Below are 144,179 nucleotides of genomic sequence, written 5' to 3'. Positions count from 1 at the left end.
GTGAAACTGGCGTAGGATGTAGAATAAAGTATTAGAATTTATGGCCTGCAATCCTCCGTATTCACCTAACATTATCTGTACCCTTTGACATCCATTTAAATTTACTGTTAATAAGTTTTATTAACATTAATTATTTTCCATTTTCTTCACTTTTCTCTTATTTCTTTTTATTATGCATCCTAATATCAAAAATTCAAACAAAAATTAAATTTCCTAATTGATGTAGGAAAAAAATTTCAATGATTTAACTCATTCTAAGTAGGGTTTATATAAATATTAAAGAATAAGAGGAATATTTGACATACCAAGTTTTAAGCATTAAAATTTATGAATTTTAATGGTAATATCATATCTAAAACCTTAATTTTGAATAATATTTATGAGTTATAATTTATATTCTTTTTTATTGAATTCAATCACATACTACTATATTTATCTGTAATTCCTTAATTTACCATGATATATTTAAAAAGGAGACAATAACTCTAACCTAAATATTTAAACCTTTTCAACAAAAAAGAGAACATCTATTTTTAATAGCGTAATTTTTTTCATTTTTTGGTGTCAAATCAGTGGCGAATGGATAATTAACATAACTATGACATGAATCAACCTGATTGACATTAGGTATGGCACCATTCAATCATCATGATGATTAAGTCAGTGAACTCTTACCCATAACCCATTATTTATCCTTTAGCAGCTCCACACCCATGACTAGGGGATCAGCAATACTCATCATATGAGTGAGACTAGAAAGTACTATTTTATGGATATTTTAATGTTCTTTTCAAGTGTCCTTTGAATAGGTATATTTCTAATACATGTTTAAATACTAATTATCACCATCATTGCATAATTCACACTGTCATTGCATGTATTCATGCATTTCATTTCTAAGCACCCCACGTGCATTATAATGAATACTGGATAAATAATGAGTTATTGAATTTTAGGCCACTGATATTTCCTCCATATTTTTGGTTTATGCATTGCTTCCTATAAAGTTTTTAGTCCATCATAATGGTTTATGCATTAAAATGAAAATATGTGGAATGTATGATTGAATTTTAGGCCACCTATATTTCCTACATATTTCTAGCTTATGAATTAGTTCTGATAAAGTTTTTAAAAGTATATGATGGGCAATGGCCTAATCCATAGGGAGCAGGTAATGATGTATCAAGTTTCTGGTTCAATTATACTATTTAAATATTTTGAGGCCTCTTAAAATTTGTTCTTAAAAAGTTAGTACAAAAAACCAAATGGTAAAAAAATATTTATTTATTTTTAAAAATATTATAAGTTTTGAATATTTTAATAATTTCTAGAAAAACTTAAGAATGAATAGAGTGAAATATAATTTAGCTTGCACTCTTATGGAACTAGAAGGGAAAAATCCGGACTTCCAAGATGGGGCATCACACAAAAATGTTTTGAATTGTCAATCATATGCAGATTGATGTTTTTTATATAAAACTTTGATCAGCCTCAAAATCTCCACAGGACACTCTTAAAAGCTAATAACAGGCCTAAAAAAAGATGTGATTTCATTGAGATACGTACATCTAGGGAAAAGTTCAAAGATAAAACTCACAAATAAGAGAAAGATCATTAAGAAATAGTGCACCAATGCTTCTAGCCCTTGGATTTTATCCATTGAGATTGGAGGGCTAAGATAACTTGATTTTTACCCATATATCTAGTTTGATTATCCAGATATGTAAAATAACTCTAATAAATAAAACCATCTCGGTTAAAATTATTTTCCTCCATTTGACTCTATTTATAAACATTCTTGATCAAGGATTTTCCCTTTTGTACACTGGGCTTTATTTTATGGTCCAGGTCATGGCTTGGGCTTCTCCTTTTCTCCAATTTTCCTCCAAAAATAATCATGAAATCCACCTTAGTCCTTTCATTCAAATAATTTTCAAGAAAATACAAGAGATTAACCACTTGACTTCAAGGAACTCAAGTGGGATTTGTCTCAAAACATAAAAAAATACAGAAAATAATGCACATTAGGAATTAAAGTTCTATATTTTACCAATAAATATGAATACTTGTTTTAGTTACATATGTTTTATGAATAAATATGGAAATAGTGCATTAATACATGCATCAATTTGTTCCTATCAATGATCTTCATCATGCACATTTAGGAATGCTTATCTCAACTGAAGCTTCCTTTGTAATATGTTTTTATATCATGGAATCATTTGTAATTTATATTAAAATATGCATCTTATCCATTAGTTTTTACACGAAAGTTATTTAAATTAATGGATAAAATAGTATCCTATTTTTTATTATTTTAAGATGGTTAATTTGAAATATTATTCACATGTTGTTGTATAAATTTCCATGCAATGTTATTATGTTTTGTATTTTAGGAATCGTCATTGATTTGGATAAAAAATATTTTATGAATATGTAAATTTATTTTCTGAAATAATTGGACTTCTCGAATCGGCAGAGCAAGTAGTTGGGTCAACAAAGTGGGTTGTAGGGTATAAGAGGAAGCCAGATGGTAAGGAAATCAAGAAACTGTGTAGTTGGTTGCAGTCATTGAGTGGGTCAGCCATCCCACATTTGAAACTTAATACTTAGGTAGGGGTATATGGTGCATGTAGAGAGGATCAAGATGGTTAACTTGCCTAGAGAACAATAGAAATCCATGTCTTACTTATGATATGAAGGCTCGATTAAATTCTATCCTTTCTTTTTTCTATACACCGAAAATATATCCTTTCCTTTTTTCTTTTCCTATACATATTCTAAAATATATTTTATTTTCCAAAATTCACAGTGTGTCAGGGTAATGTTTCGACCCATGTACAGTCATTTTTATCCAATATCATAATTAATCGATCAAGGATGTATGTGGATATCACGACCTTCAACCAAGGGCTATGCCTCATTTTCAGAGTCATATAAATCCACAGATTGGATGCATAGTGGACTGCTTCCAGCAGAAAAAATGTTTGGTACTTATTATCCTTTGATCTACATCGAATTTAAATCATATTATAGATAAATAGCCAAAAATATTGTCATATCCTAAAAACCAACCATCTCTTTAATGTTTTGACATTTGAAGAAATTTAAATAGGTTCAATCACCTATTTAATTTCGACTGTTCATTTTGAGCACTTCTCCAATTTTATCTTAATTCCATCTTGAAAGATTCACCAATATCTGTGGTATCCTTCCTAATCTCACTGGTACGATATTTAATATTCTGCATTTTTTTCAGATTCAAATTTTAATGATGGTTTTCTATTTGGTATGATCATTTTCAACAAGGCATAACCTATAAATCATTTCTGAAGATCACCCCATTCTAAGATTCTCCGTTGTAAAATCCTCTTGTTCAAAGACTATCCCATCATGAGATTATTCCATGTGAAGTCATCTAGTTCAAGGACCACCCAATCTGGGGTTTACACATCCAGTCTTATCATTGGGAATGAAATATCAGAATTACCAAGTTATATATAATAGAGGTTCAACTTTATATGGAACAAAGCTAGCCGTCTAATTATCTTTCTTTACCCCTCTCTGTGTTTCTGCATTTCTTCAATCCCACACAACACTATCATCACTGTCCATTAGAATTTTTGCTGCTATTCCAAGATTCAAAAGTCAATGTGATTGTCGGTTTCTGTCCACTTTGTATATGACTTCCAAACTACAATTGATACAGCAGGTATGATTTCCATTGCCAACAAAACCATACAATATTAGGATGAAGAAAACTTTGGGTATAAAATGAATGTAAAAACCACATCTTGATCTTTCGATTCAGTTATGATTAAGAAGTTACATTTCTGACCATAATAAATAATATACTTAATCATCAGAAGTATAAAATTTTAACCTTATCATGTTCATCAAAAGTGGTTAAAATTTTATTAATTTAATTTTAATTTGAACGGGTATGCTTGTTGGCCTACAACAAATTAATTTGGCTTCTCCTTTGCTACTACAACAATAATGTGAGAAAAAAATATACCAGAGATGGAATATTCCTCCCCCTCATCTGAGAACATTTAGCATACATGTGCTATTGGAACTTCAGTTGTAGATGTGAAAATACAAGGTGGTTCCACTTATGCAAAGAAAATTTTAGTAAAATAAAATGATAGAAATACTATATTATAAGCAATAGACTATTAGATTAAAAAATGATAGTTTGGGTCATTGATAACATGCATTTTTAGTAACTTATATGATTATATTCATATGTTTATCTGAATTAAATTACTTCTATTTTCATGTTATCAGGATTAAAATGATTAAATCTATTTTTAGAATGGATTTTTGAATTTTCTGCATTTTTTTGGAATTTTTCTAACCACATATTCTAAAAGTATATAATTTCAGAGATAGAATATGATTTTTCTGGAAATTTTTGACATTAAATTTGGAAAGATATAAATTTTCTGTGTCAAAATACATATTTATATGTATTTTGTGCTATTATTTTAATTAATATGAAATTTTAAATATTTTTAAAGTTCTTTTATTGCGCCACTACGTGTCACCGTTCGATTCATTGAACGACAGCAAATTAGAAACAATTTTAATGATTGGCTACAGTCAATTGTTAACTGAATTAATGATTGGTATCAGCCAATCATATCATCATGCAATCATCACTTCGCGATTCCTGAAGCGATGATTGCCCTTATGCCTAATGAAAAACCGTATTTACTTTTCTCCGCGCAGGGTGAGGTGGACGAATAGAAAAAAGGCGCCCTTTTGTTGCAATAAATGCTATGTGGATTGAGGAGCAAAAGATAAGAAAGAATCTTTTTTTTTCTCTCTCTCTCTCTCTTTTGATTCCGACGGCGGTGACATGGCGTGTGCGCGTCCACCAATAGTTAAAAAATCCATCGCGCGCTAACTTGCCGCCACGTCAGCACGAATCTTCTCTCTCTTTTTTAATTTTTTTTTTCTTTTGTTTTTTTCCTATTGTCTTTTCTTTCTCCAAGTAGCACGTGGTGCAAAAAATGACAAGCGCACGTGGAAGACAAAGCAGCGCTGATGCTGGGGCGATTAGAATGTTCGATGGAAATGGAAAATGATGACAATGATGAGGAGAGAGAAAATTTCAAGGGCTAGGATTTCTTCAACTTCAAATGGCCATAACATTTGATCTACAACTCTGATTTAGATGAAATTTTCAGTGTTGCTTCATCTTCCCCTCCTTTATCTATCCATACCTCTGATCTATAAATAAAGGCCTGGATCATTGTAAAATTCATCTTGAACTTGCTTCCTACTTGTGTGGGCTGATTGAAAGATAGTGAGTTTTGAGATCCATCAAGTGTGTTCTTGGTGTCTTGGGTATGTGGGAAGAAGCATAAGAAAAGAGGGGGAGCTTACCCGCACTCACAAATCGCCGTGATCCTGGCGGAACGTAAGGATCTAAGGTAAGTGTCTTGGCCTTACGTTGTTTCTCTCCCGACATCATCATTATCATAACAATAGTTTTTTTTATCAACTTTTCATTTATCATTTCACATTTTACTCTCTTATCTCCTCTTCTATCCTATCCATCATACCACTCCACATCCAATCTCTATCCTCGTTCATATCATCGCACATCATCGTGTCTGTCACATTTACTTACTCTTTTCTTTAAGATGAATTAACACATAACTTACGTATTTTTAATCGATATCACTAACTCATATCTTCGAATCTTGTCCTCATATATCCTCTCGTTGATCATCACTAGCATAAGAAATTAATTCCTTAATCATCTTTCCCCGTGGAGAAGATCTGTACTCATCACTAACCAAGTACTCTTAAGTACAGTTAAATATATTTTTATTGAACAATCTCAATTACCAACGACGAATTAAACGCATAAAATTGATATTATCATTCATCTCCAAGTAAATACTGAATATAAATTAAGTTTATAATATAATTTTTTATTTCTTCTACATTATAAGCAATACATTAGATTAAATCCAATATTTTTGTTCATTGGTTGTGTGCTTTAGTAAACGAATAATATTAAAGCGATTTGATTGGGGCCAGCTAATCGTAGGCTGCAGCTAATGATGAAAAAGGACATACTGCATGTACACATACTAAAATACGTTTAAATTCATACAAAATAACAGAATTTGTACTTAAAAGTTTCAGCTAAGTTATGTATGAGTAGGATGTTAGTAAATTCCAGAAAAAAATTGTCAAGAGAGTTTAAAATACCATTGTAAAATATAATAACTGAATTTGTGCTTAATTAACATGGATATATGATCATCTTAATGAAAATAAACTTGTAAAGTATGTGACATTAATATAATTATTACCAGTTATTTGTGATTATCACGGGTTTGAACATAGTAACTTTGTCCGTGAAAGAAATTACGTGAATGAAGGGCAGTCCTTCAAGTTTGCTATGCCCTAGGGCTGTCTAGTTCTTGGGAAAAAGTCAATAATCCTTCAAAAGCATCTTATGCTACTTTCAAAAGATTGATCCTGTGAGTTTAGTGAGGAGGCGAAGAAACTTAAGCGTTGGTGATATGCACTGACAAGGGGTAAATTAATGCCTTCTTGTTCTATTCATGTTTTCAAAATTAGTTTGATATATTTTTCAGAGTTGAATCACCTCACATGTTCTATTTGACCACATATTTTTCAGGGACAATGACTTATTTGGTATTTCCAGCCACATAGGAGTTTAATTGGCTCCAATCAATTAGAAATTTCCTATTAGTTATACCATTTAAAGATAACTCTGTAAATCCCTCGTGCATATTCATCTTGTCACACTGCCGATGTCCTCCTCTGTACTTGACATCCATCCTCGAATGCCTTAAGTTGGTTTCTTTGTACTGCCTCACCATTCTCTGCTCTCTTTGACCTAGCTTCCATACTGGAAGCCGTTCCATCCTCGTCACCATCATACAGCCTTAAAAATTTATTAAGAAACATAAATATTAGTTTCAATTTTAAAAGGGATCAAAATCAACGATTCTTTAGCAGTATGTATCCTTTTTAGGACTTGACTCTATATGAGCCGAAATAAGCCTCGAGAATCAACGGTTACATAGCCATAGAACTGTTTCTCTCAATCACATATTATTGAAAATATTTTGAGCAATAAAATCCTAGGAGAATTGTACATCTTGTCATGCATCACTACTTTACCTTTTTGAATGAATTAAAGGCAATAATTATTTATTTTAAATTGAATTACTATAAAATCTTTTTTATCAGACTAAAATTTGAATTAATATCACCCACACTATCCACATGAACCATATTATTACTGTGTTCATATAAGTAAAATAAGATAAAGCAATCTATAATTTAATATTTGATACATAAGTATATTATTATCTTTAAGCAAATATGATACTACATGCAAGAATATTATTTTGAAAGTATAAGGGATCAGAAAAAATAATTAACATGAGGAAACTTTATCATATGAAAGTTGATATAAACATGGAATGTTTTAGAATATAACTTTTTAAACTCTTGAAGTTTCCCTAAGCTAATTTTCAAGTTATTCCCGGACCAATTTTCAGTTAAATTTTAATAATTGGACCCTAAATGGGCCTATTAGAAGGTCATTCAGTATTTATCAAATCAAAATAGCTTCTTTCTTAAAATAATTAATTTCTACTTATCCCCTGATTTATCTGAGAATATCCTATAATTAACTTATAGAATATACAAATATTCAAAAAATATTTTTGTCTATCTAAATTGAAGAAAATTCAAATACATTGTAGGAAATTTCTTGACCAATGGGTCCATTTTCATTGTCACGCAAGTTTTAATTGTAATTGAATTAAAATAAAAAAATATATTTTAAAATCAATTGATTAAAATTTAGGCTGTTTTTATAGGATTACTGATAACATCATAAATACATGTATATTTAGATACATTTTAGATGATTTTGGTATTATTAATTCAGAATTTATCATGTTATTATTTGACATAACCAAATATTTATGCATTAGCTAGAAAGTTCAATTTTTGCACAACATGGTAATTTTTCACTAACTTCGTTGACTTCTCTGCAGTCAAGAAGTTTGATTACTGATGAGTATTTTATAGTTACAAATGTGCAGAAATGTACAGGAATGAGAAGACACAATTGTTTGGGAATTGGAGAATTTTTGGGAGCTTAGTCATTCTATAGAGGGGTTTGAATGGATCAAGTGGAGTTGTGGACCTTCAAAAGAGAAATCTGAGGAAAATGGGACACTACCTGACCTGCCCATTGTGCTCCCAAAATCCTTACAAGAATTAAGCTGAAGATTACAAGAGGAAGCTCTCAACCCATGGAGAAAAAAGAGGAAAAAATGGCAAGAAAAGATAATAGAAAATTCTGAAAGGGATATTTTAGTAATTCTTCTAGTGTATAAATACTCTTTACTACCTCATTTCCCCTCATTCTGGATGTGCTCTAGCAAGTGGCTGGCGAATAGGACAAGGCACATTTCAGAATCCAGGTTGTTCAACCTGCTTAATGTAAGTTTATTGAAGTTTTCTCTTAATTCCATCTTCTTGTTTGCATTGAAAAAGGCCTGATACTGGCAAAATATAAGGATCCTGAATTGAAAGGAAGCATTGAGGGCTCAATAAACTTGCATTGAGGTTTTATGAACCTAGATTTACATTTTCCCCATCATTATCCCTCCATTTACCCTTAAAATCCATTACTTTCTCACTCTAACCGCTCATTTTCCCTACTTTCTCTCCTAGAATCGTCCCTTTATCTTTCTAGAACTTAATCCATATCCCAAGTTTTTTACCTCAAAATTTCTTAAAAAATCTCCTTTAATTGCACCTTCAAATTCCATCTCAAACTCCCTCTACCCCCTTCTTCATTTTCTCCCCCTATCTCCTCATTTTTACTTTTCTCTATCTACAATCTCATCCTATCTCTTCGTAGATTCCCCCATCAGTTTCCATGTAAATCTTCAAAAAAAATTGCATTAAAAAAATCAGTTATTCCTCTAAAATCCTGAATTTCTCCTATCGCCCCCACATACATGCGGTGGTGTACGCTGCACTGCAGCACCTGGGCAGTGGGAGCACCTTTCACCCATCGATCGTGCGCACATAGTGGCACAACCAATGGGCAGAAGGTTGCCCTTCAGGACTTGTTTTTTCAGCTAAGTCCCGAATCGCCCTGAACCGCCCCAATCCAGTTCGAACAGGATAGAATTGAAGATAAAAAAGTTTTTTTTGGTTGGGCCAAGCATAATATGCCGACCCAATAGGCCGTCTTGAGCCCGAATGGACCCGAAGGCCCGTCGCCACACTGCCACTTCTCCGCCGCCACCACCGCTGGTGATCGCCGGAGTTGTTATATTCCGTTTTTTTATATTTAAAAATCATAATAAATCAGAAAAAACCAGGCAAAATCAAGAAAAAATAGGAAATTGTTTTTCTACATTTAAAAATTTTCAAAATTCCAAAAAATAGGAAAAATCCCTAAAATTCATATAATCTATTTCTAGGGATTTTCACATCTACAAAATTCTTTAAAAATATCTAGATATCATTTAATATTCTAGTTGTTTTTGGTGTAAATTGAATTCCAATAAATTCCAAAATATGTTTTTTCGATATCTGGTTTTAATTAAAATTAGGAAAATAAGTAAAATATTTATAGTGTTTTTTCTTTGTATTTATACTAGGGAATCATATTTATTAATTAAAATCCAGAAATGTCCCCAAGATTGTATTACTCATTTTTTAAACCCATTTTCTTCATTTTAAGCTTAAGAGAAATTCTGAAATTAGATTCTGCGTCTCTTGGGTTGACCTCTTACTTTCCCTATACTAGTTATAGAGTATTTTAGTGGAAATTTTCATAAATATTGTTGGTTCGTTCTGAATTACAACAATCACATCCATTACATGTTTGCCCTATCAATTACATCCCTGATGCTAATTTTCAGGTAGATGATAAATTATTACATTTAACATTCGGTTGATTTTCTGAAACTTGTAGAGCCAGGCCATTGAATTGACCTTAAAATTATCCCTTTTTATTATATTTATCGAATAAAAACATATAAAATGAATAAGACTATGGAGCATAAATATTCCCCTAAGTTCAAGAAGTCTTGATGTTTACCAAAACTTTTGAAAATAGGATTGAAATTTTTTGAGGGCTTCAAAAAAGGCCCAATTTTTTGGTTTTTATGGGATTGTTAAAAATGTCACTTAAATGTGTTAAAATGCCCTAATATATACATAAACTGTGAAACTTCCACTTGTGTCAATTAATTATCATGATTTAAATACTTATTTTGATGTCCTTAAGATGTGTTACATGCCACTTAGATAACTCATAATTATCAAGGGCACCAACCGATAAGGCTGGCACATTTGTCTCACCTGGAACATTATGCCACTTGAACTAAGGAAGCTGACACACTTTCAAAAAATAGGGTTTCTCAGAGTCTATAACTATCAAGTTACATTTATATTTTATTTTTAATCATTATCATCATTTTTTACATGTGCTTGTGGATGGGAATCGGGAACTATGCACATGGACTATAAGAGGGCATGTATGCAAAATTGGGTGGATATTCTAAGTCAAAAACGTTACCTATTGAACCATTTCATGGTGGCACACTTAAATGTACAAATTTCTTCGTACACTTCATACACATTTTATTTTATCCGTGAAGAATTGATTTAAAATAAAAAATTTTTAAAAAATAAAGAAGAAAACACTCCTAAAAAGTCATGAAACATTATTCAAACACAACTTGCCTGATCTACTAATTATGTAATTATATATTTACTCATACATTTCATAGTTATGGAGAAATAAAATCATAGGATGAATTTATAGTTCTAAAATATCTTAAATGTTATTTCAAGGTATGATAAGATTCATGTTATCAGAATGTGAAAGTAGTATTTTCAACTTGCTGAGTTTGCTTAACATCATTAGGCATTTGATGTAGAATTATATAACTTAGGTCATTAAATTATATTTATTAATTTTCAAATATGGATAAGTCTTAACTCTACAATATAACACCAATTATAGATGGGGAGTAAGGGCCAATCCCATGAGAGTTTAGGTGCTAACTTTCAAAAACATTTATCATGAAGAATTAGGCTGAAATATTCTAAATCAAGCGGGTGAAACTGATTTTATATTCTAAATCAATAAGTCAATTGTCATCATGTGATAAAATGGATGGATGTATTATATTCTAATTTTATTAGAAACTTATAACTTCAATGAAAGTGATATATGTACCTTATAAAAATGTGAGTGATTAATGGATATGAGTGAACTCAATTTCAACAAGAATTCAAATACTAAATTTATAAACTAAGGGACAGTATAGTGAATGTTGGGAGGATCAGATGCAATCAAGGCATAGTCATGATCATGAGCCTAGGAGTCAGTTACGGTATTTTTTTATTAGCTAATCATTTATCCTTTAATAAGATAGACAGAATGATTTGGGATATCTTTTGATAATGGGAATTGTATGAAAAAATTTGCATTGAATTTTGACTTCGAAAATGTAGCATTGAGTTACATCAGATGAAGACAATGAGTTCAAAAAGAGTAACTAAGAATTTGAGAAAGGATCTTAAAAATCAAGTAAATATTGAGGAACTAAAGTAAAATGGAGAACTAAACAACTTTAAATCTATTTAATTTGGAGATCCTATATATTAAGATTAGGAAATGAAATCCAAGGAACAGAAACCACTATTGTGCATATTACATACTTGAGACTTGCTCTCCACTCTCTTCTCCCATTCAAGTAAATATTCATGGATTTCTTCATGCATAATCCTTCGAAAAATCTATTTGACAAATAAAAAACATAAAAATATTGTTAAACTGTCAAAAGAAACACAGATAGGAGATTCATCACAAGAAGATATCTGCCAAAAATATATAGAGAAAGATGAAGAAAAGGATACATAGAGGGGAAGGAAAAAGAACTGATACACTTCCACGAAAAAAAGTTTCTAGTCATGAAAATCTGACAACCTAGTGTCATATTTATCAAAAAGAAAAATAGAATATTGAGAAGAGAGGAATGGGAAAAATCAGGCCCAAGGTAGCTTTCTCACGTTACCTTAATTTTTTTCATCCCACAAAGTCAACAGTTTGGCATAGACACACTGAAGAAATAGGAAATAATACTTTCTATAGCACCTGTACAGATATCTATGTCGACACCTAACACCTGTTAGATAAAATACTTAAGGGGACTCCTCTTTTTGTTTTTTCGATTTATGATATATGCTTTCACTCTTTCCCCCTTTCCACTCATGGTATGATCCTTTTTCTATCAGGCATGGACCCTGAACCCTAAATAATCAGAACTAAAAAGAATCAGCCAAAAACACATTATTTGACCTATTCTATGCAAAGCAAAATAATGTATGAGAAAGCCACAATTTGTAAATTCCCTCTACGTTTGCCTCTAGCATCCTTAAGCTTATACCCATGTTTTTATGATTTAATTAATAAAAGTATTATTACCCCATCATGGTTTCACCTGCAAAGGGTGCATCTAGTGTCAGTCACAAAAAGATAACATAGTTTGATGAATAATATAAGACCTAAGTTAAATTTATGGACATGGGTGCATTACAAGATAGAAACAATTAATTCATTCTATACATGTCCTTATCGATTGTAGTTATGCTCAAAACACAATGATGGACCTCCGGCTTTCCCCAATGTACTCAAATAAATACACATTATCATACCTTCTGATTTGGATTATTTGTTCTCCATCAAAAGAAAGCTCTCCGGTGATATCTCTGCTCTGGTGAGATATCTGATCCAAAGATTCTCCATCACAATGAATCCCTTGGGAATTGTGTAACATGGCCTTGAAATTGTCAATGGATTTATCTATAATCACTGGAACTGTTCGATGAAGGTCAACCCTTCTTTTATGTTGGTTTTAAAATAAGTTTAGCATGAAAGCTGGGATTCATCAGAAATGGTGAGGTCTGATTTTGTTGGGCATGATGAAGAACATATGACTTATGTTAACTCCTTGCCAACTAGGTTCATAATAGGTTACTTACTCCTGATCTTCAACATTTCCCACTAAACCAGAGCAGATGTTGTATCTCCTCTTGCGACAAAGAACTCCTACAAGAAAGAATCAAAGCACCAATATAGCTCAGAATAGTTCTCTCACAAAAATCCTGGAAATTTTAATTTTGGATTTTATTTTCTGAATGGAAAAATATACACAATTTCTTATAATTATGCTATCATCTGAGTCCCAATTGAACAAATTCAAGAACAAGTTAATTATATGATTAAGACATCTAAATGAGTTTGGGATTTATTTTTACCTATCAAAATTATGTCCATTCAATTTATGGCATGGGAATAGTAATTAATATGCTTCCATCAGATGATAATCATTTGGATGACATTCTTTTCCAGGGCATAAGAGATACCACTACACAACAGCACAAAGGTGAAGCCCTCTTCTCTCTCCTCATCACAGCTTTTCAGCACCCAAAATGAGCCACACTTGAATTTTTTTTAATAGATCATTGGCTTCTAAATATTTATATTTCCAAAACTCTGTTAAGACAAAAGATGAATGATATATTCTTAGCTTAATAATGAATCAATAGTTGATATAACAAAGAAGTGAAGATATTATTAATAACATATTCCTGAAGTGAAGATGTTGAGAGTTAGTCTTTTGAGTCAACATGTAGTATCCTTAGGCTTAAGATAACGGGACATCTCAAAGAAAACTGTACCCTATGAAACAAACTCGCACCTACAATAGAGAAGAGGAACACCCTTGTCCTCTTCAGTCTCTCTTGAATTTAACCCATAATTCTTAAGATTGGCTTTGCCTCTAAACATAATATATCTAGAATAAAATGTTATGTTGTAAAAATAAGAAATCACAACTCATTAGAAAAAGAATAAACATATTGTTGGACATCTGGGATCCAAGATTCTCCATCTTGAAAATGTCCTCCATCTCAGGGAGGCATTCCTGATCTTCCTCAAGAGAAATTATGTCCCTGAAAAAGACGACATTCCCCATAATGTTATAAACAGTCCGGAGCAGCACTTTCCTAATATGAACTTCTTTCCAGCCTTTCCCATTAAAAACTGGGTCATCTCCATGGTCTCCTTCTCTCTCCTTAGAGAAAGCCATAAAGGGACTAAAGAGAGGGAAGATGGGCTTTCATCAGAGTGTAAAGGGACCACCAGCTCTCATCGCACTTTAAGCTCCAGACTAAGCTTAAATTTTTGTTCTATGGACTATAAAGTGCATTTGGTAGGAATCCCTTGTGAAGGATCGGATTGAATGTTTTTGAGTACATGCGATATTGTAAAAAACAACAAGAGATGATGCAATGATGACATTCCAAACATTGATGCAGAGCTGGAAGACACATATGGAGGCATCATCTATGACAACAAGCATGATGTGTAGGTGGCAGATAGAGAAAAGAAGCAAAAGAGAAAGAAAAGCTGCCGATGATTGACATGAGCTTCTGATAAACAATAACTTAGCGATAAAATGTTTTTTTAGGTTTTGTTTTATGCCAAAAAATTTACCATCATTTTGAATTAAGCACAAACGTGGGGTAAAATCCATAAAGATTTCTATTGAAAAAGTGACTTTTCAGTTAAATGTTAGAATTACTTTATAATTTTACACTTTTCATAAAACTCAAACCAATTTTAGGAAACAACCTATACAGTTATTTTATTTTTATTAAATTCCACAACATTTATAAGGTTTTTTGTTATTTTTTGAGAAAGAATTGACCTAAAAAATAAGCAAAACACAGTGGAATGTAAAATTTCATTGACCTAAATCCTGGATTTTCACAAAACTGCAAGAAAGCAGGAAGAATTATCCACTTGGTTTAAAACAAATCAAGAATGGTTGGTCTCACAAACCAATAAATTATGAGTCAATCTGTAATTTACGTTTTCCATTTTTGGTCATACATAATTTATAACATGAATGTAGAAATAAAAAATTTATTAAATAAGGTATAATCATAAATAATTATGAATATCTATTTGACGTTCTTTAGAGCGACCTAGGAGGGAGATCAACCTGCTTTCTTGTGAATCACCTTAGAGGGAAGACCAGAAATATAGGAAATAATATCTCAGATTTGAGATCCGTGATGATGGTGGCTTCATAATTTTATCAAAAGGGAGAGTTCTCAATACAGCTGATCGTGACAAATAGGAGAAGAGTTGTTCTATTATTTTTAGGGCTGAAGCGGCAGCAGCTAGTAGATGTCGATTGGGTAAACAAAGCAGCACATTTAAGTTGAAGAACTAATGGTTAGCCCATGTAAGTCAGACAATATTATTGGAGATTCTTGGGAGGGCTGATATTAATTGGGAAATTACAGATAGATGACAAGAGGGTATTTATTTTATCTTTACTGCATGAAAAATAGTTTATCATCAGTTTCCAATGAAAAAATATTTATATTCTGCATATGTAGAATAATTTAATACGTTACAAAGATTAGGAAGAACATTTGATCGATCATAGGACCAGTTCCATATGATTGAGATGCCCATTAAATGATCGGGTTGCGACGAAAACTACGATGAGTTCAAGGCTTACCTCAATCGCCAGTCAGGCTTCCATTGACTTGTTAATTTTCATTAACCAACCCATGATTTTTGGTGTATCAGCTGTTGATCCATTCGCGATGGCATCATTGTCTCAGTGAGTGAGAGAAAGAGAATGAGAGCCATAACAAGAGAAATGACGTGTGAGAGAGAGAGCATAAATAAAAGAGCAAGAGAGGGAGAGTGCCCAAGAAATAGAGCAGGAGAGAGCACAAGAAAGGGAGAAAGATAGAGAGACTAAGACCATTCATGATGTCGTGGGAAGCGGCCTAAGCAATAGCTCTATTTCAATGACATAAATAAAACTGAAAAAGGATGTCCAAGTGATGAAAATAGGAATACCATTTACATATCCACCGAGTTTATCCACTTTTTCTTATCTTATTTCTAAAATACAATAAAATTACTTATTAAAAATTTATAATTTGGTGACTCTAAAAAATTCTAGGGGATTGTTTGTAAAAATGTTTCACACGTGTAGAGGTTACATTTATTACTATCTATTTTTGTATTTTGTCAAATCGATATGTTATGTGTATTGTTAAAATTGTATTTCTTATTTATTTTATTTATTTTAGAAATATATAAAATTAGGAATAATGTTTGATATTTATTTATGTCAGGTAATGTAGATAATGCATATTAAATATTTATTTTTTTATTTATATCTTCATAAATCTTATTCTATATAAATCAGGCAGCAATTTTCATTATTGCTTATATATATTCGCTATTCTTTTAATATATTGCATTAACACAAGTATATTTGTTACATTCATATATTGACCTAAACAAATAATTTTAATTATATTAATGTAATTAAATTTATTAAAGAATAAAAACACAAAACATAAAAAGAAAAATATCAGAGCTGAAGTAAATTACTTGTGTGGAATAACCTTATAAGGATCATGTGATGTGATTATGCCAAAATATCTCTTGTGGAAAAAATAAATAGTTGCTTGTGAACCTCTTGGAACTTTCTCATTCAATGTTTGTTATTCAATGGAAAAATTGAAACTTTCAAATATGTTTCTATCTGGTTGATTTTATAATATGTTAAATGAGAGATATGCTACATTTGCACTCGGGGCACTGTAAGTGACATGTGCTTGCTCTATCTACAGGTCACACTCAATCCTTCTTTAAGAACCAACTTCCCCATTTTTCTGGATTTGGGAGAAGTTTGAAATGTAGGGTTATGGCTGGCTCCCATCATTAGTCTGAGTAACTAGTGAACTCAGTTGTGATTTATAAATGGATTGTGTCATGTAGGAGAGATGGCCAAGCACATTGAGATGCATCATTGGAACTCCAATGTAGGATTTCATTTGATTTCACAAGGCTACTTAACACAACTTATTAGATAACTATTTATACCTTTACTTATCTTCTATACTATTTCTTTTTTATCTCCATTTCCTTGTTTACAATGAGAAATGATAATTTCTATTGCTAATTACTGTTATATAAAATACCATAAATGCTACAAGGAATATTTTACTCCTGAGTCTTGTATTACTCAATATGGAAAAAATCTAGGGCAAAAAGCCCTTTGTTTAATCTTTAATTTCTATTTGCAAGAAAGGGACAACTTTTGAAAACTTTCCTTGTAATTTGTGTCGTTTAAGCCATATGAAAATACTCTTTTATAGCTTAGTCCTCATCAGACCTGTTCACTCCATCATAACCAAGTAGGATTGAATGTATCATTGAGGATTTAGCTTTTCTATTGGCTCTTATGGATTGGATAAAAACATTGAATAGGTGTGGAGTTTTTTACATATCATAGGGGATTCAATATTTTTTAAATATCCATACTATAGTATTTTTGGGTTCCAACATTGTACAATGTAAAAATAACTGCTTTGAACAATTAGTACTTGATGTAAATGTACTCTATAAACTTCGAACCTTTAAAAGATCCAGAACATTATTATACCCTCTAAAACTATCTATCTACTTTGTGTTTATAAATATCTATTTCTATTGGACCTTTATTTTAAAAATAAGATAAGCAAAAAAGAATAACATTATGAAATGGAATTATCATGTATAAAAAAGGGTTTGCTTAATGTGGTTTTACATTTGTCGCATTGATTAGCTACCCTATATGATTTTTTTTATTTTCCCTTTATTAGGCACAAAACACTAATTATGAAATATAAATATTTATTTTGAGATATATTTATAAGATGTTACTATATTAGATTGAGGCATCTATTATAAAAGATATATCAATTTACCCTCTACTTCTGTGTCAACAATAGGCCTCATTTTTATTGCATTTTTAATGGATTCTTTATTTTTCTATATTTAAAATAATAATATTATATAACTGATATAAAGGAAAAAAATATATAAATCTTATTATAATCAATGCTGGGTCATTTTTAGCATTGTGGATATGACCTGGGTTTGCTTGTAACAACAATTTTTGTCAAAAATAGTTTCCATGTGTATGGATTATGTCCATACATAAATATATTTTCCACTTTACTTCATAGAAAATGGAAAAATAGATTTATTTAAAAAATAACTCTTAATGGTTCACTTGAAGTGGTACTTGATGACAGTATCTACCCGTGGACAAGCAGCTCTTTATTTACTCTAGAAGGGGTTTTTTGACCTAATCAGACCATCTACTCTTTTACACAGTGTCCTGGGTGAGCTATTTCTCAATATCACTGTTAAATGTCCTTCACAATCTCAACATCTTCCTGAAAAAAATCCCCCCACAATTGGATTATCCGTTAATAGTTGATCAGATTTAATAGACTCACCTTCTGAAAGAAGTTCTGGCCAGTCTAGTTGAGTCCAACCTCTTTAGACCTCTTAGTTTGTTCAAACCAAGGAGCTCATAGCTTCCAAAACATTCATGGTTTTGCCTTTAAAATTGATCTCACCAGTTGAGGGATGCATGAGATATATATGAAGATTAAGCTTTGAGGGTATTTTTAGCACAATTTTTTAATGTGTGTTTTGATGAATGTTCAAAGTGATGCATGCTTCAATATGGGTTTTGATCAAAGCACAATAGGCCCTCAGTCAAGTAGCTGACTGATTGTATGTGAAGATAAAATAAGAGCCTCAGATAAATTAAAAGGTTAATTAGTTTGACCATACACTGAAAAGTCAAATCCTGTATTTAGGACTTGTAATTTTATGACACGAAGATAAACATAATTTTTACCACTCTTCAGGTATTTGTGTGAATTTTTCTTCATTTGATTTGTTGAATAACATGTTCAAAATCTTAATAACTACCTTCTAGTATATAAGGCTAAATTGATTGATGATTTATTGAGTTTTTGACAGATTACCATTATGCCCTCTTGGATTTCCAAGTCCATATATGCAGTTTTGAGCCCAAGTTTCAAACCCCCTTTCTCCTTCCCCTTTGAAAATCGCAGTCCATTATCTAGAGAGATCTCTCAATCCCTAGAGCAATTTTCAAGCCATTTTTAGCATTCTTTGAAGAGTTCATTTGCTGCTAACATCAATACAAGTCCATAGAACTTGGAATTATGGTTTTTGGTGTGGGGTATTTCAAGATTCAAAGAAAAGAAGGCTGGAATCCAAACTTAACACATCCTCGACCCTGTGATAATTTTATAATTTTAACATATTTGTTATACTGATTTTGATATTTTGTTCTAAATATAAATTGTTTCTAACATCTATAAAAAAACAAAGAAATTTGAATTGCATCATTTGGTTGAGATTTGAAAGAGTTATAGGGGTTTAAAGTTAGACACAGAGGAATCGAGCACTAAACAAAGGACATTGAAAGATTGATCTCTGGAGATTTATCTTATTTATTTTTGAACACTTTGTGTGAGATTACAGGTGGAATCATTGAATTTGGGGCAAGATTGAAAAAGATATTGGAGTTTTAAGCATCAAAGGTCAAACGCGAATCAAGAATTTCATCTAAAGAAAAACATGCAGGAGAAGAGGACTTAAGAAAGAACGACCACCAACAAGGAGGTATTACTGCAGGGAAGTCATAGTTATATTTATGAATCTTTATCTATGAATTAATAAAATTTTGACATAAAAGTTTTTGTGTTGAAATTAGTCTTTATCTTGAATACTATTTTGAGTAGCCATCAATACTGTGTTGTTGAGGATAATACGTTATTAACAAATATAATGTTATTCCTAGATATTTGTGATCACTCAGGTTAATGCTTTGGGGACCATAAGAAGAAGGCTTTGGGGGCCATAAGAAGAAGGCTTTGGGGGCCATAAGAAGAAGGCTTTGGGGGCCAAGTTGAAGTAGATCAAGCAACATCATTCCATGGAAGCCTTTGAGGGCAAGGACGACAAAGCTTCATTGAATTTTTCTATTTTCTTGGTATCCCTATTCAGCCCTATTTCCAAGTGATTTTCTTGGTGGGAATTCACACAAACTTGGTTAGGGCACATCATCACCTCAGGACAGATACCCCCGAACAGCATTAAGGATTAGCCTAAGCTGTGTAAAAAAAAAACTGTGTCTCCCATTTCTCCTACCTCATTTCTTAGGTAGAAAATTCCTAGGCTACTTAAAAATAAAAATATAATATAAATAAAGAACCTAATTCATCCCCCCTCTTAGGTTATTCCTTGGCTACCTAAGCTAACAAGTGGTATCAGAGCTTACCTAGGATTAAAACCATAATTGGTGTCTAGGAGTAGATCCTATGGCTAGGGATAGTGACTTTAGACCCTCTTTGTTTGATGGAAGAAACTTTTCTTATTGTAAGAACATGATGAGAATGTTTCTTGTGGGGATTAATGTTGCACTATGGAAAATAGTGTGCGATGGGTAGGAGCAGAGCTTGATAAGGTCAATGAAATGGAGTTATCTCTTAACTCTAGAGCCATGAGCACTATCTTATGTTGCATTGACCCATCTGAACATGAGAAGATCTCACCTCTTAGCACACCTAAGTAGATGTGGTATAAATTATGTACTGTCCATGAAGGTACATCAAGGGTAAAGTAAACTAGTTTATCTATTTTAATCCTTGAGGTTGAGCTTTTCAGGATGAGTGAAGGGGAGACGATTAAGGTGATGATGGGGCACCTAAAAAAGCTCCTAAACTCCATGAGGTCTTTGGGTAAGACGTTGGAAGGACATCTGACCAAAAAAACCAGCTAATCTGAGGGCATATTATGTTCCATCTTATATATTTTAAGTTTTATGAAATGAACGTAAATGCATGAAAGAACACGATGAACTCAAAATTTGCGTTGATTTATGTCATTGTTGTGTTTTGAATTCATGCAATAGATTTATATTTTCCTCACTAGTATAGAGACAAGTAAGGGTCGAATCCTCAGGGAGCCTAGGTAATGAGGTTAGATGACTAATAAAGAGAAGAAGAGATACTTATAGGTAAGAGAATGGAGAGGTGAGAGAGGTGTTCTATAGATTTAAGGAGGTTAAAACAAGATAGATTAGTTACTGTAGTAATATTGATATGCGAGGAATAGGTTTTTACAGTTTTTATTAGCTTTTCAGAGAAAACTTCCCATAGATGAGCTTCATCGAACACCTTATGGGTGATGTGAATGAAGGACGATTTTGATGAAAATGGAGAGGAGAGATGATGGATGTGGAAGTAGAAAGGAGGATAGATCTCTTTATGGTAGAAATAGTGATAAATGAATGGTGGAATGATGGGATGGAGGGTGATATGGAGAGATGAGAAAGCTGGAATGGGTGGATGTGAAGGATGATAGAGATGATGCTTTTTTAGAGAATTTTGTGAGAAGATCAAACCAAAACTAAGATGAAAGAAAATAAACCTAATACACTATCCTTGGAGGGGATTACAAGCAAATCTCTCATCAGAATCCTCACACAAACCCCATTTTTGATGCCAGTCCTAGGCCGGGTGGTGCTTGATCCGCTACAATGTCGAGCTCCACTTGATCTCCTTCTCCAGAGCAAACTCGAGCATCTAAAAATGCCAAAGGTTGGGACTAAGCTTCTCCCCCTTTCCTGCTGGTGAGCTGGAGTCAAAGGAATGCCAAAAGACAAAAATTGAAGAAGGAAGAAGAAGGCTATTTTAAGAGTTGGGGTTTCATCAAAACAAATGGTTAAATTGTGTTTATGCCCTTGCGACCTTAGAAGGATAGGAAAATTATAACTAACCCCCCATAAAAAATAAAACCCTAAAAATCATCTAAAATTCATTTAAATAATTTACAAAATCCAGAAAATTGTATTTTGCCTTTAAAAGTTCATTTCCTTATGATTTTTGAACCTGAAAAAGTATGAAAAAATTACACAAAATCAGGAAACGTCATAACATCAAAAAATCACAACAAAGGAAAAATTAATCAATTTAATTCAATATAACATGCAAATGTAGTCATTTTGAGCCAAATATATATGTAAAATGGATGATTTTATGTCATAAATGTGCATGTTATCAGAACATACAATAGAATTTTGGAGAAAGTAAAATGATACATAGTTATAAACCTGTTCTTCACATGAGAAGCAAAAGCAACAAATGATTTTTTTAAAAAAAAATAGGATGCATCTTCCAAATATAGAACAAAAACATTGAAATATAAATTAAGTTTGGGCACAAAGATTCCAACTTCATTAGAACTGTTTGCAGAAGGTAAGGACAACACCAGCCTATTTTAGAAGTGGACATGTCAGACTGACACACAACACTTTTTTGGAAAACTTGAACACCACTAGATGTTGTCTTGGTTAGCTTTAAAGATAGTTTATAAATCAAAATTTTCTCAATGTAAAAATTCATTTCAAATTCTAAACATCAATACATCGTATATCAGATTTAAATAATCATAAAATAATTTTAAGAATGCAAATCTCACAACCATATAACGTAGGATCCTGGTCAAGACATCCTTTTTTGACTTTTCTTCCATAGTCTTATCCCCATCGATTATCTCCCCACAAGACTTGAATTTTTATATATGGAACAGTCCAAAAATATTGTTGAAAATCTTCAGTGTTTGCTAGATCTTAAGATTGGAACATATCTTCCTATTTCTCTTGGTGATAGTTTGAATAGATGCTGAAGCTTACTAAATACTACTTGTGCTTAGTGTTTCTTTGAGTGAGTCATCAGTACCATCCATGGACTGGTTGAAAAAATATCAAATTCCTTCTTGTAATTGGCATGTCATCATCACAGGTCCTTACTGCCAGATCTTATTCCATCACCAACTAGAGGGTTCTTTTCAAGCATCCAGATCAACATTCTTATTACACCATCATAAAAACTCATCAATCAGCGAATGGATGTGACACATGAAAATGATCTAAACAAGAATCCTAGTTTCGCCAAATTCTATTCCGTTTATGGAATGATATAAATTCACACTTATTGGATCCGATATTTTGACTTTTCTCTTACATAAGACTCTAATCAGGCATTTTCAAAGAGGTTTCATTCTGCATTAGGAGAAAATGAGTCATTCCCATTTCAACATCATCAACAATATCAAACGCACCAGGATAGAAATGCATTTTAATGTTTTGGGAGAGGAGTGTATGATGCATCTTGAAGTTCACATGCACTCAGATTCAAAATCCCCAAGTGATAATTCAGTTGTTTCCTCCAATGCATCAATTGACATTTTAATTATTTAGTATGCTCCTCATTGGCTCCAAAAAAAAAAGGCTATATCAGAGGCCTTCCAATTTTAGTGTACGAGAAGGAAATTGGTCTACATCCAAAAGGAGGGACAAATAATTGCCTTATGACACTATCTATTTCAGTTTCTCACAATAGTGAAAAAGCACACGATTCAAAAAATTTGTGACTGACATGTGCTGAATTTCAACCATAGTAAGAGAAGAGACTCTTCTACCATTGCAATATGCTTTCTTAGAACCTGATACATCCTGCTCTGAATGTGTTGTACACATTATTTGTCTTGAAGATATCTTTAAAAGGACAAAGTTTTATCTCCAGGGTATGTATTTTTACTCCAGATATGCCCAACATTTATGCTGATCACAGTTCAAATATTTATAAAGAGCAATAGATAGTTCATTTGGGGTTCTACAAAAAGTCTCTAGCCCTTTTAAAACCACATCATACCCAAAATATTTCCTGCGTCACAGGGTATATAGAGATGTCATAAAACTCCCGATAAAGAGGAATCCAACTTTGAAAGACAATTAACAACTTTCCAAATTGAGGACAATTCAATATTTCCACCGATTTCCCAAAGGTTACATTCCACTACCTCCATCTATCTCAATTCCAGTCTTTCTCATGTCATAGCTTATCTTGTTTCGTCCTTCTAAAATACTAACTTCAATCAACCCATTTTTTTTCCAAAATATGCAGATTCATACCATGTGGACTATGATTTCCCAGATGAAAAACAACTGTAATCAATAGTTTAATAGGTGCATTATGAGACATGCCTATCTTGGGGCACATTTCTCTCCTCTATCTCTCTCTCCCTCTTTCTTTCTCTCTGTGTGTCTCTCAAAACTATCAGTATAAGAAAGCTATACTAAAAATATTGTCACCAATATATCCAACCTAATCAGAATCGGATCATGTTTGAATTGGATCAACATTTTAGAATCTGATCAGATGTCACATCATATGAAAACCATACTCAGATGTCTGATTCTAATTGGAATTTTATTGAATCTTATCCATAGCTTAATAACTGGTGGAAACTATGTTGATCATAAGATGATCAGCCTGCTTGATTCAGATCAATGACAAAAAAAAACATTTATCAGAATAAATTGCTTCAGATTGACCTCCATTGGTTTTTTAACAAAATTTTTACCCAATGTCTCTAAAATTTTATGGTCACCACAGAACTCTAGCTCGAACAGCATGCTATGTAAGAGGGAAACAAATGAGAAAACTCAAACGAGATTACCAATCTTCCTATAAGAATCAATTAACCAAGATTTTCAGCTTCAGGTGAGCCTCGTGGAACACCCATTTGGAGCACCCACACCTGTGAAGATTTGCAGCTTCCTCGCAGGAATTTTGATGTTCAAACACCCAAAAAGATTTCATACTGTTTAGATATTCGGGCTAATTTGCACATTCTCAGAACACAATGCTCTATATGATGTGTTGATCAAATTGCCTTGGAGGTGTTCAATATTCTACTTTAGCTATAGTCAGGTAAAATTCTGATTTCCTTTTTATTTATCATCAAGTGAATAGCATCAAGTTGTACAAATTGTAGCTATTCTTAAATGTTTATATACCATCAATAAATTCTGAATTGTGGATATATCTGTATTCTTTACATGTTGAAATGACTACCATAGTAATTATTGAACCAATACTGGTTCATACAATACTGACTTATGGAGGATTTTTTATTTAGATCTGGATTATAATGCATCTTGTTTCTCAAAAAATATCCGTATTTTTTATGTTAATTTTATGGAAAAAGATTATATTTGTATCTATTTCTAGAACATTTCCCTTCTAATAATCAATCCAAATTAGAATTCTGCACCAAACTTTAGGAGAGACCCATGAACACTTCTGTGAGAGCCATGATTGTATATGGTGCATCTAGTGTCTCTTTTGGGTGGAAAACCAATTTCCCCACAATTCAATGAGTTCATTAGAGTTGTTTTCAAGTATGATATTTCATGTGGATTTCTGGTAACATCAAGTGTTAATAATATTTTCATATTTCTCATTTCTGAAGTTTTAGCCCGCCCCTTGTAAAGGACCAGAGAAGCTATCTAATTATGAATCATGTATAGAACCAATACGGGATACTTAAATACAATTCAGACTTTGCTATTATATGTTTGCTTTAGTTTTTTTGTTTTTATGTTAAAACTGGAGAAGCATTCTTTATCACTATATATGCGTTGCTGGGACATTTAAAACAAAAACGTGAGACATAACATAAAAAGAGAAGATATTTCTTTATTGAAATGATGGATGAGATAAGTTGATATTTTCTCACCTTATCATCACAAAAAAAAGATAACATATTTTTTGATGCGAGTGACTAAGACTCATGCAGCCAGGATAGGCTAAATCAACTAGGGATGGATAAAACAGACTACAAATCAACACGATCAACTTCGAACATTTTAATTTGGCAAAAATGTTGATGGTGCAGCCCCTTTCCTCGGTCGAGGGTGGGAGGACTGTATTACAACCATCGGGGTGAAAAAAAATCTCCATATCCAAAATCTCAAACGGGCAATTACGAGAAGGTTCAATCCTATTCAATTAACATATTCTACCAAGTCCCACGGCAGTGGAAAAACACGCGAGAAAATACTGGATAAAATAATGTGGATCACCAAAGAGGGAAGGGCGGACCGTCAGCATTGGCATAGCACTAGAGGGCGATGCTGGAGGTTGTGGAGCTATTTGGTGGCGAGAGCAGATGATGTGCGGTTTGACAGGTCGGACGCGATAAGCGGGACGCACATATGTCGGGCAAGGGTTCTGAAGCAGATCGGTGCAGAATGTGGTGCAGGCGGTGGCTCCGTTTAGTGACCTTGTGGGTGACGACTACACATAGTGGCGGTGCAGGCGGAGGCCCGGTGCGGTGGACATGCGGGCAGTGGATGTGTGCAATGGCCACACAGGCCGTGGATCTGTGTAGTGACTGTGTGGGTGGTGTTTGCACGTGGTGGCCCCATGGGCGGCAGCTATCTATAGTGGCCGCGTGGGCTGTGGCTACGGGCAGTAGCGGCATGGGATATGGGTGTGCACAGTGGCGGCATGGGCCGCACGCGCATGGTGGCTGCGGTTGCGAGGGCACACGGGCGGTTGTTGGTGCGCAGTTTGCTTGGGTGGCGATGGCAAGCGGAGGTCACAAGGGCGGCAGTTGCAGGCCGCAGGCGCTCTAATAATGGCTGCAAGTAGGGAGGCCTCCTCTCAACGGCGGCAGCGGCGGTGGCGGAGACGAGACTAGTGCAATTTCTTTTAGAAGATGAAACTTCAATTCCAAAGAAAAATTACCGAGAAGTTCAGTACAGCATTGGCCTATTTATAGGCCTTGGAGGGAAGAGAAAACTTTAAATAACTGTAAAAATTTAAATCTAATTTTAAATGACGCTGGGATCTTGGGTCTGAAGTTGGCGTTGGCGACTATTCATAACATGGGATGTCTCTTGTGGTAGTGGTGTAACGTCCGGTGATGGTGAGTGGTCGTGTGCGCCACCATTTTTAGTTTGGGTAGCGTGAACTAAGTACCCAAGAAATATCCATTTATGGCACAATATGAGGTAGGGTGGACATCAGCTGTCAGCTGGATAATTTTTGGGATGTTCCAAAACCTTAGGAGCATAAAAATCCTAAAAGAAAAGAATATAGAAAAAGCTCATGAATCTAGTAGATGCTTTAAATCAAAATAAGGATATAGCTGATCATTTGGCTATTAATGTGGCGACACTAAGGATAGATGGCGGGTGCTCTTTGGAGAAAGATTTCAATGAATTGTTCTGTACAAATCCCTGAATAGTATTATACCTAAACATCAATCAGGTTCATTCAGGTCACGGTTGTATAAGTGATCCACTGACCTGAGACAACAAGGACATCTCATGAGTGGATGACTACATTTTGACTACGACTTACGAGCCTCTAATGAAGCTCACGGAGATCAGATGGAGTTAGACGCTTACGAAGATGATTGAGTGGTCAAGACGGGATCACGATTTGTAGCTTGGCACTCCATGGGCTGAAAACTTAACCTATCGATTGGGTTAAATCAATCCTTATTTAATTGATCTATTTGATGATATATTTAATTAATAAGGTTGGCCAACAAATGTTATTGGGCAAGTAAAGTTTTTAACTAGAATGATACATGGGCCTAGAGGGTCACACACATACATGGTGGATATATTTTACTTTGTAAGGTTTTTGAAAAAAACTTAAGTAAAATACAAATAGGGAAAGGTCACTCATTTCAAACACCACGGCCAGCCAGATTTGAGAGGCCCTCCCTTTCTCTACTCTCGTCTCCACTCATCCAAGGAGATTATCTTCATGGTGAGAATATTTTCACAATTCTTAAGAAGAGTTAAAGAAGACGACGTGGAGATCCAAGCGACAAGTGATCATTAAATACTTCTAGAGGTCGGACGCGTGAACGGCTTCAGAGTGATCTAAGAGCAGCAAAGTCAAGGGTGGAACGAGTTTCGCACAATCTACACTCAATGTTTGATTTTAAAGATCGATTATGAATCGATCAACACGCTTCAGCATTGATGGAATCTTGCTTTCCATGGACGAACCAAGGCAGTGAACCCAAAAAACACTAATGATGAGGGGAGAAAAACAGGTGGCTATGATTTCTCCAAATTCAAAGCTTGATATCTGATAATACACTAGTCCAATTGAGCTGAAATTTTCAGCGATGCTTCATCTTCATACCCTCTTTCCAACCATACCTCTGATATACAAATAGAGGTGGGGTTCACTATCAAATTCATCCTTAAACTTGCTTTCTACACTTGTGGGCTGATTGAAAGATAGTGACTTATTGAAATTTGTGAAGTCTAATCTTGGTGTCCTGGGTAAGTGGGAAGAAGAAACATAGAAGATACAAAACATAAAGATCTACAGTAAGTAGAATTGCCTTAGATTTTTCTTTCTCAACATTATCATTAACTTAGATTAATTTCACTACCATGTATTGCCATCACATCACGTCCATACACTCTCTAAATCATTACTTACAGCCTTCACATCGTCGTCTTATCTTTAACTTACTCATCATTTATTTATAAGACTTGTTCTCTACCTTGCGCACATCATTCTTGGTGTCATTATCATTTCATCCTCACATTCCCTCAATCTTCTCAAATTGTAATTACCATTATCTACTAACTACTAGCATCATCTTAATATCATTATCTTGCTTCACATTTTCTCGCCACCTGATTTCATATTTATTATGTATATCAACTCATCGCAATAATTTCATTATTAATAATATTAAATCCTGAGTCACCATTCCTATGGAGATGATCTGTACTCATCACTACCAAAAATTACTAAGTGTGTGCAGGTTTATTGAGTAATCTAAAAAATACCCACAATGAATTAAAACCATAACTTTGGATTTTATCACTGTCTTCAATTACATTCAAATCCAACTGACATCCATGATGATTGATAGCATCAAATTCGGCCACAAAAATATTTATGTTCATAAGTTATTATTTTTTTATATTTAATTGATTTCAGAGACTTATCCCACTAAACTCCTTAAACTCAAGTAGATTTCTGTCACATTCTCATGGAAATTTATACAAGATAAATGTATTAAATAAATAAAATGATAAATTTTGGATGCAAATAAAAAGAAAAGAGAAGCCATTACTATGGCCCAGATCATAAAAAGATTTCTAGTCAAGATGTCAGTTACATAAATGGATTTAATAAAGGAAATAATGATGGAACTAACCATAAATTGAATTTGAAAAGTTCATTATTAAATATATGAAGGAACACACATTTTTGAAGGTATGAAATGAAGTAACCTTAGCCTGAAACCCCTCAGTATTAAATTTAAAGGCTTGGAGACTTAGGGAAATCCTATTCAAACTCATATATCTAGACATCATATGCCATCTTTGATTTATTCTCCCAACTTGTTTTTGGAAGTCTAGTCCATCAAATTTATTTGATCATTATTGTTTCAAAAGCTTGAGGGAGTCAGCCCAAGTTTGATCACAATTCTTGGAAAAAGATACCACTTGGCCATTAGGGGAAGTGACAATAGGGTTTTTATAATCTCTTGTATGAAGTAATTGAAAATTTTCTCTCATTAAAAATTATAGTAGGTGGCCTAATTTCAAGCATTCCAATGCATCAAACCATGCAAAACAATTCCTCGTGTAGCAAAGGTTACAACAGTTTTTTTCCCATCATCCATCACTACCACATCCTACTACCTGGTTGAACTCTGTAACTGCAAATGTAGGCCAGCCACCATCAACACATGCAAATTTTCCCGTCGGAACACTGGACAAAGGTATTTGAATATATTTCAATGCTTTTCCTGATATAAAAATACTAAAATTTCCTAAAAATACTAATGATATATACTAATAAAATAAATATTTTATTTAACCTATTTCATCGTTATTTTAACTACTTTTGTTTCATTACGGTTAATTTTCTTTCTAAAGGATATCAAAATCCAAAAACTACTAAAATGTCTCTAGAACTTCTTTAAAAAATAAATATTGACCAAAAGTTACTCTCTCATTATGTGCTCTTGTGGATTCAACCTGTGATGGGGGACCATCTCTCCATCAACCAAGGAAGACACCAGCAACCCCGCCGAGTAGCTCGAGTGGACATGCGCAACACATCGTTCAAATACTCAGCTTGACGACACGTCTGCAGGATCACATATTTTCTGATATTTTCTTTAAAAGTAATTTCTTTCGAATTTCGGATGAGCCTACTCGTGTTTGGGGCTTCGTCCACTGAAGAGAGATTGGGCATGCCTTTGTCCCTATATAAAGGCCAGCATGCCCAAGAGGAAGACAGAATTGAAAATTGGAATTTGAAGATTGAATTTTAGTTACCTTGTTCTTTTCTTTCCTAGTTGGTAGATAGAATTGATCGTGTAAGATCGTGTGTGTGGAACCACCCTTCCCCACGACATAGTTGTTCGTGGATTGTCGTTGTCATCCTCTTCGGAGAATCGGTACGTAGAGACGCTTTTTCTTGGTTTCTTGATTCAAGAACTGCCCAAGACGTATCTTCTTGGAGTAATCTTGGATCTGGAGGAAGTCGCCCGCCAAGCCCACTACCACGCGCCGCCGCGCCCCTCAGCTGCGCGACCTCCAAGCCCTTTGCCGTGCACTGCCGCGCCCTCAGCCGTGCGCCCCCCGCACCCCTCTGTAGCTCGCCACCACGCCCCATCACCTGTGGCGCGCCCTCCGCGTACCTCTGCCATGCGCCCAGTGCGCCCCTCTCTGCACGGCCGCTGCGCCCATCCGCACATGCCGTTGCGCCCCTCTACCGTGCGCCCAGCATGCCCCTCTAACACGAGTCGTCAAATCCCGGCATAGTCGTGTTACATCAACCTGTACCATCTATTGAAGAAAAATTAATAATTATTGTTGCATGAATCAGAACCATTAAATGCCATATTTTGAGCCAAATTTTGGTTTATCACATACCCTCAGGTTTTGAACCACCTAATGCCTCAGTAACAACATCTTCAATCAATATGTCTTTCACCATTTTCTCCACAGACTTAAATTTTACCAAACTGCTCAGTTTATGAACATCATATTGAGAAATAATAGAAGTCCACATTTTTTAGGCCTTTAGATGTAGCTCTGGTACCACTTGTTGGGAATAAGAAATTGCAGAAACATATTTGGATGTGAACACACCCATGAAAATCATGAGGATGACCTAAAAATGAATGCAAGTAGAATTCTCATCCTCATGATGTTGACACATCATCAGAGTCAAGAGAAAACTCTTAGAACCAAGAAAGAGATAAGTGAGAGCGACTCCTTGTTCAAAGAAGAAATTTGAAAGAAAAACTCCAATAAATGGGAAAAAAAGAGGAAATAAGGCCTTTAAATTGGCATAAACCAATACCTTAGTGTTTCCCTAAGGAAATTATTGAGTCTAAGAATAAACATGGACACATTCGAAAAGATCAATGTATTTTGAATACCAAAAATGGAGAGTAGAGAGAGTGAATTTTGCCCAAGGCAGTTAAATTTAAAGCTTAAGAAGTAGATCATAATGGATAACTATAGTTTTCCCTTCATCCATCTAAATTTGCTAATATTTTTCTTTGTTTTACTATTCATCAATCAATGCCGTACTCTTAAATCTCGTTTCTGTTGGGTGAATGGTCAGTCCTAAAGGTCGCTTACAAATAAAGGCTCTGAACTCTCGTAGTAATAAGATATACACTGTCAGATTGCCACTTGGAAGAAAACTGTTCGATCTAAACGCGGTGAGAGTTCAGAAAAAAGCAGCAAACATGCAGAGAAGCCCTTTGTTTTATTGTAAGAAGTGTAGTGGTCTGATTTGAGGCGGGATTCATGCAGAGAAGCCCTTTGTTTTATTGTTTTATTGTTTTATTGCTGTCTCTCTGTACTATTGGGTTAGCATGACACCGGGACTGAAGTGAGGAGTAAAAGCTAGATTGTGATAGAGAGAGTGAAAAAGAGAGGGTATAGACAGAAAACAAGATTTGAACGAAAATCAGAATCAGGGAATCCACTAGGGAGACGGAGACAGCGAGAGCTGAATAGGCTAAAAGAAAGGTGGGAAGAATCCGCATAGCAAAATAAACTAGAATAGGTTTATACAAACCTAAGAAAAATAATAACAAAAGACTTATAAACGGGAGGAGAGAACTAAACTAGAGTAGGTAAAAAGGAAAAGATTTTCTCGAAAAAGAAAGTTAAGTGGCTGATAAGGTAGATAAAAACAGAACATAAGTAATTATAGGAGTAGATGAAAAAGAAGAAGAGGAGGTCATGCCAGGAGTGAGAGCTGAATAGGGTAGATGAAATGAGTGAACTATCCGAATAGCAAAGCTAAACTAGAATAGGTTTGTAAAAAACTAAGAAAAATTAGAACAAAAAGCTTATAACAGGGAGGAGAGAACTAAAATTGAGGAGGTAAGAAAGAAGAGAATCTTTTCGAGAAAGAGAGTTCAGTGGATGATAAGGTAGATAAAAGAAAAACACAGATAATTCTAAAAGAGGAAGAAGAAGATGTCATCCCAGGAGTGAGAGCTGAATAGGGTAAAAGAAAGGAGTGAACAATCTGAATAGCAAACCTAACCTAGAAGAGGTTTATAGGAAAACCATGAAAAAGAAGAATAAAAGGCTTCTAGAAGTGAGGGAAGAACTAAATTAGTGGGGGTAAAAAATAAAAGATATTATCGAGAAAGAGAGTTCAGGGGAAAATAATGTAGAAAAAAGCAGGACGCAGCTAATTCTAGAAGAAGAAGAAGAGGGCATGCCAGGAGTGAGTGCTGAATAAGGTAAAAGAAAGGAGGGAACAGTCTGAATAGCAAACCTAAATTAGAATAGACTTACGGAGAAACTCCGAAAAGCCTTATAGAAGTGACGGGCAACTAACCGAGAGGAGGTAAAAAGAAAAGATAGTCTCGAGAAAGAGTGTTTAGTGGGTGATAAGGTAGATAAAAGCAGAACACAGGTAATTCGAGAAGAAGAAGAGGGAGAACAAGAGGTCATTCCAGGAGTGAGTGCTGAATAGGGTTAAAGTAAGGAGAGAGTAATCTGAATAACAAACCTTAGCTAGAAAAGGTTTTTAGAAAAACAATGAGAAATAAGAACAAAAAGGATTCAAGAAGTGGGGGGAGAACTAAACTAGCGGAGGTGAAAAAATAAAATATCTTCTCGAGAAAGAGAGTTCAGCGGGTGATAAGGTAGATAAAAGCATAACGCAGCAAATTCTAGAAGAAGGAGAAGAAGAATAGGGCATTCCAGGAGTGAGAGCTGAATAGGATAAAAGAATGGAGGGAACAATCTCAATAGCAAACCTAAACAAGTATAATTTTATAGAGAAACAAGGTAAAATAAGAACAAAAGGCTTATACAAGTAAGGGGAGAACTAAACTAGAGGAGGTAAAAAAGAAAAGTTTCTTCTCGAGAATGAGAAAAAGGTAGATAAAGCAGAACATAGGTAATTCTAGAACTAGAAGAAGAAGAAGAAAGAAGAAGAAGAAGAAGGAGAAGAAGAAGGAGAAGAAGGAGAAGAGGGGATTCCAAGAGAGAGAGAGATACAGACAAAAAACCAATGTCAGGGCTCAAAAGAAGGCCCAGGAGCAAGAGCTACCGCAGCAGCAACAATGGCGGAGAGAGGAGGAGGAGCAGTAGAAGCAGGGGGCGGCGCAGCCCCCACAGGACTCGCTATCTCAGGCGGAGGCGGAGGCGGCAGCGGCGGAGGAATAACAACACTTCCCGGCGGCGTCAGCGGCGGAGGACTGACGATAACTGGCGAAGGAAGAACAACACTCGCCGGCGGAGGCGGAGGACTGACGATAACTGGCGTAGGAAGAACAACACTCGCTGGCGGTGGCGGAGGACTTGCGATAACTGGCGAAGGGTCGGTGAGAGTAGACTGTGGGGGAGGAGTAAAGCCGAGTAGAGGGGCGGGGTAGACGGGCTTAGGCTCCTTGTTGCATGTCTCTTCTTCGCATTTGGCTGGGTTCTTGCTTTGTTGGTGGGTCTGGCGGAGAACTCCGAAGCCCAGAATCAGACCGAATACCGTCAGCGCCGCCAGCACTCCCAGGAAGATCTTCGTTGCCTTCCCCACGTAGCAGATCATCTCCCTCCCCCTCCCCCGCCGATAAAATGAAGAAATAGACGAATAGAGAATAGAGAATAGAGAATAGAGAATAAAGAATAGAAAGAGAGAGTAGAGAATAGGGAGAGAGAGAGAGAGAGAGAGAGAGAGAGAGAGAGAGAGAGAGAGAGAGAGAGAGAGAGAGAGAGAGAGAGAGAGAAGGGGAGGTAACACGTGAAAGACCTCCCGCAGGAGGCTGCTGGCAGTGTCCGTGAATTCCTCCACACGTGAGTACGTGACGTTTAGCCAATTGGGTTCTCTAGATTCGCCTTCGATTGGGTTTAATCTGGGAAATAAACGAGTAATTTTTAAGTGAGTGGGATGATTGAAAGTATTTGTTGAGAAGGGCGTGAGATGAGATAAATTTCACCTAGTCAGTATAGATGGCGATATGTCAAGAGTATTTGATAGGTTTGGCATCGGGATATTTATCTGGTACAAGAGTTTTATCTGTATTTTTCGACTGTTCGTGTGGATCTTGGGAGAAATTTTGAATTGGCAAAATAGAAGATGAATATCTGTCCACATTTATATTTTTTTTTTCTATATTGACTGGCGGAAAGGCGTCTCTGTTGAGGAGTTCGCCTTCGATTAGGTTTGATCAGAGAATGAAACGAGTAATTTTTTGATGAGTAGGGCGTGAGATGAGAGAAATTTCAACAAGTCAGTAGCACCCTGAATAAATGACAGTATGTCAAGAGTATTTGATAGGTTTGGCATCGGGAGATTTATCTGGTACAAGAGTTTTATCTGTATTTTTAGACTGTTGAAGTGGATCTTGAGATAAACTTTGAATTGGAAAAGTAGAAGACGAATATCTCTACGTATCTTAACTTTGAAAGGCGTCTCTGTTGAGGAGTTCCACTCGCAACTTCTTTCTAATTTGACCGGTGGAAAGGCGTCTCTGTTCAGGAGTCTGACTCATCACTTCAGCACCCTTCGACATGAAGCCAACCAGAGGGCCTTATCATGAGATTATATTAAGAATTCGACATGTACCCCATACTCCCCAAGGAGATCTAGTGGTTATGATTAAATATATGAAAAAATAAACGGTCAGGACTACACATATATAGGGAAGGATAGACGGCTAGTATCAAATCTATATAGGACTGTTAAATTTGAATTTTTAATAATTTTACAGATTTACAACTATATTCTATAAAAATTATAACAGTCACAATTATTTTTGAATTTTTAATAATTTTAAAGATTTACAACTATATTCTATAAATATGCATGAATATTTTTGTGCAAACTTCAAACATCTTAACAGTTTATCTTTCTTCTTCTCTCTCTCTCTCTGTCACACCCTTCTTGATCTTCTTGGAGCTCCAACAAATCTTAAATATGGTATTAAAGCTTCCAATCATGATGGCAGAATAAATCTCTCCTGAAGTATCTTCTTCCTCGCCGTCTACAAGCTGTGCTAATACTGTTTCCGCTAGACAAGTCCCAGTGAACATATTTTAAGGGACTACAATTTTTACTCAGGTTCATGAGTGATAATTATCAATCTTTGAGAAGCTTATTTCTTCATCTTCTTAACGGGTATGATTTGATTAAATTTGTGGAATAAACTCCACATGCTTTAATTGACAAGGAAACTTTGTGGAGAATCCGGTGTTTAAACAGTGGTGGAAGAATGACCAGAAAGTTCTCTGATTTGTCATGCTATCCTGTCAGACTATATTATTGTATATATCACCAACGAAAAATTGACCAAAGAAGCCTGAAATAAATTGGAGAGCACCTTCTCCAGGCGGAACCAAGTAAGAATCATGGAACTTCGCAGACAATTTAACACGACAACGAAAGGTATGATGTCAACAGATGAATATGTAAATTATTTTAGATCTATCATTGAAGCTCTAGAATCTGTCAAACAAGAAGCAGGAGAACATGTCATTATCTTAACTTTCTTAAGAGGACTGGAAAGAGAGTACAGTCAACTTGTGTTATGTGTCAGTGCAAATGATAACCATCTTAAATTCAAAGTTGTGACCAATCTCAAGGCACATGATGCTTACGTAGCGTTTCAACAATGAGAAAGTTCAAATGTCTTTCTATCAACAGATAATAATAGTAAGTTTCAAAGACAAATTACAAAATAAAGCACCACAAAGTGATAACTATCAGACAATGAGTTAAATTACATTGTGGATGAGAACATGGATGTGGAAGAACTAACATATTTCAATCAAGGAACCACATATGCTCTCTGTTTGGTCATAGAGCCAGGGAATGTCATGGATTCCCAAAAATCAGCAAAATTTCCAGTCAACCAGGAATAAAAGCTATCAATATCCTCCTCCACAAGCCTACATAGTAAATAGTTGGGATAGCAATGCATGGTATCCAGATAGTGGAGTAATGCTTAATGTTGCATCAGAGCAAGGCATGATCTCCAATCCAACAAATCACCAAGGAAGTGAACACCTTCAGCTGGGTAATGGTACATGTTTGAATTTTTAATTGATTGGTTCTTTAAAACTTGAATAACTTAAATTTTGTTGATTGGTTCTTTGAGATTTTAATGGTACAGGTCTTTTCTTGATGATATTTTACATGTACCTTGAAGAACAAAAAATTTATTCTCTACTCATAAATGAACGTTGGATAATAATGTTTCTGTCAAATGCCATCCCTCTTATTGTCTTGGGAAGGACAAGAGAGTCAATCTCATTCTGTTCCTGGAACACTTAGAAATTGTCTCTACTATCTGGAGCCCCAGAAAGCCAAACCTACTTCCATGACTAGAGAAAGGACCTCATCAGATAAATGACATTCTCATCTTGGGCACCCTCAACTTTGAATTTTACAAAGTGATAGGTGAATTGAGACTCCCCGCTTCAGATTTTGATAATCAAGAGGTGAACCTTGCAGATTTTCTATATCTCACAAAATCCCAATTTCTCTTACTTTCCATCACTCTAACAAAGCTCTCAATATTACCCATTCTGATTTATGCGGGCCATATCCTATCTTATCACACCAGTTTTCTTACCATGTTTTGTTCATTGATGATGATAGTAAATACACTTGTTTCTATCCTCTTAAAAGAGGAAGTGAAGTACTATCTAAGTTTAGTGAATTTCAGAAGACAGTTCAAAATCAATTCTTTAATAAAATTGGATATTTCCAGTCAGACTGGGGTGAGGATCATTAATCTCTCTACTCAATCTAAAAATCCACGAATCTGGTTTCATGTTTTCATACCCCTAAAAAAAGTGTAACTGTATCAAGAAAACATAGACATACTATAGATACATTACTAGTATTGCTTTGTCATGCATACATGGTCAAGAAATGTCGGGATGGGACTGTAGAAACAACTACATTTGTCATCACTAGGATGCCAACATCAGTTCTTAAGAACAAGTCACCATTTGAAGTTTTTGCTTTAAAAACACACCTGAGTATTCATATGTAAGAACTTTTGGATGTCTATGTTATCCATAGAAAAGATCATATTCGTAGCATAAACTTGAGGCATGATCAGAAAGATGTGGCTTCAGGGGATGTATATAAATGCTCATTGGATACATGTGCCTCTCAATGAGTTCAGGTAAAATTTATATTTCACACCATCTTATTTTTGAAGAGCATATATTCCCATTTGTGTTACAGTTACACTCATAATTTCTAATGATATTGTACTACCTGGAATCATTTAAAACTCTTCGCTGATTAAAAAATAACATACCATCATAAAATCTAAATAATTTACCCAGTACTGTCAATTCCCCATCAAGGCTGAAATTAGCTTCACATGATCTTGTTACCTCTAGGATATCACACAATTCTACATCAAAAATTTTAGGCAGACAAGTTTAGGATATCTCAAGTACACTAGATCAAAACCATGAGCCTGGATTCATTTAAACTAGAAAACCTAAAGAAATCTACCTTCAATATGATGCTAAAAAGCAACTTGGCACTCATCTGTCCTCTGTTACACATCCAGCACCAAAATATCTATTTCTGAGGTTATCAAATCCTACATAATCCACTACTTTCACTGCAGCATCAAAGGATAAAAATTAGATGCAGGTGATAACTTCATAATTTGATGCTCTGATTCACAATAACACCTTGACTTTAGTTCCAAAAACCCAAATTTTCATGCCATTCACTGGAAATTGGTCAACAAATTTGAATACAAATGGAATGTGTATATCGAGAGATACAAAGCCAGACAGGTACCAAAGTGATTCAATCAGCTAGAAAAATTCTAGTTTACTGAAACATCTGTTCATAATTAAATATACAACAATCCATTGTTGGAAAATTCATCAGCTAGATGTATCTTTAAAGCCCTCTACTTATTTCTTTAAATCCCAAAACTGTGAACGCACCATTTAGCCTTATATCATGCAGAATCAGCTTTCAAATCAGATGTATAGTGCCAGAACATTAACAATCATCTCATTTAATTTCTGTAAGCATCACCAGCATAATGGTGTCATCAAATGCAAACATCGCCATTTTCATGGCATCATGTACTCTCTTCTTATCAAAATGGGAAGCCTGCATTATCATTGGAATGACTTTCTTATTACTACCTCCAACCTCTTGAATAATTTTCATTTTTCAACGATTGAGGATAAAGTTTCTCGTTGTCAACTAAAATCTGAACTTTAATTATTTCCTCTTCCACCATTTGTTTTTGGATGGGCTAGCTTTTTCCAAGATCTCTTATCTGCCTTGTCAAAACATTCACCTCATGTTAATTAAGATGTATTTTTTATCTTTGTGTACCTCGAAATGGCATTGTGTCAACTTTAACAATGTAAAATGTGCCATTTCTACCAATGTCATGTTCTTGATAACATTAATTATTGTCTACATCCTCACATTTATTTTCAACATCACTTGCCCATCAACTATTGCCTTTACTCATTCTTTTTTTCCTCTCTTCCATCAGATATCCAATGTTGATGTATGTTAGCTCTGTGACCCTTCTATCCACATCCTCAACCTTGCCTTCAAGTGGGGCATTCTCTAATTCTTAGCTACCTAATGACCTAAATATTAGCATTCCCCACTGTAAAGATGAGTGCATTTGCACACCTCATCATGCCTAATTTTATGTCCTATGTGTGCATTTATTTACTCTAATAATACTTTTCCTCATCTTTTGTGACTGAGTCAATTTTCAAGTTGTATCATGGTATTATGCATGCATCCTAATGGAAGGCCTCTATGGACTTGAATTATAATGCCCTTTTAAATCATCACACTTATGAATTTATTTCTTGATTATTTAGCGCTACCATTATAAGGGTATTCGCTCTCAAGTCCAATCCAAACAGTACTATTACTCATCATTAATCTAAGGTAGTTTCTCAAAGGTTTGATCCAGCCTATGGAGTGAAATATACCAAGACCTTCTCTCATGAGGTTTCTCTCAACTCTATCCAGGCACTTATTTCATTGGCCATCAACTACAGTTAGATACTGATCATTTGGATATCTTCAATGCATTTATGTATGTAGACTTGTGTAATGACTTTTTTAAACCTGCCTTTGTGGGATGCTTTTAAAACAGAAATTATGAAATTATATTGTCTATAATGTGCTATGTATAGCCTGAAGCAAGGTCTTCACACATAGTTCTGACAAACTATGACATCAGAAGAGTTTTTGGTATGCATAGGGAAGCTCACTAACTTTTCATAAAAGAAAGGCTGGGAGAGTATCGTGGTAACTATTGTTGACTGGATTAATCAATGTGAAGTGTATATATATGGAGACATATCTCCATTTGAGATCCACAGTGACCAGTATACTTCTCATATATTAAGTAAGGATATGTTGAATAAATGAAAGTATGCGTTAAATCTATTGCAAAGTATTGTTATTTCTATATTGAAATCCATAAACCTCTCACATTTGTAATTAATCCAATATTTTAGATACATCAATTCTTCTAGATGATATCCATCTGTATGAATGATATATTTGAAGGATATTTTACTAGTTTCATAGTTATAAATTTATGGTTAGCCTGAAATTTCACAAGCCTGAAAATTTATTTCGCAAGTTATGTTACCCTTCTTCTTATTTTAGGGATGATTAGTTATTTATACATTGGCTTGGTGCGTTACATTTTCTAACATAACCGAAATATGCTAAAGGACAGGCCTCAATGACTATCAAAAATTAAAAACTTTAAAATGTAAGGATATTGATATTTTGAATACACTAGTGGTTAAAAACATAATTCAGGCTTGTGCATTTTCTTGTGGAGAATATTTTGGTTATTGTGTATCATAATGCAAATATTGGTCTCTCAATATAGTGTAGAGGTTGAATATCAAATCGTCACTACCAATTTGAGTATGATTTTGAGTATATTGTCTCTTCTTGGAAAATTAGACATTAGTGCAGAATTCATATGCCCTAGGAACAGTAAAAAACATGGAGACATCCTAATAGTGAGGAACCTGAATTTCCACCGGCGCACTAAGCATACAGAGGTGGCTTACCACTGTGTGCATGTCAAGGTCCTCAGAGGAATTATCCCAACTCCACATTTCACCTCCTTAACTTTGGCTGGAATTTTCATGAAAAGCTTGAGTGGATCATCATGTGACCTGTGGTGCACCAATATTGGCATGTTTGCTATAAATTCTCTATCAAGAGGGAGTGTAACACAGCACATTCTAAGTTCATTTCTACATCCATAATTATTAATAATTATTCATGTGTCCACAACTATAAATAAGTATTATGTTTAACTACCCTCTCTCTGTTGTAAAAGGCATTAAAGCCTCCTTTGTTTATTTCTTAAACAACACTTTTATCTCTTTCTAAAAAAACAGAGGTAAATTTTAAAATGAGAAAATCAATTTATAGGAATAAAAAAGGTGATTCTAGAGGTGAGGCAAGAGAAAAAATTTCTTGCAAAGGCTTCTTCAGCCGGTATCAAAGACAATATAATTCTGATGGATTATATCGTATATGATACTGTAATGAGATGAACGATACAACTTTGTTGTCAATCTCCGATATAGAGGTCAGGGATGAATGATTTTTGCTATTAATTTGATGAAATGTCTAGGTGCTAAACACTATAACGAATAAGCACACATCTGAATGAAATGTATTTCAGATTACTACTGTCTAAAATCTTTAGTTCATAAAATTCTATGTTATCCCTTCTCCATATGGGATATTTGATTGATGTGTAACTGAGAGAGTAGTATACTTACTATAAAATGTACTCAGTAGCTCAATGGTAGGACTAAAAGGAAGGATTTAATTATGCTAAGAATATAAAATTTAATGAATAAAAGAATGAATTTGAAATATTTAATTCAGGTCCCTTTGTAATTTTCTTGATCCAATAGATGAACATGGATATTTTAATATTATACATATCCTTGTGTTTTTTTCCCTACTGGACTAGTTGGCCTGCCTTAAAACCAACTAGAGTGATGTGTCATCCTACATGCGCTACCTGGGCTGCCGTAATCTATATTATTTTACTTCAAGTTATGATATGATGAAGGGCCTGATTAGAATGAAAACTATTATTGGGCATTAAATATTCCAATTATACACTAATTAAAGATTAATTATATATTTCAAAATATTTTCTAAAATTCAGAAAATGTTATAGTTAATCATCATCAGCTTGAAGAAAATTATTAGAATATTTTAAGGATCATTAGCATTTAAACATAATAAAGTTAACTGGTGTTTTATGTCGTATCAAAAAACTTTTGAAGCACGAGCAGTATATTTTTTGAATAAGTCTTTACATTTTTTGACATAAGAAAATAGGACCCCAATCCCTTCTTGTTTCATGATCTTGGTTTTCTATTCAATGTAAAGGCCTAGGGGTGTCTACAAATCTTTTGGGACTACAGTAAGAAACCACTTCTCAAACTCGTTTACCTGTCATTAAAACAAAGGAATACTAGTAGAAATACCCAGATAAAAAAATATAATTTTCATATCAATTTTTTTAAAAAACAAAATCAACATAGATGCCCAGCTTATAAAATTAAGTGCATGATTTATTGGAAACTAGAAATTTTACATGTATGTATTCATTGTTTTAATTATGAATTTCTTTAAAGTATTTATGAAAAGCTTCTACCTAATAACTGTACTAATTATCAGATGAGTAAGGGGTTGATCCACATGGAGCCAAAAATTATATTTCAGAATTTTCATGTGCATGGGATGAGAGAAATTCAAATATGTTTGTTTAATTTCATAGCCTCTAAAGAATTTTACAGAGTTTATTTCGGTGAATAAAAGGATGACTGTGCTTAAATAAATTAAATTTTATTTTTTCTAATTTTTTAATACTTTTAATGCAAAAAAAAATTGGTAGTTCCTCAAAAGCAGTTGGCAGCCACAACTGGTCGTATGTGTGGGGATGTGAATTGGTGTCGGGTAGCGAACTGAAGTGGGCATCAGGTAACCAGGACATTCGAGCAGATCAGTCTCTCCATTCTTCTTCCTGTCTTGAACAAAATCTCCATTTTGCAGTCAAGTCCAGAGAGCGTTTTTTTTCTGGGCAAACAGGCAACCGGCTACACTTACGGGGTGGGTGGCCGTTAAATATATGGTTGCACATGCAGCTTATGCTAGTATGCACTGCTTGCACATGGTTGTTGGAGGAAACTGTGGGGACTTGTAGAGATTGAATTTGAAGGCGGAAAATGGTGGAATTTTTGGAAAATTGTGAGAAAGAAATTAGTGAGTGAGTAAATTATATTTAGAGACAGGGGAATGCCCTACAAAGAGAATATATTAAATGGTTGAAAACAATCAAATCTAGTGTCTTAGATGTTGAGGTTCATGTCATGAGCTAGTCTTTATATTCTAAATTCAACAATCATCATTAAATTATGCGAGGCTCCAGAAATTTTCACTGCAAGAAGACAAAGAACAATACATTGAACACAACAAAACACTTAACATCAACCAGGTTGAACAACCCCGATGCCAGAGAGCCTTGTCCTTATGGTTAAACTATATTGAAGCATGTCTAGATTATGGGAAAAAGTGAAAGAGAATGATTACCAAAACACCTTTTTTTATCTTCCTGATCTAGATCAAACAGATCTTTTTTGAGTTATTGAAATGATGTTCTATCTTCTAAGTTATTTGACTATCTTTGAAAATGGCTAAAACCATTGGACTAAGATAATGTAATTTGATTTCAGCGCCTAAAAACTAGCAGGAGGAATTATGTGCATTAGGATTAGGATCTTTCGTATCATCATACATATCTATTAAGGTGACTCTGTCCTGATATGATTGAATTTCAATGCAATTGAAATCGTGTTGTCCTGTAATATCTAGTTTAAACTATCATCACGTATATTAAGAGACCTCAAAGTAAAAGTTACCGTGATCTATGAACTTTGACATATGAAGATGCTATGAGGCTGTTGAAAATTCCTCTCTCAAATATTTGAAAAACACTTTCACTGTTCGACTTTGAACAATACTCCGACAAGTCAATGAAGCCCAAAATGTGTTATTAAGATGGAACTGTAAAATCATTTCCATACAAAAATGGTAACAAAAAGTAATAGTTTTTGGCTTATGGCATTAACAATGGCATAGTTGGGCTCCAAAAAAACCTCTCAACCTCAGAATGTTCAAGTACGAATAAGCTGGTGTATACTTAAATCCACAACATAATAAATTGATTGTCTCACCATGAACATCTCATTGCTGAAGATTTTATGATGGCACTTTGGTCAACTAGGAGTTTGGATTCCTCTAGGAGGGATAGCCTAGTAAATGAGCTCATCTGAAATGCCGACTTCCATCAGCAAATCAAAATTCTTAACTTCCATTCAGGTTCTTATCAAGGGAATGTAAGAGAGAATGATAGGTGGAGGTGGGGATAGAGTGAGAATGAACAGGCTGGAGATCCTTTTAAGGGGAGGAAACAGCCTACAGATGGGTCATATAGGAGAAGCAAGCTGAAGATGTGCAGTGAACAATCAAGGTTGAGCCAACCTGCAACTTAATGATCCATCGTTGGATAGCTACATCTATTTAAATGAAACTATTGTCAAAATGAAATGACAAAAATGCCGCAAATGTGCTAAAGTGCCATCGATAGCCTGAGGATAGGTTCTTATCCGCACACGCACATCAAATGTCACTTGATCGCAGGAAAAAAGCAACTGAAATACTTCGTAGACCAGTTTTCCAGCAAGATGAGGTAAATTGAGGGTTCATTTATTTCAAAGAAAGAATTTAGCAGGACCGTCAGTCTGAGCTGCACTTCTTCCAACTAGTGGGCAGGCTGAGGGACACCCTGCAGGATCAGAAAAAAACAGAAATTAAAAAAGAATGAGCGACCTTCAATGCCAAGTGATTGATGAACTTTGCATCTGAACCAAAGAACAAATGGGCGCCATTTCTAGAGGCGCATTAAGATAAGAATGAAGCATACATCAGATAGAGCCCTAGTATAGGTCTCCATTGGAGAACAATTTTTGAAAGGAAGAATGAGACATATTTAAATAACCAATGACAACAGACCCGAATCAGCTCTTGTGCGTCAGTTCAATGCCAAGTTCTTCACTGGGCTCCTTAGGGGTGGGCTACATATGTTTTAAGGGAAACGACTCTAGCAAAAAATAATAAACACCCTGGACAGATGTTGGGATCCTAAAAAGCTATATCTCAACATGTGGCGCATATGGAGAAAAGAAAGAGCATGAACGCCGTCAGCCAAGATGATAGATAACGAAACTAGACGATAAATATAGTATACGGAAAGGAAGCGCGATGAGCTTTTCAATGTGGAACTATGTTGTAAAATACACTCCCTCGAATAAATAAATAAACAATCGGAATCAACCATCTGGTCATTGTAGCCTCTATACCGAGCCAATATGAACCAGAAAAAGAGAACTTTTAGAATAGACGCCAAATACATAAACAAGCTGAAAATCAAGCGCTGACACAAACAGTAAAGGGCCATTTAACTTGTCTGGGGTGCCTTCCTAGTAGGAGGCATCAAGATGAAAATCAATGATGGAAAATATGACCTCTTGGATCATGGCAAGAACAAAAAGTACCTCATCTTTCTCTTTTTTGCCCCCCGTGGCCATTTTGTAGCCTCCATAAAATAGAAGACCCCAGCCAGTCAAAGAGACAATCACAAACTGCAAAATTTTCAAAAAATAGGTATAATGAAGGGGAAAAAAAACATTTGAAAGGTCCATACGGATTCCTATAAAGGAGTACTTTCAAATGAAAGTTCGAATCAGCCTCTATCCACCCTGGATCACACAAATTTTTAGGGAGGAGAACAGCTTATTGCCACTCTACCCTAAAATTCAGCACATCTCAACGATACTGATATGGTACACAGAGGGCCATACGGTTGACTGGTTGACAATTTGTTGATGATGTTGTCAACATCAATGGGCATCAATATCATCAACCAGGGGAAAATTGTAAAGTCATCATCAACATGATGACAGTGGTTGACCCTTTGACATGACAATGATGCAGCAATCATAATGTTTTCAACCATCAATGTCAGCCATTCGGAGCACCCAGTCAATGTTATAATCAACCAACCTAGAAACCATAAACGTCAAAGACAACAAGGGACAATGATGTTGACGTTGACAGGTGCCGACCCTCCTCCCTCCACCAAATGGGAAAACAGGACAAGAGGAGACACGTTATAATAAAGTATTAAAAGCGAAGCCCAGGGCATTCTTGAGAACTAGTGCTGGCATGAATTAATATGAATTAATAAGACAAATGTCCAGTAACATTAGGAAAAAGATTGATTTCTAACAGTCGCAAGTAAAAATTTCGAGTAATTAAATAAAACTAATGAGCTTCAATCCAGCGTTGGATTTCTGTATTCTCTTTGGTTTGTGATATGATCCGACGATGGGTCTACGCGAGATGGAATGTACAGGCCAGGCCCGTACCGGCCGAACAGGCCCACACCGCCCCTGCGCCTACTTAAACACCTCCCCACGGACGGAGGAGGCAGGCAATCAAGAAGTAAGCTCTCCCTCTCCTCCCTTACCTCCCTCTCCGGGTTCCCTCACCTCTCTCTCTCTCTCTCTCGTGGTTCGTAGGTCGACAAGCCCTCCTCGACGCGGAGCTGACAACCCCCGCCGACCATTCCCGTTCTCTCCTCCTCTGCCCCGGGAACTTCCCCCTCCTCTCTCCCTGTTCTCTCTATCTGTTGAACTTCGTAGAAGTTGAACCGTGCAAGTGAATCATTGAATCGTTGGAAGTACATAGTGTTACACGATACGTCCGAGTAGGATCGTATCAGTTTGACAGAACCTTGTGTCAATCGAAACATAATCCTTTTCACAGTTACTGAGACTGGCCGCTTGTTTACACAAGTTCATTCAGATTTTAGTTCAAAAGTACGGAGAGATTGAGGTCAATATGCTTACGCACTATTGACATACAGCAGGTAGGCTCCGTCCAAGAGTATAGATCAGAGTTTGATCGGTTAGATGTTCACATTCCTCATTTAGCATCTGAAGTGCAACAAAATACCTACCTCAGAGGACTCAAACAGGAAATCTGCATTGAGGTTATGCACTATTGACCTTTCGGGATTAAGGAAGTTATGGATTTATCCATCCAAGCTGAAATTCGACTAAAGTACCCAGAGGCAAGTGTGGCAAGGTACTCCCTTACAGCTTCAACATCAAGATCATACTACACCTTTAAGAAAGTCAGTCGAAAATCCCAGTTTACAGCCAAGGCCATCTTTGCATTAATCACTTGAGGCTACCTCAAGCAAGAACAAACACATTCCTATCACTTTCAACAATCCTGACAGCGCCAACAAACATGGACAAGAAACCCCAAAGCAGAGAAATTACAACTTACAGAATCAGATGCTCAGTAGAGAAAGGGAAGAGGCCTCTTTAATAACTGTAATTAATGTTTTGTACCAGACCACAGGTGCAGAAAGTATGTGAAGCTTATTATTGTGTTAGAGAAAGGAAAGACTGACGCAAACCTCCCAAGAAACGACAAGAGAAAGAGTAACAAGTGCCTCAGGAGAGAGGCACGTGCAACACAAGAGCCACTTTCAATGGGCCGTTATGGCTAGAAAGGGACTCTATAAATAAGACCCTTCCCCTGAAAGATTTTCAAGAATAGTCTTAACCGAATCTGAGGATTGAGTGGCTGGTCCAGAGATGCTCCAGATCCAGAGAAGGTATCTGGGCCATGGGGCCTATATTTCCCCTTCTTGAAATTTACTCTGGCAGGATCTGCGAGATTGAAGGTACTCTGGCAGGGTCACATTTGTCTGCTTTAAACTAATCAGAACTTTTCACCTCCGCACTACTTCAATTTCAAATGTTCAAAATCTATTATCCAGCAAATGATAATTTCTGGGGCCTCATAACGCTATTGATCAGCCAAAGGCCGAGGCATTCCATCTCGAACTTTCCACTTATATTGATCTATTTTGAGTTTCTAATTCATCAGTCTTTGAGTCATCCAAACAGCTATCTCCAAAAAGAGACATTGACCACAAAACAAACTTGTTGCCCAGGACTAAACTGATTAGCCTTCGACCCAATCATTATTCCCATCTACACAAAAATGCGTCAGAAAATTTGGTCCAAGAATTATAAGGCTCTCATATCGTTTGGCCCTCAATCAGAACCCTCACGAGCCTATCCCTGATTTTGAGAAATAAGAACAGCGTTAGAAAATGTGTATTGATTACTAAGCACTCAACAGAACCACCACTCCTAGCAGATAATTAATTCTCACCGTTGACGAGTAATTTGAAAAGCTACATGGAACTCCCACATTTAAAATTATATTCGAACTATGGTTACTATCACATGAAAAAAGGACTATGATATTCATAAGGAAATTCGCCAAGGCAATTTCGATTTTAAAGTTATGTCCTCTGGATTGAAGAATGTCCCAGCTACATTCCAGGCACTAATGAATTCACTCAATACCAATTAATAAATTAACGGCAATGCTTACGTGCTCTTCCTTCCATTTAGATGGGCTTAATGGGTCTTCCCAGCAGTTGACCTTTGGGGGACCATGATGATCTGTCAGAATAAACGTTGAAAATTTTTTAATTAATTTCTTAGTCGGTACAAGAATGTAATTATGAGAAGCTCAATTTTTAAAAAGTGACAATTAAGAAGCAGCAACAACTATGAGTAAATGCTTCGCATAAATACAGTTAAGAACAAAAAGAAATGACAAAAAGTGAATCAAATGGCACAAAATCCACTATAATTCAGATACTGCAGACGCACTGAAATTGAATCTTCAAGCTTCAACAAGATTTGGTATTAAGAATACAAAGAATGAGATTTTGGGTATGAACCAGGAGACAGACGCGTTGACGTCCACACCCTCGCGCCCAAAGAGTGAGTTGAGAAAAAAAAACGTAGAGCCCTCATGAATGATCATTAAAAGATCAAACTTTTCTCGAGGAGAAAAAAAACCCCAGAAGAATGATGATTTTCAAGGTGAAACAAAAAACCCATCAAAAAATGCGGCAATGGAGGACGGATCTTTCATCCATTGCCCTCGGATTTAATTGGCCGCGCGAGATTTAAGCGTGGAATTCAAAAAATAAGAAGGGTAGAAAGAAGAGCGATCACAGAACAAACCTCCTCCCCCAGCCAGACCGCGGCGGGGGATCATCTTGGAAGCATTGTTCATCGGCGAAGGGACGGCTGACCCGCCGAGGCTTGCGGCTGCTCGGCGAGCGGCCCCAGCTAGAGCGGCGCGGGCCGCCATTACCGATTGGAGTTGGAGGGTTTCTTCTCGCAAGGGGAAGAAGAGAGAGAGAGAGAGTCTGTGTGAGAGAGAGAGAGAGAGTGGGGAGAAAGAAAGAGTTATCAAACACAGCTTTTTGTAGAGGTGGTAGATGGGTTTCTTAAGGCCCATTAGCATTTTCATTTAAGGGGATTAGCTTGATTTTTTTTTCTTGGCAAAAAACAAGGTGCCGGGTACCGAGACATGGTTGTTCTGTTATGTTCTGTTCTGTTCGTTTGGAACGAACAAAAAAATTGCACAAAACAACTGCACAGGGCCTTGTTCTTTGTTCTGTTCACTTTTTTTTTTAAACGAACAAAATTTGCACATTCGCACAAAACTAGAACAAAATTCGCACATAGCGAACAAAAGAACCGCACACGGGTATGTGAAATGTTCTGTTTGAATTCATTTTTGTTCTGTTCAGAAAACCGAACAGAACGAACAATTCGCACAAATACGCTCAAAAAGAACAAAACGACCACATCTACGAGTACGACCAACCCCAAGGTTCTGCCTGAAGACCGATCTAGCCGTGCCTTGGATGGCACCCAGGGGGTTTTTATTTATTAAGTGGATTGTTCATCAACGTTTATAGGCGTGGAGCGAGCGTAAATGTCCCACTTGCACACAGACCCAGCTCGCCCATGCCCAGGGAGCAGTAAAAGAAAAAATACATGAGTTATACCAAGGAAGTGCCCAGAGAAATTCGCTCATGCCGGAAGCGTGCTGGACCCCTGCCGTAGCGATGGTCCATTAGCTTTTTAATTGAAGGGGATTAGCTTGATAATTAACTGATACTTATCAGTTGTGGCTGGGCTTTCAGCCTTGCAAATGGGCATTATCAGTTTGCACTCACCCTTAGCTGTTGATAAACATTGGGGATTCGATCTGATCGTTCGAATGTTCGACCGTTACTGATCCTCCGTCATCGGCGCACAATATTTGATTCGGCCTCAATCCGCCCATTGGGCGTTACAAACACTCTTATAACTTTTGGTTTTATTCTTATACTCATAATTTTTTGTTCTACCTTTATGTGTATAACACAAAGTGAATGAAATTTTACTATCCTCACCACGAACGATAGACACTCAGAAAGAGTGGGAAACTCGTTTTTATCTAAGTGTACTTATTTTTCTTTGCCCTCTTACTTTAAATTTGGGATATCATACACATTGGTTTCTGATAAGTCAAAATTTAGGTGGTTACCTAATCGATGTGTAATCACGAGAATTATGCAATAAAATTTATAATTAACCTTATTTCACCTATTACTAATGTAAATTGGTAAGGGGTCGAACCACAGAGAAGGCTTAGTGATTGAGATTGATTTTAAACCAAATTAATAGTTGATAAAGTTTATTAGGTGTAAGGAGTGTGATAGAAAAGATAATTAATTGTATATTATTGTTTACTTGAAATAATATATATGTATAGATCCTTAATTCTTACTCATAAAAATTAGGAATTTATAGAGAGATTAGGATGGTATTTAAATTGTGCTATGAGGATAGGATAAGTGGAATGAATGAATGTGATGAAGAATATCCTAATTAGGGATTTTCTTATGAAATCCCTTATTAGGAATGGGTGTTATATGCTATTAATCCCTACTCATAGGGTTTAATAACTTGTAACAGAGATTAGGAAGATAGGAGAACGTGTAATGGATGGATGAAATGAATTAAATTGGAATGAAATCCAAATCAAATGTTTAGGGCTTACTTCCTTCTTTGGTGATTCTCCCAAGCACTAATCTCCCTTCATGAGCCCGTATATTGCTTCCAGTGCCTTGGTGTGTTGCAGCAGACATAAAGACAAATCAAGAGAGGGAAGGAATTCACTTCAGAAAGAAGAAAACTCCTAAATTGGCACACCAAAATCTTTGTTTCACAAGATCTTCTAAATGGATGAAAACAGAAAAAGTACAAGACATTTTTGGATTTTCGCACCTCTATTTATAGGGGCCACCAGTCCATTGGAAGAGTGGAACAAGAGGAAACTGTCAAAAAATTTCAGCCACAAACTCCTTCAGAATGAGAAGTTATGGTCCTTTGAAACTGCCTTGATTTCTTATTTTTTAGGCATTTTTTCCAATTTTTTGAATTTTTTTACCCTTCTTTTTATGATCAGATCGATCCTCAGTCGTTGGATCGTCCAATCATCAAGATCGAGACGAGTTTTGGACGCTGGATCCTCTTCTTCAAGGGTGGATTTTTCTTTGGCCGTTGGATCCACTTTCTTTATGATTGGATTCTCTGTGGACCATCTGATTGGTGCCCCCCCTGATCTGTAGAAAGAGAAAAAGAAAAACCAAAAAACAAGGAGGTAAGCTTACCTCCACAATTCTGATCCAATGGCTCTAATGCTGCCACGTCACGCATTTCGGCAAATACATTTAGTCCCATATCAAGAAATTCTAAGAAAGTTTTGATTATAAAATTCCAGAATATAATCTTTTCTCTAATGAAAAAATGTTTCTGAACATATATTAAAATGACAAGTGATCACCATGTGATAGCTATTTCATATAAGCTGGGAATGAATGGGGTTGAAAGAATTGTGGGAATGTTCTGCCTTCAAACTTAACAAAGAAGGCCTGGAAAATATTAAGAATGAGCTCAATTATATACTAAGCTTGTTCTTGGTAGCCAATCGCATGTCCTCATCAACCCTCTTCTTAACCCCTATCTCATTTTTATATAAATGTTTTTCGATCAGATTTTCACTCAGTAATTCTTGAATAAAAGATTGAAATCATAGGACTGAGTAGGATATTTTCACTTTTTACTCTTGCATTCAGCTTAATCCACTATGATGTCTAGTATATTTTCTTTCTAACGAAAGCTTAAGTGGGTTATTATTTATTATATGTTTATTTAAAAAATTTCACTTTAATATGGTAAAGTTGACTTTATGAAATTCATATGACCATTGATGATGAGTGATTCATGCATTATAAATGCATATGTTTAGTGAGAGGATATTAAATTACAGTCACCAGTATGAACAAAGTGTAGGTATTTTTATCCGCATCATCAAATATAACATAAAAATCAGAAGAAATAATCAATGTATGGAAGAAAAATTAAAAATAACGAATTTCCTAGGTGTTATGACTTGCTAAAAAGCATTGGTTTTGATATCTTATTTTCTTGACACTGCCTCTCTTAGTGATAATGTAAAATAGAAGTTTAAGAGAACAAAATAAATATCATTATAAACTATTATTTGGGATCATGCTATTACAAAGTTTTAAATCTGGGATCATGCTTCAAATAATTCAGGGAACACGGAAAAATTATATATCCGTATTCCATAGCAAAATTGGTTGTGTGATAAAAGTTTACTGTCCATTGACTGACACTGTATGATCCCTGCTTCATTGTGTTTACTTGTTGACAACTTTTTTTGCATTGTCTAGTTAAAATTCTAGATTGAACTTGATTGCATGTAGAGTTTGTTCATGAAATTTGATCAGATCCAATCAGATTGGGTTATGAACGATCAAATAGTTTGACCCAATTTTGATTGATTTGGTTCAATTTGATCCCCATGGACTTGCTTTTGCTCCTTGGATAAATAAGAAAAATTAAATCATTTGATCCCCAATGTATAAATTACATCCAGATCCAACAAAAAAAGGATTAGTTTTCTGATCTAGTTCATGGTCTATACAGAGAAAAAGTGGCTCTAGGAAATTCTCAAATAAAGAAAAATATTCAGTTGTTTAGATTATAATCCAGTGAAATAGCTTATTCAGTCTGAGTGATTTGTTGGTTGAAAAAAATAATATCATTAAATAGGGATCTATCTATGAAAAAAATAAATCTGAATGTCTGAAGTTTGAATTTGGGAATGCCTCGTAGACATGTTAATAGTAGAGAAATATTCAATTTAAAATATCAAATGATTCAAAATTTACTTATATGGTTTTTTATGGAAGTGTATCTCTCTGTCATACATTCCAAGAGGCAAGTGCTGTATCTCTTTGTTATTCTTGGATTTTGGCATTCCTCCCAGGATTTTTCTTTATATAAAAAATTAATTTTAGGACTTGTGACATAGCCCTGATAAACCCATGTGTGATGGTCTATTGTATCCATATATAAGAGCTCCACCTCTATAACACTAGTAACAGTGAATTGCGGGTCCTGGTTTAACATGGTATCAGAGACATGATGGTTTTTGTTAATTTTTATGAGCTTCCACTGCTTGTCAACTTGCTCTTATAGACATTACCTATAGATGATAGTTTTATTTAAGTTCATATTTATTTTTCATTGAATGAGCTAATAATGAGTTTCATAACTTTCTACTAGCCTCAAAGGAGTTTCTCTCATCTATCCACACATATGCCACCTCTTCCAGCTCTTCACTATGACAATTGGTTCATGATTAACCCTGCTATTATCACAATGCTGCTTCAGAGAATAAATCCATCTATTCTGAACTCCAAGTAAATTTCCAATTACCTTGAAAGTTATGGAGGACAATGGAGAAAATCTATACCAATAAAGATGTAGCAAACGTCATTTTTTTATCTTTGTTAATCACTACTTTGGATAGAGGGCTTAACACCATTCTTAAACATACGTTGAATAGGCATTGTTAAATTTTTGTAATATCTTACCTTATTTTTTGTGGTATTTGAGTTTAATAGATGTGATTTATCCCTCTATCCAGTAGTATTTCATGTCTGTATTAATTTTGATGTGTCAAATGGATTTATCTCTTCACGAATTTATTTCAGTTTCTTTCTACATTCCACCTTATCATTTCTGAAATCATCACCTAGTATTATACCACAAATAAAGTTCTCTACATCAACAATTTTCTTCAATTCACTCCAGAATCTCTTAATGGATATTTTTCATTCCTTGTAATCTCTTAATAGACCTCTTATTCACGCATCTCATTAAAAACGTTTCACTGAATGCAAAATTTTCACCCACACAACAATAATTCACCTTATTATCACAAACTGGAGGTCCATCTAATCTAAATGTGTACATGGTGCTTCAAATGAAATATATGTAGACTGGGTTATATGTATACTAATGTATATGTGGATTATATAAGCAAGGGTAGCAACAATAGGGAGGTCAGGATTGGTTGAGATGCGTAGGAAATGAAAGGTTGTTAGAAGATGATGGAATCCACTTAGCAGGTATTGAAAGATTGAATTTTTAGTTTACTATAAATAATTCTAAAATTTTTTGAAACCACATAATTTAATAAAATCAAAATAGTGAAAATTTTAAAATAATTATAGGAAAGTGAAAAAATAATTGTCATATTCATCCTAAATTATCCAAATTTAAGGAATTTTTATATATTTCTATAGAGATATAATAATTAATTTTAAATAAACTGGCTTAAGGAGCTATAGAGAGGCCATGAGAGGGAGCTCGTGGAGTGAGGGGAGCCGAGTTGTTTAAGCATCAAAGATTTCAGTGTGGATGGCTATTGATATGTGTTGTCCTGTGATAGATTGGTATGGTGATGCAGTCCTACCCCCTTTGATAGTAGTAGATATGGAGACGGGCACACACCAAAGAGAAGGTAGAGTAGATGGCAGTGTACGAGATGGTGAAAAGCCCATGCTATCTTTTGGAGGATAACCTAATAAAAGGATGAAGAAATTAGTCAGAAAGATATATGAGATCATACTAACCTTATCTCAAATGAGTCGTCACATACCCAATGGGCGAGTTGAGTTTTTTTATTCATCACGCTTGATCACTTCACCATAGATCCAAATTTGAATGAGAAAGTCACTCTTCTAACAATAATTTTGAACAAAATAAAGTGGCGGACTTTTTCATGGAGGGAGGGTCTATTTATACATTTTATAAATGGATGGATAGAGGAGATAAACACGGAACTACACTCAAAATTTCAGTATGAAACTATTTATGGATTTTCAGGTATTATGCTCTAAGGTTGGAGGCATGTGAACCATCGATCATATCCTTCTCCTCTTTGATCCACGTCACAAATTGCCACTATAGAGGTAGAGTCTTTAGATCCCCTATTATTTTGCATCAATTCTTTCATAAATAGGCTCCATTATTGTGTTGAAATGGCCCTCAATTTCACACAAAGTGCTAATTTTTTCATAAAAATTTGTGCATTAAGTTAGATGTGGACATGTATCTTTGAAAGCTCTGAAAGGGAAACACCATTTGCTAAAACCCTGTGCTGTAATTTCCATACCCGACATTATTTTGCCATATGTGGTTGAAAAGGGTGAAAATATATCAATGCATTAAATGCATTCTTTAACCTTCATCCAATTGGATGATGAAGTGTGTAGCTGGATTTATTGCAGAAAAGGATCCATTTAACCCTCTCCCCATATGTCCTTTTTATTACTAATGGTATTTATCACAAAAAAGAAGCAGATATATGTATATATATATATTATTGTGTGTTCTCTAGTATAAAAAGTAAAATTAATTTGTGTCATAATCTTAGGCCCCTAACTAGGCGGCATTCCCTACCCAGAGGCCTGCATGCTTATTGGGAGGGTGTGTTCGCTTTGGACCCACCATCTGTATTGATGGTGTTCTATTTAGTGCTACAACGCACTAAGGGTGGTGACACCCTACCTGATCTTTCAGGCCATTGCCCCCGTAGTGGTGATACAATGTGGATGGATCAGGCAAGGTCCACGCGAGCTGATTAGAGCGCACGGGCAGGCGGTAAGCGCCACGCGTCAGCGCCAAGCGTCGCGCACTAGCACCAACGCCTCGCGCGGGCGCATGAAGCGCAGGCTGAGCAATAGTGCCGCGGGGTAGCGCGCAGAGTTTTGCGGGGAACGGCGCATCGGCCGCACGAGCCTCGCGTGTATTGTGTGTGCGGGGCATGGGGCGGGAGGCATCTCGCCATGAGTCTAGGCTATTGGCGCACAGTGAGCGCCGAGATGGCTTGGGGTGCATGGCATCCTTGCGGGTAGCATTGGGCGCATGGCGTCCAACTTGGGGAGCCGAGCATGGCAGTGTTCGAGCGGACTAAGTAAAAGGTGTCTGCGTGGGTGTTGTGGCAGGTGTGATCGCCTAGACGCTGGGGTAGCGTGTGTGATCACCAGGCCCACGGGCGCGCGGCGCCCCGCCCGGGAGCACGCGTGTAGTGGCGGTGCCGGCGGGTGCACACATGGGGCTGTGGGCCTCAAGGTGTAGTGGCGCCCCTACCAAGGCGCGCGGCGCCTCGTCTCGTTACTTTGGTATCAACCCTGATCTTCCCCCATGTAACATTCATAACTACGTTGTAACATTTTATGATATTAATGCAATGACCCTATTCCTCCACTGGGCTGTATCCACTCCCTTTCCTCTAATTACTTATATACAACCTAAATCTATTGCAAGAGACTTCCATTGCAAGAGATCAAGGCTGCTCAGTGTTCTGCTCCAAGCACTGAGGACGACACGCGCCAGATTTGAGCAATTGTCCTAGCTCCGAATTTGACTGCGTGTCAACTGGTATCAGAGCCTATAATCCAAATGAATCGGGTTGTGATAACTGGTACATCATAACGTATTGAATCAAATGCACCAAAACCTCCAAAATATTAAAATATATACATAAATATAGTAATGATTATGACATAAAATCCTTTTTGCTATAAATTTAATGTCCAAAATTCTGTCGAAGTATTAGAAAATGGGAGAAAATCAGAATATCATTCTAAAAATATATTGAATTATTTTCCCTTAACTAACATGAATTTATGATCATTTTAGTGGAAATTAACAATACACTATAGAAAAATGATATTTAAATTAGTATGTTATTTTGAATCAATAACCACATCTAGTAGTTGATGCATCACCCTCTGTACAAGATTTAGCGTCTCGCTCTGATGACCTTGCATATTCCTTCAAAAAAATGCACAATCTTGTAACCTTTAGTATATTTCAAACTTATGTGGCATGATTTTATCCACATAATATTTTGTGATTTTAACCCTTGCTTATTAATGATTATAACCATAACTTTAACATACACAATGTCCATAGTTGTTACTGTTGCATAACTGATTTCTTACCCCCCGGATTCTAACATTGTAATATATATATGAGTATTTGGTCAAAAATAAAGTGAACTCGGATGTTAAGAGTTTAGTTTGCCATTTATAATTGAGTTAGTCAATAAATTTCATATAAGATATTGAATTTTAAAAATATGATTAGATATTGATGAGAGAGAGAGTTATCGGGAAACATGAATGAGTAATTAATGACTTATAATTGAGTTAGTCAATAAATTTTGATTTATAAGATGATAAATACATAGAACTATGATGGTAAGTTGATAAGGCGATCATAATGGTAGATGTATGTGAAAAAGATAGGGATATATAGATAGTAGAGAGAGATGAGGGATAAAGTGAATGTGGATGGATATATATATATATATATATATATATATATATATATATATATATATATATATAGATCAGTGGATGAGGAAGACTATAAATGGATTTATGTTGATAAAAAATAATTACTATGTAACTGCAAGAAAAGCATTATAATTCCTTCTATTCAGCTAGGATCAAGGTGCCTTGCTGTTGCAGGAAATCCCCTCAACTTCTTTTAATGTCTTCAAGCTTTACTCAAATGTTTGCACCATGAAATATACAGTGATTATGAAATCTCGTTTTCTCACTAGGCTTCCATTCCAGAGGCAATTCCAAGATAGTTTTTACATGGACATAAGGATTTATTTTTATCCAAGTGTATGATGAAGATATTAGATAAAGACAAAGTTTCCATCGAAATTTTAGCCAAAATGCCTCATAACTTATTTGGTAACGGATTCTGAAGTTGAATCATTGTAAAAAAATAGTTTTTCTCTCTCTCTATTGATCTAATTGTTAGAATGCTAGAGTTTTAGTGGAATTCTGAAATTTGACAAATATTATTCCAAGAATATTTGCATGAACTGTCAATATGATGGTGCATCATATTTTTAAATTATTCAAAACATGCACCTAGTTGCTCATGGTCATTCCATTTCAGCCTTTCATATCATGAGACACATGTCTCACGGTATGGTGCTGAAATGTAATATTTATTAAAATTTTAATCATGACTTTTCTACTGTTGACGAAAATTCACCATACACATGTCCAGTTGACATGTCTCCTGCTTACTCACCACACTTATGGAGATTTTAATCCCAGATTTTTGGTATTTACACATGTATGTTGCATCCATTTATATTTTTTATGTATAAATCATATTTAAATACGTGATGTGAATATTCTAAACCTCATAAAATCAAATTAAAATAAAAAACTATTTTAATTTGGAAAAATATTTTCTGTATGAATTTTATGTCAGAAAATTGAATAAAAGTGTCAAATAAATGATAAAATCATTCTAAGAAGTGATTTAATCATTTTAAGATTGATAACCCATATATGAGGATTTTAATTTAAATAAACATGTAAAATTCATGAGCTTAAGGAAATAGTTAGTGTGGTCTAAAATTTATAACCTGGATATAGTGATTATTTGGCATTGAAAATTATTGGGCCTAAACTGCATATATAGTTTATCCACAATTCATCGCCTTAAGTTTACTTGGGTCCTCTTGTTAGTTCAGTCACTTCAGATACAAGATGCAATATTTTACAAAGAATTCTCAGATGAGGTATACATGGAGAAAACTTCAAGTTACATTGTCTGTCAATTTCCCATTTATTGGGCCCATCTAAATTGTACCTCTATATCCACTGTTATTTGGGCTTTATTGGAACACTAGAGCTTGGTCACTTAATGCTTGAAAATTCTCTGGGAAAACCATATAATCACAGACTATGGGTTTATGTCATGCACTGAGATGAAGATAGGTTTGTTGATGCGTTTTTCTATGGGAATTATTCAAGCATTAGTGTCGGCATACTAATGCACATTCTTATCATCACTAACTATGGCCTCATGTCATGTCTCACCGGAGACTTTTCAACCATCCCAGTACAGCTGCATTATACCAGTTGAGCCATTACAAGAAGACAGTGGTATGAGCCAGAGTAAAATATGAAATTAGGAAAATATTGAATCCAAAATTATAGGAAAACTGGTACAATAAGATATGAATATCAATGGTAAACAACCCATAAATATTCCACCACAACGGATTTGTGACGCATGGCACAGGTCATCCTTTTCAAATAGCTTACGATATCATGTTGCTTCCTTTATTTTCAACCTTTTTATATCTTATTTTCATGGCATCATATCTCAATGACTAACATACTTTCAGTCCAAATGAATCTCAAAATAAGGACTATGATTCATTATAACAACTCAAAACTATCACGGTGGCACCACTCACAATGAGAACACTAGTGGACAGTTTTATCAATCATCCATAAACTTAAAAGGATAAGTTTTTTGGTAGAAAATATAGATGCATGAATTTCTATATTTTTGGGTCATCTCACATTCTTGATCAAGATACACCACATATTTTGATAATTGACAGGAATGCTACTCAACCAAAGACTCAAGAACACAAAAATTTATACCTAGGTGATCGACATGAGATTTAGGCGATGACAACATTTCTCTCAAAATCAACCCTACATTGTGTTGTGGGGAAAAGGATCACCAAAAAACTTATGTGAGTCTGACAAGAACTTCTTTCCCAAAAGGGAAATCATATAGTTTTCAGCATACCCCACTTACTACATAAATTGATGTAGACAACAATGTCACTAGATAATTCATTGTTCTTGAATATGATGTATTCATTATAGGGCACATGTGGTGCTTGTAGTGAAGTCTATGAATACATGATTTGACTTAATTAATAATGATGAGATCATAATATTAAGGATAATTGAGAAGGATGTCAAAGTATCCACATAGAATAGCACTGTCTAGTCTCACTTATATGATGATCATGGCCAGTCCATAGCCATCAATGTGGAGACAGTAGGTGCTTTTTAGTGCAAATAGTTCACTGAATTAATCCTTAGGAATCGTTGAATAGTATAATACCAAAATGTTAATCCATTTGATTCACACCATGATTGTGTTAGTGGTCATTAGACTTGACATCAAAGATGTCTTGTGGAGGAAAATATGTACTATAGATATGAACATAGGCGCTCCTAATCATAGAATTATAAACAGTCTTAAATATAGTGCAATAAGAAGTTTACAGAGACAATTTTGTGATCAAGATGATACAGGAAGTCCTTGGCCGAGGTAGTGGAATATCGGGTGAGAGTTCAAAGATTTCCAAATGCATCAGTACTAACTCAGATAAGTGATGCGGATTTGGTAGTGGACCATACCGTAAGTCGTCCTAAGACCATAAATTGGTTTGGCACCTAATGTTTTGGAGTCTCCACACATCAATTGGGTTAAATAAATCCATCATCAATTGATCTATATGATGATATAGTTAATCTATTTGGAAGCCTAGTAAAGATTATTAGGCCACTTGGGTCATTAAACTAGACTGATACATGGGTCAATATGATTCAATGCAAATTGTTCCTTTTTACGTTGAAGTTATACTTAAAATTGAGGGTTGTTATCAAAAATAACCACTTAGTATAAATGAGGAAAGGTTGTGAGAAAAATTCACCTAGTCTAGAATTGTTTAGCGCTCTTTCCCTTCTTCCTTCTCCCCTTATCTCCTCTCCATTCCCGATGTGATCGAGATGGCATAATCACAAAGATCAAGCATGAACGAGGATCAACAAGGCGAGGGAAGAAATTCCACGTGTTACAGATCACATGGATATGTCTAAGGGCTGCACTTCAACACATCTCACTCAGAGATCTAAGAAATTACAAATGAGCTCTGTGTCCAGGTGATTTGATCATTTTTTGCTTCATCCAGCTCAAGTCCTTAGAATGCAATGGAACTAACAAGAGCTGGTCAAAGCATTGGAAAATAAGTGGTTATTTACACGCTACTCATGGACCCTGGACTAGAATATATAGTTATGAGACCAGAATATCTCCTATATCAACACTTATCTAGATGATCTGATCTTTGATCGCACAAATCCAACTATGTGAAGAAATGGCGTCCTTCAAACGTTGACAGGTTTCCCAACATGAATTTTGTCTTGATACAAACAAAGGCCAATCAAACTAACAACTCTTGGTCTAGAACTGTTAACTGAAAGGACTTCATATCAACAGTTAAATCTATCACATTCATTTAGAGTTAATGAATTCAAATTTGTTTAATAATTCTGTCACACAATATTGTTATGAATTCCTTTCAGTTCAACTATACATCATCATAATCTGCCTCATGCAAATATATTATGTTCAACAAGATATGTCATGTCTTACATGAAACATGTACCAAGTTCCTACTTCAATAGTGTCTCATTCAAACAATTTTCAATACGGCTTTCGTAATCTAAATCAATTTTGATGCGCCATTTGGTATATTTCATTCCAATGCCCCTTTCCAATATTACAACTGTTCAATTAACTTAAGATTTGATATAGAAGTACCAAGCAATGAGTTCACATAAAATGCATGACCCGATGTATGGAAAGTTTTAGGACTCACATGATCACAACCTGAGTTGTTTACTTCAATCTGACTCCAGTGAGGGGTTTATCTATCATATAGACAACACCATAATCCAAAAGTCTTGTATTTGATTTCCACAGAATCCCACCTCCAAAGAGATGAAAGATGGGTACATACATAAAAAGATCACAACCTTGGAGAGAGAAGAAAGAGAAGGCGAGAAATATGAAGGATACTTAAAGCCCTGTGGAGAGTGAGAGAAATGGAGAGTAGAGGGCCGCCAATGCCTATGCCCACCAGGGAGCATCGCCAGTTCTGAAGTCAGTCTCCACCCATGGCACGAAGATGACCTTGTCGTCGTCGACATCGGCATGAGCAAGAGCCAAGGACTGAATACACATCACAAGCAAATAGAGAGATAAGGATAAAAAAAGGGTAGATTGATGCAAGAATGCAGGTACATATGGATGGATGGATAAATGGATGGTGATATGGACAGATGAATTGGCAGAGAGACAGGCACATGGATATGCAGATAGATGGATGGAAAGCCATGCGGACCAGCAGATGGCTTGATGGGTGGCCTGACATTGGGATGAAAAGATGGATAGATGGATGGATGGATGGATGGCCCGACATTGGGATGAATAGATGGATGGATGGATGGATGGCCCGACATTGGGATGAATAGATGGATGGATGGATGGATGGCCCGACATTGGGATGAATAGATGGATGGATGGATGGATGGCCCGACATTGGGATGAATAGATGGATAGATGGATGGATGGATGGATGGATGGACTGACAGATGGATAGACGGATGGTAGGATAGACAAACAGGTGAATGGCCTGCCAGAGCGACAGAAGGATGGATGAATAATTGGCAGATGAACAAATGGATGGGTCGATGGATCGATGGATGAATGGACTAAAAGATCAGTGGATGGATGGATGAGATGGACAGACGGAAGGATGGATGGGAGGGTGGGTGGATGGATGGATATGCCAATTAAATGGTCTCAAGTTCAACTCTAGAATGAGAGATAGAAATCTAGAGAGACATAGAAATCTAGAGAAAGATATAAGTCTAGAGAGATAGAAATCCTGGGCAGGATAAAAATAGAGAGATGAAATAAAGAGAAAGAAATTGGCTCACCAGGGGAGCAGGACCCCTGACGACGCGGCCCTGGTTGTTGTACTGGGAGCCGTGGCACGGGCAGATGAACTTGTTCTCAGCAGCGTTCCATGGGACAACGCATCCAAGGTGAGTGCACACGGCGTTGATTCCATAGGTGGCAAGCGTCCGGTCGTTCTCCACGACAAGGTAGGTCGGATCACCCTGGAAAAATCCAACCAATAAGGACCATACATCTTCATGACATCATCATCACCATCAATATCATCTAATACTATAGTTATCATCATCACTACATACATCACTTTTCTACCACAAAAGTCATGCGATTTGTTCTCTCAAAAACAACATGCAGAATGGCAGCGATATCTGGAAAAGCAAATGCCATGAAGAAACAAGATAGAGTTAAAAAGATAAAAAGAAAAACACGTCCCTCAACTAGTTATAAATACTACGTTGATTTCGCAAGCATTGGTAGAAGATTAGGAGGTAGCAGGTGATATGAAGCATTTAAATTTTGTTTTGGGAGAGAAAATGCTCAGCAAGCAGATAAAGCGAAAATATATTTTTTTTGAATAAAAATACATTAAATAAAATGATACGATCTTTCTATTTTCTTAAATGTTATTATGCCTATTTACTATTAAATATTATTATTACCATGGTCCTACCAGATAAGAATAGTATCGGTAGAACATCAGTGCTAGGAACAGTCCATATAGTGGAGTAGTACAAAAATAATTGGATTCGGATAAAATGAGAACGCAGATAAATTACAGGAAAGCCGCTGCAGAACAAGTTCAGAAAAAAATGGAGTCAAGAGATTCAATTTTATGAGAGAAATCAGCACCACTAGACAGAAAATTCAACTGCCAACTAAACGGGTAAAAATCACCATTTTTCTGATCATAAATCAAAACTTGACAGAAAATCAAATCGCAACAGGATTCACCTTCAGCCCCTGAGTCAGGGTTCTGTCGTTGGGGCCGTGATTCTGAAGCCACACCGAAGCAATGACATCATTGCCAAGGGCGTCCTTCGCCGGAGTGCCTCCCCCAGAACCCCCAGAGCTGATTTTACCAAAATACAAACCATCATTAAGATAAATAGATAAACAGATTGACAGAACGTTGGATTGATGGATGAGTGGAAGATGGATGGATAGTTAGATATATCTATCCACAAATAGACAGATACATAGACAGAAAGCTACAAAAATAGATAGGAAAATAGATACATAGATCAAGAGATGGAACGAAAGAAAAATGTATATATAGATACATAAAGACCTTGATCAGAAGACACTCAATTTGGATGAAGGGAATTTTCTGAGACTCTAAGAAAGCTAATGGTATCTCTTCTTCAACTACCTAATGCTAAGATACTGCAAGAGATTATTGTGGAAACGACGACGATGATGATGATAATGATGATGATGACGATGAGGATTTTTTTTTTTGAAACGTATGATGAAGATGAGGATGAGAATGAAGATGATGAGGAGGATGAATGAGGATGATGATGATGATGATGAAAAGGATGAAAATGAGGATGACGATGAGGATGATGATGATGATGATGATGATGAAAAGGATGATAATGAGGATGGTGATGAGGAGGATGAAAATGAGGATGATGATGACACCATTAATGATGACGATGATGATGACGACGACGACAACGATGATGATGATGATGATGGCGATGATGACGACGCCAATAATGATGATGACCACGACGACAATGACGATGATGATGACGATGCCAGTAATGATGATGATGATGATGACGATGACACCAATAATGACGATGATGATGATGATGATGATGATGCCACTAGTGATGACGATGATGATGACGACGCCACTAGTGATGATGATGACGCCAATAATGATGATGATGATGATGATGACCACGCCAATAGTGATGATGATGATGATGATGACCACGCCAATAGTGATGATGATGATGATGATGACGACGCTAATAATGATGACGATAATGATGATGATGATGACCACGCCAATAGTGATGATGATGATGATGATGACGACGCTAATAATGATGACGATAATGATGATGATGATGACCACGCCAATAGTGATGATGATGATGATGACGACGCTAATAATGATGACGATGATGATGATGGCGATGACCACGCCAACAGTGATGATGATGATGATGACGACGCTAATAATGATGACGATGATGATGACGACGCTAATAATGATGACGATGATGATGATGGTGATGACCACGCCAACAGTGATGATGATGATGCTGACGGCGCTAATAATGATGACGATGATGATGAGGATGAGGATGAGGATGATGAGGAAGATGGTAACCTGGGCGGGGCGAAGAAGGCGCCATAGGGAACAAGCATCCCAGCGGAGGGAAGAGCAATGGCCCCAAGAAGCAGCAGGTTCATCAGTTCCCTCTTGCCCATGTCCGGGACCCGGTCGGCGGAAATGCTGGCCCCCATGGCCACCACCTTCCCTCTCCTCGCCATGCCGATCCCGAGACCCTTGGCCGGCTTGCAGAGCACCCCCCTCGACGGAGAAGAGAAGCCCCCATTCCTCGCCGACGCGAGCTGCTGCCCAAATCAAGAACAAACCCAAATTCAGACAACCCATATGAGAAAAAAAGAATCCCATATTCATACAACCCAGATGACAAAAGAAGAAACCCAGATTCAGACAACGCAGATGAAATTCCAGATGAGAAGAAATCCAGATTCCGACAACCCAGATGAGAAGAAACCCAGAATCAGACAACGCAGATGAAATTCCAGATGAGAAGAAATCCAGATTCCGACAACCCAGATGAGAAGAAACGCAGATTCAGACAACGCAGATGAAATTCCAGATGAGAAGAAATCCAGATTCCGACAACCCAGATGAGAAGAAACCCAGATTCAGACAACGCAGATGAAATTCCAGATGAGAAGAAACCCAGATTCCGACAACCTAGATGAGAAGAAACCCAGATTCAGACAACCCAGATGAGAAGAAACCCAGATTCAGACAACCCAGATGAAATTCCTAGAAGAGAAGAAACCCATCATCTAAAATCCTGGTGAGAAGAAACCCCGTTTCCGAGAACTCAGATGGGAAGAAACCCAGATTCAGACAACCCAGATGAGAAGAAACTCCGATTCAGACAACCCAGATGAGAAGAACCCGGATGCGAATCCAAGAGGAGGAGAAACCCATCATCGAAAACCCAGGAGAGAAGAAACCCAGATAGTGAATTCTCTCACCTGAGACGGAGAGGCTGCAGTGCAGATCGTCGCGGCCGCCATTGCTGAGCTCTGCTTGAGCTTTACTCCACGAATGGGGATATGGGGATCGGCCTCTCTCTCTCTTTGAGAGCAGCTTGTATTTGTCTTGGGGCCGAGCTGTTGTGTGGGCGCTGGGCTGGGCAGGAGAGGTTTCGGATAACCTCGTGGTCGGGGACGTGTGGCTGGACTTAGGCCACAACATCTAATGGATTTCCACCAGAAAAAATTATTATTCCAAAGGTGAAGAATTTTTTTTTGGGAAAACAATTTATCAAAGCTGATTGACCCCCAAATTATCCTCTCATTTTGCACCTTGGTCTACGAAATCTAAGGTGTTGATCCCACTGGCTCATTGATCATCAAAATATCATGGGTTAGTGTTTATTTGTTGAGACAGTTTTTTTCAGTAACAAGATACTTCAAAAGATCCCAAATTTGAGAAGCAGTTCAGGGTATCCACAAAAATTAGCCTTTGTTTTCTATAATTCACCGAAGCTTGGTCATAATCCCTTGGCCCATACTACTACATTATACTATGGGCTTCTAGAATCTCTGCCAAATTTCCAGAAACTGGTTAAGTTTTGGATAGGCTTTGCAGATGGATGACGGAATCAGATGTGGAACGGATGGAACGGGACCATACAGACATTTGGTCCTCATCCGTCAACGAAACCAAACTAATTGTCCTGAATGACTCCCATCTATTTCCGGATCCCATCCAAAATGATTCGGTTCCCCAACCGTACCCATCTTGGAAACGGGTCCACATTGAACTATCCATGATCCATGGTGATGGGCGCAACTAGATGCATATCCCCAGCCAGTCAGATAGGAGTCAGATTAGTTCAATTGAGCATAAAGTGGAAAACCATATCAATTCAACATGTGGTTAGGGACTGGTTATAGATGTGACAAGGTAAACAGTCATTGGCTAGCTTTGCTACCAAGATGGTCCCATCCATCCAAATATCATTTTCTGAGGCAAAAACTTTATAGTTCCCTTGCTTGTATAGGATCAGGGTGCTACACTAGAGCCAAGGTATTAAGAGAGTAGAGTTTCTTAAAGAGGATTAGAGAAAGATTGTTTCAGTCAAATATATATTTTGATAAGTCTTAATATATTTTATTTAGTAATTAATATACACATATAAAAACATCATAAAGTTGGAAAGAATAATGATTAAGATTGAAGTATAAATATTTGTTCATTTTGATATAAGAATAAATGGAGTTGATACATATGATATGGGAAGAAATTAACATGTATGCAGGTGAGTGTAGTGATTGTCACTATGGTGGGGGCAAGTGAAAAAATGGAGCGCGAATTATGAGTTGCCATGTGATGCTCATGAGCATGGACAACACAAGCAAAATGGGGACCAAAGCTAGCATGCAAGTGTGTGCATAATGATTTATGTTGGTTGGAATGATGGAGATGGATGGGATCCAAATCATTAATATGTTGATGATCGTGTCCTGAGCTCTCAATGTCTCTCCCCTGTGTTACATTCTTATTTCCAACATGATGAGACATTTTTTTATGCAATGAGAGGGGTGAGAAAGAGTAGTTACTTGATCCTCGAGAATGTGGTGGCCTTTTGTCTGGTCTCTGCCAAATAATATCCAAAATGGGGAGAGGTAGAGGAGAGGATAATATTTATACCTTTGGAATAATAATTGAAGTGTAATAATTTATATTCAAATGTCTCCCAGTTATTTCTTCCTCTTCTCATTGATTGTGAGCTCATTTCTTTGAATTTCATGTTTCTTTTCCTTTTGGATGGGTTAGTCAATTAAGCCAGGTCATGGTTCTCACCCCTCTAGCTATGTCTTTAAACTAGAGATAGCCCAGTAGCTCAATAAACCCAATGGATTAACTTCAAGCACATATTGAATCCATCAACCCGTACATAATGATCTTAGATAATTCTGATGGATATTATGTGTCTATCAAGACAATCATGTTATCTAAGTTCATTAAATGAAATATTTATTCATTATTATTCCCGTTTTCTGTTTATAATGAAGTCCATGGATACATAAAATGGTCTAGTGAATTAAGATGCAGATCATAATATAGAGAGCACCATTGTTTAAACATGCATTCTAGATATTCCTATTTGATGGATAATCGATATGGAAATCAAACTACGCAGATAGAATATCACTATCTAATCCTAATTATATGATAAGTATGGCTGATCATATGGCCATTAGTGTGGAGACACTAAGGACAGACGGTGGGTTCCCTTTAGAGAAAGATTTCAATGAATAGATCTGTATGAATCCCTGAATAGTATTATACCTAGATGTTAATCCGGTTGATTCATGTCATGGTTATATAAGTGATCTGTTGACTTGAGACACCAAGGACATTTGGTGGATCGACAACTATGTATTCACTACGGCTTACGAACCTCTAACTTAGGGATTCATACATGTCTTAGCTAGGATATAGTAAGAAATAGACAGAGGTGATTGAGTGGTCAAAACAATATTGTCTGCCGTTGGTATAGGATGACATTGACTCAACCAAGATGATGCAGCAAAATCCTCGGCCATGGTAGTGAGGATAGGTGAGAAGGTGCTCTTGTATGATCTTAATTACACACGGTCTGAAACTAACTGAATGACAGATTAGTCTTTGATGATTAACCATACCCCAAGGCATTCAAGAGTATCGTGCAGATGAAGGAGAGGATAACTAATAATGGAGAAGGTTACATAAGAGAGTTTAATGACCACTCTATACCTTCTAGAGCACAAGGTATAGCTTGACACCACATGATCTGGAAACTTAACCTATTGGTTGGGTTAAATCGATCCTTGTTACATATTGATATAGTTAAGTACTGAGCCTAATGACATTGGGCCTTTAAATTTATCAAATAGATTGACATATGGGCCTAGAGGTCACACACATAAGATTAATGGATGTTTAAAGATATACTTTATTAATAAGGATTTTTTATGAAAAATTCTTGATAATTTTATGGGGGCACCCATTTTAGATGCCCATGCCAGCCAGATCTGGGTGTCCCTTTACGAAAGCAGATTGTGTACTTAACTTAATGTTGTTGTAATTTTAATTTTCCAAAAATCAAATAAATTTGATAAAAAAATAAAAAAATCACGCAAATGTATAGTAGGAGTGAGGTCATCTCCATAAGGAATGGCCTTTAGAGGTGAATGTAATAACAGAGTTATAGTTATAGAAGTAATAGTATTAATAAGGATAGTGATTTTAATAAGTGACAAGTATTTAGTAAGTGAGAAAAGTTAAATGGAGGAGAGAACTAAATATGAGAGGGAGATTATCAGATATTATTTATATATTTTTATAGATATTAAAGATAATAAAAAAGTATGATAGTGAGATAGAATAGAAAATACTATGAATAGGAGCTAGGAGGTCATTTAGTTAATTAATAGTAGGCAATATCGAAAATAGAAAGTGGATATAATGATAATGGTTATTAAGATTTTAGTTAGATAGGGAATAAGAGGTTATAGTAATAAGATGTAAGTAGTTAGTTGATAGAAGTGTTTAGTTTAGTAAGATGTAAGAAGAATGAAAGAGAGAAGAAGTATTATAAAAGTAGGAGAAAGTGGGTATTATGAATTGAGTGATGGATTGGAGCAGATGAAAATATGTATATGTATGCTTGGATTTTAAGACTATGGAAGATAAGTGGAAGTATATGGATTATTTAATTAGTAAGAGCATTAAGTAGATAGGTAAGAAGAATATCTAAGATAGTAGAGCTAACTAGATATCACGATGAATTTATTTTTGTTTGAGTTTAGAAAAGCTTAAGTAGAAGGGATAATAATAAGAGGAGAAGGAAATAGGAGTGCATATGCTTATATAAATGCAGATCTGGATGTTTTAGAGATTAATGAGAAGATGTATTATCTAATTCAGAAAAAACTTAAGGAATTATTAGGTCATAGAGAGAAAGAAAGAAGAGATAGAGAGGTTAAGAATATTAAGTAGATCAATATTAAGGTGTTTTTACGATTTTATATTTATAATTATCCTAGGTAGGTAGTAATATAGTCTATATTTGAAATATATTTTTATGTATTTCTATATATTTTTATAATTTGAAATCATCAGAGAAATGTGAAAAATCAAGGAAAATCATCAAAGAGGCTGACTTAAGAAAAAAACAGGAACTTCAATTTGAGAACAGATTTAGATAAACCACAACTATCGAGTGGAATATGATGCAAAATCTCTACCCAAGAGTTTTGGAATATCACTAAAGTGCCCTGATTTGGGCGGCTAAGGTTGGGGGCGTCATTCTCTGACCCTTGGCTTCAACGTGCGTCTCAGCCGTCTACCACCGTGATGGTGCGCTTATAGGACAAATCTGGAGCTCTATGGGAGTCTTCTTGAGCAGGCCAAAACTCCTCGGAGCCGTTATCTTGTCCAATTTGGCCAGACTAGCCTGAGAAGGGTCCTCCATCATCGTCTCATATCTGGATTAGAAGATAAAAAAATTGGGGGCCATTGAGCCCCATGAACACCTTGGGAAGGATCTCACATGGTCGTTGATGCACTGGGACGGCTTGAGGGTCCTCCCACGCTGTCAGATTGCCTTGGCGATCCCCCCTCCCCCCATCGGTCTAAAACTGCCTTCTGGTGATAGTGTTGACAACCACAAGCAGAGATGGATGGAACTGCCCATGAGCCATGTCATGGTTCGGTGCACCTAAGGTTCGCCATTTTTTACCAAATTTTGGTAAAACCGGACCAAACCGATATCGTCGATTCGGGTTTCATGGTTTTACCAAAATTTTGGTGAAGGTTTCGGTTCAAACTGCAAATCGGACCAAAAACTGAACCAAAAAATGAATATGCAAAATGTTAAATAAATATGTAGGAACCAGGATTTGAAACCTTGCCTCCTTTTCCTAAGCGCACTCCTTCTACCAACTCTGCCATAATGATATTATGAAGATGAAAAATAAATAAAAAATATATTCATATAAAAATAAATTTATTAAAATTACAGATCCAAGAGGAAACGGTTTCCCACCTTTCTGGCTTCTAGGGGAGGATCTTGCACGAGTCATTGCTCGCGGTCGCTGCCTACATTTTGTGTTGCTGCCACTAGTTTTTGTCACTCTCAATAGTGCCGCCATCAACATCATCATCGTTTTATCTCTTCTCACGACTTCTTGTTGTCCATTCTTCAAAGTATCACCAACTTTGTCCATGGATTTGAGTGGAGACAAGGTATATCCCATATTTTTTATTTATTTACTTTAATTGATATTGAATGTTGGTAGTATTTTTCATTACATAGGTTTCATCAAATCATGCCCAAATCGAAACTAATTTGCCAATGACTGAAGATGAGAATTCTCACCGTAAGAGAGTTTCACCTGTCTTGAAATACTATATAAAAAAGAGTAATGGAGAATATCAATGCAAGCTTTGTAAGGAGAAGGAGTTGATTGTGAAAAAAGACAAGACAGGCAGCATAATAAGGTTATGGACACACTTGAAAAAGTTTCATGCCGTTGTTCATAGGCAACTTAAGCCTTCATCTTGTGAGAAACCTGTATCAGAATATTTTCACAGTGCAACAGAATTTACAGGTAAAACACCAGAGCAAACAAAAGCAGAGCTATTAGATCACATCATCAATACTAATGCCATTCTCGATTATTGAACATCCAAAGTTCAAAAAAACGTGCGAGTATTTTGCACAATGTACTTTGAAGCTTCCAAGTGCCAAGACAATTCAGCGTGCAGCGGATGAAAGATTTGAAGAAGAGAAATCACAGTTTAAAGAGGAGCTTAGCCGGGTTGAAAAAGTCTCACTTACACTGGACACTTGGACTACCACCAATCGTGTGGCTATTTTTGGGATAACAATTCATCGGATTGATGCCGAATGGAAGCTCTGTGAATGAATTCTCAGTGTAAAGCAATTAATTGGATCACATGAGGGCTCATACTAGCAGAGATTTTACGCTTAGTTTTGAAAGATTAGAATTTGACTCACAAGGTAATTGGTGTTTTCTTAGCTTTTTCCTCTTATCACTAAATAATTAACACTATTTTTTCTCCTTTTATAGGTATTTTCCATCACAACTGATAATGCTAGTAATAATACTACAGTGGTTGCAACCTTAGAAAACTATTAAAGGATACTGGCTCCAAGTTCAACAAGCAACACCATGCACCATGTATGGCACATGTTTTAAACTTATCTGTACAGCGAGGCTTGAAGGAGCTAGGTATTTAATTATGGTAAAACTTTTATTTCATTGATTTTTGAAAGTTATTCTTTTAAAATGTATGAAAGTGTTTTTTTATTGATATGAAGGTGCCAAAAATATAATTGAAGTGGGGACTGAGCAACATGAAAGTACAATTGAAGAAAACATTCCAAGGTCATTCAAAGATATTCTCTATAGACTTTGAAAACTAGTCATTGCTGTTGGAGCTTCACTGCAACGACTTCACCACTACCAAAATATATGTGAGAAATTGGGCATGGAAAACTGTAATCTACTCATTGAAGATGTCCCTACAAGATGGAACTCAACATATGATATGGTTGAAGCAGCTTGGGAAAAAATAAGAGTATTAGAGAAGATGACGAGTGACTATCTCAACACCAACAATGTGAACTTTTCCATCACATATGAAGAGTGGGATCTCCTAAAGCTTTTTTCAGGTGAACTTCAAGTTTTTCATGACATAACTGAGGTAATTTCAAAGTCCAAGTCTGTTACATCATCAACAGTTTTAAGAGCTTATGAATTTCTATCAAGAAAATTGCAAGCATCAATTGAAGGTCTAGACAACGCTCTTCAAAGTGAAGTAAGGGTACCCTTAAGCTTTGAACAATCAAGGTCTCTTAAAAGTACATATGTTGCCATGAATGATAAATTACTAGAGTATGAGGTTCTCTCAAAGACTATGCCTATGCTGTATATTGCTACAATGCTCGACCCAAAAATGAAGTTTGCATTTATTCCAATAAGTGATCAGAATTCTATCATTCAGTATGTACTTAGGTTGCTTGAAACTACTTTGTTGACTTCAAATCCACATTCAGTTGTTGAAGATAGACCTGTTCCAAGTGCCAAATGATCAAATGTAATTATTGCATTGATGGAGCCATAGCAAACGAACACAACAATGGTACCAATATCTACTAGAGATGAAGTTGAAGGTTATCTAAGTGAACCTCGCATTGGTGCTGAGGATGATTCACTTGAATGGTGGCATCATATTGGATTGAAAAAATACCCACGTCTTGCTATCCTTACACAATAGTTCTTATCAATCTGTGCATCAAGTGCTCCATCAGAGCGTCTTTTTTCTACATGGTGAAGAATGTGACATTTAAAAGAGGAAGGTTATCAGCAGAAACAATATCAATTCTTATGACTATGAAATGTTGGGCTCGTGATGACCATGTGGATGATGAGGTAATAGAATCTGAAGCAGATGATGATGTAGAAGAACTCAAATGAGTCATATTTTATATGTTTAAGGTGGCATTCTTATCTCTTTGAAAAACATTTTTCAATTTGTGTCATCTTATTCATAATTTATGATGCTTTTGTATGATTTTTACAGGTTAAGAAGATAGATCATGATGCATGGCTTGAAGTGATGTAATGTCACATTGGAGTCAAAGCAAGAAAAGTTAGGAGCATGCAAATATAAGGAGCCACGTGTTGTGGGATCTCTTAGAACAAAAACTTTACATATTTAAAAACTCAATAACTTATCTATATTTAGTACTTTTTCCTCGTAAAAATTTCAAATAAAGAACTCTTAGACATCTTACATGAATCTTCTTTGATTTGTGATGAATCAATTGTGAAAATGATTTAAGTACATTCTAAAATTGATTGACTCACTTTTTAATTAAGCATTTTACCTATATTTTGATTTTAATTTTTTAACTTTGATCTTGATTTTGGGTTGGTATTCATGACCGAACTATAGGTTTTATCGAACCGAACCGATCTTGGACCGAACCAAGGCCATGCCAAAGTTTAGGTATAGGTTTAGGTTTTTCCAAAAAACCGTTATCGAGACCAACACTGTCATTCCCTAGGTGCACCCATGAGCCATGTCAGCACCCCATCATCAACCTCATCGCTCGTCCATTTTCTCGCTCCTGATTCATCATTCACGGGGCCCAATCATCCTCGTTAGCCATTGTTGTCGATCAGAGACCCACACAAGGGATACACGAACAAAGTTTAAATATAGTCAGGACCATCCGATCTTCCTTATGGAGATCTGACAGTCGAGATTAGACTCCCACTTATGAAGTGGCATGTTATGACATGAGCTTCAGGCCAAATTGTTTTGAAGCCTGTTCATAATTCCTTTTAGTTCTCTAAATATTGCGGCCCAATAGGCCGCGATCCCTTTATTGCTTCTCAGGCCAACCCAATGTGGATCTGAAATAAATATGCAAATCTAATCCCATATTGTAAAATTTTAAAACATGTAATGTTATATAAACTCCGTTCGATGTTATGGTATTAAATAATTAACCTCCCCTCTCAAGCACATGCACGGGCCTCTGTGTGGGACTCATATATGTTCCCATGTGGGCCTTTTGTGGGCCTCCATGTGGTCCATTTTGTAGCTCTTAGGTGCAGTGGCACTCACCGACTATAGGCGGGCTTGAGTGCCTCTTCACTTGCTTGCCTATAGCCGGCTTGAGTGCTGCTGGTGCATGGCTCATAAACTATTATTATTATTATTTTATTTTATTTTTATTATTTATTTTCCTTAAAAAAATATAAGCTAAAATACGAGAGAGAGGAGGATAAAAATCATTAAATATTATAAGCATATTTTCAATAAGAATTAGTGGTTTGGTAAATTATGCTACACATTATATTAAAAGGTATTATTTTTACCAATTGCTTCATCCAATGCATGAGATTAAAATTCCTATAAAGATGAGGATAATATAGATAAAATGATCTCAAAATTGGCATTAGAATGTGCATAATTTCATGGTGCGTTTAGAGTTTGTCATCATTATTTATTATTTATTTGTTTTATCCACTCAATTTACGAGCATTTTTTGATTGTGAGGAGATCAACAAGGTCTTGAAGAAGAGCTGGAGAAGAAGGAGAGGAAATCCAGCATTCTAGTCTTGTGGATACTTTTAGAGACCAGTCAAGCGAACAGCTTGAAGAAGCTCTCCTAGGAAGAAAGTGAAGGGTACAAAAAGTTCCACATAAGTACATAACATTTGATATGTTTAAGATAATGACTTGGATTCGATTTATACTTTTGGCACATATGAAACTGTTTTCTAGCGTTCAATCAACTGTTTTCTAGCCTCCATATATGAGACTAAGAAATATTTATCAACAGTAAAAATGCTTGAGTCTTGAAGGATTATTTAAATATATCCAAATATCAAAATAATTAAATTTGTAAGATATTGAGGAATTTTAATGAAATTCTATTTATAACATCATATATTCTTGAGTTAAAGTATTGAACCCATATGAAACACATTTTATGAGCATACAAATCATGTTATTAGTCTCTCATTTTTTTTCTATGGATTCACAATTTTTCATCAAATATCTTGATGCGCTTTCACTTAAATAAATCTCAAGATGTTGCGAGAAAGATTCAATGTAGTCATGTGGGGTTAATCTTATAATGTATCTAAATGTGGGAAATCATGGATATCAGAACTTTGGTCTGAATTCATCCAATTCAGTGTTTCATGAATAAGTAATGTCTAACCTTTTATGTTTCTAGAACTTTATTAAATATGGAATTTAAGTACTTGAACCCATAGGATAATAATGATTTTGTGGTTGTACACTTGCTTTGCCAATGGTGGTGGTTACAAAAGCATTATATGTGTGAAAAACCAATCTTTTGTGTGGGTTAAGATGTGGTATATAATATGTCCAAACTTGGAGTGTTCATAATCATTATTTGAATGTAAACTTAACCAATAATTTTTATCTGACTTTTCCACTTAATTACTAAATAATTAGGGGGTCAATCGATGGAGAGGCAGGAATTTAATTTCTTAATTTTTCTAAGCCAAGAATGGTAGAAATATGTTTAGAACGAGAATTATGTATTTATATTTTCTATAATTTTTTAGGATTTTATTTATTTATATTGAATTTATTTTGATTTATTTGGTTAAATGAAATGAATAAAATAAAATAAAAATAAATAAAATTATGGGCAATGAATAAAATAAAAATTACCCCAATTGGTAGTGACATTATGTGCAATGGGGCATTTTTAGATAGTTGGTGCAGAACCAAGAGTCAGGTCAATGGGTGTACCATTCCCTCTAAACCACTTACAGAATTAGCTGAAGTGCCCACATTTTGGGGAAGTCTGCAAAGAGGGCTCTCAGTGGACTGAGGAGCATGCCACTGGGCTCACGTCCGCTCTTGGTTGTCCATCATGCAGTTTCATGTTTGGCGTATGCTAGTGTAGGAAAGCGTCAATGGATGGATAGCAACGATGGAGGAGATGGGACTTCGGGATGAAAATGAATTAATTTTGGGTGAAAGTTTGGAGAGAAACAATATGTTCATGAAAATATATGTGACATGTAAGCCAAACACACATTCTATTTATTTTTAAATATTAATTGATATAATATCTTCATATAATGTATGTGAGATGCTTATAATGACACCCATGAATACATGATATGACTTAGCAAATTATGATGATATCATTATACATACGTGAATAGTCGTAAACATTATATTTTAAAGATTCCTATTTAAAGGATACTTGATAAGTATATCAAAATACCTGATAAGATATCACTATCTACTCATACTCATATCATGAGTATGGTTAATCCCATAGATATTAGTTTAGAGACACTAAGGGCAAGTTGTGGGTGCTCTTTCATAGAAAGGATTCATCGAATTGTTCTGTATGATTTCATGAACTATATTATACCAAATTTGGTAATTATATTGATTCATGTCATGATTGTGTAAGTGATCCTTAGACTTGATATACCAAAGACATTTTGTAGATGGAGAATTATGATTTGACTATGACCTATGAGTTCCTAATCGTGGAACTTCAAGCTGCCTTAGTTTGAATGCAACATGAAATCCACAAAGATGATCGAGTGGTCAAGACGGGACCATCCAGCCTTGGTATAAGAGCAAAGAGTAAAAATAAGATGTTGTGAAGAAGTCCTTGGCCAAGGTATTGGAATACCCTAGAAGAGTTATCTAATGATTAAATAACCAATCAATACTAACTAGGATAATTGATTAGGCTTTAAAAGTTAACCATACCCTAAGACACCTATGAGCATCAAACAGACGAGAGACTACATGTACACAATGATTGTAAGGTTCCATGATAGAGTGACTATTCTTGAGCACGATGCCTTTGAATATTCTAGAACATGAGATGTAGCTTGGTACGGCACATGCTGAAACTCAAAAAATTGCTTGGATTAAATGGATCATTGATTAATTAATATATACATTGATGAACTTAATTTGTTAAGTTGGCCAATAAATGTTATCGGGTCATTAGAGTTATCAACTAAGTTGGTACATGGGCCTAAAGAGTCATATGCAAATGGTCTTTCATGGGTGCACTGAACAAAATTCACTCAATATAGTATTCTTTAGGTGCTTATCCTTATCCCTTTCTACACATAGAGTTCTCTCCCTTTTTGATGTAATTGAAAAGGAGAAACAACAATCATTGATTAATAACAGGGCTCATCAAGATTAAGTAGGATATTTCATGTATTGAGGATTCCAAGGAAACTTGGACACATTAACATGACTCACTTGAGAAGTCAAGAAATTGTGGATCCCATCTATGAAAAGATAACTCAATCATCTGGATTTGTTGTATTATTGAGGTGTGTTACCCATTTTTGTTGTCTCCCATTGTGTGAACATAATGTTCTAGAGAGAAAAACTAAAATAGATGAAGCGATAGAGAAATTAAGTGACTAAATAATAACAGAAAATGGATGCAGAAGAAGGGTAATAGATAAAATTTACTTCCTAGGGTGTTGATGACCTTCTGTTGAGCTCTTAATGCCTATATTCCAATAGTTCTCCACGCCCATACTTCTGCATAATCCTGCAGGCTTCTATAATCTATGCCACATTTGGTGTAAATGTCAAGTTTTGAACTATGGAGAAAGAACTTTTGGAGAGACAAATATTGTCATCAGACGATGTTTTACAAGGCATAAAGTATTCCTCTTAAAGAAAGGTGGAAGACTAATATGGAAAGATTTTTGAGATTGAGGAATTACTTTTCACATAAATGTGGCATAGAGAAAAGTGATAAGCTTGGTGAAAAAAAATAAAATAGTGTGCTTATAAATACTCCACTTAGAAGGGGTGCATACACTCAAATAAAAATTAATGGATTTCTGGGGTTCATTCTTATTAGTTAATTCAGTACGTAATTATTTTTTATGCCCCTTTAAATAATTAAATAAAAAAAATGAACCAAGACAAATGATCATTTATTTTTAAATAAAGTAAACATGGCCCAAAAGATCATTTATCGTTTGCTCCACCAACATATATTTCAAGCATTTTATTTTTTATCGTTTGCTCCAATGTATATGTTGGTGGTTTGAAATTCTTTTGAGTTGTTGTCAATCTATGTTGGCTTCCAAATGTTGGGACAAAAATCGTAGGGGCTGGTCAATTAAGTATTGTAAAAGATTTCTCAAGTACAAACTGATACGACTCAATATCTTTTTAATAGGCATATCTAGTTCCATCTACGAAACTATGGTAGAAGATATGGAGAGTAATTGGAATTTACTCAGGTTAGTGCAAATATCTAATCTTAAACTGGGTATTTTTCATTTCCCTAGATCATACAGTCTCACAATTCCCAATCACCAATCTATGCCACTGTATCTTAGCTCTACGAATAAGGTTAAAATCAAAAATCATAGTAACACAAGTAAAAGCTTCTTTACCCATAGAGGTGTCACCTTCCAGCCTCAGACACCGATCCCTCTTAATACCCATATCAAATCTTCAACTCCTTTTCAACTTGTTCTTTCGCAGTATCTCAATCAATTTATTCTCTTTCTACATCAATCATAATGTACATAACGTGCTATAATTTTATCCTCCCAATATCAATGTAACTCAGCTCACTCTCTTGTTACTCCAATTAAAATTATAAATGTTTTCCCTCTACAAATCTCATGTTCAATATCACATATTTATGTTCCATTATTATCTCTAGGCCGAAATTTATCTCTATCAGTTCTCTTCTACCATTTATCAAATTTTATTGTAAATATCCTACATTATTCCACCCTCTTATAAAGAGTTTCCTTTGATATTCAATCCCTTTATTTCAATATTTTCCTTGAATGCATATGTTACCTATTTGAAAGGGTACCTAAAACTTTGAGATATTATGTAATGATGTCTACTTATCACATTAAATCAAGTTAAAATTCAGCTCTTCATATTGTCATTTAGGCTTGATATATATGTTACTTCATCTCATACTCCTCCTACTGTCACTTAGGCATTGTATCGATTGACTTGATCAGAGTTCCACTTTTGAAGATCTTTAGACCCTAAAAATATTGAATTTTATCTCTTAGAAATTTCTCTCAACTAATCAAATATTAATTACTTGGATGTCTTTCCAATAACATAAGCCATAGAATCAATGATGGTAGGTTTTTATGAATATTCTATTAAGAGGACCGTTTTGTAATACTGAGCTTTATTTATAGATATACCACTTCACACTGTATAACCCAAGATAACTAGTTTAAAGTCATCAGTCTTCGTATCGAACGATTTCTTTCATGAGACAACCTACATGAATTCGTTTAATAAGATATGAAGGTCTCAAAAATATAAATCATTTTCAAGTCAAGATGCCGTGTCTTAATTTTCATGTTTGAGTTACTGCATAATATTTTTCAGTAAGGGGAATATTCTTGGCTTCATGTACGGGTTTACAAATGACAATATTGGAAAAAGTAAGTCACTGTCTTGTGTGTTTCTTCACCTTTCACACACTGCTCCTGTGTTCTCTAAAAGCGTTGTCAAAATCAAATTTTCTTTAAAAGGTTATCAACAATTAAAGGTGGGTAATACTCATCTCGGTGTTGGTGTGCAGGTTATCTTATAATCCTTGAGAGTTTGAAGAAGATCTCTCTGCTTTCTACTGAATCTGCATTTGTTGTGACCAAGCTATTGTAAGGCTTTATTACATATACTTTTTAACAAGATGGAACATAGAGAGGCTTTATTTGCATTAAAAGTGGACACAACTTGGGCAAAGGACATGAAGATCAAAAAAGCTTCAATGAGAGATCCACCTACAGATTGAATAAATCCAAATAAATTTAAGTTAGTTATTGGAAACGTCAAGCAGTTTCTTATTTGAAATAGCATGTTCTTAAATAATCAAATGTTTTTAAATATTTACCAAGAATACCATATTATGTGGAAAATAAAATTTCTCTTTGAAAATCACCATATATGCAAAACAGTTTATGTGATCCTCCTCTGCTTTGACATAATTTTTTTTTCAGATTACATTATAAATAAAAACTATTTGTGTAATATATTCTGCCTTGGGTATAAAGTTTTGTTCATAAGTTTGCAAATTTATAAACATTTCCTGTGAAACTCATACTGAGTGGATAGTAATTTTGTTTTAAAATAATACAATATATGAAATATATTAGTGATATAATTTTCTGTTGAATACTTGGTTATGTTTAAAAGTATCTATCGCACATATAAAGCACTACATGCAAATATCATACTGAAAAGTCTGAAAGAATACTATGCTCAAATTTCTAGTTATATAGATCATTATAATTGACTTCGTTTGAAAAAGAGAGAGATATATGGAGATATATATATATATATATCGAGAGAGAGAGAGATATGTATTTGTATACAGAGAGAGAGAGTGACAGAGAGTGTGAGAGTGTATGTGAGATATATATATATATATATCTATATTTCTATATATAACGATATATAGAGAGAGAGTGAGATGGAGATTGAGAGAAAATTAGAGAGAGATTGTGTGTGAGAGAGTATATATATAAATATATATATATATATACAGAGATAGAGAGTGTGTGTAAGAGAGATATATATACAGATATATATAGAGAGAGTGAGAGAGAGCGATAGAGAGATATATGCAGAGACATATATAGATATATATAGAGAGAGCAATAGAGAGAGAGATATACATATATATATATATACAGTGAGTGAGAGTAAGTGAGAGAGAGTGTGTGTAAGAGAGAGACCAATAGAGAGATATATATACTGAGATATATATAGAGACAGAGAGAGAGAGAGAGTGAGAGAGAGTGTGTGTGTGTGAGAGAGAAACAGATATATATATATATATATATATATATAGAAAAGTGTGTGTGTTTGTGGAAGAGATATAGAGATAGATATATACAGATATATATATATATATAGAGTGTGTGTGACAGTAAGAGAGAGTGAGAGAGAGAAGAGTGTGTGTGAGAGAGTGATAGAGAGATGTAAATACAGAGATATATATATATATATAGTGAGAGAGAGAGATTGTGTGTGTGTGTGAGAGAGCGAACGATGGAGAGTAAGATATACAGATATATATATATATATATATAGATACATATATAGAGAGAGTGTATGAGAGAGAGAAAGAGAGAGAGAGAGTGCGAGAGAGAGTGTGTGTAAGAGAGAGAGCAATAGAGAGATATATAGAGACAGAGAGAGAGCGAGAGCGAGAGAGAGAGATAGTGTCTGTGTGAGAGAGATGGAGAGAGATATATGTAGATATATAATAGAGAGAGTGTATGTGTGTGAGAGAGATAGAAAGAGATATATATAAAGAGAGAGTGTGTGTGAGAGAGATATATATGTAGATATATATATAGATATTTATATCTATATATATCTATATATAATGAATGAGAGAGAGAGTGTGTGTGAGAGAGTTATAGAGAGAGATATATTTAGAGAGATATAAATAGATATATATGTATAGTGTGTGCGAGATATATATATATATATATATTTATCTAGATATATAGAGTGAAAGAGAGAATGTGTGTGAAAGAGAGAGAGATGGAGATTTATTTAGATATACATAGAGAGAGAGTGAGTGAGTGAGAGAGAGATATAGTTATATTTAGAGATATATATATATATATATAGATATGTATATATGGAGAGAGAGAATGTGTGTGAGAGAGATAAATTTAGAGAGATATATAGATATATATAAAAATAAAGAGAGAGTGAGGGAGAGAGAGAAAGACAAAGATAAATTTGGAGAGATATATAGACATATACATATAGAGAGAGTGAGGGAGGGAGAGAGATAGATTTAGATATATATATATCTAAAGAGAGAGAGATTTAGAGTGTGAGTGAGAGAGAGATAGAGAGAGAGAGTGAGTGATTGAGTGAGAGAGAGAGTGAGAGATGGAGAGAGTAATTTCTCTCGACCTCTTCATGTCCATCTCTCTCTCTCTCTCTCTCTCTCTCTTCCCCGTGCGAGAAGTAACCCTCCGACTCCCATCGGTGATGCCAACCTCGTCGAGCAGCCGTTCCTTCGCCGGTGAAAAAGGCTTCCAAGATGATTCCCGCTGGGGGAGGAGGTTTGTTCTGCGATCACTGTTTTTTCTGCCTTCGTTTTCTTTTGAATTTCACTCTTAACTATCTTTGCAGCCCAATTGGATCCGAGGGTAATTGATGAAAGATTCGTCCTCCGTTGAAGAGTTTTGTTTGACTTTGAAAAGAAAGTTTTGAATCATCATTGTCGATGGGTTTCTCGTTTCACCTTGAAAAAAAGAGTTATTTGGATCATCATTTTCTATGGGTTTCTCGTTTCATCTTGAAAAACAGAGTTATTTTGATCACCTTTTTTATGGGCTAGAAATATTTTTTTTCTGAAGCCCCTCTTCGTGCATTGCGTCCGTCTCCCGGCTCATATCCGAAATCTCATTCTGTGTATTCTTACCAAATCAATTTGAGATTTTCTTTGTGATTTATCAAGATTCGGGGTATGCTCCGCGGACAAATTCTCGAGCGAATGTGTATATTTTAGTCGTGCATTAGATGTCCAAACAATTTGACCATGCCAAAGGATGTTCTAAAACATACACTAGTTTTGTGAGGAACTAAAATGAAGTGCGATGTTCTTTTTCTGGTAGTCACATTTCTTTCCCCTGGTTTAATGTTACGCATCAACTTCAAACAACCGTCTACCCTGGTAGGAGGATCAACATAGATGTAAGGTCATCATCATCCTCGTCATCATCATCGTCTTTTTCGTCTTTATCATCATCATCATCATCATCATCATCGCTATCGTCTTCGTCTTCACCGTTGTCGGCATTATCATCATCGTCATCGCTTCCATAATAATCGCTTGTTAGCTTTCTTAGAGTCTCAGAATTTCCTCTTCTCTGAATTCAGGTTCTTCTGATTAAGGTTATCGTGTGCTCTCTCTCTCTCTCGCTATTTATGTATCTGTCTACAATATATCTGTATCTATCTCTTGATCTATATCTATCTATCGATTGATCTATACATCTGCCTATTTATCTATGGATAGATTTATCTCGCCATCCAACACTCGATCCATCTATTTATCTGTCTCACTGATGATGATTGTTTGGATGTTGGTAAAATCAGATCTGGCGATTCCGGGGAAGGCACTCAGGCCAAGGACAGAACCCTGACTGAAGGTGAATCTTGTTGCGATTTTGATTTTATGTCGATTATTCATTTATCATCCGAGAAAATAATGAACTTACCGATTTAGTTGGCCGCTCAATTTTGTTATTGAACTTCATGTTCTTCAGCCAGTGATACTCAGTTCTCTCGTAAAATTGAATTTCTTCACTCCATATTTTTCTGAACTTGTTGTTCTGCAGCGGCGTTCATGTTACTTATCTGCATTCTCGTTTGCTACGAATCCAAGTGTTTTTGTACGTCTGTATTTTTACTAGTACTGATGTACTACCGACAGTACCACTAAGAAACTTTTCCACGGTCGTAGTAATGTACTTCTAAATAGGCATACTAAATTGAATGAAGGAAAATAGAGATATTGGATAATTTCGAGCTCTTATATGCACTGCATCTGCTTGCTGAGCAGTTCGCTCACACCACTAAATTTCATTGCTTCACTTTGGCAGTTAGCGCTCAATCTACGAGCAACGCTTGACGTGAGCCTGCCGAGAGCTAATCAATGGCGGCCACAGTGATCTGCACTTCAGCCCTCCCGTCTCAGGTGAGGGAATTTGCAATCTGAGCTTCTTCTCATTTGGATGGTCTGAATCTGGGGTTCTTATTTTCTCATCTGAGTTTCTTCTTTTTCTCATCGGGTTTGTCTGAATCTGAGTTTCTTTATTTTTTCATCTGGATTGTCTGAATCTGGGTTTCTTTATTTTTTCATCTGGGTTGTCTGAAAGTGGGTTCGTTCTTGATTTGGGCCGCAGCTTGCGTCGGCGAGGAATGGGGGCTTCTGTTCTCCATCAAGAGGATTGCTCTGCAAGCCGGCCAAGAGGATCGTCATTGGCAGGGAGAGGAGAGGGAAGGTGATGGCCATGGAGACTGGCATCCCTCCAGTCATGGGCAAGAGGCAGCTGATGAACCTGCTGCTGCTTGGGTCCATTTCTCTTCCCTCCGCCGGGATGCTTGTTCCTTACTCCACCTTCGCTGCCCCATCCGGGTAACAATCTTCCTCCTTATCATCATCATCATCATCATCATCATCGTTGTCGTCATCAATATTATCATCATCCTTGTCATCATTATCGTCATTATCATTGTCATCATGATTGCCTTTGTTGTGGTTATCATCGTCATCATCATATCATCTTTGTTTTCGTCCTTGTTATCACCACCATCATCAGTATCATCATCATTCCGGAATAATCTATTGCAGCATCTTCTCGTGTAGCTTTCTTGGAGTCTCAGAATTTTCTCTTCTCTAAATTGAGGGTATTCTGATCAATTGCATTGTGTACTCTCTCTCCATTTAATGTATCTGTCTACGTTTCTATCTGTATCTTTCTCTTGATCTATCTATCGATCTATTTATCTATCTATCTATCTATTTGTCTATGGATAGATTTATCTCTCCATCCAACACTCGGGCCGTCTATTTATCTATCTTATTGATGATGATTTCTTGGATGTTGGTGAAATCAGATCTCCGGCCAAGGACGACTCTGGCAACGATATCTCCGCATCGGAGTGGCTTAAGGATCACGGCCCCAACGACAGAACCCTGACTGAGGGATTGAAGGTAAATCTTGTTGCGATTTTGATTTTCTATCGAGTTTTCATTTATCATCCGAGAAAATAATGAATTTTATCGATTTAGTTGGCTGTTCAATTTTGTCATTGAACTTCATGCTCTTCAGCTAGTGATGCTCAGTTCTCTCGTTAAATTGAATTTCTTCACTCCATATTTTTCTAAACTTGTTGTTCTGCAGCGGCGTTCATTTTATTTATCTGGACTCAAATTTTCTCCAAATCCAACTGTTTTTGTTCATTTTAAGTCTGTACTGTCACTAGTACATCAGTACTACCAACAGTACCGGTATTAAGTTTTTAGATGGTTGTAATAATCTAATAGTAAATGAGCATAATAAATTGAACGAGAGAAAATAAATATTGGATCAGTTCTTGCTCTTATTTGTAGGGTTTTCTTCTAGGTATTTTGCACTGTACCTGCTTGCTGAGCATTGTCGCTCACAACACTAAATTTCATTTCATCTACAAGCAACGCTTGTGACATTGACATAGCGTGAAAATCCGGATTAAGAACAAGGCGAGGGTCATGTTTTTTTAATCTTTATCGTTCTATCTAATCACATCCGCATCCACCTGTACTGTTACTTGTACTGACGTACTCCCGATAGTACTCTTTTAAAAAAAAGTAAAAATATTGGGTCTTAACTGCGTTTTTTTATTTTTATTTTCAGTTTTATCTAGTTTCTCCAAAACATTTGCTTTCCTTGCGATTTTCTGCCGAATAGCTGGCAATCTGCGTATTTATACTATTTGGCTGTGAGAGGACAGATGATACGACTTTTGCAGTAGAAAAGTAGTATACCATATGATGATGATATTGATGATATTGATGATATTGGTGATGATGATGCCATGAAGAAGTGTGGTCTTTTTGGTGGAATTTTTCCAGGGTGATCCGACCTACCTCATTGTGGAGAACGACCGGACGCTTGCCACCTATGGACTAAATGCGGTGTGCACTCACATGGGATGCATCGTCCCATGGAATGAGGATGAGGAGCTGTTTATGTGCCCGTGCCATGGTTCGCAATACGACAACGACGGCAGCGTCGTCAGGGGTCCTGCTCCCCTGGTGAGCCAACTTCTTTCTCTTTACTTCATCTCTCTGTCTTCATCTCGCCTTGGATTTCTATCTCTCTAGATGCCTATCTCTAGATTTCTGGAGTGGAAGGCGGTACAATTTAACTGGCATATGCATCCATCCATCCGTCCATGTGTCTGTGCATCAGCCAGTCCATCCCTCCATCCATCCCTCCATCCATTCATCCATCCATCCATCCATCCATCCATCCATCCATCCATTCATCCATCCATCTGTTCCTCTGTCCATGTGTCTGTGCATCGGCCAGTCCATCAGTCCATCCATCCATCCATCCATCCATCCATCTACCCTTATTTGATCCTTACATCTCTTCACACTCTGTGCTTGTGATGTGTAACCAGCCCTTGGCTCTTGTTCATGCCGACATCGACAATGATAAGGTCATCTTTAGGCCATGGGTGGAGACTGACTTCAGAACTGGCGAGGCTCCCTGGTGGGTGTAGGCACTCTACGTCCTCTATTCTCCATCTCTCTCTCTACCTGGCTCTTCAGTATCCTACATATTCAGCTTCTCGTTCTTCTCTCTCTAATGTTGTGATATTTTTATGTATGTACCCATCTTTCATAAACTCTTCTTCAAATTGAAGCAAACTGCTTTGAATGTGATCACTTGTGTCTTAAAAGACGACAAAGTCTTTATGAAATATATCTCATCACTGGGTTGCTCATTTCTGGTACTTCAAGGAGAGGTGTTTCTCATTCAAAGCTTGTGTTAATTGGATAACTGTAATATTGGAAATAAAATCTGAGTGAGTGGTGGAGAAAAGTTCATTGAAATGAAATATGCCTGTTGGTAAATCAAAATTTACTTAGATTATGAAATTTGCAAAGAGATTTATTAGAAGCGAGAAATTGATGAATCAGTAACTTGGTAGGATTTTTGATGTTGGACATGACATGTCTTCTCAAACATAATATCTTGGCATCAGGCAGATTATGATGATGTAAAGCTGAACAGAACTTGAGAACAATAGTTTGTGATAGATTTAATAATTAAATTTGTCTTCTTTCATTTTATATGAGCATTATGAATAAAAAATAAATTTATTTCAAGATTAATTCTTTCTTTATATATTTCAAGATTCATTCTTTCATAATATATTTTTCAGTCATTTTGTTGATGTTTATATGGACAAACCACCCGTAGAAGAAGTGTCTAGAGACCATAAGGCTGGTCTCGTCTAACAGGTCGGTACCACGAGCTACTGTAAATTTGATGGGACTTGGGCATCATTGGATGGAGGTCCATTCTTCATGTAGTTATATTCGTCTGTAGTTATATTCATCCAGATGAGTGTTATTACCAGACATAATAATTGTATATTCTGATCCAAGGCCCATAACTAGTGTGTAAATAACTACTGCTTCCTCTGTGCTTTGACTGATTGTGGCTAGTTCTTGGCTCGTAGACCAAGTTTTCTGAATGAAATATTCTGTCGGCATTTTTTTGTCACTTTGTGTAGTCGGTTGCATAAGCCTTTAACTATGTGCTTAACTTTTCTGGTGAGAAGTTCTTATAAAGAGACTCACAAACTTCTTTGGCTATCCTCTAACCCACAACACATGACATAATAGTTTCAGAGAGAAATGTTGTGATCTCCAAATGCTCATGCTAAGAAAAACATGAATTGTCCTTCATTAATTTAAAACATGTGTTTTTAATTAATTCTAATTAAACTTTTTTTATTCATGCAACAATATCTATAAATTTCCTTATGAGACAAAGTGTGTAATGGTTGAATCCATACAGAATAGATATTTAAATGGTGAAAATTTTCTTTATTTCTATTTTAGGATATTCATATTTTTTGGGAATTAAGTCTAATTTAACGCAATAATACTAGTGAAAAATAGCTCAAACTAATTTAAATATTATTCCAAAGTATTGATTCTAACGTTAGAGAATTTATCTGAATTCTAGAGAAATTTTTGGTTTTTTCTAGTGTGAAAAAATAAAAAAATAAGCTTAAAATACATTTTCCGGCACTTGGCATTGTCAAGTGGTAGTGTGGAGCAACAGAGTGTGGTGGTGGAGAGCAATGGTTGTGTAGGCATGATTGAAATGGTCAATTGGAATGGTTTGGTTTCTAAGTACTTTTGTTAGGTTAGATAGACATATTTCAAAAGATGTTCCAAAAACTGGAAAATCATCCATAAAAATCTCAAGATAATCACCTACCAAAGAAGAAAGGAAGGTATTCATACATCTTTGTACAGTAGCAGGAACATTACATAACTTAAATGACCTACGCTTGAAAGCGAAGGTTCCTTTATAACAAGTAAAAGTAGTCTTTTTTATCTTCAAGATGAATATTAATCTAGTTAAATATTGAATATCCATCAAGAAAACATAAATGATTTTGCCTTAAGCTTATCTAAACTTGATCAATAAAAGGCAAGGGGTCATGATCTTCATTGCTCACAGAATTCAATTTGATGTAGTCAATATAAACTCTCCATTTATTGCCCAATTGTTTCTGTTTTTAATTTCTTTTTTCATTTAGCTCCATGGTCATACCTAATTTCTTAGGCAACATGGAGGCTGGATTAACCCATGAACCATCATCTTTCTTGAGTCAATCTCCTTTAATACCGAGGGTGCATGATCCCATCTTGACCACAAAATCACCTACGCGGACTTGTATCCGATTCAGGACGGTTTGGAATCCCATGAAAAGATACTCATAGGTCATAGTAAAAACACAATTTTCCATCCATAAGGTATCTTTAGTGTATCAGGTCTAAGGAACTATTACACATCTTTGGAATGAATCAACCTAATTGACGCTAGGTATATTACAATTAAGGGATTCATATGGGTCAATTCATTAAACTCTTTCGCCAAAGAGCAACCATTATCTGTCCTCAATGTCTCAGTGCTAATGGCTACGTGTTTGACCATACTCATCATATGAGTGACACTAGACAGAGCTATTCTATCAGGATAGTCGGATGTCCTTCTCTATTATCCTTAGAATAGCAATGTTTAGAACATATGTTAAAATATTAGAACATATTATGATCTCATCATAATTCACTTAGTCATTGCATGTGTTCATGGACCTCATTATAAGCATATCATATGCATTATAATGAATATATTGTATTACTGAATATTTAACGAGAAATGGGATGTGTGATTGGCTTGTAGACCACGTGTATTTCCAACATGGTACTAACATTATTCAACTCCCTTGCTAAGACAATGGACATATCAGTGAAGGTGTTCTCGAACGATTTCTCTGATGGATATTATGTGGTCATCAAGCCAAATCACACCACCATGTCTTATTTAAATGCATTGAATTTAGTATTAAGTTCATTATTATTCTAGTATCATGTTTATAATGAAGTCTATGAATACATGCAATGACCTATTGAATTATGATGAGATCATAATACAATGATAAAAAGTCTTTAAATATGTTGATGGGGGACCATCGCGACTACATCGACACAAGACAAGTTCAACCGCGCCGCGCTGGTTGAGCTGGCGTTTGTGATCCCAGTTTCAAGTACCAGACATAGTTTTTACTCGTAAGTATTGCACTTTATTTCTTTGTATTTTAATCTCCTCAAATGATTCGGATTGTGCCACTATGTTTTGGGCCTTGTCCATTGTTTCTTTCGTCTCTTTGTAATGTACGTTGAAGGGGAATATCATCTCGCGACAGTTTTCCCCCTTTTTTGGCCACTTGGGCATCCTCCCTCCCTATATATAGGGATGGTATGTCCAAGGACGCCTAAGGTTGTCTTTTGAGAATTGAAAGTTTATTTTGAGTTTCTCGTTTTCCTATTCTAGAGAGTAGTGGTTACTTAGATCCAGATCAAAGGAGAACGTGGCCCCTCGTCGGACAAGCCAGATTCACCACGTCGAGACCACTCCGTGGAAGAACTGCCGACGACGAAGCTTATCACTTTGTTCTTTCATAATCTTGAATTCGTTCAAGAACGTAACTTATGCCCAGTTATCTACAACACAAGAGGATCGTCTCTGACATCAAGAACGCATGCTGTGCTCATCTTGGTGTGTCTCGCTCCTATGTCATCAACTCCAATTCACTTCTAGGGTCATCTTCTTCAAGATGGCTCGACCGAGAGTCCCTATTCTTAAGGGTTATTGAACGGTCATGCACTCTTGCATTCGGCCACGCTCACATGTGCAGCCATCCACTGCCATGCACAGTCGCATGCCGCCGTCCTGCATCGCAGCTCGCCACTGCCACACACGCAGCCATCCACCGCTGTGTGCAGCTGCATGATGCCATCCTGCACTGTAGTTCGCCCCCGCCGCACGTGCAGCCGCACGCCGTTGTGCATGCAGCCGCTCGCTACCACATACGCCACATGCCGCTGCCGCACACACCGCACGCGCCGCACGCAGCAACGCTCGACGCACTTCGCTGCCCTCGCTGCGTGCTGTCCGCACGCGTGATGCACACCGCCTGCATGCTCAGCAAGCCGCCTGCCCGCGTTGTAGCCATCTACTCACCCACACAACCGCCTCATCGTGCACAACCCCACTCGTCGTACGCGCCTTTCTCCTATCAGCGCACTTCATGACTCGTCTCTGCACGTAGCTGCTTCCAACTGCCATGATAGTCTGTCGACCGCCCTCACCTACGACAGGTTATGCCGTCGCCCCTTCTTTGCTAGTATTATTACCTTCTTCAGTGCCGTCTTCTGTTATCCGTTTCCTCTGCTGGTTTAAAGTACAACACACAGAATAGCCACTTCCATCCAGGGTTAGAAAATTCTTGTGGTTAAGGATTAGATTACTTGATATCAGGGGTTGTGGATGCCTTTTGAGCCATCGAGCCCTCGCGTCCTAGGTGTTCTAGTGAATTTTAGAGTTCATTGGGAGTTTGATCATGATGATCCCCCCTCGAAGTCAATTTGATGTCGGACGTCGTCGAGGATGTCATCCGGTCGGCACCGGGTATGATGGTTCGGTACTGAGATAGTGGTGTTGGATGTTGACAGTGTCGTTGTTTGATGGATAGATAAACCCTAATAGGTAATGTAACTATGATGCAAATGAATGATGTGTCTTACGTATCGTACTTGCAGGGCCCGACTCGAGGGAGAGTGCCGAACTTTGAGCTCTGAAGAAGTCACCGGGTGACGGTGGCCTCTCGAGCCTCGTCGGAGAAGACAAAGGCGACTACGGCACTGAATAGAATCAGTCCCTAGGGGCTCACACGTAATGGACGGACTCGTGCCGCAGCAGTAAAGATGCTCATGTATCATAGTTTTCTCTCACTAACTCTCTCACCTAACTAGCCCAAGCGCGGTGGAGATGATCGAAAGTATACTACAAAAAGTAATATAATGAGCGACGGGTGAGGACTGTGTACCTCGTTGGCGCATGTCCCGTTATGAAGATTCATCGTCAATTGCGGCAGCTAGTCCAAGCGACGGTGGAGAGGAGCCGAAGAGGCGTCGGCGTGGCTCCATTGGCGTAATGGCGCAGGAGCGGTTGCGGAATTTTGAAGGCGAGGGGTCGAGGGAGAAGCGGCGAAGAGAGAGAGACGGTAGCAGTGGCGTTGCTCTGCTGCGTGGTGATCGACGGCCGTCAATAACCCAACTCAGCACGGCAGCAGATCCGGGTGATAGTTTGGCGATTGAGGGGTCGATTCTGAACGTGGGACAAGAGTCTTCAACTGTGGATACAGACTAGCTAGACAAGTGGTCGCTCCTACTGAGGATCACTTGCGTCCATTGGCAGAGGAGTCAATAGTCGCCTCCAGATCCAAGACGAGTTCACCGTTGTAAGAAGGGACGGAGTTACACCCGTTCGTGGGTGCAATTCAACTGGCTGCTGGCGTGGGTCAACGACCCTCGGGGAGAATCCCATCCACGCTGTTGTAGGGGTCCCACGATGGGATGGCACCCGTACGACAGCGCGGTCGAGCGGTGGCTGGCGTGGATCAGCAACTCATGGGGAGAGCTACGTCCGTGACCGTGCAGAGTCCCAACAACCAAATGCACCCGTTCGAGGGCGCGGGTCAGCCGGTCATGGGCGTAGGTCAACAAACCAAGGAGAGTATCCCGTCCGCGACGGTGCAAGGGACCCACGGCGAGAGTACACCCGTTCGACGGCTCGATCGAGTGGTGGCTGGCGTGGATCAGCAACTCGTGGGGAGGGGTCCATCTGTGACGCTGTAGAGGCCCAACGGCCAGATGCACCCATTCGAGGGCGCGGGTTAGCCGGTCACGGGCGTAGGTCAGCGAGCCGCGGAGAGTATCCCGTCCGCGATGGTGCAAGGGACTCATGGTGGGAGTACACCACCCTAGGCCGCCAGTCAGCCTATCACTGGTGTGGGGTCAACGATCCACTGAGAGATCTTCTGATCCCGTTATCGTGCAGGTTTGGTAGGTAATGACCGATCCACATGAATGCGAGTGTGGACCGCAACTGCACTCGACGGTGTGGGGCTTCATTACAACAAAATAGAAGAGAATAAAAACATAAAAAGGGTAAAGGGAGGGGATCTAAATAACTATGGACTCCTCCCGCACGACGACGAAGACACAAAACACGAGATGAAACTAGCAAATAAGATGAGAAATCAAAATACAACAGATGAGCATAATTCACCTGGATTGTCGACGCCAGGTGTCGTCGTTGGCGCCTTGGCGTGTGTTGGGTTCTACTGGCCTAGATCTGGATGAATAAAACAAAACGATGCGCAGCGGAAGACTTTTGCGAATCGAACGGCATCAACAAAAACATTGAAACGATGTACCCTTTCACGGATCGCATCCGTGATTTCTTCAATCCCAGAGTGAGAGGAGTCGAGCTGCTCATGTGTGCAGCCTCTAGACGTATCCACGCGGTCCTCGGCGCGTCAGATCTCCTCCTTCTCGTTGACAAGCCCCATTCTTTCTCCGTCGGCGTCGTTACGTCGTCCCGATCACATCAGGGATGGAGAGGGAGTGTGGGGAGGGTGGAGAAGAAGGGGAAAGGCCCCTGAACAATTCTGGCCTGGGTGAATTTCGTTCAGGGCCTTCCCCTATTTATACTAAGTGGGTATTTTTCATAAAAATCACCAAAACTTAAGTATATCTTCCAACGTCCAAAAGACCATTTGCGTGTGACCCTCTAGGCCCATGTATTAGTCTAGTTAACGACTCTAGTGGCCCAATAACCTTTATTGGCCTTCCAAATTAATTAACTACATCATCATATAGATTAATTAACTTTGGATCGATTTAACCCAATCGGTAGGTCGAGACTCCGACACGTGGGGTGCCAAGCTACACCTCGTGTCCTAGAAGATACAAAGGAGTGTGTATCGACTCACTCATGGAACCTGTTCGTCATTAGTTACCATGTATGTATAATCCCTCATCCACTTGATGCTCCTTGGACGACTTAGGGTATGGTCAACTGTCAAACCCTAATCGGTCATCTGAGTTAGTATTGATGCATTCGGAAATCATCGGAGAACTCTTCTCTGATATTTCACTGCCTTGGCCAAGGACTTCGTTCCATCGTCTTCCTTGAGTTGTCACCTCTTATACCGAGGGTGGACGATCCCATCTTGACCACTCAATCGCCTTCGTATACTTCTTGATGCACCCGAACTAAGACCGTTTAGAATCCCATGATTAGAGACTCGTTGAACATAGCCAAAGTACAATCGTCCGTCCACAAGACGTCTTTGGTGTCTTAGGTCTAAGGACCACTTACACAACCATGACGTGAATCTACCTGATTGACAGTTCGGTATAATACCATTCAGGGATTTGTACGGATCAATTCAGTGAACTCTTTCCACTAAAGAGCACCCACTATCTATCCTTAGTGTCGCCACACTAATGGCTACGGGACCGGCCATACTCATCATATGAGTGAGGCTAGATAGTGCTATTCTATCCGGATACTTTGATGTCCTTCTCGCGTATCCTTTGAATAGGAATGTTTAGAACACATGCTTAAAGACTAGTGATCTCCGTATTACGATCTCATCATAATTCACTAAGTCCGATCATGTATTCATGGACTTCATTATACGCATCACGTGCACTATAATGAATATGTTCTATTAATGAATATGGAACGAGATGTGGAATGTGTGATTGGTTTGCCGGCCACATATATTTCCATCAGCGTGATGGTCAGCTGGGCGCGACGGCGGGCACTGGACGACGCTGATGGCAGCTTGGAAGATATCTTCGACGGTTAAGATGGCGTGCGCCATCACAATTGAATCATATTTCTGAATTGACAGTTTGCCTCTATTCACTCGTTAAGAGCTAATTCTAAAGTGCATTCATACCATTTAGTGCCTATTCTTTAATTCCTGTGTCGTAACACGTGCCGTGCACTCCCGATGACGACGTGTTACATCAAATGTATTCTAAATATTATTATTCAATGGAGAGTTCAGATAGACATCGAATTATTCAGATAGAATGACACAATTTGATCCTACTAATATGATAAGCATGATTTATTATGTGATTTTTAGTGTGGCAACACTAAGGAAATATTGTGGGTGCTATTTCGAGAAAGATTCTACTGAATTGGTCTGAAGAATCCCTCAATGGAATTATACCTAAATGTCAATTAAGCTGATTCATGTCATGGTTATATAAGTGATCTGTTGAGTTTATACACCAAGGACATCTGGTGGGTGGATGACTGATAATATGCATTTTTAGTGGCTTAACATGATCATATTTACATGTTTATTTGTAATAAATTAATTATATATGTATATTATCAAGCTTAAAATGATTAAATTCATTTTTAGAATGATATTATGAACTTTTTGCATATTTATGTATTCTTGGAGATTTTTTATGAAAAATATAATTTTTTGAATTAGAATATGATTTTCTCGAATTTTTTGACTTTAAAGTTAGAAAATTACAATTTTTCTAAGTCAATATAAATATTTTTATTTTTGGGCCTTTATTTTATTAAATAAGAATTTAAGAGCTTATTTTGAATGATTTATTTGCAATGCTATGTGTCGCTGTTCGATTCGTGGGATGGCAACAAATTAGAGTAGCAATAATAATGGGAGAGGATCAACCATTAACCCGCCTAATGATTAGCGTCAGAAAATAATTTAGCCAAGCAGTTACGTCATCACAATGAGCAATGCCATAGTTACATTTAATGCAAATAAAATTCTTTTACCTTTTTTTGGCACTGGTGACATGGCCTAATTGCAAAGAAGGATGCATTTTGTTTGCCATAAATGTGTGCGAGGACTGAGAAAAAGTGGTTAAATTACTATTTATTTTTCCTGTTCTCGTTCCTTGGAATGGTCAAAAGTTATGGCTGCACTTATGTGTTATGCGCGACACATGGCGCCACGTGTACATGTGATACACATGTGTCATAGCCTCATTTTGCTTTAATGAAAATGGGGTTGACATGGCACATGTTGACGTGCCGTCATGTTGCATGCATTTTAATTATTTAAAATTTTTATTCCTTTTCTCTTTTTCTCTAAGGTGACAGATGGCACGACGAGAGCTGTTGATCACATATGATGAGGAATCTCAGGAAATCATCAAATTTAATGCCCAAACGAGACAAAACCCTAACCAAACGATGTGACGACGTTGAAGAAGATGAGGAGAGAGAAATATTTGAATTTCATTGACAGCTATAACTCATCCAACTTCTATGCTTGATATATGACGATCAAAACTTCACTTTCTTTCAATCAGCCTCTCTAGGAGGAAGTGAGCTTAAAGAAAATTTTTACAAATATTAGGGCTCAATTTAAAGATCCAACCATATGGATGGTGCATCAAGTGCTCCTTGGTGTTTCTAGTGCTTGGAGAGGTTCAACAGAGAAGTGGGGAGGTTGATCTGAAGCAAGAAGATGTCGTGATCCTGGTGGAACATAGGGATTTAAGGTTAGCCTTTCACCTTTAATTCAATCAACTCCAACACATGTAGTTAGTTTAATCATCTTCGTCCACCACCTTCACCTATGACCTTCATCATTTACCATCCTCCATCCACTCCATCATCCAATATCATCCACTCTCACCTATTTCATGCCCCATTCACTTACCTCTACCTTTCCTATTTAATCCAACATTACTATCCCCTTACTCCACTTATCATCCTATCTCAGTATCGCTACATCATTCATCGTATCCACCACCTACCACATTGCAACAACTATGGTCATGATCCCATCTCGCTTCCCATTCTTGTCCATCTAAATCCCTAATTAGCAAAACCCTAATTAGCCATCTCTCATCTTATTTTTCACTCTCATCACACTCATTGCCACATACATAACTCTTCTCATCTTCGTGTCACCCATTTGAGACTGTACTTTCCCTAATACCCGTTCCCTGTGAAGACAACTCTTACTCGTCACTAGCTAGTTAAGTTATTTACGAGTATAAAAGGAGACATAATTCTTACCCCAATTTTGAGTTTATTTGTGAATGTAATTATACCTAAACTTGAATTAGGTTGATTCATCTCACGGTTGTATAAGAGATCCACTGACCTGAGACACCAAGGACATCTCATGAATGGACAGCTGCATTTTGACTATGACTTACCACGCTCTAATCATAGGATTCAAGCAAGTCATAGCTCGGGTGTAGTAAGAGCTCACGGAGATGATTGAGTGGTCAAGACGTGACCACCTACCCTTGGTATAAAAGGAGATTAACTCAAGGAAGATGATGTAGCAAATCCTTGGCCAGGGTAGTGAGTATATAAGATAAGGTGTTCTCCAATGATCCCAACACATCAGTACTAATAAAATGACAGATTAGGGTTTGATGAACAACCATACCCTAAGTCGTTTGAGAGTCTCATACGGATGATGCATTATACATATATGGTAATCGATGATGGTAAAGGTTCCATAAGAGAGTTTAAAAACTACTTGGTATCTTCTAGAGCACGAGGTGTAGCTTGACATCCAATGGGATGGAGACTTAACCTATCGATTGGATTAAATCAATCCTTACTTAATTAATCTATATGATGATATAATTAATTATTAAGGTAGACCAATAATTGTTATTGCACCACTAACATTATTAACTAGGATGATACATGGGCCTAGAGGGTTCACACGCATAAGATCATAAGGGCATTGGAGAATATATTTTACTTTATGGGTTTTGAGAAAAACTTAAAGTAAAATATAAATAGCGAAGGGGCACTCATTTCAAGCACCTAGGCCAGCCAGAATTGAGAGCCCCCTTTGTTTAGTCAACCAAGGATATACTTTTTTACTTTAATGAGAGAAGATCTTCAAGATTTTTAATATAAGTTGGAGATGAAGAAGTGGAGATCCAAGAACTACTTGATCTCATGGATACTTCTTGAGATCGGGCATGTGAATGGCTTCGTAAGAATCTCAGAGGGAGCAAGTCAAGGATGTAACAAGTGCCCCATGAGGTACATATGATGCATTCACTTTAAAAATTGATTTAATCAATTAATGGTTTCGTTGCATAGAAGAACCAGTTTTCTATCATGCAACTGAGGCACTAGAATCCAAAGATCACCACACATCATTACTAACTAGAATGATTGACTAGCATTTGATGGTTAACCATGCCCTATGTCACTCGGGAGTCTCACGGAGATGACAGATTATATAAACACGGTAAGTGATGATGGTAAAGTTTCCATGAAAGAGTTGGCACAGTCCCTTGAATCTTCTAGGGCAAGAGGTATAGCTTGGCACCCCGCGTGTCGGTGACTTAACCAATCGATTGAGTTAAATCAATCCTTGATTTTTTAATTAATATGTGATACAGTTAATTAATAAGGTGGACCCAATAAAGGTTATTGCACCAATAACTTTATTAACTAGACAGATACGTGGGCCTAGAAGGTCACATGGCCAAGGTTTTTGGATGTTGGTGGATATACTTTAAGTTCAGAGTCTTTTATTAATTGCTCTCAAGGATGGGGACTTTTATTAAAATTTAAAGAAGCAATATAAGTACACGAAGGCACCCTCATTTGACACCCATGTGAGTCATTTTGAATGCCCTCCATTTCTTCTCTTCCTCTTCCCTAATTACTACTTCTAATGGAGATTAGTTGGAGAGGAAATTAGATTTCCAGCAGTAGAGTTCATGGAAAGAAGAGGAGATTCATTGCTCTGAAAATTATGTGGCTATGTCTAGAGGTTGGACATTTGAAAGTCTTGAAGATGCATGCTCACGAAACCAAGAAATCGTGGATTAGATTTTTTCATTTATTTATGTTTTTGGTTTTTAGATCCATCTTCAATTGGATATTTCACTAGGCGATTGAATTTTCATATGTGTCGATCAAAGCCATGATTCCTGACACACCCAACCACTAAAGAATCTTGTTTTTTAAAAGATCCACAATGCACCAATCATTATCTAACACACTGATATTCTTTTCGCAGAGGGGCGACCTGTACTGATGAAAAAATGAATCAATCAAAAGAAAAATCAATGATGTGCATCAAAAATCAATCAAAAGAAAAAAAAAGACAAACAAATGCTTTTCGGGCTGCAAAAACATGTGCCATATCAGACACTAACAAGGGAATCTCATTTTTTCTCTTTATTCACTTTAAAGATGTGAATGATGTGCGTCAGCACTTTATTCACTTTGAAGAGAAAAGGGAATAATTTATTGTCGTGACGTGTGACAAAGCGGCACCACGTCATGGAGTAATCAATTAATAAACCAAAAGGTTGTTTTGTTATGCCCCCTATAGATACACATGACAGCTTTTGAGGGTGTGAGCATGAAAGATGCGGCGATGTGGAATATGACTTGATGACTTGATAGCTTAACTAAAACAGAAAAAGGGGAAACCTAAGTGCCGATGATGAGGATAGAGAAAAAATAAGCAATTGCTGACGATCCATAGTTCCTATTGATCTAAAATTTTCAGGGTTTCTTTATCTCCTCCTCCTCTTTCCATCTTTACTATGATCCGTAAATAGAGTCCTTGATCACTCTGAAAAATCATCATTGAGCTTTCTTCCTACTCATGAGGGAAAATTGAAAGATAGTGAGTTTTTGGGATCCATCAAGTGTGTTCTTGGTGACTTGGGTGTGGGGGAAGAAGCATTAGAGAAGAGGGGAAGCTTATAGGCACTCGTAAATCGCTGTGATCCTGGGAAACATAAGGATCTATGGTAATCTTCTTTGCCCTACGTTGTTCTTTCCTGATTTCTTTGATAGCATAATTCAATTCTACGACCATCTTTCACTATCACACCATCTCCATACGTCCCCATAATCTCATTTCGCTATCATCATGTTGTTCACTCACTCGATCATTATTATATCCAACACTTTTTCTACCTCACTCACATAATGATTCACATCATTGTACTTTCATATTCCTCTTTTCTTGGCTAATCTTAATTACCAATGACTAGTTAAAACCCTAAAATTGAGGTTATCAATCAGCATCATCTGATATGATCCGCACTCACACCTACCAACATCGCCCTCGGTCCACCCAACATGGGACCAACCATCCCTCATGGGCCTAGTAACCAAACCTTCTTAAGGCTTGGCCAAGATGAGTAAGGACTTTGGACCATCGTAAGTAATCCCTATAATCTTTTACTTCAATACCTCGCTCATTGTTTCTTTTGCAGACAACCATTCCTTCAAGCAAGGAGTCATTCCTCAAGCAAGTGGTGTGCATCATTCCTTTATTCATCTGGTGTGTCAACTCTGTCACCTTTCCTCTATCTCTTTTCTCTTCCTATGTTCTTCTCACACATCAATACCTCCAATTCCCTTCTCTTAGACAAGTACTAGCATTAGTATTGCAAGTTTGGATCGAATATACGAGGGGTTGTATCACTTTGGTACTAGAGTCATTACTCCCCCTTGTCTATGGAAGACTGCCTTCACCGGCTCAAGCTACAGTTTGCATGGCTCCTCCAACTCTTGGAAGTTCCAGGTCAGCACACCCTCCACCCAGCTGAGAAGGATCAGCATATTTCCTCCGTTGCCGAGGGAGCCACCGCTGCCAACGCCACCGCTGCCAACGCCACCACCTCCACCTCCACCTCCACTAGAGCTGTCAAATGAGTCAGAAATTCCACCGACATCTGATGATTGCCAGCTCGTTTCTACTAACCCTAGTGAGCTGAGGGAAGTGAATGTGGAAAGAAAGCATAGGGTCTCTAGTTCCAATGCAATGAGAGGTTCAACCCAGGTCATGCCTGCCAGAAAACTCTGAACGTCTCCATCATCATGAACATGGAGAACTCTACACGAGTACTAGCCGATGATGAGTATGACTTAGAGGCTGACCCATTTCCCCTCAAAGAACTGCCCTTGGAACTTTGTCGGCTCCGTCTTCAAGCTGTCACCAACATGTCATCACCACACTCCCTTCAACTCAAGGGCACCATCCCAGACCAAGGTGTTACCATCCTCATTGATTCAAGGGCATCAGAAAATTTTATCGACAACACCTTAGCACAGAAGCTTCACCAAATGAAGGGAAACTACATTGCCTTACCAGATCCGCTATGTTTCTGTATTATGAATGAGGGCGTGAACTGGTGATGGGAGAGTATAGAAAAATGTTCTTTTAGGGAATTTTATTTTATGGGTTAAAAATCGTGGCACGGACTCGACCTCTCATGAGACACATGGCAGCATGTGTGCATGTGGTGTTGATGTGTCCATCATATACTGGTTTATTTAAAAGCATGTTGATGGAGACATGCGAACCATTCATAACATCTAATGCCAAAGTAAAGAGAGAATATTAGAAGTTTGAGGATAGTGATGGGCAGTGATGAGCATGATGAGATAGAAATAAATAAAGACAAAACCCTAGAAATTTGAGGTGGTGTCGAGGAAGATGAGAGAGAAATTAATAAATAAAATCAATGCCAAGGAATTCTCAAACTTCAAGGCCTCATATCTGATGATTGAGCTGAAAATTTGAGAGCACCTTTTTGTTTCTCTCCTCTATCCATATGTATGGTTGGATAAATAAATTGAGCCTGGGATATCTACAGAAAATATATTTGAACTCACTACCTTTGAGAGAGGCAAATTGAAAGAGAGTGAGGTTTTGAAGGTCTATCGAGGGATTTTTTTGTGTTTTGAGTGTTAGGAGCAATGGAAATATATGTAGTCGACAAGCCAATCACACATTCCATATCTCGTTACATATTCATTAATAGAACATATTCATTATAGTGCACATGTGATGATTATAATGAAGTCCATGAATACATGATATGACTTGGTGAACTATGATGAAATCTTAATACGGAGATCATAAGCGTATCCTGATAGAGAAGGAGATCAAAGTATCCTGATAGAGCAGCACTATCTAGCCTCACTCATATGATGAATATGGTCCTTCTCGTAACCATTCGAGTGGAGACACTAATGATAGATAATGGGTGCTCTTTAAAAGAAAGAGCCACTGAACTGATCCGTATGAGTCCTTGAATAGTATTATAGAGAACTGTCAATCAGGTTGATTCACGTCACAGTTGTGTAAGTGGTCCTTAGACCTGAGACACCAAAGACGTTTTGTGGACGTACGGTTGTACTTTGACTATGGCCAACGAGTTTCTAATCATGGGATTCTTAATGGTCTTAGTTTGAGTGCATCAAGAAGTTCACAAAGATGATTGAGTGGTCACGATGGAATCATTCACCCTCAGTATAAGAGGTGACAGCTCAAGGAAGATGATGTGATGAAGTCCTTGGCCAACGCAGTGAAATATCGGAGAAGAGTTCTCTGATGATTTGTGAATGCATCAGTAACTTGGATGACCGATTAGGGTTTGACACTGGACCATACCCTTATTCATCCTAGGAGCGTCAAGTGGATGAGGGATTATATGTACACGGTAATCGATGACAAACATGTTCCATGAATGAGTCGATACACACTCCTTTGTATCTTCTAGAGTACGAGGTGCAGCTTGGCACCCCACGTGTTGGATAGTCAACTATCGATTGGGTTAAATCGATCTAACATTAGTTAATGTATTTGATGATATAGCTAATTAATTTGGAAGGCTAATAAAGGTTATTCGGCCACTAAAGTCATTAACTAGACTGATACATGGGCCTAGGGTCACACGCAAATGGTCCTTTGTACGTCAGAAGATATACTTAAGTTTTGGGGGTTTTTATGAAAAATACCCACTTAGTATAAATAGGGAGAGGCCCTTAATGAAATTCACCCAGGCCAGAATTGTTCAGGGGCCTTCCCCTTCTTCTCCCTTCTCCCAACACACCCTCTTCATGCCCGATGCGATCGAGATGGCGTAACGGCGACAATGGAGGTAGAAAAGGGCTCGTCAACGAGGAGGGGATTTGATGTGCCTAGGATCGCATGGATAAGTCTAGAGGCTGCACAGGTGAGCAGCTCGACTTGTCTGGCTCTGGGATCCAAGAAATCATGGATGAAATCCGTGCAAAGGTACTTCGTTTAATGATTTTATCGATGTCATTTCAATTTTGTTACGTGTCGTCCGTTGTGTTGAATCATTGTCTTCATCCATATCAGGGCCTCTAGAACCCAACATTATCATCATCTTAATCTTAATAATAATTTCATATTCTCGCCCTACATTTTCCTCCTTTCAACCATGTTTTTTACACATATCTCCCTTCGTTTGTGTAATTCCAATTTAAATAATATTAAATCCTGGATTACTATTTAATTAAGAAAAATTGAAATTTGATTCTAAGAATAGAATTTGTTAGTTTAAGTGGGTAAGGTATGACCTAAGAGGGGGTATATTAGGTCCTTTAAATTTATTCATTGCAATCTAGTTAACCATATAAAATATGACTACCTAGCTAGGGAATGAGGTAGAGGAAAGGGTAATCTACTTTTACACAGCTAAAGCTAGTCATTAATGTTGTTCAAGGGTATCTCAAATAAGGTGATGATGATCTCTTACCATGCTTGTGTGAATCCCCCAAATAAGGTGTAAAAATGATATATATATATATTGATTTAGTTCCTTCAACATGTTTCTCTCTAAGTGCCCTAATATGCTATACTTGTTAACTTGCGTTAGTCTGGGGTACAGTCAATTCACACGGAGGATCATCTTCTTAATTTGAATTTTTTTCTTAGAAATTTCTGATGGATATTATGTAGCCGTCAAGCCAATAACACCACCATGTCTTAAAAATATTGATATTGTAATTTAGCCAATTGGCCAGATTGACAAATCTCATATGTCTTCATATACGTGAAGGTAATTATCCAATGCATGTGCGAGTTGCATATTTCAAACAATATGAAGGTTGTTATCTTCATATTTCTAATTCCTGATAGGAATAAACATATATGATCTGACATGAATCCAGTGACTGAGGGATTTATTTAACATAAGCCACAATAAACTTTATCAAAAGTCAAACTTTAGCATTTCACATTTACTAAAATGTACTTCGACATAATCTTCGACATATTTAATCATTTTAAGGTTGAAAACACACATATACGATTATCTAAATTTAAAAAACCTGTATATGCATTATTATAGTGCAATAAGTGGTGTGTCATCAATAAGAAGCATAAAATTTACACTTAATGCCATGGCTAAAAAAATTTACACTTAATCTGGAGAGTCTTGTGAAAGAGAAAAGTAAAACATGTCCATCTTAAGATAGTGATGAACGTGCATATGGAAAATAATGATGATAAATTTTAATATCCAAAATAATTATGAGAAAGATGTTGAAGATGAAAAATCCAGTAAAAAATAAGGGAGACTTCTTTAAATTATAATAAAGCTTAGAGTGTTATAATGCATGTTTGAAGCTGAGCTCATTTTTTCTCAAACTTCTATTTTGTGTATCTCATCCAAACGTATCAAGTTGTTTTTGACAAATATTTGGCTCATATTAACGAACTTAGAGACTTGAAAGAGTATGTCACAGTGACGAGAAGACTTGTGTCACTTGCATGCTTAAGCCATTGAATCTTGAGACTTATGGGGGATCCAGAATATAGTGCTAGCAAATTTGTATCATTCTTTTATTTTTATTATGTGTTCTACAAATATGAGAAGGTAGAAAAGGGGTATTCCGTGGGCTGATCTTGGATCAAGAACTCTGAACCTCAAACTAATATGTATTTCTCATTTATGTACAAAGCAGTGCCCCATCTCTAACAAGTATGTGAGGTGAGTAAAACCTTGCTCGATATACACACGCTTAAATACTGCACCTGGAGTGATCCAAATAGCTAGAATCATAATAAAGGGCATTTTAATGATAATCATTTTAATGTCATTATTGTATTGCTTGTTTTTTATTGTATATATAATAACTATACAAACTTCTTTGTAAAAAAAAATAATGCCCAAAACTAATGTTTCGCTTTATCTAGGACAGATCAGGGGTAAAGTCACTGATAGTTCTGGATGCGTCGGTTGTGTCACGTTGGATGTGCATCTCAGACCCCCTTTACCACATGGAGGGTTAGAGAGAGAGTGATGAAGAGAGAGAAATAGGAGAGATTTGGAGAGAGATAGAGAAGACAATCAGAGACCCCCAATAAGAGAGGTGAAGAGAGAAAAACATGGGACAGACTTGGAGTGAGATAGAAACGACGAATCTGAAACTCAATGAGAGAGAAAGAGGGAGAGAGAGATGAAGAGAGATAGAAAAACGAATCAGAAACTCAATGAGAGAGAAAGAGAGAGATATGGGAGAGATTTGGAGAGAGATAGAGAAGACGAATCAGAGAATCAATGAGAGAGAAAGAAAGAGAGAGAGAGTAGAAGGAGAATCATAGAGTCCATGAGGGAGTAAGGAGAACGAGATATAGTTAGAGATAAACGTAGAAAAATAATGAGAAACTGCAAATTAGAGATTGGAGAGCAACAGAAAAATAGACGCAGTGCAAGAGTGAAAGAAATAGATAATGAGAGAGAGGGAGAGAGATATAAACAGAGGGAAAGAGAGGGAGTAAGAGAGACACAACGAGTGATGAGAGAGAGTGGAAGGAGATTGATAAACAAAAACAGAGTTTTAGAGATATAGAGAGCAAGATAAGCATGAGAGAGAGAAAGAGAGGTATGGGGAACGAGAGAGAGGCAGAGATATAGAGAGAGAAATACTGAAGATGGAGAGATTGATTGAAAATTATAGTTAGAGAGATATATAGAAACATGAGTGAGAGCGAAACATAAAGAGAGATACATGGAGCAGAATATGTAGAGATGATATGAAGGAGAGAGAGAAACATAAAGAGAGATAACCTGAAAGAGAGAGAAAAGTAAAGAGAGATACATAGAACAGTATCTAGAGAGATAATCTGAAAGAGAGAGAAACATAAAGAGAGATACATAGAACAGTATCTAGAGAGATAATCTGAAAGAGAGAGAGACACAAAGAGATATACATAAAGCAGGATATGGAGAGATAAACCTGAAAGCGAGAGAGAGAAACATAAAGAGATATACATAGAGCAGTATATGGAGAGATAATCTGAAAGGGAGAGAGAGAGACATAGAGAGAGGTACACTGAGCAGTATGCGGAGAGATTATCTGAAAGAGAGAGAGAAACATAAAGAGAGAGAAAGAGAGAAGAAAAACAAAGAGAGATAGAGAAACATGAAGAGAGAGAAAGAGAGAGAGAGAGAAAAAAACATGAAGAGAGAGAAAGCGCGTGAGAGAGACATAAAGAGAGAGAAAGAGAGCGAGAGAGAAACATGAAGAGAGAGAAAGAGAGCGAGAGAGAAACATAAAGAGAGAGAAAGCGAGAGAGGGAGAGAGACATAAAGAGAGAGAAAGAGTGCGAGAGAGAAACATGAAGAGAGAAAGCGAGAGAGGGAGAGAGACATAAAGAGAGAGAAAGAGAGCGAGAGAGAAACATGAAGAGAGAAAGAGAGCGAGAGAGAAACATAAAGAGAGAGAAAGCGAGAGAGAGAGAAACATAAAGAGAGAGAAAGAGAGAGAGAGAGAAACATAAAGAGAGAGAAAGAGAGAGAGAGAGAAACATGAAGAGAGAGAAAGAGAGCGAGAGAGAAACATAAAGAGAGAGAAAGAGAGAGAGAGAGAAACATAAAGAGAGAAAGAGAGCGAGAGAGAAACATAAAGAGAGAGAGAGAGAGAGAGAGAAACATAAAGAGAGAGAAAGCGAGAGAGAGAGAAACATAAAGAGAGAAAGAGAGCGAGAGAGAAACATAAAGAGAGAGAAAGCGAGAGAGAGAAACATAAAGAGAGAGAAAGAGAGCGAGAGAGAAACATAAAGAGAGAGAAAGCGAGAGAGAGAGAAACATAAAGAGAGAGAAAGAGAGCGAGAGAGAAACATGAAGAGAGAGAAACATAAAGAGAGAGAAAGAGAGCGAGAGAGAAACATAAAGAGAGAGAAAGCGAGAGAGAGAGAAACATAAAGAGAGAGAAAGCGAGAGAGAGAGAAACATAAAGAGAGAGAAAGCGAGAGAGAGAGAAACATAAAGAGAGAGAAAGAGAGCGAGACAGAAACATAAAGAGAGAGAAAGAGAGAGAGAAACATAAAGAGAGAGAAAGCGAGAGAGAGAGAAACATAAAGAGAGAGAAAGAGAGCGAGAGAGAAACATAAAGAGAGAGAAAGCGAGCGAGAGAGAAACATGAAGAGAGAAACAGAGAGAGAGAAACATAAAGAGAGAGAGAAAGAGTGGACCAGGATCAAGAGTCTGGCATCTCTTCTCTTCCTCTCGCCGGTAACCCTAACATCTCTCCTCTCTCTCTCTCTCTCTATATATACCCCCCCTCCCACCCACCACCCCCCCTCTCTCTTTCTATAAATTCCCCCCCCCCCCCTCTTTCTCTCTCTCTCTAGGACAGAAGAGAAGAAGACATGGAGACTGCATTCCTACTCTGGCCGGCCGCGCAGGACCGTCGGTCGGGCGGCCACGTCACCTACGGCGGCGCAGCCATTCCGCCGGCGGCGCAGCCGGGGCGCGCCGCCAGGCCGAAGAAGAAGGCGGCGGGGCCGAAGCGGCCGCCCCAGCGCGGGCTGGGCGTGGAGCAGCTCGAGCGCCTGCGCCTCCAAGAACACTGGAAGAAGATGGCTCACGCCGAGCTGGCGGCGCCGCCCGCCTTCCTCTACCACGTGGCGCCTCCCCGTTATCGCGCCGCCGCCGCCTACCACGTCAGCCCCCCGCTGGCGGCGGCGCCGGCCGAGCTCCCTTCGACCCAAACCTTGCACTGCTCCGACCATTGCGATCTCTGCGTCAGAGTGAGCCCTTCTCTCTCCTCCCCTCTCTCTCTCTATCTATCTCTCTGTCTATCTATATACCTATCTCTCCGCCTATCTGTCTATCTCTCTCTCTCTCTATCTCTATCTCTATCACTATCTCCCTCTATCTATATCTCTCTCTATCTCTCTCTCTCTCTATCTCTACCTATCTGCCTATATGTCTATCTCTCTCTCTATCTGCCAATCTGTGTATCTCTATCTCTGTCTATCTATCTATCTATCTATCTATCTGCCTGTATGTCCATATCTCTCTCTATCCCTATCTATCTATCTATCTATCTATCTGCCTATATGTCTATATCTCTCTCTCTATCTCTCTCTATCTATATCTATCTGCCTTTCTGCCTGTATGTCTATATCTCTCTCTATATCAACCTGCCTTCTGTTTATATCTATCTATCTATCTGCCTATCAGTATATATCTCTCTCTATCTATATGCATATCTGTTTATATCTTTCTCTATCTATCTTTCTGCCTCTCTGTCTATATCTCTCTCTATCTATCTGCATATCTGTATATATCTTTCTCTATCTATCTTTCTGCCTATCTGTCTATATATATGTCTCTCTATCTATCTGCATATCTGTTCATATCTTTCTCTATCAATCTTTCTACCTATCTGTCTATATATATATATATACCTCTCTATCGATATGGCTATCTCTATCTGTCTCTCTCTCTAATGATATGTCTATCTCTCTCTCTATCTATATGTCTATCTTTCTATCTCTCTATCTCTCTCTATCTGTCTATATCTCTTTATATATCTGCCTATCTCTATCTATCTCACTCTCTGTCTGTCTATCTCTCTTTATATATCTGCCTATCTCTACCTTTCTATCTCTATCTTTCAATCTGTCTGCCTATCTGTCCATCTATCTGTCTATCTGCCTAACTCTATCTATCTCTGTAGCTATCTATCTGTCTATCTGCCTATATATGTAGCTATCTATCTACCTATCTATCTATCAGCCCATCTATTCATCTGTATATCTCTAGCTTTCTAGATATCTATCTCTTGATATTCTAAGTGGCGGTCATCTTCTCTAATCAGACAAAGAGGCTTCTGGGGGAGAAGGGAGGGGTGCCAGAGAGAGAGATGAAGGATCCATTATGCATGGATGGCATCCCGCTCCGTAACGTATCTCTCTCTCCAGTTCTGTGTCTCTCTCCTCGACCCGTTTCTCTCTCTAACTTTCTTCATGCAGGAAGCCATGGAGGTGAGGGCGGAGGAGCTCAAGGAGCGCATGTTCTTCCCGTTGGGCGAGAGGGCGAGGACGTTCGAGGAGCCGCCGGCATCTCTCTCTCCTCCAATCATGGGAGCTCATCTGGATCTCTCTCTCAAGCTTTCCATCTAGATCATCTCTCTCTCCGGATTGGTCTTCCCAGTTGAAAGAGAGACAAGAGATAGAGAGAGAGAGAGTTTTGGAGAGAGAAATATCACGACTTGTTTTCTCACCGTCTGTCCAATTATCCGTTATCTCATGCTCTTCGTTTAGATCATCTCTCTCTCTAGAACGGTCTTTTCCTGCCAGAGGGGAGAGAGAGAGAGAGAGACGGGTCAGAGTCAGGAGCTAACTGCGCTGTGGGTGTGGGGCAGTCTGGCATCTCTCTCTCTAGAAAGCATGCAGAGAGGAACGCAATCAGCATGTCCGTCGCCGGTGAGAAATATTCTGCAGGCTCCGATCTTTCTGCCATAACGACTAGATATGGGGGAGAAACGGAGGCCGCCCATGCATGGATACGGTGAAGACATAGAGAGAGAAAGAAGAGAATGAGTTAGAGAGGAGAGAGAAAGAAAAGAGAGATAGCGGGAGAAAGAGAGGAGAGAGGAGAAGTAAGAGAGATAGCGGGAGAAAGAGAGGAGAGAGAAAGAAGTAGAGAAAAAAGGAGAGAATGAGATGGAGAGGAGAGTGAAAGAGAGGAGAGAGAAAGAGAGAATAAATAGAGAGGAGAGTGAAAGAGAGGAGAGAGAAAGAGAGAATAAATAGAGAGGAGAGAGAAAGAGAGAATAAATAGAGAGGAGAGTGAAAGAGAGGAGAAAGAAAGAGAGAATAAATAGAGACGAGAGTGAAAGAGAGGAGAGAGAAAGAGAGAATAAATAGAGAGGAGAGGGAAAGAGAGAACAAATAGAGAAGAGAGTGAAAGAGAGGAGAGAAAAAGAGAGAATAAATAGAGAGGAGAGTGAAAGAGAGGAGGGAGAACGAGAGAATGAGAAAGAGGGGAGAGAACGAGCGAATGAGATTGAGAGGAGAGAGAAAGAGATAGATAGTGAAAGAGAGAGAAGAGAGAATGAGATAGAGAGAGGAATGGAGAAGAGAGAATGAGATAGAGAGAGAAGAGAGAATGAGATAGAGAGAGGAAGGGAGAAGAGAGAATGAGATAGAGAGAGGAAGAGAGAAGAGAGAATGAGATAGAGAGGAAGACAGAACAGAGAATGAGATAGAGAGAGGAGAGAAGAGAGAATGAGGTAGGGAGAGAAAGAGAGGAGAGAAAAAGTGAGAACTGAGAGATAGATGGAGAAAGAGAGGAGAGAGCAAAGTGAGAAGAGAGAAATTGAGAGAGAGAAAGAGAGGAGAGAGAAAGTGAGAAGGAGTGAGATAGAGAGAGAAGAAGAGAAGAGAGAATGAGACGGGGCAGATAGGGAGAGAAAGAGAGGAGACAGCAAAGTGAGAAGAGGGAGTGAGATAGAGAGAGGAGGGAAGAGAGAAAGAGAGAAGAGAGAAAGAGAGGAGAAAGAATGTGAGAAGAGAGAGAGAGAGGGGAGAGAGAGTGAGGAGAGAGAAAGTTTGAAGAGGGAGAAATAGAGGAGAGAGAAAGGGAGGAGGGAGAAGTCGCCATCTTGTGAGAAAAAGGGAGCTGCGGCGCCAACAACGGCGGAAAGGAGCCCATGAATGCGGAGCTTAGAGGAGAGAGAAAGCCGGCGAGTACGGCCGTTTGCACCAGGAAGAGAGAGGAGAGAGAAAGGCACACCGAAAGGGCAATTCTCCCTTCCCTTCCTCGTCTGCTCTGAGATCTTCCTCCATTAATCGCCCTTCTTCCCTGCGTTTTGTCCCCCCCCCCCCCCTTCCCCTTTGCAGTACACAGACAAACTTAGAGAGAGAGTCCAAGTTATAGAGAGAGAAGCTTAGAGCGAGAAACTCAGAGAAAGAAACTTAAAGAAAGGAACCCAGAAGTTAGAGAGAGAAGCTTGGAGGGAGAAACTCAGAGAAACAAACTTAAACAAAGGAACCCAGAAGTTAGAGAGAGAGAGAGTCAAAGTTAGAGAGAGAAGCTTAGAACGAGAAACTCAGAGAAAGAAACTTAAAGAAAGGAAATTAGAAGTTAGAGAGAGAGAGAGCCAAAGTTAGAGAGAAGCTTAGAGCGAGAAACTCAGAGAAAGAAACTTAAAGAGAGGAACTTAGAAGTTAGAGAGAGAGAAGCTTAGAGCGAGATACTCAGAGAAAGAAGTTTAAAGAGACCAAGAGAGGAACTTAGAAGTTAGAGAGAGAAACTCAGAGAGAGAAAGTTAGAGAGAGAGGGGTTGCAGAGTGGGTCTGACTGAGATGTGGGAGTGAGACGGTACGGAGGAAGAAGACAGTCCCCGTCTTCTCTCTCCTCTAACCCCTTCTTGTCAGTTAGTTTGATAGAGAGAGAAAGTTATAGAGAGAGAGAGAAAGAGATGACGAAATCATTTGCAGGTATTTTAACGGGCTTGAGGGAGTTTTTGGACCGGCTTGTTAGGCCCATTTTATCTTAGGTGAAATACCTGAAATAGCCCTACGTTTCATTCAGCTGTTCCACTCAGTACTGGGCATTTTAGATATTAATATCATATTTCTAAAGTCTTAAATGGCATATTACATGATTTAAAATGACTTAGTAACATTCAGTGTAAGTCTAGCTTTAAGGTCATGTTATGTGTGACATCATATTCCCAGAATGATCTAAAACGGCACTATTAAAACTAAGTGGAACCATGCTCTAATTTCATTTTAGGTATTACTATCATCTAAAGTATACGTGATATATTATTAAAATGACCTAGGTATAACATCATCTTCTTAAAGTCTAAGGGACATATTTTAAGAATGATCTAAATGACCTTAGTATCATTCAGTGTAACCCTAGTGCTAAGTTCATTTTAAATATTAATATCATCTTCAAAAGTCTAAGTGACATAATATAAAAATATTTTTAAATGACCGTAGTAGCATTCAGTGTAACTTAGCTCTGAAATCATGTTAAGTATAACTTCATCTTCCTAAAGGCGAAGGGACAGATTTTTCATAAAATGATTCAAAACGACTTTAGTAAAATTCATGTGTAACCCTTGTTCTAAGGACATTTTAGTTATAACATCATCTTCCTAACATCCAAAGGACAGACTGTAAGAATGGTATAAAACGACATTGGTAAGATTCAGTGTAACCCTAGCTCTAATTTCATTTAGGTATTAATATCATCATCCTAAAGTCCAAGGGAAAGGTTAGTAACAATCATTTATCTAAGGTCATCCTATCTGTAACATCAAATTCCTAAAGTTTCAAGAATAGATTTTCTAAGAAATGATTTAAAATGACTTTGATAAAATTCACTGTTGTCCTAACTTTAAGGTAATTTAAGGTATAATTTCATGTAATTAAAGCTAACAGCGAGAGGTATTTTCGTCCGATCATATTTTAGGAACCGTTGCGAAGAGCTTAAGTTAGGGGTATTTCAGGAATAACAAAGTTTTAAACAGTGAGAAAATCGACGGCGTGGATGATGCGATCGAGGCAGATCTGCGGCTGGGGATTTCCGTGACGTCATCGGGCTTCCGTACGATCGTCGTACGGAAAGGGTGATCTCTTCTGTACTCCGCAGAAGGTTGGTATTTCTTCCAGAGTCAGATCTCTCTCTCTCTCTAACTGTCACTTTCTCCCTCTCTTTCTCTCTCTAGCAGTAGCTTTCTCTCTCTAGGCGTACGCTTCTGCTCTGGCTATGGCGGCAGCGAGCTGCCGCGATTTCAGGTTCGGATTGCTGGTCCCTGATCGGTTCTGTGCGTTTGTTTCTTTTTCGTTGTTCTTGAGATTTGATGCTTTCAGGGTTTCTTGATGCTTTTATTGCCTGTTTAATTGAAATTTAATGATTCGTTCATCGTCTACTTTCGAGATTCCGACGTCTGCCGGTCGTCTCGATGTTCTGCTTGATCATCTGCTGATGATAGGGATCGCCTGGAAAAGACCTTTAAGAAGAGCGATTTGGTGGTGCTTTCTTTTTTTTTTCCCTTTTTCTTTCTTCCTCCCGATTGATTGACTTAACGGATGAATTCATACTGAACGTAGGTTAATCAGGTTTTTCGTTGGCTGTGTTCAACAGAATCTGCTCTAGGTTAATTTTTTGGTTGATTGCTAATTACCCAATCCTCACGTTTTTCCTTTCTTGATTTTTTTAAAAAGGTAAACAAACGCTGAAATTCATCGCCAATGTCGGTGAATCTTAATCTTTGTTGCCTGCGCTCAACAGAATCATTAATTAGTCAATCCTCAGATTTTTCCGCACTTGAAAAAAAAATTGACCTTCAAAGTCATCTTCAGTGAATTCCCCACAATCAAATTCCTCTCGAACGTTGGTGAATCTGAATCTTCGTTGACTTCGCTCAACAAGATCTGCTACAGGCTAAAATCTCGTTGATTACGAATTAACAGAATCTGCTCTAGGTTGATTTCTTTGGTTGATTGCTAATTACTCAATCCTCACGTTTTTCCTTTCTTGATTTTTTTTAAAAAGAAAACAAACGCTAAAAGTCTCTTTATTGACTTCCTCACGAACAAATTCATCGCAAATGTCGGCGATTCTTAATCTTTGTTGACTTTGCTCAACAGAATCATTAATTAGTCAATTCTCACATTTTTCCCCTCTTGAAAAAATGTAAAGAAAACTGCAACAGCTTAAAATTAGTCATCTTCAGTGACTTCCCCTCAATCAAATTCCTCTCGAACGTTGGTGAATCTGAATCTACGTTGACTTCACTCTACAAAATTTCCATTAGGCTGAAATCTAGTTGATTACGAATTATCTAATCCAAATTTCCCTCTCTAAAAGTTTTTCAAAGAAAATTAACGTTCAGAGTGACTTTCATTGATTTCCTCACAATCCACTTCATCTGAAACATTGGTGAATCTGAATCTTCATTAACGTCTATGTTGGCAGTAGATGTGGTCGTTCTGTTCTTTTTGTGTGAAAAATTCGTCCTGTTCGGTTGTCCAAACAGAACAAAAACTAATTCGAACAGAACATCGAACAGACCCGTGTGCGGTTCTTTTGTTCGCTTTGTGCTAATTTTGTTTTAGTTTTGTGCAAATGTGTGAATTTGTGAGAATGTGCGAATTTTGTTCGTTTTATTTTTAAAAAAGGAACAGAACAAAGAACAATCCCCTGTGCGGTTATTTTGTGCGAAATATTTGTTCGTTTCAAACGAACAGAACAGAACAACCATGTCTAGTTGACAGAATTTGCAATAGGCTAAAATTTTGTTGATTCATAATATACTTGAAGCCCGATATATGTCCTCTCAAGAAAACTGAAAAAATAGAAGATCAAGAGATGAAGGAAGGTCAGGGTCGAGGGGCAGGGCGGACAAGGCCGAGGCCAGAGCCGCTGCCGAGGTGCTTGAAATCAGTGGCTTCAAGGCGGTCACCATGCCCAGAGAAGCCGGTGCCGCCCTTCTGAAGGTTAACGAGTTGCTTGGCCGTGCATCGTGCCCCACACGCAAGGCAGGCCCCGTCGCCGGCGACGAAGCGGCTGGCACAGCGCTGGCAGAACACATGGCCGCAAGAGCTGACAGCGGCAAGGGAGTGGGTGTTGGTGAGAGCGAGGTGGCAGGCAGGGCAGACATAGCCGTCCCCGCCGTGCGGGGCGGGGGTGAGACGGAGCGGGAAGAGGGCCTTCAGCTTGAGCTTCTCGTTGCCCTCCGGGCAGAGGGTGGAGGGAGGCGGCGGAGCCACCTTTGCAACGGCGGACGGGGTGGCGGAGGGCAGCCAAAAGGCCTTCATGTTTCGCAGAGCCTCCTCTTCGTACGACGTGACCTTGACGCTGTTGGCGCCCTGGAAGGAGGCAGCCGCAGCGGCGGTGACGGGCTGGCGGGGGGAATCGGGGACGGCGGCGTGGTTCTGCCGGTCGAAGGCGTCTAGGGCCCGGGCCTTGTCCTGGACCGCCTTCTCTTCCTCTTCCTCTGCCTCCTCCCTCTGTTGTGCTGCATACGCTGCCTGCTTCCTGCCACACAGTTTGACCCACCCATGATGATGATGATGATGCTTATATGATTATTTTTTGAAAGATGATGATGCTTATTTGATGATCACACCGCAGGAGAAGAAGCAGAAAAAAGGATTAACGATGATTTAGCAACAATGGATTTATTGATGATGATGAAGCTGAAGAAAAGATATGAATTTTGACGATAATGATAATGATTATGATAAAGGTGAAGATAACAGTGATGACACTGAAGATGTGGGTTAGGACTAAATCTGGATATCCTTCTTCTGGGCAAGGATGCACTCAAGATCATGATGATTAATAATGAGAGTGATTGGGATAATGAAGATGCAGATGATTAATGAATATGATTGATGATAATGATTGATAATGAAGATGAAGATGATTTATAATGATGATTGATAAAGATCATATGTGCCATAATGAAGAGGAAAAGGATTTATAAGGATGATTATGCAAAGCAAGTGGATGATTGCAATGAAGAGGATGATGATGATTGATAATTGATTACGGTAAGTGGATGATGATTATAATGAAGAGGATATTGATGATGGACAATGCTGATAACGAAAAGCGGATGATGATTACTTCGTTTTTTCCGAAGAAAGTGGATGATGATTATAATGAAGAGGAAGTTGATAATTGATAATAATGATTGATAATGATGATTACGATATGCAAATGGATGATGATTGACAATAGTGCTGATTACGATAAAGAAGCTGATGATTGATAACAATGATTGATAATGACGATTACGTTTAGGAAGAGGATGACGATCACAATGAAGAAGATGATAACAATGAAAAGGATGATGATGATTGTCAACGAATATTGATAATAACGATGATTGATACTGACGATGGATGATGAAGAGGAGGATGAGGGTTAAAAGCACCTCTGGATATCCTTCTTCTGAGCGAGGAGGCACTCGAGGATGCACTCCTTGCAGAAGACGTGGCCCTTGGGGCAGCACAAAGGGGAGACGAAGGGCTTCAGGCAGAGGGCGCAGGCGTCGAAGGGCTTTATCGAGTCCTTCCCCAGCCGCTCCTTCTGCGTGCCATAGCCGAGCTTCCGCTTCTCATCGTACGTGAAAAACGCGAGATCGTTGTTGTTCTTCGAGTGCCTCTGCGGCATCTTCCCTCCAAACCCTAACCCTAACTCACTCCGATCCTCCCCACTCGATCAAACCCTAACCCTACACTGGAGAGAATTCCTCGCAGAGACCGATTCGCTGATCGCCCGGGGAGAATTTGGCAGGACGATCCTCGCAGAGATCGATTCGCCGATCGCCGGGGGAGAATTTGGCAGGACGATCCTCGCAGAGACCGATCGACGACGAACAAGGGGAAAATGAACTCCTCCTGTATGAACAAACTGGATATTCGAGAGGAATTATGTGTATATTTATAGTAGTAAATTAGTCGATAGTTTGATGTTCCAAACATAGGTCAAATTTGTATAATTATATTGATCGATTCAACCTCATCGTCTGATCTATTAGATGACATTTAAGAGAAACCCTACAGTATAATCTATAAAAAAAATATTTCACACTTTTGATGCAAATAATTAAGGGTTAATAGCACGGTACGTCCCATACTTTTTCGAAAATCTGCGATATAACCCAAACTTTTTTTTTGCCACGGTGGAGCCCAAACTCTCTAAGTGGATTTCGACATATCCCATTTATGACGTGGAATCCACCGTGGCTGCCAGGTGGATTCCACATCATAAACGGGAAATGTCAAGAGATAAATACGTTCTATTAACCCATCCAAATTGAATCGCCCGGGAGAGAGCACAGAACCGAGACATAGACTGAGAGAGAGGGGAAGGTGGAGAGAGAGAAAGAAAGGGAGAGAGAGACAAAGGGCGTCGAATTGGTGCTGTTTGCAGTGGAATCCTTGGCGGTTTCTTCTTCGCTGCGGGAGTTCCACGATCTAGGGTTCGTTGTGGTTTGGTTGGAATGGCGTTGCCGCATTTTCACTGTCGGAAGGTCCTCAATTGCCGAAGCAGGTGCCGGCGGCGGGCCCTGCCGCTCGCCAGCAGAGATAATTTCAGGAATCTGGTTATGGAGCCATAGCCATGGGGCGGGGCCAGCCCGCCACCAGCTCTGCTTCCCATTAAGCTTGCCATCATGGCGAAGATGGCATCCAACCGAACCTCGTAGGGGAAAAAGGCATTGTCTTCGACGTCGTCTGCCTCCTCGATGAATCCGCCATGGCAACAAGGACATATTGGCTCCCGGCCATGGCGGAGCCTAAAGGACAGCTGGCACAGATTGGCAATCCCGGCCAAGGCAATAGAAGAATCAGTTGAATTCTTTTGCTAAAGTGAGTTTTTTTCACTGATCTTGGATTCCTCCAGTTGAATTCGTTGTTAAAGATGAACATTTACGACGAGGATCAATTGGAACATAGATTGAAGTGGATAAAGTGGATGAAAATTATTGGCTAGTCCTTTCACTCGTCAGTCTGAGAATTCATTGTTTTTTATTCACTTGTTTTGTTTATGGCTTTTGGAGAATAAAGTGGAGATGAATAAATGGGAAGCCCTGGCAAACTGCTTAGTTTTTCCGGTCGGTTCGGTTCTTTGAACATTTATCTTACCATATTGTTCTCCTCTCGCACCATTGATAATTGGGACTTGCATCTTTATGAGAGCCTTTTTATGTTTCTAAGCACTATTAGGAACATGCAGGTACTGCATATTTAGAGGAGCAAATAAACAAAAGCATGACTTCAAGAAGAACCCCACTGCTCCAATTTGGGGTGCCCCTCCGAAGGTTATCAGTGGGAAGCTCCTTGCTTCGGGTTATTGGTGAGTGTTCTCTGATTCTTCCCAGCTCTCATTATTTTCATATCTTGATGGAAGACTGTGACCCTCATATCTTGTCATCCATGTATGGGCTTTGATGGAAGACTGCTCGTCATCAAAAGTTGGGCGATGATGGCTCTTGGAAACAGATGTCAATGACAATGAAAAATTAGTTGTAGCCATTGTCATCCACGTCTGGGATTGGATGAATGATGGTGATAATTTATCATCAAACATTGGAGGATGATGATCATGATGACGTCAGGTCGTCATCAAAAGAAATAGACGATGATCATGATGATCTTTTATTATTTATGATTTTTAATTTTTTATTTTTTATAAATAAATCTTATATTTATCTTGCTTTATTTTTTGAAGATCAATCATCCCATACTGCTATCCTATCTATTTGTTCGTGCTGCTTGTGTGGAGGGAGCTGAGGGATGAGGCAAGATGCTCTCACAAGTACAAGGGGTCATGGGCAGAGTATTGCAGGTTGATCCTTGGAGGATCTTCCCTTATCATTTCAAAGATGGGGAAGGAAAGGAAAGGAAGTTTCCAGAAGGAAAGGAAGTTCACCAAAATGGCAAGCGAGGATCTACTATTTCTTTGTCTTTTCATGCTTAAACAACTGGTATCATTTCAAAGATGAAAAGGTTTATTACTTTGAGATGGGAAAGGTTTGACAGTCATCATTTCTGTTACTCTCACCCAACCGTTTCCAAGCTAATATAAAACATTTAATCATAATTTCATCATAGTCATCGTTGAGGATGACGAATTCAACCGACAGATCACAATGAAAAATGAATCAATAACTACAATTTTTTTTTTTGAAAGACATTGTATGATATGATAACTATAATAACTACAAATCCTATCATTTCAAATGAGCACATTTACAACAAAAAATAAGCTTCCAAATGAACAAAAAGACTCTGCCAGAAATCTCGACCAATTGAACTGAATGAAATCGCTAGAGGGCCCGAAATGGCAAACAGGAACGGAAATTGTGGTAAATTAGAACAATAAAGAAGCTAAACAGTGTCGTGGACAATGAACGAAGATCAGATCATTAAATGACAACTAAATAGTGTTCAGTAACTGTTCTGACAATACAAGTTAATGTTAAACTTAAACAGGTGGAGGTTTCGTAGCTCTATTGAAACTTAAACAGGGATGGTCTTTGAAAATTGGCTGATATGCGTCCTCTACATAAACACGTGGAGGTTCTGTAGCTCCCTGGGATCCCTGCATGATTGATCAATACAAGTTCATTATTTTACGTTGAATAAAATCCAAGAAGCCTGTAAACAAAGTTGGACATAAAATTCAAACCGTACTTGGCCTACAACTTGTATCCTTGGTTGGGTGCATGTCTTCTGATTATGGCCAACTTGGTGGCAGAGAGAGCACTTCATATGCACGTCTTTCTTGGATAATCTTTGCCCCTTAGGTTCTTTCTCACTGATGTCAATTCTTCTCTTCTGCTTGGGCCTTCTAGGTTGTTTCCTCACGAAAGGAGGGAATACATAGTTCCCTTCAACTTCGCTCCACAAGTTTTTTCCATTCATTGGTGGGATACCATGACTATAAGCTAGCTGGTATACATCTTTCTTCAACCACTCAGTGACAAAAATGACAGGGTCCTCCTTGATCCAGTGAATGCAAGTAATAGCATGGAATGCCCCTTATATCCCAATATCTGCAACTACAGGTTTTGCTAAGTAAATCAACCACAAATCTGCTTCCCAAGTTTGTAACCTCGAATTAATACTGGCCTGCGTGCCTAAGAGTGCATGTCCTAGACTTCAACTTGTTATCTTCGAGCAACTCCCTTATTCGAGGGAATAATTGATCAGTTCTATTAGAAAACAACTCCCTTTTCTTAGCTATCCTCTGCATGATTGCACCTCTAATATCTTCCAGCATGTCTATGATAGGTTTAGACCTATCCTGTATGATGTAATTGTTGAAGTACTCACAAATATTATTATCAATCACCTCACATTTTGTATCCTTACTAATGTAAGCCCTGCAAAACTTCTTTATACCTATATCTCCGAAGTCATGCGCGGCCTTTGGTTTCAATATGCTAATCTGTCTCATGATCCTCTGGAAATCTTCATGAGTTGTGCACATCACAGCTTTCCAAAATAAGTTCTTCAAAATCTCAGTGGAATGTCCTTTCTTCTTCCAATTTGCATAAATATGTCTACCACAATTCCTATGCTCCACATGTGGTAACAAATATGCCATTGCATTTTCCAGTCCCTGCACAATGTTAGAGAGTAGCAAGCTATTAGTGTAATAAAATAGTTCGACATTAAGCAATAAGACTTCAAACAATTCAATATTTATGAACGAGTTAGTTAAGTACCTTCTGTTGATCGCTTATAATAGTCCAACCATGACCATCCACAATTCCTAAATCATCCATCAGTAGTTGAATAAACCAAGTCCAAGAAGCTTGATTTTCCCCTTCAACCACTGCCCAGGCAATGGGGAACATTTGATTATTCCCATCCTTGCCCACAACACTCAACAATTGGCCTTTCATTTTGGTCTTTAAAAAACATCCATCCAACCCAATGACTCTTCTACAACCTTCAAGAAACCTCTTGCTATTGAATCAAAGCATATATAGAGTCTCTTAAACCTAACCAAATAAACTGGAGTCTCTATCAAGCACCAACTCAAAAGTACCATTCCTATTGACCTTCTTTAACTCAGCAACATAAGCAGGAAGCAAGTGATAATGGTCATTCAAAGATCCTTGAAGCTTCTTGCACGCCGCAGATCTAGCTCTATAACAGGTATGCTTTGAAACTGCGATTCCAAACTGTTCGTTTATTTCTCGCATCGTATCTACCACCTTCCAATTCATATTCATTCGAATTTTCTCTAAGAAGTGGTTTGCAATCCAATGATAATCGGCTTGTCTATTCCTTGGAGCCCTACTGCACCTATGAGTATCATTTAGTATTTTCACAACAAAAGCCTCCTTCATACCATCCCAACTAGCATATATCCTCCATGGACAATCTCCCTTGCAAACAACTTCAACTTTTTGGTCACCAGACTTTAAAAACCTGATGTTCAACCCGTTCCATATAGCATGGTCCTTCACAGCTGTCCTAAATTGAGAAGCCGACTCAAATTTCATGCCTACTTGAAATATAATCCTCTCAATGGGGCATCTCGGATCATACCTCTTTCCCCTGTATATTTTCCTTCTATTTTCACCCTCATCATCAGGATCATTGGGAGTTAATATCTCATCCTCCGAATCAGCATACTACTTGTTGTTGAACTTGTTCGTTTCTATTTCTCTGGCCGTCAACAAATTCATCATTCCATTCATCACTTGAATATCCGTCGGGATCACTCGTATACACATCACTTTCCTCATTTTCCTCGCACATACTATATTCAGAATCAGCATCACTATCATAATCAGAACCAAATACTTTTGTCTCGTCATCAGCCCTATTTAAGAAACAAATGGAAAATAGTAATTGATCATGCGTGCAATATATTTAAATTATCAAGGGAGAACTTACATTCTTCTACACTAATAGGAGCACGGTGGGGGAGAGCACCACTACACGATGAAGAACCAGACCTTAAATTCGGTCCGGTTTTAGGCACTTCTTACGTTCTGAACCTTAAATTTGGTTACGTTGGGTCATGGTCCAGCTCGGTCTGGTTCGTTCGGACCTTAATTTCTGAGTGTGAAGATGATTGGAATGTGAAGTTCAAAAAACTATTAAGGGAAAGAAGACGCACATGAAAATGTACATCAAAAGACAAACTTTTCAAAGAAAAGTGAGTTAATGTCATGGCATGGAGAAGCAACACGTAGAAATCAAACAAGGAAAATCACCTATTTTAACATTGGCATGTCAGCAGTGCGATGAATATAACTTCAATGTTCCCCATGAACAGAAATTTCCATTGAAAAATTAAATCAAAGTTCAGCATAGCCTTCCGTTCATTTCCTTTCTATCGAGAGAATTTTGCGTACTATTAAAATGAGTAAATTATCAAACGGGTTCGCAGAAATTATGTCAATATTTCAAAGGTTCGGCTAAAATCAAGGCGATAAAGCACAAAGAAGTGACACTAGAGGAAGGCAGAGATCAATGGGCTTTAAAAATTGAACTCTTGGGCGGCAATTCATTGGGCATTCTCCCAACGCTAAAAGAAAACATTGCAGAATTTTCTCTCCATTCTTTCTTACTAGCAAAAAATTATCGTCAGTAATAGAATTAAATACTGTCCTGGGATGACGTTGATCGATACTATTTTCGTTCAGTAGGATTTCAATCTGTCATGGTAGATTGATCCTTCGATGAAGAATTAAACCAAAAAGACATAGAATAAAACAAAATCGAGGTGCATAATTAGAAGATTAAGAGGGACAGAGAGCACCTTTATTGGATAAACAAAATCAAGTGGGGGAGATAATCAGATGCCCCAGACGAGCAATCCTTCTCTGATAAACAAGATCCAAAAGGCAGCCCTTGACGACCACAACGAACCCTAGATCGTGGAACTCCCGTAGCGAAGAAGAAACCACCAAGGATTCCACTACAAACAGCACCAATCCGACGCCCTTTCTCTCTCTCGCCCTTTCTTTCTCTCTCTCCACCTTCCCCCCCTCTCTCAGTCTATGTCTCGGTTCTATGCTCTCTCCCGAGCGATTCAATTTGGATGGGTTAATAGAACGTATTTCTCTCTTGACATTTCCCGTTTATGACGTGGAATCCACCGTGGCTGCCAAGTGGATTCCGCCCAGGTGGATTCCGCCGGAATCCACCTGGCAGCCATAGTGGATTCCATGTCATAAACGGGATATGTCGAAATCCACTTAGAGAGTTTGGGCTATACCGTGGAAAAAAAAAGTTTGGGTTATATCGCAGATTTTCGAAAAAGTATGGGACGTACCGTGCTATTAACCCAATAATTAACTCATATTAAAATCTACATAGTAGTAAATTTAGACTTAGATTTCTGTTCCAAACATTGGTCAAATTTTTATAATTATATTTATTGATTCAACACCATCGTCTGATCTATTAGATGACATATCAGAGAAATCCTACAATCTAATCTATCAAAAAAAAGTATTTCACACTTTTGATGCAAGTAATTAACTCATATTAAGAAATTGCATATGCGGATTTTTTATCATAAAATAGTTGGATTGGAATTTTGAATGGAATCTTTTGATCTGCCAAGATGAATTTGAGCCATATTGCTTAAACATTACATGAGCCATTGCTCTGAATTCTGCCTATGCGTTGGATAATGAGACTACATGTTGTTTTTTGTTTCTCCAAGATATCAAGTTGCCTCCCAAGAATAACCAATATATGTTCGTAGATCGTCAATCTACCTATTCCCTGCATAATTAGTATAAATTTGAAGGTTAGTATGGGAATTTCTGCTAAAGTTATCTTGTATCCTGGAGGGCCCTTCAAGTTTTTGAGAACACACAGAAATACCTGTTCAGGTATGTCCCTTGGGTCTTTCATAAACTAACCAAGTAAACTAAATGAGTTATCATGTCTAGTGTAGGATAGCCAAATCAATTTGCCCGCAAATATCTGGTATTTGACCTTATTTGTGGGTGGTAAAAATGGTTCCGCCCTGAAGCCCTTACCGGTTCACCCCCACCCCCCCCCCCCCACCGGCGCCGCCAAATACCGCCCATGATCCGGCCTCGGATGCCCATCCACCCTCCATGAGACCCGCGCCCAGGCCGGCCGAATCAGTTGGCCCGATCGGCATCCCCAAGCGCCGCCAGTGATCCGGCCCCCGGCGCTCGTACGCCTTTCGCGAGGGCCGCGCCCGTACCCCGATACGTGGCCGCCAGCCCCGCCCTTCCGACGCTCCCCAGGCCGCCGTTGCTTCGCGGTGGATGGCTCTCCAGGAAATGCCTGCCCCCTTGGGCGGCCAACGCCGCCCGCTGCCGGTCGTGCTCCCCAGCGTGGCCACCACCCAACCACGGTGCCACCTCAGGCGAGCCGAGCCCGGGCCGGACGCCCGCCCAAAGCCCTTTGAGTTGAACCAGACATCGCCGACGCTCCTGCTCCTCGTCGCTCTGAAGTCATCGGCCGACCACCTCAACTCATTTTTCGTCTCGACGCGCCGGACCACCACGCCAATTAAAACTCGGCTTCAACCACCGCAACTACCGGACCTTAGTCCGCAGGTCATGACGCGAACCCCTCTCTTGCATATTATTACCTCTTGCAATATTTTCTCACGTGCTCCACCATCGGGCCTCGCGTTTCGCCATTTCTCGTACGTTGGGTCTTGGGTAGCTACCTTTCGTCGTTATCCTGTCCATCACTATTTATGGGGATAGATAGTTGGATCAAGGATACCCGCTCCTACGGCAACCTTTGATTGATCTATCGGGTCATTGGGAGTCGGACCGTACGTGACACGTACGAGAACTCTTCCAAGGCGTCGTCCTATTTTGGTTATTGTCGTACTTCTCGTTATCTTTACAAACGTGCGTTCCCGCATTACATTCTGACTTTCACGCTCGTTCGTCTCTGCCCTGTGTTGCAACGCGCGTCGTCGATCCCGATCGTACCTGTTGCATCAATTTATTCCTTAGGGTACCAAGTAGGAACACTTTTTTCATGTGAAATTGGTGGAGGCTCTAGTCATTAATTTTTGCAATAGTAATTATTAACCTCACATGATCGTCTCTGGAACTGGAGTGAATGTCTACATGTAACCTATTCCAGAGGTTTTTATGTTACAATCTACAACCAAATGAGATTTCTACCTTTCTATAGCTCCATTGGCTAGGTATTTGACATTAAACACCCACCTATAATAAACGAGCTTCTTGCCATATGGCAAGAAACCACTAGTCAGGCAATGAATTATCCAAATCATGCATCTCTTCTTCCATTGACTGCATGAAAATCCTGTTCTCTAACACTTTTTCCAACTCAGTGGGTATGGCCACATAATCATAGAGATTAAGGCTGGATAATATTCAACGAGGTTCCTTGGAGAGACATATTTCTAGATGTGCTATTAAACTTCCTCCTTGTCACTAACTCATGTGTTAAGTAGGGTGTAAGAGGCTGTACTGAACTTTCTATGCTATACCTATTGCTTCCCAAACTTCTCAATAGAAGAAGTGGTAGATGATACAGTAATTGTATTATCAAGTGGCAGAATTTAGCTTGTTAGCATGCTGGATGTTAGCATCTAACTCATTGCCTCCTATGGGAGATGTTAGCATTATGGATATTCCATTCTCTTTCCCAAGTGATGTTTCATCCGCCAAACCGCTGCATTTATTTTGCATTTATATGGTGGTCGATACTTGAGCTCCGTCAGTTATAGTAACATTAGCGGTGGATTCTTTTATAGGAAATTTCCATCAGTTGGTTCATAAAACAGAACATGTTTATGAGATGTGACATTTAGTGACACATAGTACTTCCCTTATATGGGTTCATCGGAGATGAAACTTTGGAGATAGTGGAGAGGGTAGGAACATCCCCAATTTATGATCCCTTAGCTTGAAAAATAGTGCCTGTCATAACATGCTCATGTGGAAATCTCCATGGTACTTCATCATATGTATGACAAACAAGATTCTCTTTTACCCAATTTGAGGTTTCCCATGAAGTTTCCTGCAGGTTTCATGAATATGTTATCATTTTCCATAAAGATTGCACCATATATGCACCATGGGATCTGTCTCTGTAATATGTTATTAAGTCCTTTAATTAGTATGGCCTCCAGTGCTTATCTTGTGTACTACATTCATCCCAAAGGCAGTAATCTCCTATGAGAGATCAACATTTAGTGATTGCACAAGGCTCTCCACTCAATGGCCAAACTCTCAGCTTCCTCAAAGGGAGGCATCCTTTCTATGTTTCTAACTAAAAAAATTAAGTTAAGTCTAGAAATAAATTTGTGAAACAGTCTTATAACACAGACTATTTCTTTAGAATTTTAATTTTTGATGGGCCAGTAGTGATCCATCTCATTCCAAATGGCATTGAGAGAAAAGGTATACTCAAATACTTTCCTAAATCTTTAGAGTGATAGATTTCTGAACCAAGACTGGGATGTGCGCTAAATCATTAGACTTAGAATGCATTTGATAAAATTTCTCCCATACATCTGTGATATATGGGCACTACAGTAAATGTTACCCAACTAATGGTTCCAATGACTCATTAGCCATTATCTAGTGGCATAAACCTCATACCAACCCTCGAGTAGGGCATTGATGGGGGTAACGTGATGGAAAGATATGTGGTCGGCAAGCCAATCACACATTCCATATATTGTTCAATGTTCATTAATAGAACAAATTAGTTATAGTGCACGTGTGATGCTTAAAATGAAGTCAATGAATACATAATAAGACTTAGTGAATTATGATGAGATCTTAATACGGAGATCACTAGTCTTTAAACATGTGTTCTAAATATTTATATTCGAATTATACTCAAGAAGGACATCAAAGTATCCGGATAGAGTAGCACTATCTTGCCTCACAAATATGATGAGTACGGTCATTCTTGTTGCCATGTGTTGAGACATTGATGATAGATAATGGGTGATCTTTAGTTTAAAGAGTTCCTCGAATTGGTCTGTATGAATCCCTGAATGGTATTATATCGAACTATTAATCAGGTTCATTCAGGTCATGATTATGTAAGTAGACCTTAGACTGGAGACACCAAAGACATCTTGTGGACGGACAGTTGCACTTTAACTATGACCTAAGTGTCCCTAATCATAGGATTCTAAAAAGTCTTAGTCCAGGTGCATCAAGAAGTTCACGAAGATGATTGAGTGGTCAAAGTGGGATTGTCCACCCTCGATATAAGAGGTGATAGGTCAAGGAAGAAGATGCAATGAAGTCCTTGGCCAAGGCAGTGAAATATCAGAGAAGAGTTCTCCGATAATTTTCAAACACATTAGTAGTAAATCAAATGATTGATTAGGGTTTGACACTTGACCATACCCTAATACATCCTAGGAGCGTCAAGTGGATGAGGGGGACTATACATACATTGTAATCGATGATGAACATTTTCCATGTGTGAGTCGATACACACTCCTTTGTATCTTCTAGAGCAGGAGGTGTAGCTTGGGACTCTACTTGTTGGAGAATGACCTATTGATTGCGTTAAATTGATCCCACATTAATTAATCTATATGATGATATAGTTAATTAATTTGGAAGGTTAATAAAGGATAGTGGGCTGTTGGATTCGTTAACTAGACTAATATATGGGCCTAGAGGGTCACACACAAATGGTCTTTGTACGTTAGAAGATATACTTAGGTTTTGGGGATTTTTATGAAAAATTCCCTCTATGTATAACTAGGGGAAGGCCCTAAATAAAATTCACCCAGGCCAGAATTGTTCAGGGCCTTCCTCTTCTTCTCCTTTCTCCACTTCTTCTCCACTCCCGATGTGATTGGGATGGCATAACGAAGATGACAGAGGTTGAATGGTTCAATGAGAAGGAGGAGATCTGATGTGTCGAGGACTGCATGGATATGTCTAGAGGCTGCATACTTGAGCAGCTCGATTTGTCTTGCTTGGGGATCCAAGAAATCACAGATGCGATCTGTGCACAAGTGCTTCGCTCAATGGTTTTATCAATGTTGTTCGATTTCGTTTATGTCTTCCGCTGCGGAAGGTTTTAATTTCTTTATCCATGTCAAGGCCTCTATAACCCATGTACTACATATTTCTTATGTTTTAGAAATAAAATTTGAATTTCTTACATCATATGGTGTATGGAAAATTATTTTCCAAGCATTCAATCATGGCAAAAAGCCCAAGACATTTGCCTTGGTGTTTGATTAATAATACCATTTGATAAACTGCTTAACATGTTTATGTTTTTCTTATTTTTATGAAATATGACATGATTATGCAAGAAGGAAAAAATTAACGTAACCTCGATATTTGAGTTGCATTATACAGCATGACCTTTCTTGGTTATAAAAGGCTGATTTGAATATTTTGGAGGTTTGTTATTTTTCTGGGATAAATAGAGCATAAAATTCTAAAATAAATTTTTTTTCAATGTGGTAGTAGCCACTAGAGTAGGCATAGCCACCGCAATCACAACCTCAACCATGTAAGCTAAGAAATAGCCTATGTACATACCACGACAGCTGTTGTAGCATGCCTTAGTGTGCTGCAGCACTATTACATGGGACCTTGTGACTAGCCATGGCCAACAAGACCACATGCCACAGCTGAAAGAGTTAAGTAAATGTAATTCCCAGGGCTGCACGCACACATGAGAGGGAAAGGTTTGTTTCAAAATTTAAATTAGTTCTCTTTGGAAATTATACTTGCTTTAAGTTTTATGCATTTTCCATATGCTACTAATAACTTTAAAGCTATCATTCAACACCAAGTCTGGGCAGAGAAATAGAAGCAAAAAATCATGGCCCATAGTCTACGATTTGGAAAATCAAAATATAAGAAACTGATATGTGGGCTTCAAGCCAACTCAAAACATAGCTCGTACTGAAGCGGGCTTTTTCCTAAATGTTATATGTTAAGCAAGCCATATAATGTTTTCAAGAGGATAAGATGGCCAGGATTCTAAATTATTTTAAAGCATTTTTGAGTAATTTAGAATATTTTTGTCTTTCAGCTAGAGAAACAGAACCAGTGACCACTAACATGGACAAATAAGGAGGTTACACCTCATGGGGCAATGCTGACAGGGATTGATGGCCACCATTATGAAGCAGGTCAATTGCTGCAATTTAATCTCAACAATCGAACCATCTAGAATAGGAATCTAATGACTAGGTAAATTTTGATATATTTCACCCCAAGCTATCATCTCCATTGCCAACGAGCCATTTTTTATGATGGCAATGTAAAAATCACTGCTTGGATGCCAAAAGAACCCCACGAATGGTCCCATATTGCCTGCATAAGATCCTATCCCAGTCCCATTTGGTTGAACCTGCATCTCATCCACCCTTGAAATGACCTTTCTTCCAAAATTTTAAAAACACTCATGAATCTTAAACAGGGGAAGATCCTCCTCTTCCTTTACATTCTTTCCAATAATGAGGGTGGCATCCTACTCAGGTTAGAGGAGAGACATTGGAGATAGTAACCAAAGATAGATGTTTCATTGAGTTTTCCGAAGAGAGAAATCGTCGATTATTGGAGGTCTAAAGCAAACAATGACCCCAACACAACAGCAAAATCTGGTAAGTCAAAACTTTTAATACATGCAAGACTTATATGAAAATAAAAAATACAAAAAATATTGGTTAAATTTTTTTTTCAAGGGTATTACTTCTCTTTTGAGCAATTTTTCAAACAGTTTGTGACGGCCTTATTTTCCAACTATTTTCATTATTTTTATGCAATTTTAACTTAAGTAAAATGATGAAAATTATGTAAATTCTCAAATCTAACTACCATGTTATTATTTAATTGTTATGATTTTAACTAAATAAAAATATTATGATTTTTTTGTATTATTTAGATAAGTAAACACTCTCTCATTTAAGCATTTCTACCAACTCCTAATGTGCTCTCTTTATTTGCTTCATTTTTTAGTTTATTTTCTCTCAATAATTACTCCTATCTTTAACCATTTTCCTATCTTCTGTGATATGCATAATCTATATGATATTTCTTCACACATCTACCTACATTCTCTCTACTAGTTATCAAATCCCCGACTAATACTATTATCTCAATATGTATTCTCCCTCGCATATAACTCATGAATTAGGTCTATCTTTAAAATGCAGTTCCTCAGAGACGACCTTGTGATGACATCCATTTTTTGTAGCTTAATCTGACCTTATTTACCTGTTTATTTGCATTTAATTAATTATATGTGCATATTGTCAAGCTAAAAATGATTTAATTTATTTTAAGAATGACATTCTGAATTTTCTGCATTTTGGGTGATTTTCTGACATTACATTCTGAAAGAATATAATTTATTGGGTCAGAATTAAATGTTTTTGGAAATTTCAACATTAAACTCATAAACATATGTTTTTTACAAGTCAAAATACATATTTTTATTATTTTTTACCCTTTCTTTAATTAAATATGAATTTTTATAATATACTGTGAGGCCTTTATTTCCGTATGCCATGTGTTACCATTCGATTCACCAAATGGTGACCAGCCATGATTTAGGATCATGATTTGGGACATCTAATCATGAACCTGGTTAATTATTAGCATCAGCCAATGATTTAACTAATTTTTTGTGGCATCTAATTATAACGAATTGCTTTTTGCTATTTTTTGGCGCAGGGCAACATGGACCAACAAGAGGAACTCTTTCTTGTAATAAATTCCTCATGGAGACCAAGGAGTGAGAATTAAAATATTGGTTTTTCTATTTTTTTTTATCATTCAACAATGACAGCTGCGATGAAGTATCAGCAGCATATGACGCCATGTGTGGTGCGCATGGGTCAGCCCCTAATTGGATTAGAAGGGGAGGGTATTGATGTTGGGGCACTAACGTGATGCGATGTGTCAGCCCCTGATTGGATTAAAAAGGGAAGGAGCTGATGTTGTGCAGGTTGACATGGTGCAAGCTAGACATTTAATAATATATTTAAATAACATACTATTATTCTTCTGTTTTTTGTCTTTTTCCCTGAGTGACACGTGGAGTGATGAGAGCCATCGTTCATGGATGACAACGAAGAATATCAACCAATCAATGCATTAAATGCTAGGATGAGACAAAACCCTAACCCAATGACATGACCGTGCTGACGAGGAAAAGGAGAGAGAAAATTTTGATTAAGTCAATAGCTAGGAATTGTCAAACTTGTATGCCTGATTTGCGAAAATCCAGCACTTGGATTGAGCTAAAATTTTAAGGGTAGCCTCATCTTTATGTCCTCTATCCATCCATTTGGTGGATATATAAATTGAGCCTCTGATCTTTGTAAAAAAAACATTTTTAAGCTCACTTCCTCCCAAAGAGGCAGATTGAAAGAATGGGAAGTTTTGAAGGTCCATCAAGGTTTTCTTGGTGTCTCTTGTGCTTGTAGAGGCTCAACAAAGAAGTAGGGAGGTTGATCTGCGTCAGGAAGACGCCTTGATCTTGGAAAATTATTGGGATCGAAGGTTAGCCTCCTGCCTTACATTGAGTCTTTATAAACACACTAAGGTAGTTTAACTATCTTCATCATCCATCATCTTCATCCAGCACAATCAGTCATCCACCTCCATCTTCCTCCGTCATCTTCTCTATCCATCATCATCTATCATACATTTCATGTGTCCCCTACACCATGAGGATCTCATCACCTACCTCTTGCCTTCTGTTTAAGCAAACTTATATCACTATCTCTTCAGTTTTAATCACCATTCTACCTTATTTTCACTACCTCCATCACCTCATCCACTATCGTCCACGTCACTACCACCGCTGCCATCACGATCCCATCTTGTCTTCCCATAATCCCACATTATAAACCCTAACTTGGATACATCTTATCCTTACTCCCATCTTGTTTCACATCATTGTCTCACGCCACCATTCACATCAACCTTGATCCTCTCATCTCACTCAGCAATCCACTATGAGTACTAACACACTACTCTTTTATCTTATTAAACTCCTCCTACCTTTATTTTAGTTACTATCTTTACCCATTTACTAGCTTGTACGATATGTGTTTCTGCTCATCTTCTCGACTTCACCAGATCGAGAGAGTTCCTTCCCTAATACCCGTTCCCTATGGAGAGGAACCTTACTTTTCACTAGCTAACTAAATTATTTACAATTACAGATTTATAAACATTATTTATTGAACTTGATTTCAAAATGGCTTAATTTTAACCCTAATTTTATCACCTTGCTCTCATATACCCCCAATTCTGCTTCATCACCTTTCACCTTAAATCAAGTTAAATTCAGCATGTGGTATTGATTTGGGCTTAATGTATATTTTCCATTATTCCAAATGATTCACTGACTAAATTTATATTCATTTGAGTAAAATTTTGAATATAAAGGGATAAAATATCAATGTAAAGTTCCATAAGAGAGAAATAATTCGAGAGATTTATAATTGCTTTTTTTAAAAATGCAAAGATAACTAACAAATTGGATGAAGGATAGAGCAAACTGAATTCCATTGACATTGAGCGGAATGAAATATGATCTTAGCATAGATATATAGATTAATAATAATTTTATTAATTGAGTCTGATATTGAGATTAAAATAGATGAATATGAATTGAATCCATTAGATGGGTGTAGAGAGATATAGAGAAATAATTTTATATAAATGTAAGATTTAAAATATATTTTAAGAGAACTAGATGAACTGATAACAAGGAGTTTTAATTTAAGTTGCAGAATGGATGTAATTTTTTAATATATTTTAAATATTGAGATACTATATAAAGACAAAGTTAATGAGAGATTATTTTGAATGGTTTCCTTAGAATAGTATCAGCAATTAATTCACGTGTATGACCTCTATATATCTATGGGATCATTTGAATGGTAGATCTCCTTTTGAAAGTTTTCAATCCTCTTAAAAGATCTGGTTGATGTTCGCACCAAGCGTTCTCATGGAACACCTTACCATCATTAGTGGTATAAACATTTATCCACGTGAGGCTCTACAATGACTTAGGATATGGTTAATTGTGAAACCTCAATTTGTCCATCCAGTTAGTACTGATGCGTAAGAGAAAAAGAGAGAGCTCTTTCCCTAAAGTTCAATATCATGGAGGGACTTCCTCTGCAATCGGCGATTTCATCATAACTTCTGCTACAGACCTCCAATTGCATGATTTTTTGTTCCATTGGATTTGGAAGGCCTTAATCCATACGAATCAACTACAAAATATCTGGAAACAGACCAATATAGCTCCAAATCAAAGGAATTGAAGTTTGAAGGTAAGTTTTTCATTTCAAAATTTTAATTTGTGATATCTCTTGATTTAGAGAACAAGAATATATCAAATATGGGTTTAATCTGTTCCTCTCGGCAAGGTGAGTTTATTAGTATCAATTTTTCATTATTCCTTTTCCTTTATCTAAGATTTTGATGACTTAAAATCCCTATGACCGTAAAAAATTCTGCAGCCCGCAATCCAATGGGGCCGCTAAAGAGGAGGGTCCTCCCAGCTAGCCGGCTTACCTGTCAAATACATTAGTAGGCAAGGGGAACATCTTTGTTAACCTGGCCTAGTCTTTTGACGTGTTGCTCATGTCAAAAGAAGGCCGCTTAGCCACATCCGCCTTAGGGTCTATCTAGACTGTCGGATACGACACCCTGGACGTATTTAATGCCGTACAATTAATGAAAACAAAAAAAAAGAAAAAAGAGAAAAAGGAAAAAAACAAGCCCCACATGTCAAACCCACGACAACATTAAATGTTGTCATGACCGAAGCCATCAACGGGCCAATCTTGACCATCGCCCCGCCCATGTGTCGCGATCGCGACAGTGCAGATGATGTACCTGTGACCTCGCTCCCTTGTTCAAAACATTGAGACATTGGCATTTAATGCCAACGGCTCAATAAATCCAATGTTTCACCTAGGGACTGACGATCTGGACATGTCAGATTCAACGGTTGAGATTCAACCCGAATGCTTCACAGATCGGTCCTTCACTGTTGGATCTGCCACGTCTGCCGCCGCCAATCTCAACTTTACAAACACCAACAACGGGCCGTCCGCTTTTATCGATTGTTCCAACTCACCAGCATCGTTGGATGCTCTGTAAGATCACCAATTGGATAGTCACGATATGTCCATCGTAGGAACCAGCTCAACAAGCCCTACTTGTAGGCTCAGCAGGCCGAGTTGACTCAGGTGACTCGTCTGAGTGTGTCCGAGCCAACATGGCCAGCTCCGACCGGATTGACCAAGTCGACTCGATTGGGTGGGACCAGATCAACTCAGCCGGGTCTCACCCAGTCGACTCGGCCAATTCTGGCCGGGTCGACTTGGTCAAAACGGCCGACTCTGACTTAGTCGACTCGGCCGACCTAGACCAGATCAACGTGGTAAAACTGGCCAGATCCGACCCGATCGAACTAGCAAATCCAGACCGGGTCGACCTGGTCGAACCAACCAGATTTGACCTGGTTGAATAGACCTACCTAGTTAGGGTCGACCTCGTCGTATTTTTCGTTCCAAACCGGATTGAACTGATAGACTTCTCGGCTAAATTGGACTTCGCCGCCCCGATGGACCCACCATGTTTGATGCGACCAAACCAGGAGCTCTCGACCGGGTAGACCTGGCCACCCTAGCTGACCTCGCCCTAATCATACCGGCCGATCTGGCCGGGCTCAATCCAATTAAACAAGATGACCCCGAACGGACCGACCTGGCCAACTCAGCCGGGTCCGACTTGGCCGAACCGGTCAACCCTGCCCAGGTCAACTCAACCCCTCTGACCAAGTACGCTCCAGTCACACTGACTGATCACAACTGGGTTGACCTGCCCGACCCGGTTGGGTCTGACGCAGCCAAACAGGTCGATCACGAGAGTGATTCAGTTGTTGTCTCTGGTGATCTGATCATCCAGATGAGTAAATGTGGGCAGACTATGAGTGAACAGGTTGCACAACTTTGACCTGCATGTGCCAGGATAGGTGATAAGCCGAAAAATCACGTAAAATTACGTGGTCGTTGCGCTTCTTAGACTTATGCAATAAATTTATAATTCCCTTAATTACTAAATAAGAATATAGAGCAAGCAAGGGGTCGATCCGCAAGGAGACAACAATTCAGAATTTTCAAACAATTTTTATGAATCAAGTCAAGTAATTTTGAATTTTGCAATATTTAATTCAATTAATATTAAATAATATTCTTAAAATAATCAAAATTAAGTAAAACTTAATTTTGATTTCGGTCAGATAATTCCAGATAAGAATATTATTATTATTTTAAGCTCATAAAAATATAAATTATTAATTTCCCAATTTAATAAAATTTATAATAATTTTCAGAATTAAAATTGGGAATTTAATAATCAAGAAAGTGATTTTTGAATTGGAGTTCAAAATGGATGAATTTTAGTTCAAATTATTTTTGGGTTTTTTATATATTAAATTAAATTCCTAAACAATAAAAACCAAAATATAGAGAGAGAAACAAATCAAATTAACCTAGAGAGAGAAAGTGAAGAAATTGGGGAAAGTCCCAATTTCGACCCTAAATTAAAAATGTAATGAAGCAGAAATGTCCTAAAATGATTAAGAATTAATTATCAAAAGTCAGATCTCGAATCCAAATCAAAAAGAAGTGCTGATGCATTCAAAACATGAATCTAGAGCATGTACATTTCGCCCATGCCAAGGCGTTTTTGAATCGTTCTAGAAGATGATCAAATACAATTCAGAAACTTACAAATTTGATAAAGAGATCCAGATCTGACGACTTCCAGAATGCCTCCTGTGTCCTTCCTGGCAAATTGCTTGGGGAGAGCCTCCAAAAAGTGATTTTTGCCCTTTTCCAGACCTCCATTTAAAGATCCAACCGTCTGGATTGTAGAGGGGGAAAAGACGAACCTACCCTCAAAATTTCAGCCCAATCGGACATGTAGATCTCAAGATATCAAGGTTTTAGTGAGAAAAAATCTGAGCCGTTGGATTTATTTATCTCTCCTCCAATAAGCTTGGAAATGGCGCGTTTTGATTGGCTAGCATGATTATTTCTCGTTTTCCGCTTTCTCGGATCACGCCCTGACACGTTGTTGTGCGCGTCGTCCGCCCGCAATCATTGGCAAGTGATTTCGTCATTTGAACAGCTAGGAATTCTCCACGTCATCCTGAAATAATAAAAACAAAAGAAAAGGACAAAAGGTCTTTTTAAAAAAAATATATATATATTTTTATTCTCTTAGCCGTAATCTTTGACCATTCTTCTCTCTTTTATTTTAAATCATAAGCCGCTATTCTTCTCTCTCTTCTCTCTTTAAATATTTTAAATCATAGCCACTTATGTTGACTATTCTCTCTCTCTTCTCTCTTTTATATATTTTAAATCATAGCCGCTTATGTTGACTATTCTTCTCTCTCTCTTCTCTCTATTTATTATATAATAATAACCACTCATTCTCTCTCTCTCTCTCTCTTTATTCTTATTTAAATAAATATATCCATTTATTCGCCCGGGCGAATGACGTGGATACTCCTTAGTAAATATTTAAATATATTATAAATGCCAAATAAATAATATATGTGTTATTTAAATATGTAAAAATCATTTCTTGGCTATATAATGGTAAAAAAATTATATAAAAATATGGAAAATTCCAGAAAAATAATGGAAACACTTACCAACCTTTAGCCAAGTATTTAAAACCCTGTAAAAAATATTTCTTCACTGAAATGAAGTTAAATTCCATAAAAAATGATAAAAAATCAGAATTAATAATAAAATGAAAGGTTAAATGATCTATCTTTATTTTAATATGATAACATGGAAATATAGTCATTAAAACACATAAATATAATATAAAATTCATTAATTAATCATGTTAATTTGCAAGTTATCAATAGGGAGAGACAAACAGACATAAAGACTGGCACCATCGATGACATGGGTGGCAAGGGTTGTTGGACCTACAATAACTACTGCACAACCACTCCCGAAGTCTGTACTTCCTCCTCATTATGATGACAGGACCCCGACGCGAGTTATGCTGAATTTAAGGGAGTACGTCTTGTTGCGTTTTCCAAAGAGAAGGTCATGAGAATGACAGCGCCATTCGCCTACACCCTAATAGGGAAGCTCTCTACCAAGTGCCCCCTTATAGATGATATCACACGACTATATTTAGCACTAGGACACTTCCTCAGAACGGTGGTCATCAACGCGCGCAACCATCCGAGTGTCTATATCCACTTCTAAGTAGAAGCTGATTTTAGGAAAGCTTGGAGCCATATCACCATGAATATTTGTGGTTCCATTATGCATACATACCGATGGACGACGGAGTAGACGAGCACCTCACCTGTTCATTCCCCTCACTCTGTCCTAGTGTGGATAGGCTTCCCGTGATTATGTCCCCATCTCTTCACGCTGACAACCTTGGAATCCCTGGCCATTGCTATAGGCACATTTATATGTCTTGATAAAGACGTATATCTGTTCAACCGCCCTAGATATGTGCGGGTTTGTGTGGAGATTGAGCTACTAGCCCCTATTCATCACATGATACTTATTAGGAACGGGGAGAAGATGATTCACCAGTCCATAGTGTACGAGAATCTCCCACAATTCTGTACACACTATACACTTTTGGGACACCATCCACACGTGTTGCCAAAAGGTGATACATGCCACCTCAGCCCCCAAATAGAGTACCTTCCCCCATTGCCCTACGATGATTATATCTTAAAGTCAAAATCCATTACCCAAGGGCATCGTCCTAACCAGAGACTGCTGCCTATTGCATGGCCCACCCCCATACTACAGGGTATGTCAAGTGTGTCGCCCTCCTTAGCCTAGGGACCCATGTCCGTCAAACCTACTTCGGTTCGGCCTACACCAACAACTGCATAGTGGATGAAGAAGGGTGCTGATAAGCACCCAAAAACTCACCTTGGGCTAGAGATGCCCCATCTACTACCCACTTATCGAGCAAATGGAAAGAGGTTAGGTCCGTTAAACCAACCTGGAATGCATTTGATCTTCTAAAGGTAGCATATGGATCTGATACTCGAGGCCGCACTAAGGTAGGAGTGACTCACATTAGTGCCCCACATGCTACTCTGATTTCCTCTCCCCCTAGTTCCTCTCAGCCTTTATCTCATGCTCAACACCACCCTCTGTTCATCATCCATCCCCCTGCCCTCTACCCCAATTATCTATTGTCGTTAGCCATTCTCTTCCTATACCTTCCCCACCTTGTCCTCCCTCTTCCCGACGTTTGCCATCATCTACCACACGTACCCCTTCTCACCCATCTCCCAGCCAACCAACTCCTTCCTCTTGCCACCTGACCTCCCTCGACACTTGTCATTCCCACCACCCACCTTTCCACTCACCCCAGTCATTGATCCACTTCCCCAACCCTCCTGACATACCCACTCCCTACACACCCGACATACCTATTGTGGCCCTTCCCCACCCACCCGACCCACCCACTCTACTTGATCCCAACACACCCCATATACCACTTGCTATGGAGGAATGCTTGACTAAACATCAAGCCTCTCTCCCTAGCAATGACACATGTGGGGACACTAGTGGACTTGCTTCCACGGGCAAGGAGGATGATGCCTCCATATTCGCAGACTGTGATATAGACACCCCACCTCCTCCTAGGCATCACTCAGGTACACCTGGCACTCATCGCATATATAACACCCGATCGAAGGTGCACCACGTGAGCCGATAGTTCTATGATTCCAAGTCTCATTTGGAATTGTCGAAGGATACGCAACCCTTTTACACAGTCTCATCTCCTGTCACTCATCAATAAGGACAAATTAGGAATAGTTGGGCTTATTGAACTGATGACTACCCCCGATAGCACACACTCCATTATGAGAAAACTCAGAATGGATCACGTCTACTGCCACTCCTTGAATAAGATCTGGCTATTATGGACACGAGACTATTTGTTGGTGCTCCTTGAAGAAGGGACCCAGTATGTCACCTTTGACATTCAACCCTCCTTGGTGACTTACACGCTCATGGTAGTCTATGCATCACCTAGATACCACGAGCGAGAGGCCCTATAGGAGGAACTTGTCTAGCATATACACACCCATCCCTGTCTTGTTGATCTCCCCTGGTTTATAGTGGGGGATTTCAACCATGTACAAGCAGTCAATGAACGTCAAGGAGGTCAGCCTCCTTGGTCAAGAACCGTGCAAGCATTCAATGACTTTCTTCATCAAGCTTCACTAGTAGAGCCCCCACAATAGGCAAGAGATGGACGTGGTGCAATGGGTGCTAAGCAGACGCACGTCTGTATGAACGATTTGACCATTGCTTAACAAATAGTATTGCACTATTGTAGTGAAATATTATTATCAATCTTTTAGCACGATATCACTATGATCATTCACCAATTCTCCTTCTCTCGGACGCGGGTATTCATGTCCGTCGGCCATCTTTTTGATACCAAGCTATGTGGCTCGAACATGAAGCTTTTCAAAGCTTTGTGCATCACCACTGGCATGGCGTGATCTCTACATCACCCATGGAGAACCTCAGTTACAGACTGAGGAACCTCAAGTTGCACTTGAAATGGTGGAATAGACATGTATTTGGGGACATGCATGCACCAATCGAAGAGCTCAAGACGGAGGTGACAGCTATCGAGTGACAACTATAGCATGCTTGGATGGACGAAGTGGGGGAGCGCTAGCTTAGGCTTAGTGAATAGCTTGAGGATGCCATGTGACGATAGGAGATTTTCTATCTTGAGAAATTTTGTACCTGATGGATGTGAGAAGGCCACAGAAACACACATTTCTTTCATGCCTCGATTTGTCATAGAGCTCGTCCTAATTATGTGACCCTATTAGGGATGCATAATCGGGACCTCGCCCAGTTAGCCGCAGCTGGTGTCACATACTATAGTACACTCCTTGTGATGTTGGATGTTGTCTAGGATGTCGTTCGTTCAGTACCGAGTCGATGCTCGGATACTTAGACAGTGATGTCAGGCGTCGACGGTGTCATCGTCCGACGGATAAAACAAACCCTAACGGGTATGTAACAATGATGAGATGATGCATCATACATCTCATACTTGCAGGCCCCGACTCGATGAGAATGCCAAACTCCGAGCTCCAAAGGGCCTCTCAAGCCTCATCGGAGGGGACGAAGGTGACTACGGCGCTGAACAGAATCAATCCGTAGGGGCTCGCATGTAATGGATGGGCCCGACCTGTACCGATAAGACACTCAATTGTTATAGTTTTCTCTCACTTCCTCGCTCACCTACCGAACCGAGCGCAGTGGAGCAAATCGATAATACATTGAAAGAGGTAACGTAACAAGTAGATGGGAGGAAGACATACCTTGTTACACACGTCTCTCGTCGTCAGTGTTCTTGTTGGTGCATTACAGGGTGGGCTGGTGGAGGCATGACGGGGAGGGGCCGACACGACGCCGCTCATCAGTCAGCAGGTGCACTTTGCCAGAGTGAGTCGCTGGAGGAGGGGTTGGGGCGGACCGACGAGGGCGACACAGGTGGCACGTCGGATGATTCCGTCACGCGCTTGGACAACAATGTAGAGGTCGCAAGCCGTTGCCCAATTGAGTCAACTTCAAGGGGCACCGCCTATGTGGCTTTCGGAGCAATGCGAACCTTAGCGTCGTAGACCTGTTCAATCGAAACATGGCCACCATGCTAAGGGGCGGAACGAGGATTAATTGACCCACACAACACTGTATTGACCTGGGTACAGCCACACCAGATGATCTGATAGAAGCAAAGCACCCATGGCGAGGCCGGAGTTCCCCTTGGTTGGGCTCAACCGGATGGGGGACTTGTATGGCGTCGGTGAGAGACCTAGGGCGAACGGGATTGGCAGAACTTCCAAGCATAGTCAGGAGCCCCTAGATTAGGGCTGACCTGCAGGAAGGAAGAAAGCCGTCGAACGTCACCGATCTATCAGTGGACCAGCCCCCGCTGTATTTGGACTTCCCTTTGGCAATGTTGACTCGCAGGGGAAGTCGGCGAACAACGTCGTACGATCGAGAGCCGCCTGACAAGTTGACGGTCAGGCCCTTCTCGCGACAGGATCGTGCTACGCGGGCGGCAACAGCTGAACACTGGGTCAGAATTCTGACCATCTTTTGTCGGCACGTGCATGATAGAGAAGGGCAACGGTTTAATTGGGGACACCCAACGTGGAGTTCCCTTTGTTGCTCGGGCGGGATCGACCACCCACCACAATTTCTTGGTGGTGGGAGACCCTGATGATGGCCAGGGAAGTAGCTCCTTCTCCTCGTTATTCCAGTCCAAATCCTCCTCTTCTCTTAGCTTACGGTGAGACCAAGATAGAAAATTAACAACACAATACTCTTCTTCCTGGTCTGAGTGCATTTGGGCGCCACTCTTCCCTTTAGTAGGAAAATTAATGGGTCCTAATGGGTCCTTAAGGGGGGGGGGAGGGGTAGTCCAATAAGGAGGCCCTCATATAATGGGCCCCCCATTACAAAAACAAGAGAAAATAAAACATAAAAAGAAGGGGAAAGGGAGGGGTTCCAAACAACTACGGACCCTTCCCAACATAACGACAAAGACACAACGGACAAAATGACAGATGGCTCATGACTCAACGAAACGACTGGACCAGACCGAGAAAAGAGAAGCGCAGCTAACAAAGAAGATGAAAGAAATCAAAACACGATAAAAAATGAGCATAATTCACCTGGGTTGTCGGCGTCAGGTGTCTTCGTTGGCACCTTGGCGTGCCGGTCAGCTGGATGCAAATCAGCGGGCAGTTGACGATGATGGTGGTGGCTCGGATGATGCCTTTGATGGGTCGAGATGATGTGCGCCATCACCTTGCTTCAAAACTAACTACTATGAGTGAGGATTTACTAGATTCCATCCCCTAATTAGTGACCACGAGCAGAGATCAAGGAGGTGGTCTTCTCCTTTTGTCAGAACAAGGCCCCGTGACCGGATGGGTTATCTCTAGAGTTCTACATAGCATGTTGGGATATAGTCGGCACGGGTCTGATGCTTGCTATCAAGGAGACCTTTAAGCGTAAAGTCTTACCTAGAAGTTGGAAATCTATTTTTTTGGTGCTTATTCCAAAAGTGAACACTCCAGGTTCTTTTAGAGACATTCGCGCTATTAGTCTTTGTAATATTTGTTATAAAGTTGCATCCAAGATCATTACAAATTAACTCAGGACCTTCCTTGATAGACTTATCTTGCCTGAACAGTGTGGTTTCGTCAAGGGTCGACAGATCCAGGATAGTATCATGCTCATTCATGAGTTAGCTCAATCACAAGACACTCATATTTGGGGCTAGAAAGTCATCATCAAACTAGATATGGAGAAGGCTACTGATTGAGTGGAGTGGAGTTTCTTTACCAAAGTGTTATGTCGCTTTGGGTTCACTAATGCGTTCATAGCTCTTGCGGATGCCTACATTATAGAGAATCATTTCTCTCTTCCGGTGGATGGAAACTCCACAGGAATTTTCACATCCACGAGAGGTCTACGGCAAGGTGATCCCATCTCACCCACCCTTTTTATATTGATGGAGGAGTTTTTTAGCTGATTGTTCACACGAGTGATTGCCCGCGGCCTCATCCAACCATATTTTACGAAGAGGGGATGTTCGATCCTCTCGCACTCTCTATTTGCAAATAATGTCATCCTTTTTCTCAATGGATCTAAAAAGTCCATTAAGGAACTTATGAGTGTCCTCATTGTGTACGTGTGGGCTTCTAGCCAGCTTGGCAATGCCTCGAAGAGCAGCTTTATGGTTGGATCGTCCACCATGGTAAAGCGCTCTCAAATTATCCAACACTATACTAGGTATTCAAGTCGATGCCTACCTTTCAATTATCTCGGATGCCCTATGTTTCTCAGACCGGCTAGGCATCATTATTTTGATGCTTTGCTGGCCAAGTTGAGAAACAAACTAGATGGATGGGAAATTCTTTTTCTATCCCCTAGGGGATGCATCCAGCTTATTGACATGTCCTCATGAGCATCCCACTACATACCCTCACAGTCCACTCATTATTGCTCACAGTCTTCCACTCGGTAGAGCGATTGTGCACACGTTTCTTATGGTCTGGTCACCTTGAGGGAGAGAGTAGCTACCATTGGGTTTCTTGGAAGAAAGTTTGTCGATTGATGGACGAGGGGGGTCTTGGGATTAGACGCCTTTAGGAGGTCCAAGACATGCTTAAGAAGAAGCTCATGTGGTGTATGCGTACACGCACTTCCCATTAGGGAGTTTCATCTGAGCCAAAGTACGCTGAATGGGCTCATAGAGAGATGGATATCTGGGGCAATTGTAGATGGCGGACTTGGCAGCGACATTGGCTAGCGATAGCCAAGGTCACACATTGGCATGTCGACCACAACGAGATTAGTGCCTGGTATGATACATGGCTAGCTGACCCGCCCTTAGCCCATCATCCACACTTTGAACCTCATCGCATTCGATTGACCCGTGGCACAACTGCTCACGAGCAACACGCGTCACCTTTGGGAGCAGCATGGCCTCCCCTTAGACATGTTACCTCAGGCCTGGAGTATTCTCATGAAGACCACTCACGACTAACCTATTTGGACGCTTACCCTCGATGGGTCCTTCTCCTTTCGATCTTCTTGGGAGCATTTCCGCGAGAAATCCCCCACCAAGCTCTAGGTCGCCGCAATTGGCATTTGACTATCATAACCCGCGTCTCCTTCTTCCTTTGGAGACTCATGCATTGTGGCCTCCCGACTGATGATCGAGTGACTCGTATCGATCACTCCCTCAGTTTAAGTTGCCCTTGTTGCCCCCCATCTTCCCAGGCTGAGACTATGGATTACCTTTTCTTCCATAGTGAGACAACCCTAAACCATCGGTGCCAAATTACGCATCATTGGGTCCCACTACTATGTACCCCTTCTACTCTAACACCATTAGATTGTTTTGGCAAGTTTTTTTCTCTCGCCAACGCACTCTAAGTGGATCCCATTCCTTCACGTCACCATAACTTACTTAATATGGGAGATCTGGAAAGGGAAAAATTCTTCTCGTTTTGCAGGGACCCCAATGCGAGCACCAGATATCATGCGACGAACCAAACGGTGGATACAATGCACCCACCATCTCATACCTACCCGCGCCCGCGGCTCTACCCTCACATGGGATCTCCTTCGCACTTGGGGCATTATAATGAACCTCGCTCCCATCACCATTCGGCTACAACTTGTCCATTGGCACCCGCTGCCAATTGGCATCCTCAAGTTGAATGTGGATGGTGCGGCCAAAGGGAACCTAGGACTAGCTAGAGGGGGTGGTATCCTTCGCGATCACACATGGAGTATTTCCTTTGCCTTCTAGCTTTTTATGATATCCAAACTAACACGGCAGCCAAGGCTATGGCGATACATGATAATTTGCTCCTATGTAAGGAAAGAAACCTTCACAATATCGTCATAGAATCAGACTCATAGGTGTTAGTTGATATGTTTCATGTAGGTTTATGCTCCTAGTTGCAACTACAACGCGTATGGCTTGACATCAGGTGGTGCCTCCCTCGCTTGACTAGTGTTTGTCACCAGCTGCGCGAGGACAACCAGACGGCGAATGCCCTAGCCAACCATGCGGTATGCACACAAACTCCCTCTTGGCAGGAACTCCCTCAGACAGCTCGTGGATGCTATCGCGTTGAGCGGCTCGACTTGTCAACTCTTCGTACGCATCACACATTATCGAAGGAGGGCCTGTGGGACTAACGGATTGCATGGAGCACTAGAGGCAAGAGAGCTCACCCTCTCGCCTGATAGTCCGATGTGTCGTGCACCTAAACATTGACACTTGTGAACGGCGGCAGGGTGGACTGTGCACACTTCAAGTATCGCACCCATTGCGAGGGCTTCACATACTCTTGCTGGTCCGAGTGCTCTTCTCATGGCCTTTACTAGATATCACTCATGTAACTTTTTCCTTTCCTGCACCATGGGCGTGGGCGAGTAGGGTCCGTGTGTAATTGGGACATGTACACTTGCTCCACGCCTTGCT

The 144,179-nt window shown here is 38.0% G+C and overlaps 6 protein-coding genes and 1 long non-coding RNA gene across 8 annotated transcripts; 3 read left to right on the top strand and 4 right to left on the bottom strand.

The window, feature by feature from the left end:
* Positions 1-33,373: 33,373 nt before the first annotated feature.
* On the bottom strand, positions 33,374-34,019 carry LOC144716468 (proline-rich family protein). Its single transcript, XM_078591578.1, has one exon. It carries the CDS (start codon positions 33,952-33,954, stop codon positions 33,427-33,429), a length of 528 nt encoding a protein of 175 aa, XP_078447704.1. The 5' UTR covers positions 33,955-34,019; the 3' UTR covers positions 33,374-33,426.
* A 10,024-nt stretch (positions 34,020-44,043) lies between these two features.
* Positions 44,044-48,838, bottom strand: LOC144716467 (uncharacterized). Its single transcript, XM_078591577.1, has 4 exons — positions 48,612-48,838; positions 47,968-48,038; positions 45,042-45,128; positions 44,044-44,272 (listed from the first exon to the last, which is right to left on the bottom strand). Exons 1-4 carry the CDS (start codon positions 48,739-48,741, stop codon positions 44,249-44,251), a joined length of 312 nt encoding a protein of 103 aa, XP_078447703.1. The 5' UTR covers positions 48,742-48,838; the 3' UTR covers positions 44,044-44,248.
* A 12,557-nt stretch (positions 48,839-61,395) lies between these two features.
* PETC (photosynthetic electron transfer C) lies at positions 61,396-65,851 on the bottom strand. 2 transcript variants are annotated; one of them, XM_078591575.1, is made up of 5 exons: positions 65,691-65,851; positions 64,777-65,024; positions 63,378-63,495; positions 62,447-62,629; positions 61,396-61,676 (listed from the first exon to the last, which is right to left on the bottom strand). In XM_078591575.1, exons 1-5 carry the CDS (start codon positions 65,730-65,732, stop codon positions 61,575-61,577), a joined length of 693 nt encoding a protein of 230 aa, XP_078447701.1. In that variant the 5' UTR covers positions 65,733-65,851; the 3' UTR covers positions 61,396-61,574. The 2 variants fall into 2 exon arrangements, with proteins under 2 accessions (XP_078447701.1, XP_078447702.1); XM_078591576.1 differs by having other exon boundaries at positions 64,777-65,021; positions 65,691-65,850.
* A 17,570-nt stretch (positions 65,852-83,421) lies between these two features.
* LOC144716465 (cytochrome b6-f complex iron-sulfur subunit 2, chloroplastic-like) lies at positions 83,422-86,823 on the top strand. Its single transcript, XM_078591573.1, has 6 exons — positions 83,422-83,474; positions 83,928-84,022; positions 84,231-84,463; positions 84,946-85,042; positions 85,943-86,125; positions 86,497-86,823. Exons 2-6 carry the CDS (start codon positions 83,981-83,983, stop codon positions 86,596-86,598), a joined length of 657 nt encoding a protein of 218 aa, XP_078447699.1. The 5' UTR covers positions 83,422-83,474; positions 83,928-83,980; the 3' UTR covers positions 86,599-86,823.
* A 20,112-nt stretch (positions 86,824-106,935) lies between these two features.
* On the top strand, positions 106,936-108,866 carry LOC144714773 (uncharacterized). The gene is made up of 3 exons (XM_078589548.1): positions 106,936-107,346; positions 108,423-108,509; positions 108,577-108,866. The coding sequence occupies exons 1-3, from the start codon at positions 106,966-106,968 to the stop codon at positions 108,724-108,726; spliced, it is 618 nt and encodes a 205-aa protein (XP_078445674.1). The 5' UTR covers positions 106,936-106,965; the 3' UTR covers positions 108,727-108,866.
* A 3,183-nt stretch (positions 108,867-112,049) lies between these two features.
* Positions 112,050-118,100, top strand: LOC144716464 (uncharacterized). The gene is made up of 3 exons (XR_013584899.1): positions 112,050-112,359; positions 117,314-117,433; positions 117,809-118,100. It is a non-coding gene; the product is annotated as an uncharacterized LOC144716464 (long non-coding RNA).
* LOC144716463 (phosphoinositide binding protein) lies at positions 113,844-115,994 on the bottom strand. Its single transcript, XM_078591572.1, has 2 exons — positions 115,509-115,994; positions 113,844-114,604 (listed from the first exon to the last, which is right to left on the bottom strand). The coding sequence occupies exons 1-2, from the start codon at positions 115,745-115,747 to the stop codon at positions 113,947-113,949; spliced, it is 897 nt and encodes a 298-aa protein (XP_078447698.1). The 5' UTR covers positions 115,748-115,994; the 3' UTR covers positions 113,844-113,946.
* Positions 118,101-144,179: the final 26,079 nt, after the last annotated feature.

The sequence above is a fragment of the Wolffia australiana genome, chromosome 2 (genome assembly GCF_029677425.1).
Source record: "Wolffia australiana isolate 7733 chromosome 2, ASM2967742v1".
Classification (NCBI taxonomy): domain Eukaryota; kingdom Viridiplantae; phylum Streptophyta; class Magnoliopsida; order Alismatales; family Araceae; genus Wolffia; species Wolffia australiana.
This window is presented reverse-complemented; position numbering and strand designations above follow the sequence as displayed.

Bases quoted from the DNA above. Each gene is read 5' to 3' on its own strand.
- LOC144716468 (XM_078591578.1), bottom strand. From the start codon at position 33,954: ATGATCTGCTACGTGGGGAAGGCAACGAAGATCTTCCTGGGAGTGCTG.
- LOC144716467 (XM_078591577.1), bottom strand. From the start codon at position 48,741: ATGGCGGCCCGCGCCGCTCTAGCTGGGGCCGCTCGCCGAGCAGCCGCA. The intron at 48,039-48,611 runs GTTTGTTCTGTG...TTATTCTGACAG, and splicing joins CGGTCTGGCTGGGGGAGGAG to ATCATCATGGTCCCCCAAAG. The intron at 44,273-45,041 runs GTACTTTTTGTT...CTGATCCTGCAG, and splicing joins GCAAAAAAGAGAAAGATGAG to GGTGTCCCTCAGCCTGCCCA.
- PETC (XM_078591575.1), bottom strand. From the start codon at position 65,732: ATGGCGGCCGCGACGATCTGCACTGCAGCCTCTCCGTCTCAG. The intron at 65,025-65,690 runs GTGAGAGAATTC...TGATTTGGGCAG, and splicing joins CTGCAGCCTCTCCGTCTCAG to CAGCTCGCGTCGGCGAGGAA. The intron at 63,496-64,776 runs GTTACCATCTTC...TGGTAAAATCAG, and splicing joins GCCTTCTTCGCCCCGCCCAG to CTCTGGGGGTTCTGGGGGAG.
- LOC144716465 (XM_078591573.1), top strand. From the start codon at position 83,981: ATGGCGGCCACAGTGATCTGCACTTCAGCCCTCCCGTCTCAG. The intron at 84,464-84,945 runs GTAACAATCTTC...TGGTGAAATCAG, and splicing joins ACCTTCGCTGCCCCATCCGG to ATCTCCGGCCAAGGACGACT. The intron at 86,126-86,496 runs GTGAGCCAACTT...ATGTGTAACCAG, and splicing joins TCAGGGGTCCTGCTCCCCTG to CCCTTGGCTCTTGTTCATGC.
- LOC144714773 (XM_078589548.1), top strand. From the start codon at position 106,966: ATGGAGACTGCATTCCTACTCTGGCCGGCCGCGCAGGACCGTCGGTCG. The intron at 107,347-108,422 runs GTGAGCCCTTCT...TTCTCTAATCAG, and splicing joins ATTGCGATCTCTGCGTCAGA to ACAAAGAGGCTTCTGGGGGA. The intron at 108,510-108,576 runs GTATCTCTCTCT...TTCTTCATGCAG, and splicing joins ATGGCATCCCGCTCCGTAAC to GAAGCCATGGAGGTGAGGGC.
- LOC144716463 (XM_078591572.1), bottom strand. From the start codon at position 115,747: ATGCCGCAGAGGCACTCGAAGAACAACAACGATCTCGCGTTTTTCACG. The intron at 114,605-115,508 runs GTGCTTTTAACC...ACTGTGTGGCAG, and splicing joins CAGAAGAAGGATATCCAGAG to GAAGCAGGCAGCGTATGCAG.